We start from the raw sequence: 126371 nt of genomic DNA, 5'->3' as shown, positions 1-126371 counted from the left end.
CAATTTTGATTTCTCTCTGTTTCTCTCTCTTAAGTTCAGTTCTACAGCAGCCTGCCATTTTTAAACAAGTCCTTGTTCAAATTAACCCGCATTTCAGTCTGAATTTCCCTAAAGCACACATGTTTGCAAAGCAGTTTTCGAGGGTCGTGCACCAGATTTGGCAGAATCCCAGATAACACACTGATTCAGGCAGGTTCAAGTTGACCCAGGATTCAGCCGGATCAGGTTGAGGCAACCCAGGATTGCCACAAGTCACATTTGGTCCACCTGGAGTAACTCGAATCTGTCAAAAGGGGTGGTGGTCTGGCAGCGACAGGAGTAGCCTTTGTGGATGTCTTCCCCCTCCCCATCATTAACTGCATCTTTAATTAGGGGTTTAAACCCTGATTCAACATCCAGTCAGGGGAGAAGAAAGTGTATGTCTCCTTCTCCACAAAATCTGGCTGCTTGTTTAATTGGGGTTTTCAATGTGCAAGAGTCCCAAATCAGGCCCAGAACTGGGTCAGGATTAGAACGGAAGTACCAGATCAGGTCCCAAATCTGATTGAAGGGACCCATACACAGCCCTGCAATTTCTCCTGATATAATGCTGTTCTTGTTTGTTATTTTCACCAACATAAGACATTTTAATGCACACTTTCACCAAATATAGGCATTTTGTCTACACATTATCCTCCACAATACAGTGGTACCTCGGTTTATGAACACAATTGGTTCCGGAAGTCTGTTCATAAACTGAAGCGTTCATAAACTGAAGTGAACTTTCCCATTGAAAGTAATATAAAGTGGATTAATCTGTTCCAGACAGTCCGTGGAGTATTTAAACTGAAGCGTTCATAAATTGAAGCGAACTTTCCCATTGAAAGTAATGGAAAGTGGATTAATCTGTTCCAGACGGTCCGCGGAGTACTCAACCTGAAGCGTACTTAACCCGAAGCATGGGTGTAATTGGTTCCGGAAGTCTGTTCATAAACTGAAGCGTTCATAAACTGAAGCGAACTTTCCCATTGAAAGTAATGGAAAGTGGATTAATCTGTTCCAGACGGTCCGCGGAGTACTCAACCTGAAGCGTACTTAACCCGAAGCATGGGTGTAATTGGTTCCGGAAGTCTGTTCATAAACTGAAGCGTTCATAAACTGAAGCGAACTTTTCCATTGAAAGTAATGGAAAGTGAATTAATCCATTCCAGATGGGTCCGCGGCGTTCGTAAACCGAAAATTTGTAAACCGAGGTGTTCATAAACCGAGGTTCCACTGTAGGAGCATTTTTGTACACATGGTTTGGACAGCACCACAAAATTTGCCCAAGTGTGATTATTGAAGGATAGCTGTTTTAATTCACGCACTGTTTTGGAAAATGGTCATCACTCCTGATCTGGGGTATGTTGGGAGATGAATGCATAGGGGCATCTCTGCAGGATGGCAAGACCCCCTACCTTTGTAAGGCAGAAGAAAGTAGAGTTCACAGGAGCTAGCAACTTCTGGGAGAAGTTGCTTCAATCTCTCTCGCCACTTCCTGAGTGGCAGAGCACATTCTTTGCACGCAGAAAGTCCCAGGCTCAATTCCTGTGCAGTTGAGTGGCAAGGGGTGCGAAACCCTTGCCTGAGGCTCTGGAGACTCACAACCAGTCTGAATGGGCGATACCAGGGTAGATGAACTAATGGTTTGATCAGGCATAAGGCAGTTCTCTGTGCTCCCAAGTATCTCTACACCTGATACAATGACCAAATGACCTCAGGAATTCCCTAGTTTTCAGAGAGCTTGGAGGTCAGCCTCTTATATGACACCACACTCTGAAGTGCAGAGAGACAACCACTCTCTACACTTTGATCAGTGCAGAATGAAGATCATGTAAAGCAGCACAGGAATTTTAGGCTCCACTCTTGATCTCCATGCATTGAGGGGATGGGATTTTTCTGAAAATATTGACGTCATGCTTACCCTCATGGATTATTTTTCCCCCTAATTCATGTCTTGCTCCTTGATATTGATGCAAAACAAGTTTTTCCAATTCTTTATTCTTTTACCACTGCCACTAAAAGTACAAACTCTCATATGCATTATAAGACATATTGTATTACAAACACTTCCAGTTTCCTCAAATAACCAGCACTTAAGCAGATACATACAACAATGTATTTAACTTCTATATTTTTTTTTAAAAAAAATTTGCTTTACTTGCCCATGCCTATAAAATGCTGCAGATAAATAGTATTGCAAGGGGGTTAACTGTTTTATTTATTCATTTTTTACCATAATCTTTTATTGTATTTCATTGTAATATTTTGCTGGAGGCCGCCCAGAGTGGCTGGGGAAACCCAGCCAGATCGGCGGTATATAAATATATTATTATTATTATTATTATTATTATTATTATTATTATTATTATTATTTTCTTCTTGTTGTTGTTGTTCTTCTTCTTCATTATATTTCATTCATGAATTGCTTTCCATGAGGCATACCAAACTTGTACACAAACACACACACACACACACACTTTCAGATTCAATACAGAAAGAGACACCAAGTTATAGTACAGTGGAACCTCGGTTTATGAACACCTCGGTTTACGAATTTTCGGTTTATGAACGCCGCGGACCCACCTGGAACGGATTAATTCACTTTCCATTACTTTCAATGGGAAAGTTCGCTTCAGTTTATGAACGCTTCAGTTTATGAATAGACTTCCGGAACCAATTGTGTTCATAAACCGAGGTACCACTGTATATGCATTTTTTCCTCATATGGCATATAATTAGCAAGGTTTGAAATCCAACATTTCACAAATGGACAAAACAAAAGCAAGTGTGCTGATATATGCAGGACTTGCTCAGACCAGAGCTATCTGAATGAGTTAGTGACCATTAGTTAGTGACCTCCCACATCCCTGCATGAAAATGCTTTAGTGTCAGAAGAGACCCTCCATGCGTGCAAGGGTATGTCCGTGAAGGTCCTCTTCACAGTTGGGAACTGGGCTTTTACTAGTCAGCTGCCTCTGTTGACACTTTCGGGGAATGCAATTCCAGCCCAACAGTCCAGTGTGGAGAGATAGAGGGAAGTCAGGCAGGGTTCCGTCCTAAATCAGGGATCCAGTAACAAAGGGGAGTCAGGCACAGGTCTTTCAGGACCCCGGACAGGGGACAGGGAGCAGGCAACTTGGTCCTCTGAAGGCAGAGCTTCCCACAAACCCTTTTAGATGTCATTTCATTTCAGAATCACTTCCTATGAAGCTTGCTGAAGCGATTTCTCAACACACAAAAAAGTTTATCTAAAGAAGCACATGGATGAAAATGAGTTTAAACGACCGCATATTAAAAACAGTTGCACGTATAAAAATAGCTGTGTATTATTTATTACGTATAGAGACCACCTTTTCCTCCAAGCAGATCAAGTTCTCCATGGCTCTCTTTCTGCGAGGCTGAGAGATGGTGACTGTTCAAGGTCACCCAGTAAGCTTCACAGCTGAGTAGGGATTCGAACCCCAGTCTCCCAGGTCATAGTCCAACACTCTAACCATTGCGCCACACCGGTGAAGGCAGTTGCATATACAAAATGGTTGTGATCATGGTATCTCCCATGTGGTGGCATAGCTGCCAAGTTATCCCTTATTTTAAGGGATTTTCCCTTATGCTGAATAGGCTTCCTCGCGAGAAAAGGGAAAACTTGGCAGCTATGACTGTGGTGGCGAAATTTTGTGCCAACGCTATTAAGATTCGGTCCACACAAATTGGTGGCACCCAAATCAATTCTTGATCTGAGCTAGAAAATAACCCGATTTGCCGATGCCTTAATTTATGTAGTGCGATAATTAATCAACCATATTGTATCTAATGGAATAATGACGGCAAATTCTGTCTAGTTTAAATTTTTAGAATATATTTTAAACTGTATTCTTGATTGATTTTATGCTTTTAATATGCTGTGCTGGTCGTTGACCATAATAAATAAATTGATAAATTGATTGATACGAAACGGTTTCGAATTCCATAGAGATACTGACTGTCATAAAAGAAATCTCCACTTGGAAGGCTTGCTGGAGAAAGAAAGTCTTCAGCAGGCAACAAGACAATCAAGACAACGCCAGTCTGATAAGTCACAGGAGTTCGTTCCAAAGAACAGGTACCACCACGCTAAAGGCATCATGTGGAACGGCATCGAGCTTCAAGACTGAGTGGAGATTCGAACCCATGTGCCCTAGGTTCTAGTTCAGCACACTAACCAATAAACAACACTACCGTAGCTCTTGCCTCAGCGGGAAGAATGTGAGGTGCTGACCTAGAAACAGAAGACTCTGTCTCAGCAATAGAGGATAATCCATTAGGGTGAATGGGGTAATGCTCCACCAACCTTAGAGTGCTTTCAACACACCGGTTCTGAAAGTCCTACATTGGCTCCCAGTACATTTCCGAGCACAATTCAAAGTGTTGGTGCTGACCTTTAAAGCCCTAAACGGCCTCGGCCCAATATACATGAAGGAGCGTCTCCACCCCCATCGTTCTGCCTGGACACTGAGGTCCAGCTCCGAGGGCCTTCTGGTGGTTCCCTCACTGCGAGAAGTGAGGTTACAGGGAGCCAGGCAGAGGGCCTTCTCGGTGGTGGCACCCACCCTGTGGAATGCCCTCCCATCAGATGTCAAGGAAATAAACAACTATCTGACTTTTAGAAGGCATCTGAAGGCAGCCCTGTTTAGGGAAATTTTTAATGTTTAATGTTTTATCATGTTTTTAATATTCTGTTGGGAGCTGCCTAGAGTGGCTGGGGAAACCCAGCCAGATGGGCGGGGTATGAATAATAAATTATTATTATAATAATATTATTATTTCATTGTGCACCCACCCACCCACCCACCCTGTCTGTCTGTCTGTCTGTTTTTTTTTTAAAGGTCATTGCACTAGTCCTCAAGGTGACAAGCCCACACAAATGAAGGGAACGTGGCCAACACATGCAAAGGAAATAGAACCGCCTCCTGAAAAAGCTGATCCACTGAAACGAGAGGCAGTGATATATTTTCTAGCCGGCTCGGCATACCACACACACAGCAACCTGCCTTTTGAAGTCCCTCCTCTCTACAATGGAGCCCTATCTCGTGTTGCTCCTTTTATTTTCATTATCTAGCCAGAGCTTACTAGCTCAATGCAGCTCCAATGAACCTTAGCGAAACGATAAAGGGAAAGGGATGACTAACCAGACAAGCAGAGCTGCTTTTGGGGGGGGGCGGAGAGACGGCAGCTGGCAAGAGGTGATGTGAACAGGATGGCAACTGCAGCAGACAGGTTCCTGCTCCCTGAGAAAAACGGAGAGGACAAAGAACATGAACTGGGTTTTCAGATTGGTGGATGAATTGATCTAAGGTCCCCAATATAGCACCCATAGGTCAAGCAGTTTCCCGTGACTGTGATAGCCCTACTCAATGCTAATCCTACAATGAATGTGACCAGTGCTAAAAAAAAATCAAGAAAAAGAGGTGCCGAAACACACCATGAACCTCATTCACTGAGAACGGCAATGGTGCCCACCTGAGCGGTGCCGGAGTTCTGGCACGTTCAGGCTGAAAAAAAGCCCTAACTAGGGTCCATTAATTTCAGTGGATACAGCTCTAGGGGTCCAACAAAACCCTCTGTCCAAGCTCTCATAAAAGTTTTTTTTCCCCTCGCTTTTGGGAGTTAGTGGGAAATTTTCTTCTGTGAAAATGGGCATTTTCTGGCACCCATAAACAAGGGACAGTTAGGTCCTTTTTTTGAGGGGGGAGATAATTCAGATGGAAATTCCCAGGTGTCAAAAAAAGGTTATTTATGCATGCCACACTGCGGCCTGTGTTTCATTAGCCCAAAAATGGAAAATGAGCGAGGTCTCAACCAAAGAAGAATGGCAACTTAAACTGATGGCATATGCACAGATTGCAGATCTAACCTAGAGAATAAGAGAACAAGAAGAACATTTAAAGAAGATTGGAAAATGTTTATTGAATATATGGGGGGGTGTATCACTTGAAAACATTGGTAGCATTAAGATAAATTCAACAGTGTAAATATGTTTTGATGGAAGTAATAATGGATTACTGAATGGTTGAGTAATAATAATAATAATAATAATAATAATAATAATAATAATAATAATAATACATTGTTGTTGTTGTTGTTGTTTCCCCAGCCACTCTAGGCAGCTCCCAACATAATATTAAAAACACAATAAAATGATGTGTAAAATGAGAAGAGAAGAGAAGAGAAGAGAAGAGAAGAGAAGAGAAGAGAAGAGAAGAGAAGAAGGGTATCATTGACATTTTAAGGTTGTATAAATGAATATTCTAAACTGTAAAACTGGGGTGTGTGTGTGTGTGTGTGTGTGTGTGTGTATCAGAAAACAAAAAACAGTTACAGTACTTTGATTTCCAGGTGGTCCCCTGGCCAACCCGCAAACTTGGGGACCCCTGAAATAGATACACACACACACACACACACACACACACACACACAATTTTTCCTCTTATGCCACCAAGAGGCCACATCTAGCAGGATCGCGAAATGAAGTGTAAGTTTGCATAACAGCATTTCTCTGAATTCACCCTCCAATTTCTCCTCTCTCCACCCTGATCTCTTCATGGTTCTCCTTCCTGGCCATTCCAGAGTTGCAGCCTTGTGATTACTTGCCAGCAGCAGGGGCGGCTGGTGTCTCTATGGGGCCTGGTAGGGCAGAAAGTGGGGAGTCCGACACTAAGTGGAGCCAGAGCCAGTGACAGGCAGAACCCACTAATTATAGTTTTCTTCCCAACCTCCTCCTCTGTGATGAGTTCAACAAGGGCAACAGCAAGGCTGAGGAAGAAGCAGTTGAGAGCCAGAACCCACCTCTGGTTGTACAAAAGCAAGTGGGGCTGCTGGAATCTACACTGAGCTTGATGGGGGCAGTGCCCCATTTGTTCTAAGGGGAGCAGTCTCCACAGCACGACTTCGGATTAAGCGAAGTTGCATAGTATTCCGTTGCCAGGTTAGTGAGCCCTCCAGGGGCAGAGAACTCTTGGGTTTGGTTTGCATGTGCTCCCCACGCATCGTGCTGTGCCGGTAACACCGGTGCCACTATATAAATAGTCTCTATTACACAGTAGCTCTAAGCACGAATCGTAGTAAAATTCCCAGCTGAGCCCATTGTGTTTGTGCAGACATGCATGTTGTCCAGAAGCCAGCTGAAAACAAATTTCAGTCACTTAATATGTGTACTCAGGAGAACCCAGACTCATTTAATTTAAACAAATCACACAAATTCCCACCATTGCCAACGTGACTGCAAAGGCAAATAGATAAATCAGGGGGAGAGAGATCTGGCAAACCTGCCTTTTCTGGGCAACCGTATCATAAGCGTGTACAAGCGATAAGCGTTACCATGCAATGGCCAATTGTGAACACAATACAGAGGGAAGAATGCAACAGAGGTGTGAGATGAGGGATTTGTGCCACAGGTCAGCTCTACCTTCTTCACTTCACATTACAGCTGACTCTCATGGAGACCTGTCTAAAACATAAAGCATTGTGCCCACCTTGCTCACACAGGGTACACCCTGAGCCTCTTGGGCTTGCCGACCAAAAGGTCGGTGGCTCAAATCCCCGCAACGGGGTGAGCTCCCGTTGCTCTGTCCCAGCTCCTGCCAATCTAGCAGTTTGAAAGCACACCAGTGGAAGTAGATAAATAGGTACCACTGCGGCGGGAAGGTAAATGGCATTTCCATGCGCTCTGGTTTCCATCACGGTGTCCCGTTGCATCAGAAGCGGTTTAGTCATATTGGCCACATGACCCGGAAAGCTCTCTGTGGACAGATGCCGGCTCCCTCGTCCTGAAAGTGAGATGAGCACCGCAACCCCATAGTTGCCTTTGACTGGAGTTAACCATCCAGGGGTCCTTTACTTTTACCCTTTTTATTAGTATATAAAGCCCTTAATAACTTGAGACCCATTTACCTGCAAGATGGCCTGGCCCCAAGTATGCCCATTTGACCACTTCAATCTACTCTTACAGATGCCACATAATTTTCTCTTCTTTTAGCATGGCAGCACCTACACTCTGGAACTCCCTGCCTATTGACATCATACCGTAGAATGTGGAGCACAGGTGGCTCTGTGGTCTAAACCACTGAGCCTCTTGGCCTTGCCAATCAGAAGGTCGGCGGTTCGAATCCGTGCGATGGGGCAAAGTCAGAAAACCACGAGGAAGGGGGAGTAAAATGGAGTGACTGGAAAAGCACTCCACATTTGTGTTGGTCCTCTTCATAATAAGCTCCTAAAGCCAATAATTTCTAATGAATGCTTTTATGTGGCATCACCCTGTTCCAGTACTGAATGAATGGGCTCCATTGTCTCAGTGAGGCTTCTTTTAATTTACTTTTCCCACCCCAGAGAGGTTTGAAACAAGTCACCTTATGCATTAATATAGTGCTCCAATTATTTTTAATATCTCAATTGCTGGAAAATGTCCTTATTTGGAGAGTGAAGCCATTAAAATCGTACCTGTGGTTAAGAGATTTGCAAGGAGATGCCTAGAGGGTCAATTTAACGTTGGGTTTCCAGCAGCCTAATAGGACAGTTATAGGCATCATATCCAACAGATTTCCAAAAATTCTGCTGGTACAATGTGTGTCACCACCCGCATTTGAATGATTCCTTGTTTCATTGACCCTACCTCTCCAGTGTTTCCTGTTCTCAAAAGTCTCTTTCTGGAGAATGCTGGATCCTCAGGACTGATTTTGGAGGAGCTCGGGGACTGTAATGTGGAGGAAGAGGGGACGGAAAAGCCCCATTATATGAGTGGACTTCCACACCTCCAGATCTAGCACATTGCCATTCTTTCGCCTATCCCCATTTAACATCCTGCCAGCCCCTGCCAGCCTTAGACAGCATGGACAATAGTCAGCGATGATGGGAGCTGTTGTCCAGTGTCTGCATTGCCACAGATTCCCTATTCATTCGTCTAGTCATGGGGTAGAGAACCTCCAGCCTGCAGGGCAATCTTGGCCCACCAGGGGGAGTCCAAGCTGGCCCGCAAGGCCATTTCCGGCCACACTGCTCAGCTGATATCACTTGTGACATCATCTGATGGGCGATAGGGTAGGATTAAATTTGTTCGCTTGTGCATTTTTATCCTACCTTGCTCAAGGTGGCGTCCATAGTTCTCTCACCACCATTTTATCCAAGAGACCATATTGGCTGTGTTTCCTGGAAGCCTCTTTCCTTTGGAACCTACCTACACCCTGAGATTACCTTCTAAGGCCCTCCTTCATGTGCCTCTCCTCGAGAGGTATGGAGGGTGACATCACAAGAATGGGCCTTCTCTGCAGTGGCTCCCCGTTTGTGGAATGCTCTCCCCAGGGAAGTCCGCCTGGTGGCTTCATTACACACCTTTAGGCGCCAGGCAAAAATGTTCCTTTTTTAACCAGGCCTTTAGCTGATCTGTTTGACATCCTATACCTTTTTAAAATGTGTGTGTGTGTGTGTGTGTGTGTGTGTGTTATTGGCTTGTTTTTATTCTGATTATATACGTTGTGATCTTTTCTGGGCAGTATATATAGGGCAGTATATAAACTATAATAATAATAATAATAATAATAATAATAATAATAATAATAATAATAATACCTGCCCATGGAGAAATAAATAAATAAATTGCACCCCAGTATAGTCCCTGGCTGCTTGATCATAGCGATCAAACTGGGCAAAGAGAGAGTCTAAAATGGGGCAGGTATTGTTTCATCTACTCCATGATCATCCAAGTTGTCAACATTAGTCTTTGGGGTAGGGGCAGGGATCAGAATCAATAAGGTTTGGACAGAAGTCAATTTAGAAATCAATGCAGATAAAACAGCATCAGTGGGGTCAAGGGTGAACCCAAGACTGAGTTCTGAATTCTGAAGGGAGGATACTAGGCAGAAGGTTTTGAATCAGAAAGGAGAGCTGGAGTTGAATCTTGATGAAATATAGGTGGAGTTAGCCAGAACCTAGGAGAATCAACTGGCTCCCCCCCCCCTCCAATGCTCATTGCTAGGAGTGTACATCAGATTTTGGGGGGGGGGAGTTAAATGTCAAGCAGAAGTGAGGTACCTCAGTGAGATTTTGGGCTTATTACGTAGATGCGAAGCAGGACACACCAGCCTGTGTGTCAAAGCAGGCACCCGCTGAACTGTTTCATGGTGCCTCGATGATCCAGGTATCCAAAAATGCTGCAGACAAGTGCCCGCTAAAAGCAATTTCTCCAAGCTTAGCATTTGAGTAATCACACCATGGTGAAGAAAGAGAGAACATCAGAATGGGGAGGACGCATAGGGGTAGCTCTGCGGTAACTGACAAGTATAGCTTGTCGTCAGAGGGAAAGATGTTATCCCAAAGTGAATCCTTTCTAGTCTTCCTCTCCCCACCCCTGCCCCAAGAAAAACCACATTAAAGGTACCTAGTACAAAAGTCACTGGGCTGATTTGTCTGAAATGTAGCAGGTTTCTTACCCAGGGGAACCTCTTTCATAGCTGAAAATTTCAGACCAATCGTCCTGAAAATGCCGTGGAAGATTAAGTGATTAATTCTTCCCTCCCCAAGGTGATGGCTGCCCCGGCAGAAAAACCATGACAATTATCTTTTTTGGAATTGGGCAGGATTCTTCGACTCAGAAGGGGCAACGTTGCCTGTGAATTTCATTCAATTCCGCCCTCCCCCAATAAAATAAAAGTTACAGAAGATTCCTGCAACTACCACCCACTTCTGCCAAAATAAGATACCTACTAGGTACCTGCCACAAAAAAAACTTCTGCTCCTTAAAAGAACACTGGTTGTCAATCTTACAAGCAAATGTCAGTTGTAAACAGTTGTCTGTGTTACATTTCTATAATACGTAATATCTGTTGTTCAGTCACAAGATCATGCACCAGACTTGCTGATTATAGCTGCTCATATCAATAATGCGGGGGCAGAGGGGAAAGAGGAAGAGAGAAAGAGAACAGGAACGGTTTCCAGGCAAAAAAATAATGATAAATCACAGTAGGTGCCACCATATACGAAAGAGTTCATTTTATTACATTTATCAGCTAGCAAAAAAACCATATTAATGGCAAGCAATTCCATTAAGAGCTCATTATTTCCTTGTGTTTATAATAGGGGAAGCATTATCAAGGGTAATAATATTCATCTGACACAGCAGAAACTGAGAGCGTGAAACAGTTTGGGAAAGTCACGGGAGAAGACGTTGAGCTTAATCCCTAAAAAGGTTATGTTCTGCCCCCCCCCGAACTGAGTTCTGCTCATCAAAAGCATATCAAACCTTCATCCATCGGAAGGGATGAGGGTGCAGAGGCGTCTATATAAATGTCATGTATATATTATTGTCTTGGTAATCCCCGTAACAAATTAAAGTAGGCAATTTATGTTAGCCGCACATTGCAGAGGGAGACCTACCCAGTGTGTTGAAGACTAAACTGACATTTCAACCAAGGACCTGCAGGCATTAAACCACTATGCTACAATTAATTGATATTGTTATAATTCAGCTATTATCAGGGGAATATTGGAAAACTAATAAAAACTTATTTTTTTTGGGGGGGGGAACCACCACTTGTGCTATATGGGCATATTCTGCAACATTATCTTCATTTATTGCATGTTTGGAGAAGCTAAACCCATGGGGCTTAATTGCGGCCCTCCAAGCCTCTCTATCTGGCCCTTGAGATGCAAGCCACACCGTCTTTTCCCAAGCCACACCCCTCCCTGGCCTTACATCACAGCCTTCTTGAGGGTTTTTCCTGGGTGTTATGTGTCCTCTACTCTGATAGAGGCTCTTGCTTAACAGGACGGATGATAGACAGGAAAGTGTGAGTGTGCAAAGTCTGGAAATGCTTGCTGGGGCAGATGAGATACCCCCCAACATTTCTCTGATGAAATAGGGACATCCTATTCTCTTATACTATTTATACCCCACCCATCTGAATGGTTGCCCCAGGCACTCTGGGCGGCTTCCAACATACGGTATAGAAAAACACAATAAAACATTAAACATCAAAAAGCTTCCCTATACAGGGCTGCCTTCAGGTGGCTGGGGGGGGGGGCAGATAACTCCATACCCTCCAACATTTCTCCGATGAAAATAGGAGCGTCCTAAGGCAGTGATGGCGAACCTATAACACGCGTGTCAGACGTGACATACAGAGCCCTCACTGCTGGCACGCGCCCCATCGGCCCAATCACTGTTGTTGTTGTCCCCCCCCCTTTGTTCTCCCACTCCTCCTCACGCTACAGCTTGTCTCCGCTGTTAAAACCCGTGGTCAAAACCCCGGATCCTTTGTTGTTGTTGTTGCTGCTGGTAGCCAGAGATTGGTTTTTTAACCCTTTCTGTGCTGTTTTTTCTGGCGCTTTGGCAGACGATGATTGGGTGTAACAGTGTTCATTTTTTAACCTGTTCTGTGCTGGGGTTTTTTGGCGCTTTGGCAGACTATGTTGGTGCTGCGTGTTAGTTCCAGCGAAGGTATTATTCGTCATTTATTTCTGTTCTCTTCCCCCCCAAAAGCGCAGCAGCTTTGGGGCACCCCCCCCCAAAAAGCAAAGCAACTTTTGCAGCCCCCCAAAAAACCTCCAAAACCTTGGTCAGCAGCTCCCCCACAAAAGCTCAACAATTCTGGGCACTTTGTGATAAATAAGGGTTTTTTGGTTTGGTCTGGTTAAATAATTAGTTTTTTGTTTATATATTACAATTATACATTTTTGTTATTTAAACTATAAATATCACAAAATTATGGTTTTTTTCTTGAAGTGACACACCACCCGAGTTATGCTCGGTTTTTTTGGCGAATTTTAACACACCAAGCTCAAAAGGTTAGCCATCACTGTCCTAAGGAAAAGTGGGGTGTTCAGGGATCAAATCAGAAACTGGGAACGCTTCTGTAAATCTGAGAATGTCACTGGGAAACAGGGACACTTGGAGGGTATCAGATGGGAATCAGGGTCCAAAATCATCAGGAGTGCACCACGTTGGCTATTCCTGACCTAACACTCAGGTTCATTCCAGTGGCTTTTGGATTTGTTTTGCAGTCACTGCATACAGAAACCGCAATAAAATCTGGCCTGGTGTGCCTACTTAACCCTGGAGAGCTGCTATGGGAGCAATTATGTGTGCATTTATGGATTGATTATTTTTGCATTAAATGCACGCGCGCGCACACACACACCCTAGACTATTTGTGTGCATCTCTCATCCCTCTGTAAAAAAACAAAACAAAACTCAAACCAAAATAATGACCTTGCAAAAGGAGCCAGTTGCAGTTCTCCTTTGCGTTTCATTTGCGAAATGTGCTCTGTGTGATGCAGACGATGACAACAGCAAAAAAAAATATTACAATAATAATTCAAGTCCCTCTGATCCGACGCAGCCAGACTGCCCTCATACTTTGCAATAATAGATTTTCTTCCTTTCCTCTCCCTCTCTCCCTCTCTCCTGCTACCAGCGCCTTCCCCTCCTCAAACCTTTGAGAAAAAGACGCCCTCTTTTTGCCCTAGTTGGATCTGCAGTAAAAACGAGAGAGATACTGGGGAAAAGGAGAGAGAGGGACAGCTTTTGGGCTGAGGTTTTCCTGTTACTATCACTGTAGCATTTATTTAGCCAATCTCTTAACTATGACGTCTGGGTGGATGGCTTGCTCATAATATTTTAACACACCCACCGAAGGCAGGCGCTGCCTCCTCCTCTCGCGGCCAGCCAATCTGCTGCATTCAGTGTGGCTGCAAGGGGGGGAACCGCGCTGCACCTGCCAAACGCTCCCTCCGAGCGCTCTCTCTCTCTCCTCCCCCCTTTCCCTTTTTGCCTTTTCACATTTATTTACCCCCTTCTTCTTCTTCCTACCCACGAAAAGCAGATCCGCACAGCCCAGCGCGGATACAACCCCAGCTGCTGCCTTGCTCCAAGAAGGACCGCTATTGAATGTGATGCTTCTATAGATCTTTTATTTCCCCCCCTTCTAATTCGCCCCCCTCCCCGCACCACCCTATTTAAATTCTCTATTTTGGGTCATCTGGGAGGTTGTTATTTCTTTGTCTCTCCCCCCCCCCTCTTTGGAGCAAATGACAGTATTGCACTTTTGCTATATATATATAGTGCGGGTTTTCTTTTTTCTTTTCCCCTGCTCTGATTTTTTTTTAAAGAGAAAACCTCTGTCCTTTCACCGGCCCCCCCCCTCCCCTCCTCTCGCTACCCAATTCCTGGATGAGCCGATCGCTCTCGCCCAAGCGCTGGAAGGAAGCTCCGGAAAGAAACATGTTTAAGAAAAAACCCAGCGTCCAGCCAATGTTTTGAAACAGTCGCGCAGAGAGAGGGAGAGAGCGAGCTAGCGAGCGCGAAGAGAAAACGGCCAGAGAACAGAGAGAGAGAGAAGGCAGGAAGATTTTTCGCCTCCTGCCTTTTTCCAGCAGCCGCCTCGCTCGTTTTTTGCAGAGAACCTGGAAGGAAAAGAGAAGCTCGAACAGAGGACCAGAAAAAATACTGGGCTGATTCCTTCTCCACCATCACCCCCCCCCTCTTTTATGGTCCTTTTCTGAAATCGCGTCATCCACCCCGTTACCTTTTTAATTTAATTTAATTCTTTTTTAAATGCTCCTGATTTCTTTGCCTTTATTTCCCTTGGCTTCTTACTCCCTCCTTTTCCCCCCTAAAGGCAAAAAGAGGCCGATGTTGTGTGCATTCGGGGAGGTCACGTCCAACATCCGACTCCCTCTTTATTTTTTGCATCTGTTTTGACCCCTTCCTGCATTAAACCCGTCCGATCGTGGGGTGCTCCGAGGACTTTTTAAAAAGATTTAATTTGCAACTCTACAGATCGCGATGCTCCTCCTGCTGCTGCTTCCGTCGCCGGCTGCTCCTCGGTTTTAAAAAAGACTTGCCTGGTGCGAGCGGGGGGTAAAGAAAAACCGATTTATTTATTTCTGGAAATGACTGGCTGGACCGGACCGGGAAGTCCCGACGCTTTTGTGTTTCTTTTTCTGTGAAAAAGCCCACCCAACTCCAGCCAGCCTTTCTTCCCACCTGGCTGGGGTCCCTGAATATATTTATTTCCAAATAACCCCCAATCTCTCTATATATTTATTTCCTCCTCCTCCTTTCCACCGAGCCATGAAGATGATTTTGGTGCGCAAATTCCGGATCCTTATCCTGATGGTGTTCCTCATCGCCTGCACCATGCATATCATGATCGACTTGCTGCCCAAGCTGGAGAAGCGGGCGGCGGGCGCCGACGGAGCCGGAGACGGCAGAGGCGGCGCTGGCGGAGCCGGAGGAGGCAGCGCCAACGCGGGCTGCTCCTGCTCGCACGCCGCCGCCGCTGCAGCCAGCCGAGCCGGGGGGAAGGAAGGCGCGCGGGGCTGGGCGCCGGCTCCGGAGCTACCCGAGCAGCAGCAGCAGCAGGCGGCGGCGGCGGCGGCGGCTGCAGCGCCCGCTGAGAGGGCCGGCGCCTCGGAGGCTGCCGCTGCAGCCGCGGGCTGGCCTAGCAAACACACGCTGCGGATCCTGCAAGACTTCAGCAGCGACCCCAGCTCCAACGTGAGCTCGCACTCGCTGGAGAAAGGCGCCTCGGAGCGGGCCGAAGCCTTCAAGCGCGCGCAGCAGGAGAAGCAGCAGCAGCAGCCCAAGGAGCCGGATCTGACCCAGAAAGCGCTCATCCAAGATGGGGAGCTGCGCCACGGCCAGCCGAGCAAGAGGAGGCAGCAGCAGCCGCCGGGGAACCGCCTGGGAGGCCACCGGCCTCGCCAGCAGCCGGGCTACGAGGAGGAGGACGGGGACGAGGAAGGCGCGTATTTCTCCAAGCTGGCGGCTCTCTTCGAGCACCCGCTGTACAAGCTGCCCGTCCCGCCGCTGGGAGACCAGGACGTCCTGTTCAGCGTCAACAGCGACATCCGATTCAACCCCAAAGCGGCGGAGAATCAGGAATGGTGAGTTGGGGGGTTGCTGCTGGGGTGGGGGGGGGAGGGAAAAGAGGCTTTGGAAAACGCCCCGCCCCGCCGCCGCCGAAAATAGAGGAGTGTGTGGTGTGTGTGTGTGTCTAGGGTAGGAGTGAAACTAGGCTTTCTTTCACCCGGGGCAAAGACCCAGGTTGGCACACTCCCCATGCGCATTTGCGCGCGCTCGCGCACACACACAGGCTGGGAGTTTCAATACCGCCCCTCTGGAGGCTTCACCCGGGGCAAAAAAATAAAATAAAACCCGGTTAGTTGCGCCCCCCCTCCTGTGCAAGGCACTGAATTGGGGTTGGGGGCTGCTGGAGGATGGGGAGGAGAGAAGTGGCTTTGGCTTTAGGTGACGCCCCACCGCGCCGTCCAAAATAGAGGAGTGGGGGGGGGGGGTCTAAGGGAGCGTTGCCTGAAGTGGCCTTTTCGGCTTAGGAGCAATCCTTAAAAGAGCCTTGCTTGCCCTAATTGATTCTCTGCGCCCACCCCTTCCGCACCGGTGTCTTTCTTTGCCCGTTCATATTCATGCATTGAGTGATTCTCTGAACCCCCCCCCCCAATTAAATAGGGAGGGGGAGTCTTTGCCCCTTCTGGTTCTCTCCTGAAGAACAGGCAGCGTTGGTTGATTCTCTTCTTTCCCCTAAAATTAAAATAGGGAGAGAGTCTTTCTGAGAAAGGGTGGGCTGGTGCTGCTGCCGCCCCTTCTCCACCCTCAGAGTTTAAGATCTCCCCCTTCCCCGCCTGAAGACTGGAAGAGAAGCTTGCATGGGCTGATAAGCCCCCCACCACCACCCATACACTTCAGTAGCAGCAGCATAGAGGGAAGAGGGCAGAAAGTATTAGCTGATGTTGGTGGAACCTTGCTGATTCTTGCCTTCCCTTCTTATAGAGAAGAAAAAGAGAATCTTACATTGACAGCCTGCCCACCCACCCTGCAAATAAAACAGGGAATGGGTCTTTCTAAGAGAGCCTCAGCTCCTTCCAAAAATTATCAGCTCCTTCCTTAACAAAAATGGGTAAGAGTCTCCTCTTGACTTTTACTGCCCTCCCCGCCCCATCCCAAGAATAAAATGCAGAAGTCCTAGTAGCAGTGACAACATTTCAGAAATCTTCCTCCCTTATAAAAAAATATGGGCAAGTCTTGCATTGGCTACCCCCATTAATTTATTTTTTAAAAGGCCTCACACACCCTACAAAAAATATGAGTCGAATTCTGTAACTGCATTAGCTGATGACCCCCCTTTTGATTTTCTCCGCCCTTCAAACCTAAAATATGTAGGTAAGAGTCTTGCAGCAGTTAATGCCCCTCATAAGAGTCTTACAGTGATTGACACTCCCTTATTAAACTAGATAACTTACCCTGAGATAGCAATGGCTGGTGTCTCTCTCAACCCCCTCCCGCACTCCCCCCCCCCCACTTCTCCCCTGCTCCTGGTTTTGCAATTTTTGATGCCAAGGCTAACATTAACAAATACAAATATTTTACTGACTGTCACCCTTCCAGAAAACAAACCAACCAACCAGAGTGTATTCTATAATGCTGCTTTCTCAGTAAGTTGCTCCTGTGAAGGATAATTCTCTTCTCCAGCTGTTGTAAAAATGAAGGAATCTTGGTTTACCTCCCCTCCCCCCAAATAAATAACGCAGAGATAATGTTTCTGAGAGAGCACTCTGTGCGTTGTGAAAGGTAGCTTTGGTTTTTGTTAAACCCCTTCTTTGATTCCCCCCACCATAGAAATAGATAAGGATCTCAGGGGCAAAATGGCTATGTTTTCCTTTAAAGATAGCATCTGGAGATGTCTTGCCCACCCAACCAAAAACTGAATAGGCAGAATTGCCAGGTCTTCCCTCTCTCTTACTGAGTCTCCCACTTGTACTGCCCCCACCTCCAAACAACAGATAATGGATAGTGGGTCTTTAAAAAACAACACAGGCCAATGTCTTTTAAAATATCACTTTGAACTTCCTGATATGGTCCCCTCTGTGTCTCTCTGCAATCAGAATTGTTACCCCCCCTCCTCCCAAAAAAGGAAGGTGAGATACAGTGTTTTAAAAAATCCTGTCATTGAGAAGAAGGTTTGTTAGATTGTTTCATCTGAGCTGAAATGGGTTCGCAGAGTTAATCTACCCAAAAGACAAATAACTAGGAATCAGAAGGAGGAGATGAGCAATTCAGGGTCTACCCCAGGCATCCCCAAACTGCGGCCCTCCAGATGTTTTGGCCTACAACTCCCATGATCCCTAGCCAACAGGACCAGTGGTCAGGGATGGTGGGAATTGTAGTCCAAAACATCTGGAGGGCCGAAGTTTGGGGATGCCTGGTCTACCCACCTGTCAGTGATCCCCCAGCCCAGTCCATGTATACCCCCTTGTTAGGTAGAGAAAATAGAATTTGGAGGATTTTATTTCAGTAGAGGTGCCAGATTTAATTAACCACAGGAAGAGGAACTGGATAGATGTTACGACTTCCACCACAGCCAGCCTTCCCTTCCCAGGAACCTTTCTATAAAAAAACCCCACGATTTTTGTGAATGGAGCCTGCTAATCTCATCCACCAAAGATGAAGAGGTGATGGTGAAATAGGAAGTACAGTATTTCCAATCCCATCTCTTTCCTCCTCTGCCTTTGTCAGTGTATAATCTACTCACCTCCAGCCCTTTGTTGGAACTGCTGAATGAATGGCTTTATTTTAATTACCGGTATATAGGATGTCTTTCTAGCTTAAAAACCTGGAAATAAGCCCCATCAAACATAGGGGGATTTACTTCTGAGTAGACCTGTACAGGATTGTGCTAGTGAGCTCCTGAACAGAGCAAGGGATGTTAGAAAAAAAGGTGTATCTTTCTCTCTCACCCCCCACCCCCAATTTTTTCAGGCTTCTGCCTTCCACTTTCTCTTTTAAAAAAAACAAAACCAGGGATGGCGGTTTTAGTATATTGTCCAATAATTTAAAATGCTGAGAGAACTCCTGCAGATTTAAGCCCAGACACACCCTGGCAGGATGCAGAGAATTTGAGATAACCATACTGACATGCTTACCCACTGCCACTACTACCACTTCCAGTGTTCGAAACGCCCATTGTTCTAGGCGCATTTTGCAACAGGGAATTTCATTAGCGCAACCCTTTTCTGAGCTCTGGGTGCAGTATTGCGCCTAAGATCCCAGATTAAAACTGCAGAGTGGAAGGAAAGGTGGACCTTACTCTGGCTCCCCACTTCCTGCTACCCTCTGAAGAAGACTGGAGAAGAGACCATCTTAAAGAATATTAAAGGGGTGGGCAGGGGAAGGACAAGACCATGTGGAAAATGAACATAATATTTTAGCTGCAATTCATTCATTTTCCAGCTCTGTATTCTTATAAAAAAGAGTGCCTAGACATTCTGTTGTTGCGCCCGTAACCTAGGTTTAAGGTGCCGTTCAGCTCCTAGCTTTCACATCTCAGTTTCTAACACTGACCACTACTATACTGTACTAGATCCCGTTTTCCAGATATTTGGTAAAACCACTAGATCTTGTCCTCACAGGAAGCAGTGATGGTCACGGGTTTGGGTGGCTTTCAAAGAGGATTAGACGAGTCCATGGAGAGGAAGGCTATTAATGGCTACTGGCCCAGACGGTTATACTCTGCCACCACAGTCGGAGACATTAATGCTTCTGTATGCCAGTTGTTGCAAACCACAGGAGTGGGAAAAGTGCTTCTGAGCTCTGGTCCCACTTGTGGGCCACTTTGAGAACAGGATGCTGGACTAGATGGGCCATTGGTCTGATCCAGCAGAGCTCTTAATGCTCTGGTCATTTGCCGATTGATCCTGTAGTCCTATACTCACTGAGAGTGAGCCCCTTTGGATAGACATCTGTAGGGCTGTAGTGCTAACTTCCAAAGCTGAAAGAATTGCAGATGGTCTAAGCACTGTTTGCAAAGGCTCTTCCCACCCCTTAGGATTGCATTGTAGGAGTTGTTGTTATAAAGATAAAAGCAAGTGCATGAGCAAATCCCCCCCCCCCCGATGTCCAATTCTAGGGTCCATCTCCAAGTGAGAGTATCAGGAGCTGGATCAGGCCAAAGTCGCATCCTGTTCTCACTGTGGCCAGCCAGAAACCTATGGGAAGCCTAAGAGCAAGACCTGAGTGAAAGAGCACTCCCTCCCCCCCTTTGTGATTTCTAGCGGTTGGTATTCAGACATCCATTCGATGCTTTGCTTACTGCGTTTCTAACCCACTTGTTCCTCCAAGGAGTTCAAGGTGATGGCCTTAGTTCTCCGTCTCCCCGTTTCAACCTCACAACAACCCTGTGAGGTAGGTTAGGCTGAGGGTGAGTGACAGGCTCAAGCTCACCCAGTGAGCTTCGTGGCCGGGTGGAGATTCAAACCTTGGTCTCTTATGCTAGTCAGACACTCTAACCACAGTACCACACTGGCTCTCTTTTAAAAAAATCAAAATCAAAATAAAATAGAAAAATTCCTTCCTGTAGCACAGGGGTCAGCAAACTTTTTCAGCAGGGGGCCGGTCCACTGTCCCTCAGACCTTGTGGGGGGGGGCGGACTATATTTTGAGGAAAAAAAATGAATGACTTCCTACGCCCCACAAATAACCCAGAGATACATTTTAAATAAAAGGACACATTCTACTCATGTAAAAACACGCTGATTCCCAGACCATCCGTGGGCCGGATTTAGAAGGCGATTGTGCCGCATCCGGCCCCTGGGCCTTAGTTTGGGGACCCCTGCAGTAGTAGCACCTTAGAGACCAACTAAGTTTGTCATGAGCATGAGCTTTTGTGTGCATGCACACTTCTTCAGATACCCCGAAAGCATCAGGGATCCTACTGGGTAAGGTGCAAGCTTCCATTCCCTCTCCCCACAAAAGTAATTTGTCCATTTACACACTACCCAACAAAGATGCCCTTTTTGTATATGCAAATGTCACGTGATAAATTGTAGCCCCAAAGACATAGATATGTAACAAAAGGTGTGAGCTGTACCTTCCCTCCTTTTGTGGCCTCGTTCAGGATTTTCCCTTCCCTGTTGTTAAACAATGCATTCATAAAAAATGAATACGGGTGGGTAACTCTTTTTATATTGCTGGGGGCAATTGCTGGGTCCTCCTTCTTGTTTAGCCTTTATTCCGATTGAACTAGTTCCCCTTTCCCTTAATACAGTGGTTCTGATTGAACTAGTTCCCCTTTCCCTTAATACAGCCTCGAGTTACAGGCGCTTCAGGTTACAGACTCCGCTAACCCAGGAATAGTACCTCGGGTTAAGAACTTTGCTTCAGGATGAGAACAGAAATCGCGCGACGGCAGCGGGAGGCCCCATTAGCTACAGTGGAACAGTTTCAGGTTAAGAACGGACCTCCAGAACGAATGAAGTTCTTAACCAGAGGTACCACTGTACAGAGGGATGACTTATTGGATATGCAAGGCCAGGGAGGCAGGCTCTTTTCTTAACTCCTCTCTCGACCCCTGCTCTCCTCATAGGTAAAGGTAAAGGTAAAGGGACCCCTGACCATTAGGTCCAGTCGTGACCGACTCTGGGGTTCCGCGCTCATCTCGCATTATTGGCCGAGGGAGCCGGCGTACAGCTTCCAGGTCATGTTGCCAGCATGACAAAGCCGCTTCTGGCAAACCAGAGCAGCACATGGAAACGCCGTTTACCTTCCCGCTGTAGCGGTTCCTATTTATCTACTTGCATTTTGACGTGCTTTCGAACTGCTAGGTTGGCAGGAGCTGGGACCAAGCAACGGGAGCTCACCCCGTCACAGGGATTCGAACTGCCGACCTTCTGATCAGCAAGCCCTAGGCTCAGTGGTTTAACCACAGCGCCACCTGGGTCCCACCTGGCTCTCCTCATATTGTCCCTTAAAATGGCAGGGCCTTTGATATATGCATCTGTTACATATCTTTCCCATCTGTCCTCCAAGGAGCTCAAGGTGGTGTCACACACATTTCTTATTTCCCCGCATGTCCCTGTTACTGTAGGTGCATTATATATTGAGGCAGCTTGCTTATTTATCTCCGCTCCCCCTCCACGTTGGACGCATAGTCCCAAGGATGCCCCCTCCACCCTTTTACAGCAGCTTTCCTCAGCCTGGCGCCCACTAGATGAGGCTCCAAACCAGTGCCGGATTTACATATAAGCTAAACAAGCTATAGCTTAAGGCAGGGGTCAGCAAACTGTCCCTCAGACCTTGTGGGGGGCCGGACTATATTTTGGAAAAAAAAATGAACAAATTCCCATGCCCCACAAATAACCCAGAGATGCATTTTAAATAAAAGCACACAGTCTACTCATGTAAAAACATCAGGCAGGCCCCACAAATAACCCAGAGATGCATTTTAAATAAAAGCACACAGTCTACTCATGTAAAAACATGCTGATTCCCAGACTGTCCACGGGCTGGATTTAGAAGGCGATTGGGCTGCATCCGGCCCCCGGGCCTTAGTTTGGGGACCCCTGGCTTAAGGCCCCAATCTCTTGGGGAACCCAAAAAAATTTAAAGGAAAAAAACCTGGATGTACATTTCCCAAATATAAGATAAAAACCAAATAAAATAAAACCTACATACAGCCAACAGTGTTTTGTGTTGTGTAGGCTCCTATGATGTAAGTAATGGGCCCCGCCTGCTAGCCTGCTCCCTAAAATATCGAAACTCTCCATTCTGCATGGACTGGTTGCATGGCAACATGTGCAAATGGCTTTAGATACCTATTAGGTCCCTAAATTACCATATAGCATATATTTAAAAAAAAAAAAAACAGCGACAATTTGTTGTTGACAAAGGACAGCTGGGCATATGAAGGGCCCCATTACCTTCAGTAGCTTGGGGCCTCATCAAACCTAAATCCAGCCCTTCTCCCAACCCTCTTTCAGCCCCAGATAAGCGGTACAGCAACTGCTTTGCATGCAGAAACCCCCAGTTCCAGTCTCTGGCATCTCTAGGTAGGGCTAGGAATGTATCCTCTCTGAAATTCTGGAGAGCCGGGCTGGTCATTGGATAAGTGGACCCGATGGTCTGTATAAGGCAGTGCCAATAGGTGAACTACTGTAGCTGAGAAGGCCTTTAAAGATGCAAGCCTAAACATGTCTACTTAGATCCAGCTGATTTCAAGAAGGCACCCCCCAAGTGCATGCAGCCTGAGGTGATGGCCAGACGGGAGGATTTTGCCTGGTGTGGCTTTGCCCATCATAATTCTTTCTGGTATATGTTTTGTGTGTGTGTGTGTGCTGAAACTACTCCTCACTCCCATCCCTTTGCTGCTGCTGTTGTTGTTTAGTCGTTTAGTCATGTCCGACTCTTCGTGACCCCATGGACCAGAGCACGCCAGGCACTCCTGTCTTCCACTGCCTCCTGCAGTTTGGTCAAATTCATGTTGGTAGCTTCAAGAACACTGTCCAACCATCTCGTCCTCTGTCATCCCCTTCTCCTTGTGCCCTCCATCTTTCCCAACATCAGGGTCTTTTCCAGGGAGTCTTCTCTTCTCATGAGGTGGCCAAAGTATTGGAGCCTCAGCTTCAGGATATGTCCTTCCAATGAGCACTCAGGGCTGATTTCCTTAAGAATGGATAGGTTTGATCTTCTTGCAGTCCATGGGACTCTCAAGAGTCTCCTCCAGCACCATAATTCAAAAGCATCAATTCTTCAGCGATCAGCCTTCTTTATGGTCCAGCTGGTCCCCTTCTCCTTGTGCCCTCTATCTTTCCCATCAGGGTCTTTTCCAGGGAGTCTTCTCTTCTCATGAGGTGGCCTAAGTATTGGAGGCTCCCTTTGCTGTGCAACTCATAAAAACCATCGTTGCCCTCTCATCTGGACCCTATTTATTTTTTATTTCCATCATTTATATCATGCACCTTCTTCAACATAGATGTATGTTTGTTTGTTTGTTGTTGTTGCCAGGCTGGCCGACAGGAGGAAAAAGTACCATTGAAAATAAACGATTTAATAGGATAACAAGGTTTATTACCTGTTGGAACCCTTTTAGTACACAGAGTGAGCAGCATTTAAACTAGTGAATCTTGGTTAGAGAGTAGATTTTGCCCGTTGCAGTCACACACATACACATAAATGCCTGCACGTAAAAAATGAAATAAAGTTGTTTATTGTAGGAAATAAATAACTTGGACAGAAAAGGTGTCTAGTTCCAGAGGTTGGGTGGCCATCTGTCTTGGATGTTTTAGTTGAGATTCCTGCATTGCAGAGGGTTGACTTGGTGACCCATAGGGCCCCTTCCAGCTCTACAATTCTATGAACTAGACAGAACAAGGCACCCATACTTACTCCCTTGTTTTCTCAGGGAGGGAGGGAGAGGAGCAGGAGCAGGAAAACAGGGGGCAACCTAAGAATATCATTCTAATATCAAAGAGAGAGAGAGAGAGAGAGAGGTTAAAAGTACAGGGATAGTCTGGGAATATGGAGGTCCCCAACTCTTTTGTCTGTTTTAACCCCATGCAAAACCCCTCTTCTGCCAGCTGAGTTGCACCCAAACACAACTCAGAACGCAGTAAGAGAAAACCTACAAAAAAAAAAACCCTAATGCAGCAAATTAAAAACAAACTTAAAGCAGCAACAGCCAATTTAAGCAGATGGTAAAATCAAACGGCTCTGAGTTTCGGAACGCTTACATTAGCAGTTCTTCAAAGCCTGGGAAAACAGGAATGTTTTTTGCCTGGCGCCTAAATGATAGTAATGAGGTCTCTAGGCAGACTCCCTCAGGAAGGGCAGGATGAAGGTGCTGAACCCTGTTCTTCTCCCTTTTTATCTCATCACACATGAAAAGGGAACTAGGGATCCTCCAATTGGACCAGGAGGGCCACGCTCTACATCTACTGAATTCCAGCTTCTGATAATTGCAAGTAGGAAGAGAACGATACGGCACTCAGATTCTGCTTGCTGGCTTCCCAGGGGTTGGACATTGTGAAAACAGACTGCTGGATAGGATGGGCCTTGGCATGATCCGGCAGAGTACTTCTTCTATTTCATGTTCCCAAAAGGCTAGTGAAGGCTGCAGTCCGAACACCACTTTTCTCTGGGAGCGAGGCCTATTGAATCTGGTATGCCTTACTTGTGAGTACTCGTGGGTAGGATTGCAACCAGTCCAGCCTGAAAGCTCAGAACTGGATGAAAGACACTTTTAAGAAATGAATAAAAATCATTATCCCAAAAGTGCACCACTGAGGAATTAGGTCAGAGTCAATTTTGGCAGGGATGCCAAATCAACCTCTCTCCTGGTGGAGAACTCATTCTCCAAGGCATCCTTCCCAAGGCAAAAGGTGGGGGTGTCCGCATGGTCAAGGGGAAGCCCAAGATTTCCCAAATCATCATCATCAACAACAAAACCCATTAGGGGTATGCGTGTCTACATATAGGCACCAAACCTGGGTATTATGGAACCTGAGTTCTTCCAGGTGGAGAAGCTGTGATTTAAGATGAGACCCCAGGAACCATGAGGAACTTTTGTATACTTTTGTAGTTTTAGTTAAAAGTATCAACCTGGGTGGCACTGGGTGAGTTATTCATTGTCAGACGAGTCAGGAGTTGCATACGTTGTTTTTATATTGCAAAAACCAATAGTTGATTCTGGAGAGTGATTGTATATACAGTACCGGTATATTTCTTTTCAAAGCAATCTCATGTTAAGGGCTTATATTCAGGGATGGCTTATATTTGGACCCAGGGCCGTCTTAAGCATATCTGGCGCCCTGGTGCCGTGGTGCGAAGATCCCTCCGGCGCCCCCCCGCCCCGTTTCCCAGCGTGGGCTGTCTGGCGGGCGCAGCGCGGCTGCTGCGGGCACGGCAGCGTGGTGCCCCCCCTGGTGGCCTGGCGCCCTGCGCCACCCAGCCTTGCCGTTTGGATCAATATGGCAAATGTTTATGTGTGTGTCTGTGTGTGTGTGTGTGAAAGAGAGCAAGACAGACAGACAGACAGACAGACAGACAGACAGACACACACACACACACACACCCTGAGACCAACCGCTCAATGAAGGCTAATCATGCTTAGTGGCTACAGAATGCTGACTGGCTGTTCTAAGGAAGGGATTGGAATAGAACAGAATGGAGTTACCAGGAAATGGACCACAGCTAGCTGGTCCATTTTTTTTACAAGTCCACTTGTATTCCTTATATCCAGTCGAATATCTTTTAACACCGGGGGGCTCCAGCTTCTATAGATCATAGCAAACACATCTTCTTTTAGCAAGTTTTCTATCACAGTTCTGGTGTGTGTGTGTGTGTGTGTTTCCAATATATTGTAGAGAAAATGTAGTGGTTTAGTTATGTGAGAGAATTCCTGTCACACTTTTCCATCTAGAGCATCTGCAATTCAGCTTGCTTTGGATTTATTTTTTAAAGGTTTTGACATTGTTGCTTCTAAGCTTTGAAATGCAGTCATTCGGGAAACTTTGATTTTCTCAGCAGTTGAGAAAGGGCTTACTAGTGTGTCAAGAAGGGCTGAAACAAGATAATGTTATAAGTTATTTACCTGCACTTTTGAATCTGAACACAGAGTTGGTGTTTGTGTATTTGTGTATTAACTGGCAGTATGCAAAGTGCTTTTTAATATTAAAACAATTCCCTGTTTTTCTTTAAAAAATATTTATTCTTTATGCCTGTACTGTACTTGGGTTGCCACCACACACCGGGGAGTAAGTCCCACTAAGTTCAATGGAATTTACTTCTTAGAAGATGTTCATTGCTTTGTGTTGCCTATGGATTTGCAAAATTTGAAACCCTGTTTCAAATAAAGGCAACAATTTACTGGGGATTGCTCCTGCCTGAACCTAATAGGAATAAACAGGAGCTGCTGCAAGGAATGGAGAAATTCCCTGTCGACTCTGCATCTATCTGAAATACCCATCTCCCTCTCGCTCTGCCTTGTAGTAAGAACAAACAATAAAGTAGCACAATTGCCTTCCAAAGCCTTCTGACCAGACAGCCTGTCTCCCTGCATACGTGTATCGGTAATCTGAGACTGCGTCACAGGACAGTTCTTGCACCTCAGGCAGGGGTGGGGAACTGTAGCAGCCCGAGGGCCACATTTCTGCCTGAGCAACCTTTCAGGGGCCACATGCCAGGGGGGGTAGGGTCAGAGGCAAAAGTGGACGGAGCGACTAATGTTATTTCTACCTTTGTGTTGTAGGTTAATTTCCACGCGCGTGCGCACACACACACCTATTCTATATAGGCAAGCACGAAGCAGATTGCAAAGACAAATTCCAGCCAGGCAAAAACACTCGAGGCTGCAAAACAAGGGTGGTGAGAGGTGTGGTTTGCGAGGGTGTGTGACCTGGGGAGAGTCTTGTGCAGGGGTCCCCAGACTTACCCGCCTTTGGGCCGGTGCCCGCCGCGCCAATCGCACGGCAGCCCGGAGGGTGGGGGAGTGCGCGCACAGTGGGCCGGAGGGTGGGGGAGTGCGCACCAGTGCGCATGCGCACACCCATTTACTGGCGCGGTGGCGCGCTTCCAGGCCGGAAAAATTCACTGAGAATTGTTTGTGCGCATTCGTATGGGCCTCCCCGACCCGGAAGTGCACCTCCCCCGACCCGGAAGTGCACCGGAAATGACCTCTTCTGGGTCGGGAGAGGCCCATACGCATGCGCAGAAACGATTTTCAGCAATTTTTTTCAGATCTGGAATGGCGCCGCAGCGCGCTGCAAGAGCGGTCGGCGGGGGTCGTCGCGGGCCGGATTGGGAGGCCAATTGGGCCGCATCTGGCCCGCGGGCCGTAGTCTGGGGACCCCTGGTCTTGTGGGTCAGGGAGGAAGGGCCAAAGGACTGCATTTGGCCCGTGGGTTTCATGAATTGTGGCTTAGCTGAATTAAGTGGGCAAGCTCTTACACAACTTGGCAGGAACCATATAATATTGTTTGAGGAACAAGGACAGTTACCTTGAAGGTTTCTTAATGGGCTGAGAAACACCCTTCCCCCTTAAAACGTTAATGTTCGTTTTCTCTTGAAATGTAGGGTTTTTTTCCCTAGACGGTTTACAGTATTTTACTCTCTCTTCGTAACACTTTTAACCTTTTGTTGTTTGTAATTGAAAATGAAAATAATGGCTTATTAAAGGATCCGAAATTGGGTTGTTTACTCAGATCCAGGGGCACAGCAGAGGCAACCATTCACTGCACAGAACAATTCTGCCCCCACTGAATAAGTGCTTTGTGGCTCTGGTTTTGTCATGCAAACTTGATCTGAAAGCACAAGACACAAAACTTTTTCTGGGGCTCAAAATCTCCCCCAATATACACTGGAAATCTCATGGAAGTACGAAAAACACCTCCAAAACAATGCTGTTTGTTTGTTTTGAGATTGGATGAAAGTTAAGCAGACATATATTGCAATTATAATTGATCTACCCAGCACCCTCAATGCTCATTTTGCTTTGCACCATACAAGAGACTAGGTCCATGCCCCGTTGAGCTTACAATCTAAAATTGGAGATGGGAGGGAAATGGCAGCAGGAGCTAAACAAAGGAAGACCAATGAATTTGCTCTGGTCATTTGCTGCCAAGATGCTACTTGTTACCAAGTGTTTTACACTTTCTGTATTAGTCTTTCGTTATCCTGACAGCATATTTTGTCAGTTTCAAAATTTTGTCCATATGCTGCCTTGGAGAGCCTTTGACAAGGCAGAAGCAGGATGGGAACTTTCCCAGGGAATAAAATGAAATGTTGAAACTGCGCATGCCAGATCCTTCCCCCTCCTGAAAGCTAACAAAAAGTTAAACACACATATAAAGTGGGAAAAGGGATGTGAGAGAGCAGTAGAATATTAACTTCTTTTGCAAACAGGAGAATCGGCATCAAAGGTCACAAAGAAAAACCATTTCCAAGTATGGATTGCTTAAATGGGGATTTCCCCCTGCCCACATCCCTGAGATTTTTGAGTTATCCTCATGTCCTGAATGGCAGCTTGATAACTCTGCAGCCTCCAGCTTCTGCTTCATATTGAAAAGGCATTTTGGATTTCTTCTGTGGATGCCACATTTGCCAACATGAGCAGATGATTCTTAACCCAGCTGCACCCCCTTCCAAATGTACTGACACGGCCCTGTTGCATTGTGGTATGTGATACCTGCTCTGGCAGACAACCAAGATGGGCGATATTTGTAACTTCACATCCCTCTTTTTTAAAAAGAGTCTTCCTTCCTTGGGATCAATTCATATCGGAATGAGATAGGTCAGGCATGTCCAAAGTCCGTTTTGGGGGCCTAATCCCACCTGCCGGTTTAATCTGCCCCCTGTGGCAGTTTAGTTCCTGGGGTAAAATCCTAAAAAAGAAAAGAAAAAGAAAAAAACTCAACAACTTCAATCCTAAAAAATGTCAACAATGTTGGTCGGCCCTCACGCATGTTCCCTTCATCAAATCTGGTCCTCTTTGAAAAAAGTTTGGACAACCCTGAGATAGGTGAATCAACTTGGGGGGCATATCATGAGGGGTGGAGTGAGAAGATCTCCTGAAGACCAGATCAATCTTCTTGGGATGGGGTGAAGGTTTCTAAGTTCTTTCACATTTATTTGGGGGTCTACTTAGGGGTTGCCAACGTGACACCTATGGGCACAGTGGTGCCCTTGAAGTCTTCCCTTGGTGCCGACTAAGACTTGGAGCTCCCTCTCCCTACACTCTGCTCCTCTGGTCATGAAGTGGTGAGGGTGATACCCTTTTCCCCCCTCTCCCTTGAAAAACTAGAGCATGGCATCTGTTGATTGCTGTTTTATTAGGAAAGGTGACACAGGAAAGCAAGGCCTAGAGTTTTCTTAGGTAGATCTGGCAAATATTAATGTTTAGGACCATTTTTGGCAATGTTTTCATTTTGCTTTGTGAGGTGCTATAGGATTATGAACTTTGTGTAGAGGTGTCTTTGAAGACAGTTTAGGAACTTCACTTGGTCCAGATTGATAACATGGATCATGCAAAGAAGGGTTGTTAGCAAAGTCTCTTTAAGTAATGCAGATAGAGCCCAGAGAGAAAAGAAAAAACTCTGGTAACACTTTAATGAGGAAACTATTTAGTGCATAGTTTAGTGTATAATTTTAGGAGAAATAAACAGAGAGCTTTTGCACACTGGCAACTTAACTTCAGGCCTTGTACATAGCAGGGAGACATGAAACCAAACACACAGAGGAAAAGCTCCCTCGGAACTATACGGCCAATCAGAATATCTGCTATCTCAGCAAACATCATGCCATCATGCCACTCTGTCTGGTGCTAAGCAGCACCATCACTCGTTCCCCTCTTGGCTGGTTGACTATAACACTAACAGAAGCAACACCTAAGTTACACATTGAATGATCTCTGTCATTGCACTTCCAACACAAGCAAGCCAGAACACTCATCTGCAGTACAACAGAGTTTAAGAATTGCTGCCCTGACCTATTGCTTTTCTTGGCACCTCCCCAGGCTTGGAATCCGTCCCATTTGCTCCCCTCCCCAATTTCCCCTCTCCCTCACTGACATGTTGCAAAGTGCATTGCTGGCGTTTTAACGAAACCTAATCTTCTCCCGTCTCTTGTTCTATTTTATTTTGCTAGGCAAAACGAAGGCAACGAAGACGAAGAGTTTCTACCCACTGGAGAAACGTCCATTGATTCCTATCCAAACTGGCTCAAATTCCACATTGGCATTAATCGATATGAACTGTATTCCAGACACAACCCGGCAATCGGAGCCTTGCTTCAGGACCTGGCCTCCCAGAAAATAACAAGTGTCGGTAGGTTGATGAACATGCAGTTCCTAACAGCAAACTGTGCAAATCATTTGTTCCTTCTTTTTGTTTCTGCTTGTGGATGAGGGATATTTTATCTGGTTTTATACTGGCTGCTCCTAAAAGATGGTTCCAATAAGGTTTATTTCTGCTTTGGGAGGCTTTAAAGAGAAGCCACTGCTAGCTCTGAATTGGCTTTACAGCAAATGTGCTGCTAGCTCTGAATTGGCTTTAAAGCAAAGTTGCTGCCAGCTCTGTATTGGCTTTAAAAGCAATTCCTAAGAATAACCCTTAGAGGAGTCTAGTCGCAAAATGCAGCCATAGTGTGGAGCTGAGAGGCAGCAACTTTATGGGGCCTCTTTGGTGGTGGAAACACATGAGAAACTTCTCAGGGATAGGGGCTTTCATGGACAAAGAGCTCTGGCTTTTCCCATTCTTCTTTCAAATGTAGCTTGCTGCCAGTCCTCAGCATAGCTGCCAAGTATCCCGTTTTTCGTGGGAAACCCCGTATTTTAAACCGTTTCCCGCTGGCAGCCCGGATTGGAAAAAATCCCGTAAATCCCCCGGATTTTCTACCTGCCAGGGAGGCTCCATTTTGGGTGCCGGCGCAGCCCAATTTCTGGTGCCCAGACATGGGTAGCGCAGCACCAGAAGTCGCGTCTACACATGTCCAGACATGCGTAGAAGCGACTTCCGGTGCCGCTTCGCCCATGCCTGGGCACCGGAAATCAGGCAGAGCGGCACCGGAAGTTGCTTCTACGCATGTCCGGATATCTAGTGGGAGGGCATTCCACAGGGTGGGAGCCACTACTGAGAAGGCCCTCTGCCTGGTTCCCTGCAACTTGGCTTCTCGCAACGAGGGAACCGCCAGAAGGCCCTCGGTACTGGACCTCAGTGTCCGGGCAGAACAATGGGGGTGGAGATGCTCCTTCAGGTATACTGGACCGAGGTCATTTAGGGCTTTAAAGGTTAGCACCAACACTTTGAATTGTGCTCGGAAACGTACTGGGAGCCAATGTAGGTCTTTCATGAGAAGCCGTTTAGAAACGTTTGACTCGTGTGGTTAACATGTTTCATTGATCCATCTCGCCACCTAACTTTGATCTATACCTCCCCACTTTTGCACGTTTTGAAGAATGTACTCCTTAAGTGGTCTGTTTAACCCAGTTCACATCCGCACTGCACATTTAAAGTGCTCTTATAACCACTTTAACTCTTCACGATGCATCCACCGAGGTAACCTGGGAACTGTAGTTTGTTAAGACATTTGTTAGGAGACACCCGTATTTCCCTCACAGAGAAATACATTTGCAAATGCTACTTAGGAAGAGGAGTTGATTGTTAAACCATTGTGGAGTTTGTAGTTGTTTGAGGGAAACAGCCTCTTGACCACTCTCAGCACTCTTAAACTACAATTCCCAGGATGTGGGGGTGGGGCAGGAGCTCTAAATGCATAGTGCACATTTGCCGCCTCAGATGGGAGCTGTGAAGTTCAGCACTAGCAGGCTCTGTGGAGAAGCAAACCTGTCTCTTGTCATCTTTGCCAGTCCTGTACAGTTTTGGAAATGCGGCAGCTCTCAACCTTCCCTGACCAGCTGAACCTACCAACATTCCTACTCAAAGGAGACCCATGCCCTCTCTTGCTTCTGCCTCAGGGTGCCACCCAGGCTATGGAGGGACAAAGAATTCAAACATGTACATGTCCTTTGGAGAAAAATCCAGTAAAAGGGGTTCCCTGGTGGGAATAAATGCGAAGGGGGCACTAGGGCCACATTTCTCCGTAGGCCACATTCCGGAGGGCCGCATACTGTGCAGGGCAGGGCCAGCGGCAAACGTCGGTGGAGCAATAGAGATTATTCTTCCCTTTGTACAGTGGGGTACAAGAATCAGAGGTTCATATATACAAACATACCTCTTTCTCCATCCTCCATTCAGGCAAGCAAGAGCCATTGCCACAGTTCAAGGACATATTCTAGCCAGGCAAAAACCACAAGGAATGTGTGATGTATGGCTGCTGAGAGGGGTGGCCCAGAGGTTTTGACCTTGGTAGAGTCCAGAGGGATGAACAGAGAGGTGGGGGGGGGGTAAAGACAGCTGCCCCCTCCGATTTGGTCCTGCAAGGGTTTGCAATCTGGTTTTCTGGTTTGATCCAGCACTGCAAAGATGGATAAATCCCCCACCAACCTACCTGGGTTGGTTATCACAGTTTAATATCATTGTTGTCATTGGTTTAACACCTAGGAGCACAGTGTACAGATTACAGAATGTACTCTCGAATGTAGCAGCAATTATCAGTTGGCAACCAAGAGATTAGCGCGTATAACAGGCGGAGGTGTTTTCCGCAGGAATTCTGACGTGTGATTCAACTTTGGAACGTCTCCACATTTTCGGCACTGTTAAGGAACTGCCTAGTATATTATTTTTGCTGCACAAGCCTTTGGATATTCTAGTTGGGACTAGTCAGTGACAAAACCTTGAATGCAACTTCTCAGCAGCAAACTACACTGAGTTCATGGGTGCTTACTTCCAGGTTGAGAGAGTAGGGTGGCAACCTAAAAGTGCAATCTTAATAACTTAACTGTGGTTGCTGCTATTGTTTTCATTTATTAATCACTTGCAACGTAAGTAGTCTTGGAAAGGGAGCAGCCAAATTAAAAACAATTAAATGAAGCATAGCATAAACCTGGGAGAAAAGAATGCATCATAATACAATAATAAAAATACTCAATTCATACAGCAGACCTTGTCAAATAGCAGCTAAAAACGTCGGCAGCAAAATCAGAATCAGTGTGGTGTAGTGGTTAGAGCGCTGGACCAGGGCATAGCAGTGTTGAGACATTCACCGAAACTGGGGAGCCGACAGCACCCCTTCTTGTTCTCTCCCTCCAGGAGCCGGTGTCTCAAGCGGAACACGACCCAGGGACCGCAGTAGCCTGGGCACGTAATTAGCAGAGCTTATCCACGCAGGGTCAGCAGTGTTTGCGGAGAGGACGAGGCAGATGAGAGGCATTTTGTATTTTCATAAGCAGTTTTATTTACAGCATCTTAGAACACTTGGAAGAGAGAGAGAGCAGTGCTTCTCCTCCTATACTCTTACAGTAACAGCATACAGCATTACAGCTCAGCATGACTGCAACATGGCTGCTAACTCATACAGCAAACTCAGCATATATAGGAAAAGCCTAGACATGTGACACACTATCTCAGCAACATGTCTAACCCTTAAGGTATAATGCTTAAGGTGGAACTGAATTTACTAACCAACCTCCCCCATTCAGTGTAACCTTAAGTTCAGTAGTTCCTAACTGAAGCTTTTTCAAACAAATCTGAAGTTGTTCTCTGTTTACAATCTTGGATAACACATCAGCAGGGATTTCGTTACCTGCCATGTATGGAACATTAATTAAACCTTTTCTGATGCATTCCCTTGCCCGATGTAACCTAATTTGCAAGTACTTAGTTCTATGCTTGCCACTTTCTGAAGCTAGTAGAGCTAAACAGGATTTGTTATCTTGGTACACCTGTATTGGGCAAGATACTTTAACTCCAAGATCATTAAACAACTGTAATAACCATTTGCAATCCAGCAACGAGAATGAGAGCGCGTTTAGCTCCGCCTCACAGGAACTTTGGCTAACTGTTGATTGTTTCCTGCACATCCAGTCAAAAAGACCATGATTATACATGTTACAAACACTTGACGTGCTTTTGTGACGTCATCTCCAAAACTTGCGTCCGCAAAAATGTCGAGACCTCCAGTCTTTTGATTTGTTAACCGCAATCTGTAGTGTACAGTGCCTTTCAAATAGCGACATATACGCTTCAGAGCGCGCCAATCCTGAACAGTAGGATTGTTTGTACGTCTACTTAACAAATTACAACCAATTGCTATGTCAGGTCTTGAAACTCTCGCAATGAAATTTAATTTACCCAAAATACATCTATACAATGTGGTATCAGCAAACAATTCTGTGTTATCATAAACTCGATAACCATGAACCATAGGCGTGTCAACAGGATTCGCCTCAGTCAAATTTAGCTTATTCAGCACATCCATAATTTTCTGGGTTTGGTGCACCAGGAAATTTCCTTCTTTATCCTTCTCAACCTGCAGAGAGAGATAATTTGATACCTCACCAAGATCTTTCATACTGAAATGTTTCTTCAATTGTGTAAGTGTACGTTCGTAGAACTCTTTGTTCTTCCAGAAAAATAGCATATCATCTACAAAACAAATGCAATAAATTTTCTGCTCCCCTTCTTGTTTTACAAATACACAAGGATCAGCGACACCTTGACTAAAACCTAAAGAAATCAGTGTTTCAGTTAATTTGGTGTTCCAGCATCTAGCACTTTGCTTAAGACCATAAAGGGTTTTTTCAATTTGCAAACCATTCCCTTTGGAATTTGCACACCTGCGGGAGGTAACAAGAACAAATCTTCCTGCAAAATCCCATACAAAAAAGCAGTGTCAATATCGTGATGGGAAACGTGAAGTTTTTCCTCAGCCGCTATTTTTAGCATAAGTCTAACAGTTCCATACTGTACAGTGGGAGCAAAAGTTTCGTGAAAATCCTCACCTGGTACTTGTGAAAAACCTCTGGCAACTAGTCTAGCTTTGTGCCTTACAATTTTTCCACTTTGGTCAGTTTTGGCCTTAAAGACCCATTTGCTATCCACAAGTCTCATTCCTGGAACTATTTGAACTAGTTCCCAGGTTTGATTCCGATTTAAAGAATCAATTTCAGCTTGCATGGCTGCTAACCATGGCTGAGCCTGTTGGGAGTTCATCTCCTGAACCACTTTATAGCTTGTAGGTTCAAAAACCTTTTCAGAATTACCAATAACGGCAACAGCTGTTTTGGCAAATTCATCAGCATATCTCTTTGGTTGCTTTACGGCTCTTTTAGATCTGCGAACTAACCTTTCATCTTCTTTGCTTAGCTCCTCCTTTTTAGGAGAAAAATGACCAATTGTGAACAATGGTTCTTCTAATTCAGTATCAGACGCATCTGAGGGTCTGATTGAGGCTTTAGCACTTAAATAATCTGCGGAATTGCTTTCATTGTCTGTAACCGCATTCTTGCCTCCTTCTGAATCAGAATCAGAATCCGAACCTGAACTTTGTTCATTATCATCCTCAGCTTCTCTTTCTTCTTCATCTTCTTCACCTGGATGAAACTGAAAAATTCCAACATTATCCCCCCATTTGGGATTGAATTGAACACTTTTGGAGATTCTAATAGTTTGAGTATCTGTCATCAAAATTCTGTAAGCTCCATTCTCATAACCTAAGAATATACCATTTTCACCATGTGTTTCTAATTTACCACTCTGGAGTGTGGACCCACACATCAGATCCGAAAATTCTCATATGTTTTACATATGGCTTTTTCTCAAACATTTTCTCATATGGAGTACATCCAATTGCAGAATGCCATCTCCGATTCACAGTGTAAGCAAAGTTTGATAGAGCTTCTGCCCAATAGTCTTGTGACAAATTGGCATCATGCAGCAAAGTTTTAATTCCCTGCTGCAAAGTTTGTCCTGCCCTCTCACATAAGCCATTTCCCCAAGGACTTCTGGGGCAAGCAAGATCATGCTGAATTCCCTTTTCAGCCAAAAATGCTTCAAATTCCTGGGAAACAAATTCACCTCCGCGATCTGTAAAGAGACAATTTATCCTTACATCCCTGGCATTCTCTAGCCAAGCACAGAAACCTTTGAATTTTGAAAAGGCATCAGACTTCTGTTTGAGCATAAACACATGTACATATCTGGAAAATGAATCTATTAAGATCATAAAATATCTAAATCCACTTTTTGATGGTGGAAGTGGGCCTACCAAATCTGCATGAACCACCTGATAAGGTTTGGTTGCCTTTCCTCCAGACACTTTACCTTTTGGTGCAACTTTTATCTTGTGCTGCGCACAAGAAGCACACTTCAAGTGGTATTTACAGGGCTTAAGATTTAAACCTTGAACTGCTTGGGCATCTTGGACACTGACTGCCAATTCAGGTGCCCAAAAATACGATGGTGCTCATGAATGCAACCTGCATGTAGAGGAACATTTTTCGTGTTAGCAACAAGAGCAATACTTTCATCAGGTTCGCCCTCATTCACATTTGCATCAACATAATGCATCAAATACAATTCATTAACCTTTTTTGCACGCACATACCGTACTCCTCATTGTCTTTTGAAATTACACAAACACCATTCTGGAAAGAAACACTAAACTTTTTTCCGTCCAATTGTGGTACTGACAATAGATTGCCCTTTGCCTGTGGAACGTAAAGTACATCAGCAATCTTCAGATTCAAAGAATCCAACACTATTGTTCCTGTCCCTTCAATGTCTAATGAAGATCCACCTGCTTGTTGAATCTGTCCCTCGAGAGCTTGAAAGGAAACAAAGAGATGTTTATCCTTGCAAACGTGGTTTGTTGCTCCCGAATCGACAACAAAAAAACTTTTGGCACTTGGAGAAATTGTAGCCTCTGCCAACATTGCTTTCCTCTGCGTAGGGAGTGCGTCTGCCTCCACTTTCTCCCCCTTTCTCCAGCTGCTTCTTTCCTTTATCTCTTTCAGCTCCTTTTGGCTGTTGTTTAGTTTGCTTCTTCCTGGGACAATTTTTTTTTATGTGCCCCAAAGCTTTACATAAGGGGTCCCCAGACTTACCGGCGTTTGGGCCGGTTCCCACCGCGCCGATCGCGCGGCGGGCCGGAGGGCGGGGGAGTGCGCACCCGTGCGCATGCGCACGGGCGCTTACTGGCGCGGCGGCGCACTTCCAGGGGCGGGGAAGCGCCGAAAATCCGTTGTGCGCATGCGTGTGGGCCTCCCCCGACCCGGAAGTGCACCCGAAATGACTTCTTCCGGGTCGGGAGAGGCCCATATGCATGCACAGAAAGGATTTTCGGCGCTTTTTTCCTAACCCGGAAGAGCGCTGCCGCGCTGCGCGCCATAAGAGCGGGCGGCGGTGGCGGGCGGCGGGGGTCGTTGCGGGCCGGATTGGCAGGCTAATTGGGCCGCATCCGGCCCCCGGGCCGTAGTCTGGGGACCCCTGCTTTACATCCATAACATTGAACTGCAAAGGCTCTTGCATTATCAAGTGAAACGTGAGGTTGCCATGACGACGGAGTTGACCCCTCCTGCTGCTTGCAACTAGAACTTTCGATTTTCCTTTGATCCCACTCATTTTGCAGAACAGCAACCACTTTAGCTGTAGTTAATTCTTGTGAGGGAAGGGCAGCTAACTGGCTTGATATGGCATCATAACTTTTATCCAAAGAGTCAAGCAATAACACAGCAAACACTCCCTCAGGTAGTTTGAAACCACGGTTCACTAATTCCAATCTCAATTGCTGCATTTCCAATATGTGAGCTCTCAAATCACCTCCTGGCTGCAGCTTCATATTGTGCAAAGTTCTAAAGTACAACAAAACTGATCCAGCATGCCATCTCTCGTGCAGTTCCTTTAACTTGTCCCACATGTCTTTTGCACTCTCTACTCCAACAAGATTAACCAATTCTGTCGGTGAAACACTCCCCAATAAAACACCTCGGGCTTGAGAATCGGCCTGAGACCATGCGCGTGTCAGCGGCGCAGGGGGGTTATCTTCAATGGTATGCCATAACTTTGCAACACACAACTTGCCTTCTACATATAATTTCCACGTGTTGTAATTAGTCCCATCAAGGAGAATGATCTGACTAGAGCTGTGTAGCAAACCCTCCATTTTCCCTTCCACCCGATACTCGCAGTGCTTCTCCTCCTATACTCTTACAGTAACAGCATTACAACTCAGCATGATGGCTACATGGCTGAACCAGACTACTAACTCATACAGCAAACTCAGCATATATCAGAAACGCCTAGACATGTGACACACTACCTCAGCAACATGTCTACCCCTTAAGGCATAATGCTTAAGGTGGAACTGAATTTACTAACAAGGTAATGGGTGGGAACAGGATTGGGGGAGTCACAGGGATGTGCCTTTGTAAACATAACACACATAAAACATTTCAACAAAATGAAGGGTGACTTTGAAGGTGAGGGGAGTCTGAAGGGGGACTCTGAGGCTCCATTTAACAGACTGAGCCACAGCAACATAGAATCATAGAATCATAGAGTTGGAAGAGACCGCAAGGGCCACCCAGTCCAACCCCCTGCCAAGCAGGAAACACCATCAAAGCATTCCTGACAGATGGCTGTCAAACCTCCGCTTAAAGGCCTCCAAACAAGGAGACTCCACCACACTCCTTGGCAGCAAGTTCCACTGTCGAACAGCTCTTACTGTCAGGAAGTTCTTCCTAATGTTTAAGTGGAATCTTCTTTCTTGAATCCATTGCTCCGTGTCCGCTTCTCTGGAGCAGCAGAAAACAACCTTTCTCCCTCTTCTATATGACATCCTTTTATATATTTGAACATGGCTATCATATCACCCCTTAACCTTCTCTTCTCCAGGCAAAACATACCCAGCTCCCTAAGCCGTTCCTCATAAGGCACATGTGGCAGGGCCAGCTAGTAAATTAAAAAAAAAATCTTCATGGTCACAAGGACTGAACCTGGGTTTAAGTTTTGAGCTCTGCAGGAGGCTGAATTCTGGGCCTATTGCTATCAAATGCAAGCCCCTCTTTTCGGTGCTCTGACAGAATTGTGATTCTGGTCTTTATTACCACCCTCACACGCTGTAGTAATAGTTTCAAGATCTTTTATCTTGCGTAGCTCCTGGGCAGTGTATGTTTCTGTTACAGGCATCTGAGTGTTTTACTTTTCATATGTGAAATTGTGTGTGCGTCAGCAACCCACAAAGCATCTTTCAAAAAACGTTTGAACAAGGCCAGGGTGGGAAATCTCGCACAGCTGTGTTTCTGTCTCATTGCTTTTGAGATACAGAATATTGGTGGCTGACTTAGGCAGGCAAGATTTTGGTGGGGTCATATTTTGCCAACAACTACCGGTACTTTCAGAAGCAAGGGCTTCTGAAATTAATAATGGGACAGAATCTTTGGTAGCATATCAGATGGACAGTATAATCTAGTGGTGTCAAAATTAGCAGAGCACCTCTAAAGATTATTCAGGTTTGCAAAATGACGGTCGTTTAGTATGGGGGAGATGAGGGGAACCTGTGACTTTCTAGATTATTATTGCAGACCCTCCAAGTGTCCTTATTTTCCAAGGACAGTCCCAGATACAAAAGCCGTCCTGGTTTCTAGGGTTGCCAGACTCAATAGAGGACAGGACTTCTGTACCTTTAATTGCCCTGCTCTCTTTTGAGTCTGGAAACCTTAAAGAGAAACCAGCAGACCCTTTGCTTGGAAACTAAACAAAGGGTCTGCTGGTTTCTCTTTAAGGTTTCCAGACTCAAAAGAGAGCAGGGCAATTAAAGGCACAGAAGTCCTGTCCTCTATTGAGTCTGGCAACCCTACTGGTTTCTGATTTGATCCCAGAATATCCCGCTTTTTCTTAGGGCACTCCTATTCTCATCTGAGAAATGTAGGAGGGTATGGAGTTATGTGACCCCTGAGACAAGGATATAAGTAACTATACAACCTTTACAAGGCATCCGAAGTCAGCCCTGTATAGGGACCTTTTTAATGTTTAATGTTTTATTATGCTTTTTATATATGTTGGAAGCTGCTCAAAGTGGCTGGGGCAACCCAGTCAGATGGGCGGGGTATTAAAAAAAATATATTATTATTATTATTATTTTGGAATAGGGTATCCCTATTTTCATTGGAGAAATGTTGGAGGGTATGAAGGTGGAACCACCCCCCCCCAGCTTTCAACTGGATGTCCACCTCTTCTCTCAGTCTCCCACTCTGAAAGACTGGATTTGCACAAAATGTTGGTCATTTTGGACTGCACTTTTTCAGGAAATAAGTTGGATTGCAAAGCAGTTGGAGGTATGGCCGCAATTGGCTTTATTAACAATTCTCAGGGATGAAAATTATGTATTTATTCAAAGATATGAATTCCTTCTAGGAGAAGAGGAAGAAGCTTTGGCCCTCCAAATGTTGCTGAACTACGACTCCACGGCCACTAGCCATGTTTGCTGGGACTGATGGGAGTTGTAGTTCAGCAACATCTGGAGGGCCAAAGGTTCCCCATGCCCAGTGTTCAGGATTGGATTACAGATCTGCTGAATTCTTGGCTTGCCAGCCAGCAATGTACCACCTATCTATCCAAATTCAGTTTTAAATTTGAGGAAAGGGGTGTGTTTGTATTTGTGAGAGAAAGTTGCCATAACAGTGCAAGGCAATGTTTTGCTAAATGAAATATTTAAACTTAACACTGCTACATATGGTGTAATTTCCAAGCAATTAAAGAGTGCCATGAAAACAAAAGCAAAAAAGAAGACTGGATGCTTCTGCAGAACACAAGTCGTGACCGGCTGGGAGGGATAACCTGTCAATTTCGGTTTCTCTGCATTTCTCAGCTTTCCAGTCTTCTCTTCAGTCCTCCACATATCAGTCAGTTTGCAATTTATTCATTTTTTTAAATAAATAAAAAAAACCCACATGAAAATACCTTTGCTTTTTAGTGAAAGCACATTTTTGCAGGCTATTCCCCCTGATATAATGCACTGTATGTATAGCTTTCACTGACATATTCATTATCTTATCTATCTAGTTTTCAAAGTCATACAGAAATACCTATTTTAATGCACACTTTCCCCTAATGTACTGTATGCATTGAGCTGGAAAATGGCATTGCAAAATTGGGAGAAGCGTGAATTTGCAGGGATAGCTGTGTTTTGGCTTGCATACCGTTCCAAAAAGTGCAAATTAGAGAATTAGAGAAGTTTGCATTCGAAGTCTAATGGAACCATATTTATCCTCCATCCCTACAGGGTGGCTGCTAATCATGAGATATTGGTGCTTTAAAAATGACTATGACAATCTGAAGATGGTCAGACGAAAATTAACCTGGTTGAGCTGCGGTGACGTTCTCTGCCCCCTAGAGAACCCTGGGAATTGTAGTTTTGTGAAGTTATTTGATCATTCCAATCACAGAACTACAATCCCAAGGAGTCCTGCAGTGGGGAAGGGCCCCAATGACAGTAAAAGTGGTTGAACTATATGGAATACCCCAGACATACACTACTTTGATTTCTGTGGGGCAAGGATGGGGCACTTGTGAGCCACACAGATGTTGTTGAACTAGAACTCCCACCACCCCTAACTATTGGCCATGGGCTTGCTGATCAGAAGGTCGGAAGTTCAAATCCCCACGACGGGGTGAGCTCCTGTTGCTGTGTCCCAGCTTTTGCCAACCTAGCAGTTCAAAAGCATACCAGTGCAAGTAGATAAATAGGTACCACTGCGGGGGAAAGGTAAACAGCATTTCTGTGCGCTCTGGTTTTCGTCACATGGCCCAGAAAGCTGCCTGTGGACAAACGCCAGCTCCCTTGTCCTGAAAGCGAGATGAGCAGTGCCACAAGGTCCTAATCCTTGGGCCAGAGAAACTTGGACCAGGCTCAAATGTCTGCTCAGCCTTTCAATCCACTAAGTGACTTGAATAAAGACCTGAACGCTGCTTTTTTTTCAGCCAAAACTCAACAAAACTCAGTTCTGGCACCTCTCTGGGGAGCACCACCACCATTTTAAGAGAACTACGGAGGCATTCATGTTGAGTTCCTGCACCATCAGCCCCCTTCAGCATGGGAGACACCAAATGAGAGCCAGTGTGGTGTAGTGGTTAAGAGAGGTGGACTCATAATCTGGGGAACCGGGTTCGCGTCTCCGCTCCTCCACATACAACTGCTGGGTGACCTTGGGCTAGTCACACTTCTCTGAAGTCTCTCAGCCCCACTCACCTCACAGAGTGTTTGTTGTGGGGGAGGAAGGGAAAGGAGAATGTTAGCTGCTTTGAGACTCCTTTGGGTAGTGATAAAGCGGGATATCGAATCCAAAATCCAAACTCAAATGGGAATTGCAGTACAACAACCTCTGGTTCCCTTTCTTTTTCTGTGGAGCTCCAGACAATGCACATCATTTGTCTAACCCCTCCATTTTCTCTGGTTCTAGACATTAGGTCCTCGTGGCACCTGGCACTGTTGGATTCCATCAGCCTGAGCCAACAATGGTCAATAGGTAGGGATGGTGGGAGTTCTAGTTCAGCAACATCTGCATGACTCACAAGTGCCCCCAGGCCCAAACGTCTGCTCAGCCTTCACAATTACATTAGGAAACGTTGCTTTGCAAAAAGAAGAAGTATATATTAGGCAAAATTGCACACAGATAGGTGTATATTTGGAGAAATTGGTGGTCAAACGCTGCTGATTTTTCATGTGGACTTAAAAAATAATAATAATCACAAACTATTTTGGAGAACCAAATCTGAGGTTGGAGAAATGAGAAACTGCAATTGAGAGTTTGGCCCATTAAAGTTTATTTTCCTATGTTACCCCCCCCCCAAAAAAAATATTTCATTCCATGCTATGCTCTTAAAGGATAATTAGATCCTTAATATTATTTTGAACTAAACATTGGCAGTACATTTTCTGAGAAAGGTGAGCATTTTGAGCTCATAGGCTCAGAAACATAATTATCTGAATCAAGACTCAAAAATGACCATAATTAGCCATTTCTTTGTGCAATTTGAAATTTACATCTACAATAATGCCACCTGCATGAGCCAAAGAGTTGTTTAATTAGAAACGCTGCGTGGTGCAGAATGGTTAGATGCAACTTGCTAATAACATTGGTCTTTTTTTCTTCCCTGAGTTAAAATTAACAGGCGGCTTGAGTTTGATTTCTTAGGGAGGAAGGTAGGCCTCAAGGTGGTTTGTTTTATTTCCCTGCCCGAAGAAACGAGTGCAAAACTCGAGTCAGTTCATTTCTGAAATCTACAATGCGTTTTGCTTGGGTGGGCGAAGTAATTAAAGAGTTGCATGCATTTATGGAAGCAATTAGCAAGTGGGAACGATAAGTAATCTGGGCACTGGTGAAATGAAAATGAGTTCAGAGTTTAGCCCAGAGAAAGTTGCATTCAGTTAAATATTTGGCTGTGTGTGAGATCCTATGTGTATTTACCCAGAGGTCAGCCCCACTTGAGGGTCAAAGTTCAGGGTCTGACTCTGAATAAGTCAGAAATGGCCCATCTTGTCCAGCATCCTGTTCTCACAATGGCCGGTCCAATTGCTGCAGAGCCTAAGAAAAGTCTTCTTGGATCAGGCCAAAGGCCCATCTAACGCCAACACTCTGAACTACCACCCTAACTCTTCATTCCTTGAAATGCTAGATTTCCCTGTGCAAGGAGTATTTTGCCTGGGAATAATAGAATTGCAATTTGTTCCTGTTTATTTTAAATTGGGGGGGGGGACATCCCACGCAGGGCCGGCTCTAGGTAGACCCCCGGTGGCGCAGGGCACCATGGCGCCGGCCCGCCAGGAGGGCGCCGCGAGCTGCGCCCGCCCGCTGGCCGGCCGGTCCGCCGGTTCGACAACCGTGCTGTGCCTGCCCGCCCGCCGCGGCGCCGCACAGCAACGCCTGTGGCCACCACGCTGCGTGCTCCGCCCGCCCGCCCACCGCGCTGAGGAACGGGTCGGGGGGGCGCCGGAGGGATCCGTTGCTCCACGGCGCCAGGGGCGCTTAAGACAGCCCTGATCCCATGCACTGTTTGCCCCATAAAGAACCAAATCTGTTTCTATCTGTGACTGATGAATTGGTCATTGGCTTGGAAATGGAGGAAAAAGCAAAAAGCTGGTATTTCCATCCGTCAGCGGATTTAAAAAAAGTAAATGATATTCTGGTGATGGAAAAAAATAAATCACATGCCAAGTCATGACTGAGCCAGACCTACTGACTTCCCCCATTGTTTGGTATCCTTTCTCGAGATATCCCGAGTTATCTAATATAGTGCCTTACTCTGCCATCTGAACTTTACATTAAAGGCCACAATAGATTTAAAGCAGTAAGGTATGCTACCACCTTAAACAGCCATGGCTTCCCCAACAAAGGATCCTGGGGACGGTAGTTTGTGAAGGGTGCTGAGAGTTGTTAGAAGACCCATATTCCCTTCACAGAGTTCCAGTTCCCAGAATTCCCCAGGAAGAGGGACTGATGTTACCATAGTTAAACCACTCTGGAAATGGTAGCTACGTGATCAACAGAAGTATAGTGTCCTGGTCAAGTGAAGTCATAGTGTCCACTCTATTCTTCCTTGGTTTGATCACATCTGGAGTACTTTGTCCAATTCTGGACACCACAATTTCAGAGGGATGTTGACATGCTGGAACGTGTACAGAGGAAGGCAACCAAGATGATCAAGGGTCTGGAAACCAAGCCTGATGAGGGAGCTGGGTATGTCTAGCCTGGATAAGAGGAGACTGAGAGGAGATATGGTAGCCATCTTCAAATAGCCCAAGGGTTGTCACATGGAAGAGGGAACAAGTTTGTTTTCTCCTCCTCTGGAGGGTAGGACCCAAACCAATGGATTTAAGTTACAAGAAGGGAGATTCTGACTAAACATCAGCAAGAACGGAACTGACAGTAAGAGCTGTTGGACAGTGGAATGGTCTCCCACGGGAGATGGTGGACTCCCCTTCCTTGGATGTTTTTAAGCAGAGGTTGGATGCCCATCTGTCATGGATGTTTTAGCTCAGATTCCTGCATTGCAGGGGGGTTGGACTAGATGACTCGCAGGGTCCCTTCCAGCTCTGCAATTCTGTGATTCCATGATAGGAATAAGAGTTCTCCCAACCATGGTGTATCGTGAAACACTGATGTTTTGTATCTGGAGACGTAGTGATTGCGGCACAACTTGAGACAGCTTTGTAAGGGGATTAGACAAACACATGGAGGATAAGGCAATAGCTTTGTAGCAATAGCTACAAAGTCGTAATGTGTATATGGGGCATCTAGTATCAGAGATAGCTGGTTGCTGCTGAATACAGTACTACAATTCTGTGATTCTATGGAGAGAGGGCCATGTCTTGCTTGCAGGCTTCCTACATCTTGTTTTCTACTGCAGGAGCAGAATGCTTGACTTGATGGACTTTTCTCCTACTCCAGAAGGGTTCTTTGGGCGTTTCTTAATGGTTTTTACTGGGAATTCAATGCCTTGCCTGCAAATTGAGTTGAAACAGAGGAGGAAAGGCAGCCAGGAAAGGATCGTCCCATGCTATTCATTTGGAGATACGTATAGATACTGTAGTAGATGGGCACTCAGCATTAGAGGCACAGTTATAGTCTGGAAGGAAACAGGAAATCATGGTGGATGTGGATCAAGCTTTCATTGTTTCAGATTGGGGCTGTCCTTTAACCACGAGAGAAGGCAGCTTGAGAAGCACGTCTGTGCTTCCTCTTCTGTTTTTGGACAATTGGCAGCTCCCCCACCAATGAGGATCTCATGACCATTTGAGGATGACCGTGGAGCAGGATGACTCTGCAGGTTCCATAAACCACTGGCTTCCTTGATATCTTGCAGCTGCCTCGAGTTTCGAAAGGAATAGAGGGAAAGTCTGACTTTTAGGACGGCTGTGAAGTAACAGCCTGTTACCCAACCCGGGCAATCAGTAAGGTTAAACGACAGGGAAGGATATTTCTTGTCCAGGCAGGTTTACTGCGGTTTGGTAATGGAATGAGATACACCAGCAGGATTGCTTTCTCTGGAGGTGCGATAGTAGAGGAGGCTGGGCAAGCACTGTTTGGGGAAGGGAGCTGGGTTGGTGGGTGGCTGCGGCGCTGTTGGGGAGTTTGTGGCTTCCTTTGCATAGACACGGCGTGCAAGGAAAGGGTCAGGTCCGTGTGCTGCAGGGTGGAGGTGGCTAATAGGGGAAGGGTGTAACCAAACTGTGGGGCTTCCCTTCTGCTTGATCCACAAGCTGCAGTTAGTGCAGAATGCTGCAGCACGATTGCTGGCAGGACGGAGACGTTGTCAGCATATAACACCTGTGCTCCGAGATCTGCACTGGCAGCTGAATTGCTATCGCATCAAGTTCAAGGTGCTACAGTTAGAATAGGAAGCCCTTAACAAATTGGGACCTTTGAGATTACCTTAACCTATGGTACCGCAGGTGGCGCTGTGGGTTAAACCACAGAGCCTAGGGCTTGCTGATCAGAAGGTCGGCAGTTCGAATCCCCGCGACGGGGTGAGCTCCCATTGCTCGGTCCCAGCTCCTGCTAACCTAGCAGTTCGAAAGCATGTCAAAGTGCAAGTAGATAAATAGGTACCACTACAGCGGGAAGGTAAACAGCGTTTCCGTGTGCTGCTCTGGTTTGCCAGAAGTGGCTTTGTCATGCTAGCCACATGACCTGGAAGCTGTACGCTGGCTCCCTCGGCCAATAACGCAAGATGAGCGCCGCAACCCCAGAGTCGGTCACGACCTTTCCTGTGCTCCCAGCATGACAAAGCCACTTCTGGCAAACCAGAGCAGCACATGGAAACGCCGTTTACCTTCCCGCTGTAGCGGTTCCTATTTATCTACTTGCATTTTGACGTGCTTTCGAACTGCTCTGGGACCAAGCAACGGGAGCTCACCCCGTCACAGGGATTCGAACCGCTGACCTTCTGATCAGCAAGCCCTAGGCTCAGTGGTTTAACCACAGTGCCACCTGGGTCCCACAAGCCTGATCTTTATTAAAGCTAAATTTATAAAATCCTTCCAGTAGCACCTTAGAGACCAACTAAGTTTGTCATAGGTGTGAGCTTTCGTGTGCATGCACACTTCTTCAGATACCAAAGCTGTTGCAACAGGGTGCTCCCCCCCACACACAGGAGGGGGAGAAGGGACCCCGAGCTATGCGCCCAAACCCTTATATAGACATTTTAAATTACCCGCCCTGGAGTCAAAACCACCCCCAGAAACATCATACACAGAAGGGGTGTAGCCCAAGACCACCACCCCCAGTACATCATACATGCATCAGAGAAGGGGCGGGCTACAAAAGAAATCTGAGTGCGTTCTTTTTATCCAGTCTGCCAGATTGAGTTACCTGGGCATCCTATCCACTTTTTTGTTACGATAACTACTCAATCCCTGAATCCAGGTCACAGGCTCACCCTATTCATATCTTAAATGTGCCCTTGGGACAGGATTTGTGAGCAAAGAGACAATGGGGAGGCTCCCCATTTCCTTCGACCTTGCAGAGAAATATTTGAGGTCATCTGGAGGAGGCAAAATGGTTTCAGGACTTTTTTTCTGTGGGGTTTCAGACATGTGGTCTATACATTGATGTGTGTGTTTGCTTGGTACATTTATGAACATCTATTATATATACTGTATATAAGACCTTAAAATTCTTATAACATTGAGAATGATGGGAGTTGGAGTCCAACAACATCAGGAGGGCCAAAGGGTCTCCACTCCTGGCTTCGTCTCGCCATAGGTGCTGAATGGACAGAACTGTGCATATCTCTTCTTTTGTAAAATAAAAAAATTCCTTCAGTAGCACCTTAAAGACCAACTAAGTTTTTATTTTGGTATGAGCTTTCGTGTGCATGCACACTTCTTTTGTAACTATTGCATCTGTTGGGGCCAGGCTGAATAAACTCTCCTAAGGACCACCTTCCTCTCAAAGAAAGCCTAAATCCTGAATAGCCAATATGTTACCTTCTGGATACTGTTGGACTACAACTCCTATCATCTCAGGACCATTGGCCATGGTGGCTGGGGCTGATGGGAACTGGAGTCCTGCCCTAGGATCCTGTGCTGGAACATGCATCAGAGAAGATCCCCCAGAATCCTTTGCAATATGAAATGGTTCTCCAGCATACAAGCTGTCATCTAAAAGGTTCCAATAAGGTGGAATGTTTTTCGGAAATTGAAGAGCAGGTGATCCAAAGGGAAGGTGGCATGAGAAGGAGGTCAGGGCAGGAGAATATAATTAAAGGTTTGATGGACAGCCAAACAGTCATGGAACACTTTCTTGAGTGCAGTCCTGAAACTCTTCCATTTCCCCCCCCCTTTTACCTGAAAGTAAAAGTAAGCTGAAATTCTAACTCTTTCAAATTGGCTGTGCCTTCTCCGCTGACTTTGGGGTCAAGGTGAATGCTGGTCTTTTGTTTGTTTGTTAATCTTTATATAAGATTACTTAACTTACTCTTTGCTTTCCATTCTTTGGGTTTGTTTTTTCCAGATGCTGAAAGATTAAATGTAACATTTGCATTTGAATGTGCTTTCAACACTATGTAAACGTTCTGGGTAATCTTTGCCAGAGTTAATGATATATACATTGGGGAGTTGTAAAGGCTATGACGAAAATAAAATCTCATACATACCTAAGGGCTTCTGAGGGAAAGGGAGATTTTGACTGTGATTAGAGGACACTTAAAAAACAACAACCACGCCTCTGGGTTTATATTCGTTTTGAGGCTTTTCAGAGAACCTTGTGGATCTGTTGGGTGGGGGAAATCCAGTGTCGTAATGGAGTCATACCTTTATCAAGACCAACTAAAAGGTGGTGTGGAACATCCAGCCCCTGGGTGCAAACAGGCTTTCTTATTTGGCCCAGGGGGGCTGCTTTGGCCAAGCTACACCCACCCCACCAGACAGATATCTTCTGATGGAAGAGAGACTGCAACAGAAGGGGAAAAGTGGTACAGTGGTACCTCTACTTACAAATAACTCTACTTACGAATTTTTCTACTTACAAATGGAGCTCCGTCCACCATCTTGGATGCAGTTTAGATAGGATTTTTTCTACTTACAAATTTTTAGATAGGGTTGCTTCGACTTACGAATTTTTTCTCCCAATGCATTCCTATGGGATTCGACTTACATTTTTTTTCGACTTACAAATGTGTGTTCGGAACGCATTAAATTCGTAAGTAGAGGTACCACTGTATGTGCCACAAATGCAGGGTTTGAAAGGGAAACAAGGCCTTTTTGCATCCTTGCACATGAAACTATTGCAAGGCAGAAAGCAGAAGTACACTGTTATAAGAATTTGAAGGTCTCAAATATAGAATGTTATTGTTTAGTTGTTTAGTCGTGTCCGACTCTTCGTGACCCCATGGACCAGAGCACGCCAGGCGCTCCTGTCTTCCACTGCCTCCTGCAGTTTGGTCAGACTCATGTTGGCTTCGAGAACACAGCCCAACCATCTTGTCCTCTGCCGTCCCCTTCTCCTTGTGCCCTCCATCTTTCCCAACATCAGGGTCTTTTCCAGGGAGTCTTCTGTTCTCATGAGGTGGCCCAAAGTATTGGAGCCTCAGCTTCAGGATCTGTCCTTCCAGTGAGCACTCGGGGCTGATTTCCTTCAGAATGGATAGGTTTGACCTTCTTGCAGTCCATGGGACTCTCAAGAGTCTCATAGAATCATAGAGTTGGAAGAGACCACAAGGGCCATCCAGTCCAACCCCCTGCCAAGCAGGAAACACCATAATTCTCCTCCAGCACCATAATTCAAAAGCATCAATTCTTCGGTGATCAGCTGGTCCAGCTTTCACTTCCATACATCACTACTAGGAAAACCATAGCTTTAACTATACCTAATATATAGAATAATATATATATAGGATAAATATATCTAAATATATGAACCCTGTGTCTGAAATAATATGGGAGAGCAATTCTGAAGCCATTTTCACTCTCCCAATGACCTCAAATATTCCTCTGCAGTAAGGGAGGCAAATGGGGAAAGCCTTCCCACTGTCTTTTTGTTTGCAAATCCTGTCTTAAGGGTGTCTTTGTGTGTGAATAGGGTGAGCCTGTGACCTAGATTCAGGAACTAATCTGAACTAAAAGAATGGCCAGGCTGCCCAGGTAATGCAATCAGTGACCATTATCGGGTATCCTGGCAGACAGGATTTCTGCTGTAGACCGCCTCCTTTGTTGCACACCGCCTCCTTCTGTGATGTAGGTATGATGTTTTAGGGGATTGGTCTTGGGCTACAGGGTGGGCAGTTTCAAAAGTCTATATAAGGGCTTGTGCACCAATGTTTAGGGTTCTCCTCCCTCCTTTGTGTGGTGAGTGGACACCCTGTTGCAACAGTTCCTTTAATAAAGATCAGTCTTACTAGCCACTTTGCTTCTCAGGATACTCTGGTTGGCCTCTGTTTTCTCCTACCGATAGGGAACCCATTTAGGGACTCTATACGGGCTCCAGAATACTGTACCCCATAATGGAAAGGGAACAGTTTTTCTTATAACAAGACAAACAAACAAAAAACTTGGTAGTCCTTTTGCTGCTAACGAGAGCTGGAGATTCTGGTGGGAGCCAAATCAGCCTCCCATTTTGAGGCCTCATTAGCATGCCGTTCCAAGGCTATTACTAGCAGCAACGACTTAGTGTCATTATTATGTGGCTTCCTTGAAAACTGTTGACACAGTTCTGCCTGCTGTAAATCCTTATGACAATGCTGTTTGGACAGAAACGAGAGTCTCGAGTTGTCATCTCCAAATGTGCAAACAGAGTCTTGGAAACACGAGTGGCTTCTTGTTTTCTAGACAATTGTAAAGGGGGGCAGGGGGAGGAAGGAAAGGAAAACGTTGGTTGGCCTGACACAGGAATGGAAAGCAAAATTGCCATGTGTCGTTCATAAAAATAGGTCCGGAAACAGGAACATGAAACTCAGTGTGGTTGGTGACGCATGGGTGGGTTGGGTATATATTTGAGTCAATCTGGATGATGTACACAGACCCTGGCAAGCTTCAGGCTTTTATGGACTTCTCAGTTCTCTGAGCACCATAACGTCAGGGATTGGCAATGCTCCAGTTGTTGTTCGATTCCTCCAACCCCCATCAGCCGCAGCCAACATGAACAATCGCTTGAGAGCACCACGTTGGCTACCCCTGCCATACATAATGCTCAGTTCAAAATACGTCTGCTCAGATTCTTCCTATTTCCTGGAGGGTTTTGTTGTTGTTGTTTTGTTAGGGGATGCTGTCAGTCTGCCTGATTTTTTTTTTCCCGGGGCTGGAGTGGGGGAAATACTCTGAATACACACACACACACACACACACACACACACACACACACACCAGAATCCTGGGAACTGTAGTTTGCTAAAGGTGCAGAGTGTTGATAGGAAACAATTGCAGTCTGGAACATTAAGAGTTTGAAAATCTATTTTTCAAACTTCAAAGGGTATAATGCCACAACTCATTTACCAAAAGGATAAATTCCAGCTTGACGCTTGCTCTGGCTATATGTCAACTCCCTTTATAGGAAGGAACCCCTCCTCCCCCAATTGCATGGTGTAAAATGAGTGTACAGTACCTGTATTTATTGGGCTAAACAGGTAAAAGACCCCTGATAGTTAAGTCCAGTTGCAGACAACTCTGGGGTTGCAGCGCTCATCTCGCTTTACAAGCCGAGGGAGCCGGCGTTTGTCCGCTTACAGTTTTTCCGGGTCATGTGCCCAGCACAACTAAGCCGCTTCTGGTGCAATAGAACACCGAAACCAGAGCAGTGCATGGAAACGCCGTTTACCTTCCCGCTGTAGTGGTACCTATTTATCTACTTGCATTGGTATGTGTGAGGGGAAAACAGTACAGAGAGCCCCCTCCCATCTTGAGGAGCAGTTCTTCCACCAGCAGCGGAGCTAGCGGGGACGGGGAAGAGTCCAGTGGGGAAGGAGCAAGTAGGAGACAGGGCTCTGGCAGGATAGCAGAGCCTCTGCTGCACGTGAGAGAGGAAGAGAGAGCGGGGGAAAGGGGGGAGAAGGAAAACATGGAAAGGAGACCCTTTTTCCCTCTGGTTCCGGAATTACGCAGGAGGAAACACAGAAGGAGATTTGGGGTGCCCAGACTCTTATGTTGGAAGAAAACGCGGGAAGCGCCATTCCAGGGTTCTGGGTCAGACTAAGAACATGTATCCTGTACAGCTCTAGCACTGTAAATAGCCTGCACACAATAAAAGCATGAAAAGGCTTGTTACTCTAGAGTAGTCGCAACGCACCCTCTGTGACAGTATGCTTTCGAACTGCTAGGTTGGCAGGAGCTGGGACTGAGCAACGGGAGCTCACCCTGTCGCAGTGTTGCAGGGATTCGAACCTCCGACCTTCTGATCTGCAAGCCCAAGAGGCTCAGTGGTTTAGACCACAGCACCACCCACGTCCCATTTATCGGGCTCTGTGTGGCCAGATGCCAAAGGACTTTCTGACATTGACCTGAGCTTATCTCCCGTGGCTTAGGTTCTTACAGCTATATATTTGGCTTTCTCTGGATATATTTGTAGTTGGGTTCATGGTTTTGTATTTTGTTGTGGTCGCTTTAGTTCTTTTGTCAAACTCCCCAGGAGTATGCTAAGCTGCTGGGTAGATGATTACTCAAGGTATCAGTTGTGTTTGCTGGGGAAAGTCCAAAATCTACCCAGTAGGATGGATGATTCTGCAAGTGTTTTCATAGTCAAGGAATAGTCAAGAGCCTGTAAGTGCCAAAACATGAATCCTGTCAAGGTGGGCTTTGAGTGTGAGAGTGCCCCCCCCCGGCAATTTGCCTTTCAGTGCCCCCCACTGGGATAAACCCTACCCCGTGGTCATATTGGCAGTGATAATGCCTTTTGCTTGTCTGTATGGAAGCTAGAGAGGGTTTCGTGTATATGTGTGTAAAAAACTACCCTGGTGTACAACATTTGCATCCATTGCCTGGCTCATTTTGCCACTAACACGTAGCATTTAAAAGATTGCCCAGTAACGAATGTGATCATTAGTCCAAAAAAAGGTTTCTCACTCCTGCTCTGCATGATTATTCTTATTCTTATTCATTAATTTATATACTGCCAAAATGGCTTCTAAGCAGTTTACAACAGTGGAATCAATACGTAGTTAAAATACACCATAAGAAATCCACAATTAAAAAGCATCGCAGTTAAAAAGGTTTGAAGAAAGCTGAACTGCCCTGAAAACTGTGGATGAAGGGGCAGCGTACAGATTTAATAAATAAATAATAAAATAAAATCAGAAGTTTAGTTCAGGGGACTGCTTGCCCAAACAGGTGTGCCTTCGGGATGAGGTGGAATACCAACATTAACAGTGCCTCTTGTATTTACTCCCTGGATAGTTCAGTTGGTTAGAGCATGGTGCTGAAAATGGCAAGGTTGCAGGTTCAATCCCCATGAGGGACCGCTGCATATTCCTGCATTGCGGGGGGGGGGTATTGGACTAGATGACCCTCAGGGTCCCGTCCACCCCTACAGTTCTATGATTCTTTGATTTCAGTGGGGGGCGGGCATTCCGCAACACTGGCTCCATCAGTGAAAAAGCCCACCTCCATGTTACCACAAGCTGATAATCTTCATGCACCGACAGCAGACTCACTCTTTGAGTTTGGATCTTGATGAAGCCAGCACAGAATCATCCAAAGGCAATAGGGACGCATAAGCAGGCTTGGAGAAATCCCAAATTTTGCACTCAAAAAACCTTTTGACAGATCCTGGGGCGACCCCTCCTCCTCCCCAATAACCCCAGTCCAAATGGGGACTGAGAATTGGTAGTCGCTGTGAAATGCTGAAATGCTGATCATCGGGAGGGGCATGAAAAACCAGAGAGGGAGGATGAAAGGGAATGGAGTATTCTGGAAAAGGAAAGGCTGAGTTGCTATCTATCTAGAAACACCTGTCAACAGTAGAAGCCCACCAAGCAACATTTTGTTCCAGGTGCCACTTGTTTTATAAACAAGTGAAGAGGGTTGAAATGAGGACACATGGTGTGTTCTCAAGCAGCCTTGACAATACATGGTGAAATTTTGTTACAATGCACTAGATTTGCAACAGACCTGACTTAAGGCAGCTGCTTCGAGGGCTGGAAATGAGTTTTTGCTTTCTTTAAAATGACAGCATGCTTTTCTCCCCTTAAATGCGTTCCGAGTTTTGGCCTACTCAGCACCACCAACTTAATCTAATATGTGAAACCTGTGCATTCCTGCTCTGCCTATTTGGTGCAAATTGCTTAATGCACTTTAATTTCTAATTATTTATTTGTTCCTGTGGGATGGGTCGGTAATGCAAGAGATGGCTAGGGTCAGCAGAAAACAGCGAGGCTGGAGGGACTGTTTTGCTCGAGCCGAAGAGTAATTAAACTGACCGGATTTGCATAACATTTTGTAGCACAGAAAAGAAAGGGGGAGGGAAAAGGACAGATTATAAACTGGTGACCTATCAGTAACAGAGCACCAAGAGGAGTAATTAAAAGGACGTGTAGCTAATATCATTGGTTCAGGGAGAGAAAACGTACGAGCCAAAGCAGCTGAAGGACAACAGATCTGAAGTAGAATAATGTGACATTTATTTACGCATGCACACACCCCAAAATAAATCTGGATTATTTTTTGTCAGCTCTCCAAAAGATGTGGGTTATCTGACCTTTTGAAGGAAGGATTTTTATTTTATTTATTTATTTATTTAAAGAAAGGACGAAATTGCACGCCCTTAGCTGCCTAACAGAATCAGCTTTGAAGATAGTGCTTTTAAAAGCTAAGGTGCAGCTTGTTACATATTGTCCGCTGCTGGTGTGATGATTTGTGTGTTTTTGTATATGCGTTACAACCCCTGAACCCAGCCCTGCCTGCAATGCCTCCAAAGAGACTCGAAAAAAGAAAAAAGAAAAATCGGGAGATGAGGCTAGTGGCTACTAGCCATCATAGCTGTGTTCAACCTCACTGCTGGAGGCAGTTTGCCGAGAATCACAAGTGGGGAGAGTTGGTCCTCTTTATGTGCTTCCCATATGCATCTGGTCAGCCACAATGAGTAGAGGATGCTGCATTAGATGGGGTTTTTGGCCTGATCCAACAGGCTCTTATTGTATTCTTAAGAGTCCTGTTGGTTTGTGCGTGGGGTTTTTTTGGGGGGGGGGATTTTCAGCATCTCCCGTACTCTTGCAGAGGACCCAGGTGGCGCTGTGGGTTAAACCGCAGAGCCTAGGGCTTGCCAATCAGAAGGTTGGCGGTTCGAATCCCTGCAGCGGGGTGAGCTCCCGTTGCTCGGTCCCAGCTCCTGCCAGTTCGAAAGCACGTCAAAATGCAAGTAGATAAATAGGATAAATACAGCAGGAAGGTAAACGGCGTTTCCGTGTGCTGCTCTGGTTCACCAGAAGTGGCTTTGTCATGCTGGCCACATGACCTGGAAAGCTATACGCCGGCTCCCTCGGCCAATAATGCGAGATGAGGGCGCAACCCCAGAGTCGGTCACGACTGGACCTAATGGTCAGGGGTCCCTTTACCTTTACTGTACTCTCGCAGCTTAGGAACAATGCCGCCTTTGCCTTCTTCAGACTCTGAGGACCCCCCCCCCCCATCCCTTTAACCTCTGTCTTGTAGAAGTCAGTGATTCCAGAAGCAGGCAATGGTTCTTTAAGGAGCAAAGATTCTCCAGGGAGGTGGGTCCAATTCCAGAAGACATGCTCACTGTTCTTCATGGGGCTTCCAATGGATATAGCTCTTTGCTACAGCAACATTCCCCGCCATGACCTACAATGGAGGGAAAACTATAGCCAGCAGACCCCACTGGGAGCTATCCGTGGTCCTGATGAGACTTGCCTGGCTCTGAACATCCTTTGCCAAGCCAAGCCACATTCTCCTGGATCTGGACTTGACCTGGCATGGCCCTCCTTCCTGAAGACACAGCTTGACACGTCCTTAACGGGTGGCACTTGAAGATGCGGCCTTACTTTTGTAAATTCATGGAGGAAAGGGCTGTCAGTGGCTGCCAGCCATGATGGTTATGCCCCACCTCCTTGGCTAGAGGAGCAATGCTCTGAATACAGTACCAGTTGCAGGAAACCATAGGCAGGGAGGCTGTTCTTGTGCTCATGTTCTGTGTCCTGGTTTCCCACATGCATCTGGTTTACCACTGTGGCATGATTCATCCCCCCATTTTTAAAATTCATTTTATAACAACAATTACAACAACCAAAATGAAACTTTACTGGAAGAATTAGAGGACAAACAAAACAAAAAATAAAAAAGGAATGGAGGATATTTGATGAGTACATAAAGAATAATGGTATAGCTAAACCCTAATGGCAGACTAAGATTGAACCTAAATTGAATTTAAGGGAAGATTATAATAAACGGAAGATAAAAGTTGTGCGATACGATAAGGTGAATTCATAGATTACAGAGAGAATAATTGGAAGTCAGTTAAAAGAAGATATAAATGAATGATTTTACTTTTTCTAATTTTTGTCTTTTTTGTTTTTTATTCTTGTTTTTGTTTTTTTGTGAATGCATTTTTGGTTATATGATTAGATCTTCAGAATGCATTGTTCTTTTTGTCCATAAAAGTGTGTGCGTATGTTGAGTGTTTATGTTTTTAAAGAGAGAAATTAATAAAGTTTATATTAAAAAAAACAACAGCCAAAATGGCACACTACAACAAAAAACAACAATACAACAAACAAAACAAAAACAATACAAATAAACTCTAATCTTACCATCTATTTCACTAACCATTGTTATGTGGACTTCCCCAAGGCCCCCCTGTCTGATTTTCATTTTAACGCATCTTTAGCAGTTTCATATATCATAATCTTAAACCTTTTTTTACAACTTAACTATTACAAAAATTTCCTCACATTATAACACTTACATAAATTCATCTTACATTCTTTACTAACATCTATTTCTATCCCTACAGCCTAAAATTAACTTCCAGAGATTTCCTAAAATTTAAATATTGCAATGTTTTTCTAAATAATCTTTGAACTTCTTCCAATCTTCTTCCACCGTCTCTTCCTTCTGGTCCCGGAGTCTCCCAGTCAGTTCGGCAAGTTCCATATAGTCCATCATCTTCATTTGCCATTCTTCAATAGTTGGTAACTCTTTTTTCTTCCAATATTTTGCTATTAATATTCTCGCTGCTGTTGTGGCATACAGAAAAAAGCTAGTATCCTTTTTGGGGATTTCTTCCCCCTGGGACAATGGCATGATTCAATGGGCTATTCTTCTGTTCTTAACCTTGCCTTGAGGGGAAGCTAGGAATGGGGGATAAATATTGGTTTCACTTCTTGCTTCAATGTGAACCTGTCCACTATGGAGACCAAAGTACACCTTGCCTAAAAAAATTCCCCTTTTCCAGATTTTGCAATCCAGTTCTCCCAACAAGAGAATTGTGTTGTTGTTGTTGTTTAGTCGTTTAGTCGTGTCCGACTCTTCGTGACCCCATGGACCATAGCACGCCAGGCACTCCTGTCTTCCACTGCCTCCCGCAGTTTGGTCAAACTCATGTTCGTAGCTTCGAGAACACTGTCCTACCATCTCATCCTCTGTCGTCCTCTTCCCCTAGTGCCCTCCATCTTTTCCAACATCAATAATAAGAATGCATATATTAGGAGAACATGCATATATATGCATATACTATATGCACAGAAATGCATGTATTTGTGGAAATCATGTACTAAAATGCTTGCAAGGGAAGTTTGCTTGTATAAGCTAGGAAAATGTGTGCTAAAAGGCTGATGAATTTTCACGAGGTCTTTTAAAAACAACAGTACTGATAATTCACAAACTGATGTGGAAATCTGGTGAAGTTGAGACTGAAAACTGAGCAACTGGGAGAAATTGAAACTGACAAGCTCACCCAGCTCTCAAGGAGACCACACAGGGGGGAAAAAAACCTCCCAGTGTTAAAAATGGCACTGCTGTGTTTTTGATGCTGACTGCCCTATAAATAACCCTTCTTTCTCGCTGCAGGTGGTTAACTGTGTCATTTCAGTATTAAAAATTTGCTGGGTGTCGATTGAACTGTACGGGCATGGTTTAACCATTTTTCTCTTTCTTTCTCCCCTTCTGCTTTCCCCCCCTACAGCAATGAAATCAGGAGGCACCCAGCTCAAACTGATAATGACATTCCAGAATTACGGGCAAGCCTTGTTTAAGCCAATGAAGTAAGTGAGAGATCCCTGTCTTAAAAAAGCACGTTTACAAAATTTCTGATGCCTGTGAAGAGATCACTAATGGGCATTCTTGTCTGCAGCCAAGCTTGTGGCGGAAAGAGATATGACAGTAATGGCAGAATGAGCAATGATTGTTTCGGTGACCCTACCCGCTTTTAAATTAAAGGGAGGCCTCGTGTGTGTGTGTGTGTGTGTGTGTGTGTGTGTGTGTGTGTGTGTGTAATCTGGTGCAGACTACAGCATAAGGAAAAGGGACTTTTAACGCTTTCCCCTACATTGGTCCCAATCAACCCCCACCCCCAGCAAAAGGGGGGGGGGATGAGGACATAGCACAAAATAATATTTTGTCCTGAGGATACATTCACAACCAGAGGCATAAAGTTAACTCAGGCAAGCATGCACTAGCCAGAAAAGCTCATTTTGCTTTGCAGATGTCTTAATGCTTTCAACTTGCCTTCTGTATGAACCTCTGCCAGACATTAACGAAGTCAGGGAAGGTCAAATGTGGGTTAAGGCTCCTAAGTTAGATTTGGGTTTAAGATTCCAGATTAACTTTGGACGCATTGTGGGAAAGAGCTTGGAAAATAACTCATCTTCAGATGGTAGCGAAACTGATTCACGTTTATGGTAGTAGCCAAATGCATTCCCCCACCCCGCCATTCCCTAGATTTCCCTTTGGTTGTATATTCATTTGTGATTTGTGCTCATGATTGCATCAGTAAGTAAAAAAATAAATAAAAATCAAATTAATTTATTTTTAAATAATTAATTAAATTTGTTAGTTGCTTTTTTGCTATGGCAACTCAAAGTGACATGCAGTATTTTAAGGGGGGGGGAGCCTACATACATTAAAACCAGCATATATGTGTATATATGTACACACACACCTGCATACAACCAGCTGTCTACAAGCTGTTGGGATCCTGCACGTGCCAGATATTTAAGTGTCTTCTTGGCCCAAGATCAAGTTAAAACCTGGGGGAACAGGCTGACTGCTCTGATTTAGATCTCTGAATTTGCAATAAGCTGCGAGGTGGTCAGGAAAATGCACCAAAGCGCCTGTGTTTCTCAAGCTCCCAGCACCGCTTGGCTGCTTGAGGATATTTTATGGGTGGCTTGAAGTTATTTTGTGCATAACTGCTCCAATCCCCCTTCACAAAAACCAAATCCCCTGCTGGTTCTGATTAACAGAGCAGATGAAAAGATAATGGAAAAAATGTTCTCCTGCAGACAAACTTGCCCGGTTGCTCACATCTCCACACCTTTTGGATTGGAGCTCATCCTTCAATCTGCATTAGTTAAAATCTTTGGGGGCCTTGTGATAATCTCTGATAGCCTCCACCATTTACCTGATGCCACCAACAGCTTTTCCCTCTCTTCCTGCCCCAACCAGACCCTGCAAGGAACAGTATGTCACAAACAGTCTAGTCCTGTGCATTGTCTACTTAAGAGCAGGAATAGGGAACATGTCCCCCCCCCCCCGAGGCTGTTGGGACTCCAAAAGACTCAGCCAGCATGCCCAGTGGTCAGGAATGATGAGAACAAGATCTGGAGGCCCCTCGGGGCACAGACCTCTTATGATTTGTCCTGTATCAAATGTATCAAATGGAGCAGGACAATACCAATCAGGCCTCTGTATTCTCCTAGGCTACGTATGCACTGTGGATTTGTAGCAGGTGACTTTCTTCAAAGAATCCTGGGAACTGTAGTTTGTCGCCAGTTTTGAGAATTGTAGTTGATGGTAGGATTACCATATTTCCAACAATAAGTAAAAACGAGGACACCCCGAAAGTTGTTGAGGTGTTGTTGTTTTTAACGGAAGACCCCCCAAATGCCACCTTTCAATTTTTCAATCCCGCCTTTGAAATCCTGGTAATGTCCAGAAATATCTAGGTGTATAGAAGCCCTAGTTTATGGGAAAACTACAGTTCCGCCCAGGGCTCTCAGGGCGGTTCACAGATCTGCCAAAAGGCAGTCAGGTTGAAGAACAGCAGCAGACTTGGATGCTAGGGTTAAAATGAAGATGTGCTGCAGCTCTGGAAAAGGCAGGGTTGTGCCTCTGAATTCCACTTGCTGGGAACAACGATAGGAGAGAGATCCTGCGCTGTGTTCTGCTCATGGGTTTTTCATCAACATCTGGTTGGCCACTCACTGTGACAGGAAAGTGGACTAGATAGGCATCTGGCCTGATCCAGCAGGGCTTTTCTTAATGTTCTGATTGTAGAATCATAGAATTGTAGAGTTGGATCATCCAATCCAGACTTCCTCAAACTCGGCCCTCCAGATGTTTTGAGACTACAATTCCCATCATCCCTGACCACTGATCCTGCTCGCTAGAGATCATAGGAGTTGTCGGCCAAAAACATCTGGTGGGCCAAGTTTGAGGAAGCCTGATCCAGTCCAACCCATGCAATGCAGGATTGTGCCCGGTACAGGTTGTGTTTTGCTGTAAACAAAACTTGTCTGACCGGCCACAGCTCTTCAGGGCCTCGGATCTAGGCCTTTCTCATCTCAGATACTTTTAACTGGAGGTTAACTGGGGCTTAAATTTGGCACCCTTTACCTGCAGACCAGGTATTCTGCCCTTTCCTTTGTTGGGAGAATATGCAACAGAATGTCTGGGGCGGACGTTCCATATTAGTGACTTGTGTTGGAGGTGAGCACTGTGGTTGTCGTTCTGAAGGATGATAATGCACCCATCGAGATTTCTGTTTGGGGAGGGGATTCCGGGAATCTAAAGCAAGCCAAGGAAAGCAGAAAGGCGTCTGGGGCGATAAATACCATAGGCTTGGTTTTCTTAACCCAGGAGGGATTGGACTTTAAAATTGGGGATTAGGGTGGAAATCAAGAGCAGGTAAAAGAAATTTGAATAAAGGCAGGGGCACACTCGAAGGAGGTCAGCACTAAAGTGGAAGCATGGTGTGTTTATTACACTGGGTTTCGCAAAGTCGCTTGGGGCCGCCGAAGGTTTTAACGAAGCCATTCAGCATCCGTGTTGGGGCATTGCCACAATCATAAACTCATTTCCTTGCTTTGTTTCCCCGCTATGGAAGTTCAATTATTAGTTCCCTCCAAGTGGGTCCGTAAAGTAGGAGAGTCGGGGAGGATAAGTGGCTTTTTGAGTGTCTATTTAGTATTCCTCACATCCATGCTAAACATCAGGTTGCCTGTATGAAGCCTTCAGAAGACTGCAGTACTTAATTTTTCAAATGAGAATCAGCGGGGCTCACAAATCATGTTTTCTGGCCTGGTGGCTTTTTCCTCTCAGTCTCAGATTTTTTTTGTGGGGAGGGGAACATGTGCTCTGCTTGATGGAGGACAGCCCACTATTTCACGGATGGGGAAACCTGCATCCCTAAAGATGTTCTTGGAACTCCTGCTCTCAGGGATGATGGACCAGGCTGCCAAAAGGATCTCCTGGTTCTCGGTAGTAGAGCACATTGCTGCTTTGCATGCAGAAGGTCCCAGGTTCAACCCCCAACATTTGCTGGTGAGGCTGGGAATATGGAGAGCCTTGGAGAGCCACTGTTGGTCCATATAAGACAATGCTGAGCTAGATGGACCATTGAGTCTGATTCTGTATAAGGCAGATACCCATGCTCCACATCACCAAGGCTCTATTTTTTTCACTCCTGGCAGCTGGGTTATAGTGGTTGGCACCTGGGGAGAGGGCCTTCTCAGTGGTGGCCCCTTCTGGAATTTTTCTCATTGCAAGAAATGAGGTTACAAGGAAACCAGGCACAGGGCCTTCTCAGTAGTGGCACATGCCCTTTGGAAATAAACAACTATCTTACTTATAGGAAACATCTGGATGCAGCCCTGTATAGGGAAGTTTTTAATGTTTGACGTTTTACTTTGCTTGATGTTTTCATTTGTTGGAAGGCGCCCAAGAGTGGCTGGGGCAACTGAGTTAGATGAGCGGCAAATAAATAATAAATTATTGCTATTATTATATCCGTAGCAACAATATACTACTGGAATATTGAGAAAAAGTTTGCAGTAAAGGAGACAAAGTATCATTGCATTTGCAAAGTATACATTTCCACTAGGCTTTATGAGGAACCATATAGCACAAAATAAATAATAATTAAATCAAAAAATACTTTAAGCAGCAGACAGCAAGGCTTCTGGGCAAACTCCAGTTTCAGATAATGATAAAACTCAAAAACCTTTTGAAGCCTTGACTGTACTTTGCACAAATGGGAGGACTCCAGGAATGTTTATCTCTCCAGAGACGTTACTTGATTCCAGAAGGATAATACTAGTGCGAGTGTCCAAATTTATAATGATATACAGTATTATAATGATATTTTGTCTACTTGAGGGAGTTGGGTATGTTCAGCATGGAAAAAATGGAGACTGAGAGGAGATGTGATAGCCATTTTCAAATATTGGAAGGGCTGTCACATGGGAGATGGAATAAGCTTATTTTCTCCAGCTCTGGAAGGTAGGACCCGATCCAATGGATTCAAGTTACAAGAAGGGATATTCCGATGGAAGAACTTCCAATGGAAGGGAGAACTTTTTGACGGTAAGAGCTGTTCCACACTGGAACGGACTCCCTCAGGAGGTGGTGAACATTCCTTCCTTGAAGGTTTTGAAGCAGAGGTTGGATTGGCCATCAGACAGGGATGCTTTAGCTGAGATTCTGGCATTGCAGGCAGCTGGACTAGGTGACCCTACAAGCTTATCTTTCTGGCATTTGCCAGGGACTACGATGATGATGGCCTTTGAAAAGTCTTTTATCTCTTGAACTGAGCGGCCTTGCTGTTGCTTTTATTCCAATGGTTTTGTTTTGTTTTGTTTTGTTTTGTGCCTTTCCTGTATTTTATGACATGGACAGTTTCTTGATGATGATAATAATAATAATAATAATAATAATAATAATAATAATAATAATAATAATAATTTATTATTTATACCCCGCCCATCTGGCTGGGTTTCCCCAGCCACTCTGGGCGGCTTCCAACAGAAAAATAAAACACAATAATCTATTAAACATTAAAAGCCTCCCTGAAGAGGGCTGCCTTCAGATGTCTTCTAAAAGTCTGGTAGTTGTTTTCCTCTTTGACATCTGTTGGGAGGGCGTTCCACATGGCAGGCACCACCACCGAGAAGTCCCTCCGCCTAGTTCCCTGCAACTTGGCTTCTCGCAACGAGGGAACCGCCAGAAGGCCCTCGGTGCTGGACCTCAGTGTCCGGGCAGAATGATGGAGGTGGAGACGCTCCTTCAGGTATACTGGACCGAGGCCATTTAGGGCTTTAAATGATGGCATTGTGTGCCCTGGGGGATAGAATTTGAAGCAAGTTGTTTGTTTCTTCTTGTCCGTTATTAATTTACCTAATAAGGTAAATGGACAAAGAAGCATTTTGGAGACCACTGTGGTAGCAGCGACTAAGGTTCACTTATGAAGAGAGACATTTGCCACCACGATCCCTCTGCTATGGAGTTCCCATCAGGTTGAGGGGCCGCTTGCGTGCTTCAGATTAATGTCTGACTAAGGCTGCATGCATGCTATATATTTAAGACAGTATCATACTGCTTTAAAGCCATGACCTCCCCCTCCACACACCAAAGAACCCTGGGAAGTGTAGTTTGCTAATAGTGCTGAGAGAAGTTAAGAGACCCCCTCAGAACTACAGTTCACAGAGTTCTCTGGGAAGAAGCATTGACTGCTAAACCACTCTCGAGGACTGTAGCTCTGTGAGAGGGGATAAGAACAACTCTCAGCATCCATAACAAGGTACACTAGTCAGGATTTTGGCGGGGATGCCATGACTCTTTAAAATCAGGGGTCAGCAGTTTTTTTCAGCAGGGGCCGGTCCACTGTCCATCAGACCTTGTGGGGAGCCAGACTATATTTTGGGAGGGAAATGATGCAAGAGCACAACGAGTCCCGGTGGCTGCTTACCTGTGTCTTGCGAGCGACGGGCTGCCGGTGGCGGTGGAGGGACGATGAGCGGCATGCGAAAGGGCTTAAAATGTTGGCTGCTTGAGCGCTGCTGCTGCTGCTGCTGGCACCAACAAAGCCCATCCCCCTTCCTCCTCTAGGCAGGGTGGGGAGAAGCCAGAAGGAGGGAGTGTGAGGGAGAGGGAAAGAATTTGCACGCTGGCAACCCACACAGCGATACCTGGCCCGTCCATGGGCCGGATCCAGAAGGCAATTGGACCTGATCCAGTACGCAGACCTTAGTTTGCCGACCCATGATTTAAAATGGTATGATACTATACTATCTTGAGGTTTCTGTGTGAAAGGGAGATACAAAAGTTTTAAACAAACAAGAAATAAAGAACATGTGTGTGATAGAAAAGCAACAACACTCAGTTGGCTGATCTGCTAGGAATGTTTCTGAATGTTCTAAATGTTCAGGGAATAAAGCTGTCAGAATATTTGCAGTTACGTTTCTGTTAGCAGAAGGGCAGTGGTAATTTTGGTTGGGGTAGAAACCTCAGGCACAGCCTGGGAATATTACCTTTTGAAAGGCAGGTTGAGTAGTGCAGTGTTTCTCAACCTTTTTTGTGCCACGGCACACTTTTCTATGAAAAAAAATCCCGCGGCACACCAACTCTGTGCCGCCCTATATTTAGTTTAGTTTGGAGGGGAGACGTACCGGTAAAGCATGCCACTGAAGAACTGCTGCGCGGTAGCCAGGCGGACCCACCAGGCGCAGAGCCTGCGGAGCGAGCGGGGACAGACCCCAGGCGGGCAGACCCGGGCGCGCAGCTGCCACCGCCTCCCTCCCAGCCGCCCCAGGCAGTCGCCGCCACTCTGGCCCGGCGAAGGGAAGCCCTGTGCAGCCTTCCCCGCCTGCCTCCTCCTCCCCAGGAGGGCGATTTGCATTGTCACGTGCCTGGCGGCCGCCAATAGACAACACTAACCCGCCGGAAAGGAAGCCGGCCGGGTCACGACGTGGGCGCTCGCCTCGCGTCGTGACCCGGCCGGCTTCCTTTCCGGCGGGTCAGCGACGTGGCAGTGCAAATCGCCCTTCTCGTCGCGGCACACCAGCCAGTGTTTCGCGGCACAGTAGTGTGCCGCGGAACTCCGGTTGAGAAACGCTGGAGTAGTGGAAATACGGTAATTCCCAGGTGATAGGGAAACTGAAAGGCAGAGAGCTCAGTTGTTGAGGAGAATATACAGGAAACAGGACTGGTAAATGACTGGAAACAAGAAGGGTAAATGAAGGAGAAGGAGCCTTGAAGAAACTGGGGCACACGATGGGGTTAATAAGATAAAGGGCAGATTTACTTATTGATTTGAGCCAACCAGCCTGCTCTTGGACTGCAGGCTCCTAATTGTTTTATTCTCCGACCTCTTAAATCAAATGTAAGGCAGGGAAGGAAGGCCGAAAGAATGCCCTTGCGTGAGTAGAGCCCACCGTGCAACAATTATTTCATTTATTTGAAGATCTACATCCTCCATCCTGAACTAATTGCCCATAAAAGGTTGCAGGGTTAGCCAGCTCTATTTACAAATCCTTATTGCCCAATGCAAATTCCGTTGCTAATTCTGCATGAATCAACCCCAAATGAGAATGCTTCCAGTAAACACCAAGGGAGTTCCGAACATAGCTGAAATGTATCTAACAAACAATTAGCGTGGAGCTTTGCTTAATATACTGCAATATTCCCCACATATTGAGATTTCTCGTGCCAGGCTTTCTTAAACGGCTCGATACACTGGGTAGGAAGTCACCCAAAGCCAGCCCAGCCAAATGCTGGAATGTTAATAACACCAAGTGGCTTTTTATTACAGTGGTACCTTGGTTCTCAAACCTAATCCGTTCCGGAAGTCCATTCCAAAACCAAAGCGTTCCAAAACCAAGGCGCGCTTTCCCATAGAAAGTAATGCAAAGTGGATTAATCCGTTCCAGACTTTTAAAAACAACTCCTAAAACAGCAATTTAGTATGAATTTTACTATCTAATGAGACCATTGATCCATAAAATGAAAGCAATCATCAATGTACTGTACTATAAAATAAATAAGATACTATTGTAGGTGAAAAAATTAAAATTACATATTTTTCTTACCTGCAGTGATGACAGCCATTGTTTGGATGGGGGCTTTTATCCATTTCTGAAGTCACACAATCAATCAATCAATCAGTAGCTGAACTGGGTTCTGCACAGTCACAAAAACAAACTAACTGATAAAGCCTCAGAAACAAAAACCCAAAATAAATAGCAAAAACAAAAGTGCCAAACATAATCCATTCCGGAAGTCCATTTGACTTCCGAAATGTTCAGAAACCAAGGCACAGCTTCTGATTGGCACAGGCGCCCCTGAAACAATAGCTGACAACCGCATTGGATCTTCAGCTTCCGAAAAACGTTTGAAAACCGGAACACTTACTTCTGGGTTTTTGGCGTTTGGGAACCAAGGTGTTTGAGTACCAAGGTACCACTGTATTATTCTAGTGTCTACTCTCACCTATTGGAGTGAACGAAAGGCTGGATTTTATAGGTCTTGATTCAGATCCAAATGTCACCATGCAAATTCTTTTTTGGATGGTTTGGGTACCAATCAACCAGGGCCCAATCAAACAGGGCCCAATCTGTAAAACCATATTATTATAGAATAATAGAGCTGTAGAGTTGGAAGGGACCTGTTCAACCCCCAGCAATGCAGGACTCACAGCTAAAGAATATGTTATGCAACAAACTAATCTTGGAAAAGGGACGCGGGTGGTACTGTGGTCTAAACCACTGAGCCTCTTGGGATTGCCGATCAGGAGGTCGGCAGTTCGAATCCCCGCAGTCCCAGCTGCTTCCAACCTAGCAGTTCGAAAGCACGTCAAAGTGCAAGTAGATAAATAGGTACTGCTCCGGCAGGAAGGTTAACAGCGTTTCCGTGCGCTGCTCTGGTTTCAGTGTTCCGTTGCGCCAGAAGCGGCTTAGTCATGCTGGCCATATGACCCGGGGAAACTGCGGACAAATGCCGGCTCCCTCAGCCTGTAAAGCGAGATGAGCGCCGCAACCCCAGAGTCGTCTGCGACTGGACTTAACTGTCAGGGGTCCTTTACCTTTTTAATTTTGGAAAAACAATGAATCTTTGCCTCATCCTCCAACTCTATGGTTGGTTGGGATGCCAGAGAATTCCAACAGAAACAAGAGCAAATGTTTGCTTATTCATCCCATATCCCATATATTAATCCATCCAATGAATATGATTGGTATTTGCTGTTGTTGCTTCCAGCTTGCAAGCAATATGTTCTCAATTACTCTCAGCCCCTCTTCACATAGTGTTTCCTTTGCATTCAAAGTTGGGGGGTGGAATTGTGTAATAACAATGATAGTTGAGTAATTCATTACATAACACCAGTTATACATGTTTACCACAGCATACAGTATGAGGAATAAGGTAGCTTTTGTCAGAAGATGAACTGCAGCTGAACAGAAGCACTGCTGCATGTGGTGAATTCAGGGCAGAATGGCAAATGATGCTTTCTCATATCCTGTCTAGTGGTTGCCCAGGGACAGTTTGCGGAAAACAGAGACTTGGTGGGGACATCAAAGTTCATCTAGTCTAACCCCCTCTGGATGGTCTGAGAATGTGCAAGGCAGCTTTCTGGTGTTATAGATTTAGGGGGACCCCCCCTAAACCCTAGAAATTAATAAATGTTAGGATTTTGATTAATTGGGATATGGATGAAAGTACAAGCTGCAGAGCTGTGCAAGACAGGGAATCCTTGGGCTGGCTTATGCAAACCAACCTGGCTGGCCTAGCAAAGAGCAAATCCGTTAACATGACAAAATGTGTTGATGAGCCTTCTAAAAGGAATCATTTGGCCTGGGGAGACAGATGTTGCCAAGGTAATGGGGTGTGTGAAGTGACAGGAAAAGAGAGTTTTAGCAGGGTGTTCTGGGAGGAAGGAGGAGGAAGAAAGATGGCGACCCATATTGGGCAGGCTGGCTGAAGGCTGGCTGGGAGAGATGCCTTGGAATCCAGGGCTGCACTGCTTTGGGGGGCAAGCGCTTCTTGAAATGACCATGCTGTAAGACCTGGACTCCCTCCATGAAGGCTGAAGGTGTATATAGATGACTAGGCCATATTTCTCAAACCTACAACAGTCTCCATTGTGTCTCAGTTCTCCAAGGCACCGCAGACCCGGGGTGAGTGGCTGAAATCCCGTGGGCTCTTGCCACCGCTCAGCAGAGAGAGGGGGAGGCAACCAACTTTTGTAACACTATGTTCCCCAGATTCCCCAAACAGTGTGTTACCCTCCCCACTTTCTCAGCTTTCAGTTAGTATCTCCTCAACCTGTGCCAGGAAAAGGCAAATAAAATTACTTTGAGAAGCTGTGGGGCATTCCTTCCTTTTAGCATGGCAAGGGTGTGGCCATCTTCAGAGTTATTTTTGAATTGCCTTTCTACCAAACGTGCTCAAGGCAATGCAGAATTAAAACAACAACAACATAGAAATGACAATCCAATAATTTATTGGTGTCTCCTGCTTTCCAAGGGCCAGAAATTGGTGTGCAGTTGCCAGGGCCTGAGCAAAGCACAAGCAAGTTGTGGCTGGATGAGACTTGAGCTGGATTCAAACAAGACCTGCTTGATGGCTTTGCTGCCTGCAGATTTGCCTAAATGTGGGTTCCTACCCTTAACGGGCTTCACAATCCTTCTGCCCTCCCTCCTTCCTTGTTTGTAACATTTGTACCTCATTCATCACCCAAAAGATCACCCAGAGTGGCTTGCGGATCAATCAAGCCAGCATATCCCTTGCAGACATGACACAAAAGGAAAAGGGAATGGAGAGGGAAGAGGAAATCAAGAATACTTAATGTTATATGGTTCTTGTTAATCGTCATAGTCAGCTGAGATGGGGGGGGGACAGTCACCTGTGACAGGACCTTCTCAGTGGTAGTTCCCAACATGCAGATGCCTTCCTAGTGAGATGTGTCAGTCTCCTTCATTGTTAACTTTTAGAAGAAATTTGTGTCAGTCTCCTTCATTGTTAACTTTTAGAAGAAATTTGAAAATAATCTCTTTTTACCCAGGAATTTGGGGGCTGAAAAACATGTCCCTGGCCACCCTGAAATTAGTCATTTTGACAGTAGATGATGGTTTAAGGAATTTTTAGGTGTTTTCAGAATGTTGTTTTAAACTGTTCAGCACCACCATATATCTATAACTGAAATGGTTTGTGCAGACCTTGTTTGCCACGAAATGCCTGCTTTGTTCCCCTGCTAGCTTGCATGGGTGATGGCAGACATCTTAGATGGAGCCTAACATCATCAGCCTGTAAGAATCCAAAACCCTTTGAAAATGATTCATTTGAAAAGGAAAATAAAATAACATTGCATGCATTTCTGGCTCCGGGGATGGGGGTGGGGGAAGGCGGAATTAATTCGGCACACTTGGCTTACAGCATCAACACACCGCTCCAGAGTCAACGTAGCAATTAATTCAAATTGCAGCGGCTCCCCACCTTCACTCCAGCATCTTCCTAAATGCAAGATGCATTCAGTAACCGTGATTCTAAAAACACTGGGATTGCTCTGTGACACGCTCTGCTGAAGGAGCCACGGTGGATGCGCAAAGAACGCCACTCTGGCTGGAGAAACAGCTTAAAGCAATTTCCCATGAGGATGTCGCTGTTGCAATCCTTCTGCGCACAAGAGGCTGATATTCCAGATTTGTGATGCGACAAGCTGATCTGAAGGGCAGAAGCTGATAATCAAAACATTCAAGACTGCTGTGCATGTTTAGAACTGAGAAGTGCCTTGTGTCTGAAGATAGGAAACAGGAAATGCTCCTCTCTCTCTCTCTCTCTCTCTCTCTCTCTCTCTCTCTCTCTCTCTCTCTCTCTCTCTCTCTCTCTCTCTCTCTCATCTATTTTGAGGGAGAAGCATCATTGTTTTCTACTCTGCCCTGTATTTGTCACCTGCAGCACTGTCTCCTTTCAATTCGCCTTCTGCCCTGAATCATGCTATTTGTTTCGTCATGGCGAAAATACATAACTTACGTAATTTACGCAATTAATTGCCTAAGTTGCCTTGTCATGGTGTTATTCCACGCCACTCATTTTCATGAAAAAGCGACAAAGTGGAAATTAGAGGGAGTGGTGGTAATCAATTGCATATTGTTTGCAGGCTAAAAACAACAATAACGGCAAATACCGATTGTATTCACTGGATTGATTTCTGCTCTGGACACGGGATGAATAAGCAGATTTTCCATTTCCATTTCCACCAGAATTCCCCGACGTTCCTTGCTAAGCATGCTTGCATTTTAGCAGAACAATCCAGCCTGTGGTTCAAACGCAGGGTGTGTGCATGCTTGCAAGGGGAGCTGCTTATCCAGCAGTAGTGACCTGGACACAGATTCAGAGACTGCAGGGGCACCAGATGAGGAGCTGGGTCTGGGTGTCGCCTACCACACATCACCAGCCTGGGAGGGCACCAGGAGGAACAAAGTCATGTTCCACAGGGCTGCAATTTCCAGAGTTCCCTTGAAGAGGGATTGATTTTAAACCACTCTAGGAACTGTAGCTCTGTGACGGAAATTGTTGTTGTTGTTGTTGTTTAGTCGTTTAGTCGTGTCCGACTCTTCGTGACCCCATGGACCATAGCACACCAGGCACTCCTGTCTTCCACTTCCTCCCGCAGTTTGGTCAAACTCATGTTGGTAGCTTCGAGAACACTGTCCAACCATCTCGTCCTCTGTCGTCCCCTTCTCCTAGTGCCATCAATCTTTCCCAACATCAGGGTCTTTTCCAGGGAGTCTTCTCTTCTCATGAGGTGGCCAAAGTATTGGAGCCTCAGCTTCACGATCTGTCCTTCCAGTGAGCACTCAGGGCTGATTTCCTTCAGAATGGATAGGTTTGATCTTCTTGCAGTCCATGGGACTCTCAAGAGTCTCCTCCAGCACCATAATTCAAAAGCATCAATTCTTCGGCAATCAGCCTTCTTTATGGTCCAGCTCTCACTTCCATACGTCACTACTGGGAAAATCATAGCTTTAACTATACAGACCTTTGTCAGCAAGGTGATGTCTCTGCTTTTTAAGATGCTGTCTAGGTTTGTCATTGCTTTTCTCCCGAGAAGCAGGCGTCTTTTAATTTCGTGACTGCTGTCACCATCTGCAGTAATCAAGGAGCCCAAGAAAGTAAAATCTCTCACTGCCTCCATTTCTTCCCCTTTCTATTTGCCAGGAGGTGATGGGACCAGTGGCCATGATCTTGGTGACGGAAATAGGCACCTCCTAACAACGCGGGTGGCACTGTGGGTTAAACCACAGAGCCTAGGGCTTGCCGATCAGAAGGTCGGCAGTTCGAATCCCTGCGATGGGGTGAGCTCCCGTTGCTCGGTCCCAGCTCCGGCCCACCTAGCAGTTTGAAAGCACGTCAAAGTGCAAATAGATAAATAGGTACCGCTCCAGCGGGAAGGCAAACGGCGTTTCCATGCGCTGCTCTGGTTCGCCAGAAGCGGCTTTGTCATGCTGGCCACATGACCTGGAAGCTGTACGCCTGCTCCCTCGGCCAATAACGTGAGATGAGCACCGCAACCCCAGAATCGGTCACGACTGGACCTAATTCAGGGGTCCCTTTACCTTTACCTTTAACAATGCCCAACGCCCTCAACAAACTACAGTTCCCAGGATTCTTTGGGGATACTGCTTTAAATGTATAGTGTGAGTGTGGCTTGTGAGAACAAAAATGCTGAAGTAGGTAGGCCTTTGGTGTGGATCCAGCAAGGCTTTTCTTAAGTTCCTCACATAAATTTGGGGAAAATAATAACAGCCCACCTTCCCCATCGAAATCAAGCTTGTTGCTTCCTGTTATGCGGATGTGTTTACTATAAAACCGCTTCTCTCTCCTTCTATCTCTTTTTTTAAAAAAAGAACTAAAGCACATTTTTTATTTTACTGTGTTGTTCTGTTTCTTTTCCAAGTCCTGCCCACATCAGGTCAGGCCTAGGTAAAGGTCCAGCTCTGAATTCACGGAAGTGGGCAGTTTTGGCTCTGGCAGTCAGTATTTACTGTCCATCCCACATCTCCACCCCCACCCTTAAGGCCTCTGACCAGCTCATCCTTTCCGCAGGGCCTATTTAGTAACCCTCAGCTTCCTGCCTGTGGACATGTCTAAAAATCAAAGGTAAATATATAAACAACAGGAACTCTTGCGGAGATGGCAAAGCCAGTGCAGAGGTTTCCGGATCCCTGGGTTCAAGCCTTGCTAAAGGTTGAATGAGTAGGCTGCAGTCCTCAAAGCACTGGACGGGTGCAAACAATTAACACACCCGTATGTAGTGAAGAAAGCGTTTTGGCTAGCAGGGCACTGTCGAGGAGCAAGAAGCCAAAGGAGAAGGAGAAGACGATGTTTGCTCAAGCTTCCTTGTGCCAGAATGTTCACCCTGCAATTGTGGGTGAGCTCTGCTGAGGAAAAAGCTAGGGCAGAAATTACAGGGTGTTGTAGACCGAGGCTATAGGACTGTTTGGCAATTCTTTGGTCCTAAGGGAAGATTCAACAGGACTAAAGAAAGCTGTGGCGCTCTTGTTGTCCTAGCACAGGCACCCCCAAACTGCGGCCCTCCAGATGTTTTGGCCTACAACTCCCATGATCCCTAGCCAACAGGACCAGTGGTTGGGGAAGATGGGAATTGTAGTCCAAAACATCTGGAGGGCCGAATTTTGGGGATGCCTGGTCCTAGCATAAAGGGAAGCTAACTTAGCTAAACTTTACGGAATAATGTTTTCAAGGGAAAAGAAATCTTCCTCATCTAAATTAAAAGGACATGGGATGAACCTGTTGGATCAAACCAAAGGCCTAGCTCAGTGTTTCCCCAAACTTGAGTTTCCAGCTGTTTTTGGACTACAGTTCCCATCATCCCTGACTACTGGCCCTGCTAGCTAAGGATGATGGGAGTTGTAGTCCAAAAACAGCTGGAGACCCGAGTTTGGGAAACGCTGGCCTAGCTAGTGCAGTATCCTGGTGTTCCAGATGTTTTGGACTACAGCCCCCATCATTCCCTCACCACTGGCCGTAGTCACTGGGTCTGATGGGAGGTGTGGTCTGAACCATGTGGCAGGCAGCAGGCTCAAGAGGGCTGGACTGGACTGGACTGGACTTTATGGCTGAGTGGGGATTCGAACCCTGCTCTGTCAGGTCCTGGTCCCTGTCAGGTTCAGGTTCAGGTTCAGGTTCCTCTGTCAGGTTCAGGTTCCTCTGAAGAAGTGTGCATGCACACGAAAGCTCATACCAAAATAAAAACTTAGTTGGTCTTTAAGGTGCTACTGAAGGAATTTTTTTTATTTTACTTCGACCCAGACCAACACGGCTACCTACCTGTAACCAGGTCCTGGTCCAACACTCTAACCCACATGTGGGGAACTGGTGGCCTTTCTGATGTTGCTCCCATCATTCCTGAGCATGGGCCACCCTGGCTGGGGCTCCCCTTCTCTGCTCTAACCACTCCACCACATTCTTCCCTGCACCATGCTGCAGCCTGCAAATGCAGCCTCCACTCTCTTTAGTTCCAAGGAGATAAAGAGTTGCTTACTAAGATAGCTTACCCGGAATCGCTACCGTGTGAGAGTGAGCCAGGAAAGGATCTAGGTTGGTGCTGCCCAAGAGAAGAGGGAAGCCATGCTGAAAGGAAAGCTCTTGCGGTGTGGCCAAGCTGCCTGCTCAAACCCCTGCCATCCTGGCACACAGGATGTTGTCTGACAACTCGTGTGCAGGCTCAGTGCCATCCGGGCAGATGGATGCCATTCGTCTGGCAGGCATAGATGCCTGGCTGGCTGTCCCTTGCGGGTGTAAAGGGCAGAAGTGCCCGGCTGGTCTGTAAATTGCCAAAATAGATCTCTCTCTCTCTCTCTCTCTCTCTCTCTCTCTCTCTCTCTCTCTCTCTCTCTCTCTCTCTCTCTCTCTCTCGTGTTTCTGGAGGCTATTATAAGCTGATGAGGAATGCAAGGGGGAGCAGGAAGATTTTAGGTCTGTTGTTCAAGAATTTTGATCATTGGGCCATGACTGAACCCACCATCTGTCTTGGGGCGATCTTTCACCGCTGCATCATTAATAGGTGGGATCCTTTGCGGAAAGATTCACTGATATGCCTTGGAAGTGAAAGGCAGAGGGATAACAGCTGGCGGGGTCAGAACTGTTGAGGACCTATTTGCCCACCCCTTCTCCATCTTCTCTCATTTTTAGTTGCGTTTTGAACATTTCTCTCTTCTGGAAACTGGGTGGGAGAAGAGCAAATCCACAAATTACAGGAAATATGCAGTGACCCCCCCCTTTTTTTTGCCCGAGAGCCTTGAACATTTGGCTTCCAGATGTTGCTGGCCTCCAGCTCTCATCAGCCACAGCCAGAATGACCAGTGATCAGGGATGATGGGAATTGCAAGCAACAAGATCTGAAGGGCCACAAGTTTCCTAGGCCTGATATACCAGATTCAAATTTCTAGGACCCCTCCCCTCCCCTTGAGATATACCTCATCCCCAAATCTACACTAGTAGCCAATCTGCACTCAGCTGTGAAGGTGGTTGTCCCTTTGAAGAAGAGCCATATAGCTCAGCAGTAGAACATTTTGCTTTGCATGCAGAAGGTCCCAGGTTCAATCCCCAGCATCTCCAGTTCGGGCTGGGAGAAAGTCCAGTGTTCAAAACTGGGATACAGGGCTGTCTTAAGCGGGTCGGGCGCCTGGGCGCCGAGGTGCGCTGATCGCTCCGGCGCCCCCGCCCCGTTTCTTCCCACGGCTGGTGGGCGGGCGCAGCGTGGTTTCCACGCGGCTTCGCCGTGCAGCGCCCCCCTGCCGACCCGGCGCCCTGGTGCCCCGCACCACCAAGCCTAGCCCTGGAGCCGGCCCTGCTGGGATAGAAAAGCTATTCGCCACATGGCTCCTGGAACCTAGGTTGCGGGTGCCACAACAGAATGTGTAGTCACATCCCCACCCCCACCCCCAGCTCAGTCACACTTTCTATTGATTTTTTTTTTCAAAACACGCAAACACAGTTCACATCAGTGACACAATGTTAATAAGAACTGTTATTTTAAAATGTGGTATTGTTATTGTTTTCTGAGTGTATGTCTGTGTGTGTTATATAAAGTATTGTGCCAGATTTGAACTTGCATTTTTGGGGTGGGGGAGAAGAGGCACAGCAGCACACAGAAGGGAGCAGCCAGCGATCTAACTTGCGTGCATTTCCATGCCCTCAGTGGTCAGCGGCGGGCCATTTTCTTCTTGAGTCTCAGTCGCCACCTGTGGCGCCAAGACATCGTGCAATCGTAGAACTGTAGAGTCCAACTCCCTGCAGTGCAGGAATATTTTGCCCAGCGTGGGTCTCGAACCCACAACCCTGAGTTTTAAGAGCCTCGTTCTCTACTGACTGAGCCAGCTGCTCGCGATCTGCCAATGCCCGGTCACAAAATGTACCTGGTGGCCGACTAATTCTGAACCCTGGGAGAGGCCGCTGTCTGAAAGCCTGGAACGCCGCTGCCAGGCGGTGTGGATGATACTGACCTCAACGGACAAAGGACTTGACTTCGTATAAGGCAGCTTCCTATTTTCCCCAAGCCAAACGACCTCACGGGGTTGTTGTGGAAATTATATTATGGGGAAAGGCGAGGTTCATACCATAGTAGTGGTGATGGTCATGATCAGGGGTCAGCAAACTTTTTCAGCCGGGGGCCGGTCCACTGTCCCTCAGACAGACTATATTTTGGAGGGGGAAATGAACAAATTCCTACCCCCCACAAATAACCCATTTTAAATAAAAGGACACATTCTATTCATGTAAAAACACACTGATTCCCGGACCATCCGCGGGCCGGACTTAGAAGGCGATTGGGCCGGATCCGGCCCCCGGGCCTTAGCTCGATGATACATAATCAGTGTCATAGACAAGAGGTTTGCTCCTGCAGCTGCCTTAAATTAGCTCTTCTGTGGCGTTCACACACAACGTGAGTCATACTAGGCCAAAGGTTGAAAGGCACTGATGTTTCATTAAACAGCAGGATCGTTACGTCTCAATTTAGGGATGTTGCGACTGGCAAAACCTTTAAGCACGTACTAGGGGCTGGGTTTTTTGCCATTTTATTTTGTTTTGCAGAGCTAAGCAATGTTGGGTGGGGTTGTTGTCCCCCGCCCCCCCCCTTCGGCCATCATTTTCAAATACTGGCATCATTGTGCGAGCAGATGAAACCATCAATAGGAGCCTGGAATTTAATAAGCTCTCTGCTGAAAAGCTCTGTTGAAGCAATATAAAATGTCTTTCTTGGGAGAGGGGCTACTCTGTTCCCCACCCCTTCCCAGGCATCTCTCCAGCGATTCAAGCACATTGCTGTGATTGTGAAGAGATTCCCCCCATGAGGTTTTTCTGTATAGGTTGGATGTGCAAGGAAATAAAACATTTTGCTTATATCCCACCTTCCTTCCGTCACAGGGAGGTGTGCATGTGATTCATAGACAGTCTCCCATCCAGAAATTGACCAGACCCAGACCTGCTTAGCCTTAGCAAAGTGGCGGACCCATGTCTTTTTGGAACCAAGCACTCCATCACTGCTGGATTTATGCACAAGCCCTGGGGTCAGCAAACCTTTTCAGCAAGGGGCCAGTCCACTGTCCCTCAGACCTGGTGGGGGGCCGGACTATATTTTGAAGAAGAAGAAAAATAACAAATTCCTATGCCCCACAAATAACCCAGAGGTGCATTTTAAATAAAAGCACACATTCTACTCATGTAAAAACACGCTGATTCCCGGACTGTCCAAGGGCCGGATTTAGAAAGCAATTGGGCCGGAGCCAGCCCCCGGACCTTAGTTTGCCTACCCATGCACAAGCCCAATAAGGTACAGTTTAGGACTGTCCAAGGCCTCTGAATACAAAAAAACCCAAAAACCAATTACAAAGCCTGCTTCCTCACCATACATTTAAAGCACATAACTTCCACCAAGGAATCATGGGAACTGTAGTTTGTTAAGGGCACTGGGAACTGTAGCTCTGCAAGTGGGGAAACTACCATTCCCAGAATTCTTTGGGGGAAGTTACGTGCTGGGAATGTGTGGTTCATATACAGCCTCAATTTTCAGCTTTATATCCTTGGATGGAACAGGGAAACCTGACTTTAAAACAAAACATTATCATTGTGATATGACAAAAAGCTTCCTAATGGCATAACTTTATCAAAATTTCATTAGAGCTGGTGTCCATAAGCGGTCAAATAGGTGGCATGTGAGATGTGGTTCAAGCTACAGAGCCTTTTAAACTTTATATAGGGCTTCTACCTCTCTAAGGCCCCATCTGCACTATATATTAGAGCAGTATCATACCACCGTAAACAGTCATGGCTTCCCCCAGAGAATTCTGGGAGCTGTAGTTTGTCAAGGATGCTGAGGGTTGTTAGGAGACCCCCCTTTTCCCCTTTCAGGACTACAGTTTCCAGAGTCCCCTGGGGAGATGGATTGACAATTAAACCTTTCTGAGCAACTTCTCGTGCTTCTATGCAACTTCCATATGCTTTTGAATGTAACCTAGCAGGAAAATCTTATAATTGATTGCGCTCTTCTTGCGGAGCTACACTTAGAAGTACCCGTTTGATTAACACATACAAATTTATTTGCTTTTCATACTTGGCCTCTGCAGGCAGGCAACAATAAATCTCCTTGGAACTCATTTTTCACCTAGATGAAGAAGGCTCACCATTCCCTTCTCCCTCCAACCCTTGAAGCCGCATTGGGGATGGTTACCTAGATACCTTGCTCATAACGGATGTGCTTGCCAGAGCCATTTAAATAGCTTGGTTTGTCATCGAATTGCTGGCATCATTAGGAAAGAGCTCTTTGGGTGCAGTACTGTGACCTCAATAGTAATGATTCCTTTTGGCACAGCAGAGTGAGAGTCACTTCGATTGCCAAATCCCACTGCTCTTACATGATTGTAGCTCACAAACGGAGAAGCACAGTCCCCAAAATAAGTTTCTTGATCCCCGCCCTCCCTGAATCCTGCACAACGATAGGGGGGGGGGAATACCGCATTTTTCTGTGTATAAGACGCCCCCATGTATAAGATGACCCCTATTTTTTAAAATCCAAAATAAAGAAATTAAGTTGTTTACCTTTTGCGGGGTGGGAGTGGGGGAGGTCACTTCCGCCAATCGCTCACCCGCCTGCCCGCCACTGCCGATCGCACACCTCGCCGCAGCCGCCAATTGTCTGCCCGTTCGCCCCCACCAACGGCCCACTTGCTGCAGCCACCTATCACCTGCCTGCCTCACCAAAGCCATAGCCAATCAACAGCAGGCCTTGCCGCAGCCACCAATCACCCGCCCAATCGCCGCTGCCAATCTCCTGCTTACTGCTGCCATTAATCACATGTCCCCCCCCTCTGCATTCATGACACCCAATTTTTGCCTAATTTTTTTTTAAAGCAAGAAGCGTTGTCTTATACACCATGCAGAAATTGTCCTCCACCCCATTAACCATCCAATCCAGCTATTTGGGGGGCACACACATTTTTCTAAAGAGTATATGGCACTAGGGCGCACCTTGGCAGTAGGGTTTTTTGGGGAAGCAGGGGACTCTTAGCAGCTTCCAGATGCGGGCCATCACTGCCGAAGGAACCAAGTGCAGCAGTGTCCTGGGGCGTTCTGCAAGACAAATGGCATCACTAAGAATGGTTTCAAACTGGATGGGATTCCTGCACTGCAGGGGGTGGACTAGATGACCCTCGGGGTCCCTTCCAACTCTACAGTTCTATTATTCTAGATACTACCACCACAGCAAGAAAACAGGTGGCCCCTTTTGACCAGCTGGTAAATGGCATTCTGGAGGGGAGAGAGATGGGCAAGGCAGCACTGCTCCATATATATATATATAGGACTGAATCCAGCTCACTTTTGCTGAAGATTAGAACCGTTCCTTGGGTTCCATGATCACTGCGGATGGTCACAGCAGTCATGAAATTAGAAGACACCTGCTTCTTGGGAGAAAAGCAATGACAAACCTAGACAGCAGAGACATCATTTTGCCGACAAAGCTACTGTATGGTTTTCCCAGTAGTGATGTATGGAAATGAGAGCTGGACCATAAAGAAGGCTGATCGCCGAAGAATTGATGGTTTTGAATTATGGTGCTGGAGGAGACTCTTGAGAGTCCCATGGACTGCAAGAAGATCAAACCTATCCATTCTGAAGGAAATCAGCCCTGAGTGCTCACTGGAAGGACAGATCGTGAAGCTGAGGCTCCAATACTTTGGCTACCTCATGAGTAGAGAAGACTCCCTGGAAAAGTCCCTGATGTTGGGAAAGATGGAGGGCACAAGGAGAAGGGGATGACAGAGGACGAGATGGTTGGACAGTGTTCTCGAAGCTACCAACATGAGTCTGACCAAACTGCGGGAGGCAGTGGAAGACAGGAGTGCCTGGCGTGCTCTGGTCCATGGGGTCACGAAGAGTCGGACACGACTAAACGACTAAACAACAACAGAACCATTGAAATGGATAACCTGTGTTAGGCATGCCCATTATTTTCTAAGGGTCTAGTCTGAATGCCACTAACACCGGATGCCATAGTTCTCCTTCTTCCCCCTAATTGGAAAAGGGCTGCACGCAGAAGGACATTTCCAGCTAGGGCTGAGAAATACCCCTCTCCCCAAACACGGAAAGCTGTTGGCCATCAGTGGATAGATGAGCCAAAGGCCAAACTTGCATAGAATCATAGAATTGCTGAGTTGGAAGGGACGCCAAGGGTCATTGGTCCAACCCCCTGCAATGCAGGAAACTCGGCTAAAGCATCCATGACAACCCTCTGTTTTAAGAGTATCCAACCTCTGCTTAAAAAGCTTCAAGGAAGGGAGTCCACAATCTCCCGAGGGAGACTGTTCCATTTTCGAACAGCTCTTACTGTCAGAAAGTTTTTCCATATGTTTAGTCCTTGTAACTTGAATCATCAGAAGATGCTCTGTACAGAGTCGGGCCATTGGTTCATCTCAATTAGTACCATCCGCACGGACTTGCAGCAGGTCTCCAAAGTTTCATAGAATAGCAGAGATGGAAGGGACCCCAGGGGGTCATCTAATTCAAGGAGGAAACTTTCCCCAGCCCTACCTGGAGTTGCCAGGGATTGAACCTTCGACTGAGATGCTCTACTGCTGAGCTACAGCCTGTTCCCAATACAAGGCAGCTTCCAACGAACAGCTAACAAAACACGAACAGCAAGGGATTCATTATGCCATCACCAGGGGAAGCCTAACTCATCTGTGAAACTTTGATGAATTTCACGTCTGCCCTCAGTTGCTTCGGGGTGCAGGTGGATGAATTGGGGTGCTCGCAATTATGCTATCCCTGAAATTTAAAGCTGAAAGTTCTTGTTAAGAGTTTCAGGCTCGGCTCAGCTCTTTAAAGAAATTGATTTTGCTTGCATTATAAAAGCCTGAACCTGACAATGAGTCAATTTATTTAGTGCTTTTAACAGCAGCGTGTTGGTGATAGGAAACCTCGGTCCATGGTAGCCTATTCACGTTCGATTTTTTAAGTCTTTTTGCATGAAATTATTGCGGTGATCATCCTTATTACTAATTTATAGGCCTCTTGATGCCGAAATAAGCTTTTAAGTTGTTATATATAAACACTGAGAAGCTTTTCTGTGGTGGTTGAGGAATTTGTAGCGGTCCTGACGACCATGGGGCTGTCCCAACATGTCATTGGCCCAACGGATGTGGCAGTCCCCACTTCGGACTTGATTTTCTCAACTGGGCAGGAAGAGGGTGATCTGAAAGTGGGGGATATTCAAATCAGCCCCTTGTCATGGTCAGGTCACTTCCTGTTGCGATTTAGGCTTTCAGCACCTTTCCCCCTTTGCAGATGGGTCCAATGGGTTTTCAGACAGCTCTGGGGGATTTTTCAGCTGATATGACTGGCACTCCCTTGGAAGCCCTGGCCAACATCCAAAAGGCTCAAGATGTTTGTCGGGGGGACTCCCTACAGGGAGCCTCCCCCAGTCATCCTGACCAGCACTTTGCCCAGCAATAGCGTCAGCAGTGGGCCAGGAGGGAGAGGTAAGGACTGGAGCGGTATGGAGGGAGGGCTCCAAGATGTTGCTGAGCCCTTGCACCGACGCAGACGGCCAGTAGAGGAAGGAAGGCTAAGTCACGCGGCGGGGTCACAGCGACGTCCCAGCCAACAAAGGGGAGATGGGACGCAGCCCCTTCCGGCACCCGATTTGAGGCGCGCGCACAGACCATAGCTGCCAAGTTCTCCCTTTTTTTTAAAGGGAAATTCCCTTATGCTGAATAGGCTTCCTCGCGAGAAAAGGGAAAACCTGGCAGCTATGGCACAGACGTAGGGCTAAGGGGAGGCGTTTCGGGGTCCCCAGGCTCTTATGTTGGACCAGAAACCGGAAGGCGGTATTGCTGGATTCAGGGAGCGACTAGGCAGTCATGTTTCCTGATGTCTCTGCACTGTAAATAGTATGCACAATAAAACTCAAGACAGAGCGGACTGGAGCGTCTTTACTCGGGAGTAGCCGCAACAGTCCCCTGACAATGTTGAAACAATCTCCCCTGAGCACCCTCTCCTACTTCGTGGAGCCTATTTGGCTCGCCATTTGCCCCATTCGTAAGTCGGAAAATTCAGTTGCCGAGTCGTTCGTAAGTCGAGGTACCACTGCATACTCTGTATCTTAGGTCGAGGAAACAAGCTGGGAGATGACTCAAAACACAAGTGGAAGAAAGAACTCGTTGTTGTTTAGTCGTTTAGTCGTGTCCGACTCTTCGTGACCCCATGGACCAGAGCACGCCAGGCACTCCTGTCTTGCACTGCCTCCCGCAGTTTGGTCAAACTCATGTTCATAGCTTCAAGAACACTGTCCAACCATCTCGTCCTCTGTCGTCCCCTTCTCCTAGTGCCCTCCATCTTTCCCAACATCAGGGTCTTTTCCAAGGATTCTTCTCTTCTCATGAGGTGGCCAAAGTATTGGAGCCTCAGCTTCACGATCTGTCCTTCCAGGGAGCACTCAGGGCTGATTTCCTTCAGAATGGATATAGTTAGAAAGGACTAGCTAAATGCAATTGGATGAGTGAGGGCTCATCATCGGGCCTAGCTAGCAGCAGACATTTAAACCTCCCTGTCCAGCGCTGCCTTCAGATGTCTTCTAAAAGTCATATAGTTATTTATCTGTTTGACATCCGACAGGAGGACATGCCACAAGATGAGTGCCACAACCGAGAAGGAACAGCCAGGAGGCCCTCGGAGCTGGACCTCAGTGTCTGGGCTGGATGATGGGAGTGGAGACACTCCTTTGGGTATACAAGGCCAAAGCCATTGAGGGCTTCAAAGGTCAGCACCGACACTTTGAATTGTGCTCGGAAACATACCGGGAGCCAATGTAGATCTTTTAGCGCCAGTGTTATATGGTCCCCACAGCCACTCCGAGTCACCAGTCTGGCAGCCACTTTCGGGATTAGTCCCAGTTTACAAGCCACACATTATCCTTTTTGTAGTTTCTGTATGGTTAAGGCACCTGCAGTTGGGAGCATAGGAAGCTTACCTTATCCATAGTCAGACCATTGGTCCATCGAGGCCAGTATTGTCTACACTGACTGGCAGCAGCAGGGCAGGAATCTTCTCCTAGCCCTGCCTGGAAATACCATTGAGGATTGAATTCAGGACCATCTGCATGTAAGGTACTTCACTACTGGCTCTTCCTTGCTGTATGTACTTCTGCTGGAGCCTGTTGTCTTTGTCCATGGAGTTTTCTTGGCAGGGATACTGGAGTGGCTTGCCAGTTCCTTCTCCAGGTGGATCACGTTTAGTCAGAACTCTCCACTATGACCTGTCCATCTTGGGTGGCCCTGCATGGCATAGCTCATAGCTTCTCTGAGTTATTCAAGCCCCTTCGCCACGACAAGGCATTGATCCATGAAGGAGCTGAGGCTCCAATACTTTGGCCACCTCATGAGAAGAGAAGAATCATTGGAAAAGACCCTGATGTTGGGAAAGATTGAGGGCACTAGGAGAAGGGGAAGACAGAGGACGAGATGGTTGGACAGTGTTCTCGAAGCTACGAACATGAGTTTGACCAAACTGCGGGAGGCAGTGCAAGACAGAAGTGCCTGGCGTGCTATGGTCCATGGGGTCCATGGGGTCACGAAGAGTCGGACACGACTAAACGACTAAACAACAAAACTTCTGCTGACCTATAACATACTGCGCCTTACCCTTTTTCATTTTTAATTGCTGTTACCAAATGCTTTATATATATAGCTAGTCTTTTAGATTCAACGTTGGCCAGGCCTGTGATTTATTTGATGCCGTTAAAACCAAAGCAAAAAAAGGCAGGCATTTTCTCCCGATTAGCAAGCTCCAATTCCGCCTCCACCGACAGATCAGTCAACACAGGTATTTTCGTAATTGGGGATGCATCGGGATTGTTTTATAAGTTGAATTTATCGGAGGAAACATCTCATCATAACCGATTTTTTCTCCCCGTAAATCTGGGAGTATGCATACATCTTCCAGTTGGTGATTAAATTCCTTCGGTGACACGCGGTGTATTTTCTGAACGTCTTCCTCATAATGAATATATTTATCATCTTAGAAGCCCACAATATTTTCTGGCTATTGTGCCAGTAGATCTCCGCGTATAAATAATGCAAAGCGTGATTGGGGGGGGGGTAATCTCTCCCCCCACCCCCACCACATCTATTATGCCATTTTTAAAAAATCTCCCACTGTTCTTTCAGCTAGGGACATGCAGCACGGAAAGAGATTTGAGAGGTGGTTTTTCAGTGATCAGCAGCCCTGGAAGCAGGGAAAAGTTGGTGCCTGTATCTGCAAGTGCCAAGTCAGGTAGTTTTACTGGCAATTGCTGGCATTAATTACCGCACTGAATAATAGCGGGTGAAAGCTCATAGAATTGTAGAGTCAGGAGGGAACCCGAGGGTCATCTAGTCCAACCCACTGCAAGTGGAAAGCTGAAAACCGAAGCTGAAAGACTAGCTGCAGTAAAGTCCTTGGAAGTCAATGGAATTTAAGCTCTATTCAGGAGAACCCCTTTTGTTGGAGGGGATGGGGCTCATTGCCTAGCATTTGCCCCAGCATCACACACTCTGACTTGCCCCCCCCCCAGCATCCACCCATAAGATCCACAGAGAAAGCCACCTTCACACCTGAGGGCTTTATTCTCCAGCAAATTGTGTTAAGGATCAGGGCAGTGCTCAGAATATGGGAGGGGAAAGGATGTAGGGGGCTTTGCACAAGCCCCACCTCCTGACCCCCACCAATTTTTAACAAAATAATGCTCTATGTATCCCCCCCCAAAAAAAGCATTCACATCAGCAAGTCTTATAGTCACACGTGTACATGTAGATCAAAATTAGATAACCAAAGTGTGTTTGTAATATATAGGTTATCTAATTTTGATCTACATGTACACGTGTGACTATAAGACTTGCTGATGAAGAATCTCCGAAACAGGGCCCTGTCCTGGTATATACACTTCATCTGACGTATAAACTTCTATAAATAAATCCAACCACAGAAGGGACTACAGTGGTACCTCGACTTACAAAGGCGACCCATTCTGTGGCGCTCTTCGGAAGTCGAATCCTTCGTAAATTGAAGCGTCCATTTTGCACATGGCAGCATTCCAGATGTGTTCCTTGCTTGATGGCAAGTGTTTATATAGATATAGCGTCTGATTGTTGAGCGCACAACAGCAAGAGGAAAGGAGGGTCCATTTAACAGGCCACATGCATCAGTTTTCCTTGCCTCACAACTATGGATTGGGGGGGGGGAGAATTCACTGGATTGGTGCTTCCTGAATTCTGACAGCTGTCAGTTGCCTGGTGTTACTGTGACATCAGGTAATTGGCAGGTGGGTAGTCCTGGACACCTGTCGAAATAAGCCACCTCTGCTTTGTAGGACTTGAACCTTGCTATTCTAGCAATGTGGGATTCCTTCTCCAACATAGCTCAATTGGTAGAACATGAGACTCTTAATCTCATGGTTGTGGGTTCGAGCCCCACAGTGGGCAAAAGATTCCTGCGTTGCAGGGGGTTGGACTAGATGACCCTCAGGGTCCCTTCCAACTCTTGTCATTCTATGATTACAATTCGGACCGTTCTGCGACCTTGTTTGCAATTAGGCAAAAGGCCTGGAAAACAAGAAAGGAAACTTTGCAGTACAAGAAACATAATGAAATACCATATTGTATCAGAGCAAATCCCCATTACTTTTATCCTTTTTTCCTCCTCTTGCAAAACAGAACCTGAAACAATTAAAACTCTCCCCCCACCGGGCTCTTCGAGGCACCTCGCCCTTTGCTGTGCATTAAAAGAATGTTAATTGCAGCAGTAAAACAAGTTCAAGGGTGTGTGTTCTTTATTAGGAAATGGCACTTCTGAAGATTCAGACACTTTTAGCCCTAGGGTGTGATTATAGTGCTGTAACCACATGCCTACTATCATGGCCAGGATAATTATTAAATATCTTCGGGATTTTGAGCAGAGACAGTCTGGGAGAGGAGGTGCACTCTTTTTCAGAGATGCAGCTCAGGAGCTGAACATCTGCCTTGATTGCAAAAGTTTCCAGGTTCGGTCGCTGGTCTCTCCAATTACGGCTGGGAAGAATTCCTGCCTGAGACCTGGAGAGCTGCTGCCAGTCAGTGTCAGCTATATTGAGCTAGATGGAAGAGTGGTCTGTGAAGAAAAAAAAAGAGTTGCTGCACCTTGCCTGACTGGGCCAAATGTCTGCTGATTTTCAAGCTGAAAATACTGCAGTAAAGAAAGGCGATATATCTCCCCCCCCCCCAAAAAAGAATCCTTGCTGGTTTGAGTTGTCCCCATATAGGGACGCGGGCGGTGCTTGCCGATCAGAAGGTTGGCGGTTCGAATCCACGCAATGGGGTGAGCTCCCATTGCTCTGTCCCAGCTTCCGCCAACCTAGCAGTTCAAAAGCATACCAGTGCAAGTAGATAAATAGGTACCGCTGCGGCGGGAAAATAAACGTCGTTTCCAGGAGCTATGGTTTCCGTCACAGTGTCCCATTGCGCCAGAGGCGGTTTAGTCCTGCTGGCCACATGACCCAGAAAGCTGTCTGTGGACAAACGCTGGCTCCCTTGGCCTGAAAGCAAGATGAGCGCCACACCCCATAGTCACCTTTGACTGGACTTAACCGTCCAGGGGTCCTTTACCTTTTTACCTGTTTGTTTGCAAAGCCTTATAGTGGTACCTTGGTTTAAGAACAGCTTAGTTCATGAACAACTTGGATTAAGAACGCTTTAAACCCGGAAGTAGGTGTCTTGGTTTGTGAACTTTGCCTTAGAAGCAGAACATCTTCCGCTTCCTGTTGAGTGTGTTCCATTTGTAAATTGAGTCCCCCCGCTGCTATGGGAAAGCACGCCTTGGTTTAAGAACACTTTGGTTTAAGAACGGACTTCTGGAACGGATTAAGTTTGTAAACCAAGGTACCACTGTATTTCCTTTTTGCTAGAATCATGCTAGTCAGTTAGGGCATGTAACAATGTCATAACACTTTGTAGCTTTTCTGTCCTAGAGACAGTATATCTCCATCCTGATGAGGAGCTGCGGGTAGCATTATTCTCCAGCGATTTGTCTACTCCCCTTCTGAAGCTATCTGAATTGGCAGCCACATCTTATAGTAGCCGATTTCATAAATTAATTTTGCATTGTGTGAAGAAGCACTTCTCTGTCTGATTTACATCTCCTGCCAATCTGTTTCATTGGCGGACACACACTCCTTGCGTTCCAGCGTTATGAAAGGGATAGAAACCACTCTTATCAATTTCCTCTCTGCTGCACATCATTTTATCAAGCCTCTTTGTCTCTCCCTGTGCTAAAAGGGGGTGGGGAGAAAGAAATGAAACATTTTTATTCGGGTTTTTCAACTCGCCTTGTTCCCAACGGCTTAGGACAAGTAGCAGCAGATAAAACAAAGTAATCAAAAGACGTGGAAATGTAAAATTGCATTAAAAGTATCTGCAAAATTAAAAGAACGTACGGCTCTTCCACAAGTTCTGAAGAACAATTTATACATCCATGCACTCCCTTTTAATAGCTAATGACTCAGCAACTAATCAGTCAGTGGCTTCCACCCGATGGGCCTGTTTGAGTGGGAAACTGGGTTCCTGCATTTTTCTACTGCTCTCGAAAGGACCTTTTACTTGCCTTGGTAGTTTGCTGCATGGTGACAAACCCCCTCAGTGGAGTGCAGTGAAATTTTTCATAGGGGAACAGGGCCAGGGGTGGCAGCTCGTGAGGGCGATTGGGGTAAGGGGTGACGTCTGCTTGTGAGTATCGCACCTCCCTCTCTAAGCCAGGCAGAAGTTCCTCAGGCTTTGAGAAAGAGGTGCCAGGTGAACATTTACGAGGCTAGCCTAGTCCCCCTAGTCCACTGATCGCTCACACCACTGAACCTCTTTGCAGTTTGTGGAACATTCAGACATTCAATCCCTCCCCTCCCAACTAGAGCTTGATGAGGTATAGTCCAGAAAATGCTTGAACACGGATGGGAAACCTGTGGCGTTCCAGATATTCTTGGACTACAACTCCCATTGGCTATGCTGTCAGGGGCTGGTGGGAGTTGGAGTCCAGCAACATCCGGAGGGACACAGGATCTCTACCTGTGAGCAGGGGTGGCCAACTCCCAAGAGACTGCAATCTACTCACAGAGTTAAAAACTGGCAGTGATCTACCCCCTTTTGGGGGGTTCAGGTCAAAGTTGTTGAGCTTTTTTAGGAAGGAGGAAGGCCCATTTTGAGGGGGTCCGGGTCAAAGTTGTTGAGTTTTTTTCAGGGAGGAGGTAAAATGTTGAGCTTTTTTTAGGGGAGCCACAGTTGTTCAGCTTCTGTGGAGGAGGCCAATGATCTACCAGTGATCTACCGCAGACGTCCAGTGATCTACTGGTAGATCACGATCTACCTGTTGGACATGCCTGCAGTAGATGATAATGAAGATGATATAATATTGGTTTTGCCTTCTTCCTTTTCTAAAAGTGTTCTGTATCACATACACAGTTACCTGGGAGTAAGCCCAGTTGAACTCAGTGAGGAAGTTTAAGCCTAGGATCGCACTGTCAATCTGCCTGTGCTTAAAAACAAAAACAAAAAAACACCACCAAATTTCAAATATGAATAATAGAATTGTAGAGTTGGAAGTGACCCTGAGGAACCTCTAGTCCAACCTCCACAATGCAGGAATATGCCGCTGTCCCTTGTGGGGATCAAACTTGCAACCTTGGCATTATCAGCACCATGCTCTAACCAGCTGAGCTATTCAGGTGTTGTGAAAAATAAACTACAAGACAGTTTTCATCCTGTATATATATATATATATATATATATATATATATATATATATATATATATATATGTGTGTGTGTGTGTGTGTGTGTGTGTGTGTGTGTGTGTGTGTGTGTGTGTTAGATAAACTGCTGATAGAAAGAAAGAAAGAAAGAAAGAAAGAAAGAAAGAAAGAAAGAATAGATTTGGTGAATACATATTGGATGCTGATATAGAAGCATTGCAAGTATACCAGTTGGGAGCATGCATACCTGAACCAGCCTATCGTAAGCTGCCATAGAAGGAGCATTGTGTTTGATGTGGTGCCTGAGCACATGAATTCTTGGGTCTGTGGTCGGGAGGCTTGCGTGAAATTCCTCCCTGGATTTTTTAGTTCCCAGTTTTGTTGCTCTGTTGCTTTGTGTTTTATAGATGCTAATTCCTTCTCTGGTGATTTGTTAATTGTTCAATTAATTATTCGATATTATTTATGCTGTATTTGTGATGTTTTGTTGCGTTCAATCACACTACTGTTAGCTATTGTTTGTAAGCCACTTTGTGATTCATTCAACTGAAAAGCAGCATAGGAATGAATCAGATAAGCTGCCTGCCATTCTTGCCACCCTCCTCCCCTGCCTGGGGTGCCATCATGCAGGCAAAGGGGGCAGAGTGGGGCAGGGACCCATGTGGGGCAGTAGTCCAAGTACGCACACCCTGCTCTGCTTTCCTGGACATAACCAGTATTCTTTCCACTTTAAAATGTAAGCACTTCCTCAGACTTCAGAAACACTTTTCTGTCCCACAGTTCCTATTTATTTCACTGGGCATTACAGCCAGAACTTTAGAGTCTGTTGGATTACATCTATTGTTGTGCGGTCGGGCAGAGACCCCCCCCAAACCCCAGGCAGCCCCCGAGCAGAATAACGACACCAGACAACGTTCTATGGGATTCAAATTGGCCACAACTTTATTATGATTCAGATGTAGGGAGACCTTGGCTCAGGCATTGGGCGTTTATCCTCCCAGCCGGAGGTCTGGGTAATTTCCGGGTTATCCAGCATATGCGGGGGTTGGGCAAGCTCTGGAGAACATATGTTCAAGCAGATAGCCCGCCCCCCTTTTTGCCGCCACTGGAGGGGGAGGGCAATGACGGCCCCTGGGCAAATGGTCAATGCCTCCCCCCTAGACCCCTTTAACGGGAATCCTGGTATCGCCGCCACAATGGGGGTGGGCGGTCACCTCCCCCATGCCCCCCCTTTGGTAAATGTCTAAAGGATTCCACCCAAGGCCTGCCACCGCCAACGTTGTGACGAATTGCTACGGGAAAGGGTGAACCTGCCAATGCAGGGAAAGTCCTTTCCGGCCCTTCAATAGCGGCCTTGACGTAGCAGCGCCTGCGTGCGTGTTCGCCTGCGGAAGAAAAAAAGGTTAACCTGCAATGTAAGCATTAATATTTGGGAGTGGAGGGTGGGAAAGCTCTGGAGCCGTCGACTGCTTCCCAGGTATGTCTCGCCTTCTGCTGTGGGCACTGGATGGTTATCTCCTCCCACCTGGCCAATCCCACCCTGGCAACACCTCCCCTGGCCGGATTGGACAGCTGGCTGTGTGGGCGGAGACCACAGGTACCCAGCCCGGGAAGGTGGTACCAGCCTCCGAACTGCTGGCGGCTGCCTGAGGCCCCCAGGGTACTACATGCGGCTGCACAAAATGTGCACCTGTTTTATATGGGGAACGGTCATTATACAGACAGCAGGCTGTCCCTTGTGTGTTCATACTAAAGTAATGATACCAGGACGGTTATAACACAATCAACCTTTCAATGCCGTTGGCTCTGGCAGACGTTTTGGGATGGACATCCTGCTCTGTTTCCCATTGGTACCCATACTTCTTCATGGGATTCTCGTAACTTGTTATATCCATGAAAAAAGGCAAACTCTGTGCTGGGGATCATTAGGAAAGGAATCGAAAACAAAATTGCCAATATTACCATATGCCATTATACAAATATGTGGTACAACTGCATTTGGAGTGCTGTGTACAGTATTATAGGATTATCCTGTTGGGGACACGGGTGGCACTGTGGTCTAAACCACTGAGCCTCTTGAGCTTGCCGATCGGAAGGCCGGCGGTTTGAATCCCCGCGACAGAGTGAGCTCCCGTTGCTCTGTCCCAGCTCCAGCCAACCTTGCAGTTCCAAGCACACCAGTGCAAGTAGATAAATAGGTACCGCTGCAACTGGAAGGTAAACAGCATTTCCGTGTGCTCTGGCACTCGTCACGGTCCTCCGTGCGCCATTAGCAGTTTAGCCATGCTGGCCACATGACCCAGAAAGCTGTCTGTGGACAAACGCTGGCTTCCTTGGCCCGGAAGTGAGATGAGCGCCACAACCCCATAGTCACCTTTGACTGGACTAAACCATTCAGGGGTCCTTTACCTTTACCTTTTACCTAGTATTATCCTGTGAACCGCCCTAAGACCTGTGGATATATGGCAGTATATAAATTCAATTAAAAAATAATAATACAGTGGAACTCATGGACATCCAAAGAAGCTAAAAGAAAGGAGTTCTTCACACAGCTCATAGTTCATCTATGGAACTCCCTCCCACAGGAAGCAGTGATGGCCTAGATGGCTTTGAAAGAGGATTAGGCAAATCCATAGAGGAGAGAGCTGTCAAAGGCTACAGGCAACAATGGCTACAGAGGGACGATGAGCAGCAAGTGAAAGGGGTCTGGAGAAGGGCTGCTTAAAATGGCGGCCACTTGAGTGCCGCTACTGCTGGCACCAACAAAGCCCAGCCGCCTTCCTCCTCTAGGCAGGGCGGGGAGAAGCCAGGAGGAGGGAGAGAGGAGGCACCGCCGCTGTCGTGTGAAGGAGATGGAAAGAACACGCGCGCTGGCGATCCACACAGCGATTGCCGGACCATCCACAGGCCAGATCCAGAAGGCAATTGGGCCTGATCCAGCCCACGGGCCTTAGTTTGCCGACCCATGCTCTTAAGTCATCTGCTTGGCCCCTGTGAGATCAGGATGCTGGACTAGATGGGCAATTGGCCTGATCCAGGTGGCTCTTTCTTCTATTCCTCTTATCACCAAATTTGCCAATTTGTTTTTTTTTTAACCCACTTTTGTTGCACTTTGAGTGCAAGAGTTCCCCTCCAGATAGCAATACATTCAGTGAGGTTGGTGGAACATCACAATGCTAATAAAGCAGGATGGCATGTGGACCACCCAGTATAGATCCGCCACTTGCACTGTTGTGCTGCTCATGACAGGTTACAGAATACACCTATGGGGCGGTGTGGGGGAACCAATCCGTTAGGAGGGCCCCCCAAATTACTGCAGTGTTGTTTTTCTTGATGCTACTTTGATTTAATTGCTTCTGCGGCTTATGTCCTTTTCCTGTTGAACATCACATTATTTCGATGTAGATAAAAGCTTTTCTTATCCTCTTCTATTTTTTATATAAAAGGGAAAAGAAGTCTTCATCTGTCAATAAATTTTCCGCCAAGCTGATTCCCATATTGGAATACAGAAGCCCATTTGGGTGACGCCGGTGTCAGCAGAATTTCAATTTTATATTGGGGTAGAGAAAGCAATGTGCATCGGAAATGGTTCACTTGGGAATTATATATAGTCAGGCTGTCAGCCGATTAAAGATTAGTTGATTCATCAACCGGCTTTCAATTAAATCAGTGCAGTTTAAATAAATTGCTGCATGACCAAAGCCTCAGTGTATGTAGGTGCCTTTTTTGAGAATATTGAAGGCAAATGAACTCTTTTTAAAAGGGGGGGGGCTTCTGTTCCCCTCACAGAGCCACAGTTCCCAGAATTCCCTGGGCAGAAACAGTTATTAAACCAGGCACCCCCAAACTCCGCCCTCCAGGTGTTTTTTTGACTACAATTTCCATCATCCCTGACCACTGGTCCTGTTAGCTAGGGATGATGGGAGTTGTAGTCCCAAAACATCTGGAGGGTTGAGCTTGGGGATGCCTGTATTAAACTACAGTATCCTGCAAGTTGTAGCTGTATGAGGGGAATGGGGGTCTCCTAGCCACTCTCAGCACACTGAACAAACTGCAGTTCTCAGGATTCTTTGGGGGAAAGCCAAGACTACTTGAAAGTGTGACTGCTTTAAATGTATAGTACAGAATTCTGGCTTTGTTCTGCGGGCCCTCATCATGAATAGAACATCCCATTTAGTGCATGGTTAATGCATTGGGCTGTATTGAACAATGCACATGCGCTCAATCTTTTGTTCCCCTGCAGTCCTCCAATACCCTCTCCCCAAAAAACAAGCCCTATATCACACTCCATATGGGGGTGAGTAGCTAGGATCCTTTGACAAGGCTGAGGAGGTGCCATCTGCACCCAGGGCAAGTGTTCGGCCTCTGACATCGAGGAGGAACAGGTCCCAAGTTCCAGGTGGAAACCCAGCCAATCCAGAGACTCACCCAACTACAGGCAAAGACTCCTCATTAGGGCTGGGTGATATATTAAACTGGTTTGAAATCCATATTGCGATATCGGTTTCATAATTTTCGCCTTGGCAATATATTGTGAATCATGATGCGTGTTTGCACTGGGTTAAGGGTTGCCAGACTCAATAGTGGGCAGGACCTCTGTGCCTTTAATTGCCCTGCTCTCTTTTGAGTCTGGAAACCTTAAAGAGAATCCAGCAGACCCTTTGTTTAATTTCCAAGCAAAGGGTCTGCTGGTTTCTCTTTAAGGTTTCCAGACTCAAAAGAGGGCAGGGCAATTAAAGGCACAGAAGTCCTGTCCACTATTGAGTCTGGCAACCCCTAACTGGGTTATATATCGTCCAAAACTGGTTTAAAGTCCATATCATGATATCAGTTTCATAATTTTTGTCCTGGCGATATATATTGCAAATCATGGTGTGTGTGTGAGCTATGCAATAGCCATCATGCAGGAAAAACCATACCTCTAAATAGCTCCATTCTTATTTCAGACATTGTGATATATCGTGATGTTTAGCTGGTGATATATCACAATGTTGAAAACAATATACCGCCCTATTCCTCGTCAGTAAAGGGCTCTTCAGGAGTAAACTCCTCCTCTCAAAAGACAAGGGATAGGAGTCAGCTGAGGTTGGGTGGGGTTGGAACAGCTCCAGCTGAGAAACCCCAGTGCTGGGCTGGACTTGCTCCTGGAACAACTTCTGGGCTTTGCCTGCTACTGGATCATCTGGCTGCACCAAACCGGACTGCAGGCTGCTCAGATATGCATCTCTCTTGACCCTTTGTTGTGGAATCTGCTGGCTTGGACCATGACCTTAGACCTGCTCTTGAATGCTCCTTCGGTTGCTGCTCTGTTGCTTCTGGCAAGTCTGCTACTGACTCAGGAGCTCAGGGAGAACAGGGCAAAGGTCACTGGCCTCTTTTTTAAAAAGTTAAATATTTTATTAATTTTCCAAAAGAAAGGATTTAAGCATGAACATAAACATTATCAAAACAATTGGTTTCCTGCCACTCCCATCCCTTCCCCCAGAACAGAAGACTAATGCGTCGATTTCCCCCATAAACCTATATGCATAGTTGGTGGGTGCTAGTCACGAAGGTGTTCATTTGAGTATTTTATAAAAGAGCACCAAAGTTCAACAAACTCATCTGTTTCATAGGCATCATTCAGGGCAGGTACTTAGTTTCTCAGATAAAGCAATTGTCTATACATTCTGTTTCCATTGTGTGATGTGTAGACAATAAGGTCCTTTCCCAAAATGGTTGCACTAAGTCACATGTCCACCACATGTGGAAAGTCGTGCCAGTTACATTGTCCCCTCTCCACCATGTGAAAGAGGATGCTCTGTCCATACAGCTGAGTTTTACAGGTGTTAGATGGCACCTAGGTAAAAGGTAAAATCCAGTCAAAGGCGACTATAGCGTTGTGGCGCTCATCTCAGCTTTCAGGCCAAAGGAACTGGCATTTGTCCACAAACAGCTTTCCGGGTCATGTGGCCAGCGTGACTAAACCGCTTCTGGCACCACGGGACACTGTGACAGAAACCAGAGTGCCCTGAAATGCCGTTTACCTTCCCGCTGCAGCAGTACCTATTCATTTACTTGCACTAGTGTGCTTCCGAACTGCTAGGTTGGCAGGAGCTGGGACAGAGCAACGGGAGCTCACTCAATCCTGCAGATTCGAACTAGCAACCTTCCAATTGGCAAGCCCAAGAGGCTCAGTGGTTTAGACCACACACACACACCCCGCGTCCCATCTATGTATTAACTTAAAAGAATTTTCTCTAATGCAGGTTGATGTTAATTTTTGGAGGTGCTTGCCCATAGGTTGTTCCAATCTAAAGGTCTCCAATCTTAGGTCAGTGGAGCAAAAGTCTCCTTTGCCTAATATCAGCGGATTCTCAATTCTCCCTGCAGCCCCATCAACACAGTCTGCTGTGGCTGGTCTGCTTCGATGCCTGCACCAACCCTCTTGATGGCAGGAGGAGCGAAGTGGAAAGCTCCATGGTGTGAGCTTGACTTCTATACCTTGTCCATGTCAAATCTAACCCATTGATTTGGCCTCCCTTCCTTATTACATTTGTCGGTGACATCCTATTCTTAGAAATGGCCGATGTGTAACCAGATATGCCACCCCCGGCGGCAAAGAATTCAAGCACCCAGATTCCAGCAGCGCTAGAGAAAGGCGTTGGGTCATTTTGGCACCGTGTGCCCATTGAGGCATTAGCACAGCAAGTGCCATTCATTTTCCTAAGGACACACTAAGCCCCCGAAATGCTTGCCAAGTGGTGTTAGTAAAGAATCTTACAAGTGATTCTAATCTATGTGCAAAATTTATTAAGCTTGGTGCAAGGGACAAAGGTGCGAGAGCCTCAGAGGCATTCCTTTTGTCTACGGGCCGCCTTCTTTCATTTAGGATGAATCAGGTGTACACTACCTTGGGGCAATCTCGATTCAGTCTCTGCACAGTCAGAGTCAACATCAGAGAATGCAGGGGGAAAACCTGGAAGACGTTGGCAGCCTTCCTTTCAGGTGCTAAGAAGTTGTTGTTGTTTGGTGTTACAGCTCGTTTGTTGCTTGTTACACAAACAAAATGTGCCCAAGCAATGTAAAACATGTTTAAGAGCACAAGCGTAGGTAAAAATACATCTAAAGAAAGAAAACACATGAAATTGCTTTGGCGACACAACTAAGAGCAAAAAATAAAATTGCAATCCAACAATGGGCAGGGCAGAAAGTGAGTTTTTCATCTGGCATGGAAAAGGTGTCAGCGGAAGCTCCAGGCAGGCCTCACTGGAGAGCGCATTCCACAAATGGGGAGCCACAACTGAAAAGGCCCTGTCTCCTGTTATCCTCCTCTGAGCCTCCCTCACAGGAGGGATTCTGGTTGCATATGCAAAAGCAGGACCAACTCCAGAAAATGTAAGAGAGCGATATGTAAGGGGGGAATTGTAGAATGTATATATAATTCTGTTTTCTATTATATACATGGTCAGGGATGGTGGAAGGTCACAAGTTAGCTGGGGCTATCTTAGCGCATTAACTTCCATGTGGCTCCTCTGAATTTATGTATATTGTGTTCTTAAATACAATATACATAAAATTGAAAAACTAAGGCGCAGGTGGCAGTGGGCTGCTGGGTTGTCAAGATTAGTTATAACCATCTACATTGTTGCTTGGAGCTGTGGGGTGTTAATAGAAAAGTAACATTTCCAAGAGTATATTATTCCAGCAGTGCTGTAATGACCACTCCCTACGTCTGAGAGGCAACAGCAATGAACAATTAATGTTTTCGGTAGATAACTCTGCTCTCATGGTACGAGCTGCCCTTTTCTTCCTTCAAGGCTCCCTTTTGGGATCAAGAGTATCTTCAGGAAATTCTTAAATGCTCTGCAGGGGATGAGAAGCAAAGTGTTATGAATTAGCTAATTAACCAGGGTTTTTTTTAAAAAAGTTTATCAGTAACTTCAAGTAAGCCCCCGTCTCCTATCAGTATCCTTTGTCCATGAATCTTTTTTTAAAAAACAAAACACCCAGTGTTAGAAAATAAATTTCCTTTGGAAAACTAAGTTTGCATTCTCCTCCAGTTATAGAATTGGAGAGTTGGAAGGGGCCGCAAAGGTCACCTGATCCAAGCCCCTGCAATGCAGGAGCAAGTCATTCAGACACATGACAATATATCATACGTAGAGAGCTCTTCAAACGTTTTGGGTTGGAGACATGACACCCGCAGGGTCTCCTTCGCTTCCAGAGGCCTGGAAGGTCTGGAAACCTTCCAATTCTGCAGTCCTAGAGTTCTGTGTGCCTGTTCCTCTTTTCCTGAACACAAATAGCCACAACCGTTTTGCCATTACTTATTAGGGGCGTCACACCACAGGCCATTTTACCCCACACACATATGGAACGCATATCGGCAGTTCCTTGTTGGGTATAGTTGGAGGTAAAAAAGGGACATGGGTGGCGCTGTGGTCAAAACCACTGAGCGTCATGGGCTTGCCAATCAGAAGGTCGGCAGTTCGAATCCCCTTGACGGGGTGAGCTGCCCTTGCTCTGTCCCAACTCCTGCCAACCTACCAGTTCGAAAGCACGCCAGTGCAAGTAGATAAGTAGGTACCTCTGTGGCAGGAAGGTGAACAGTGTTTCTGTGTGCTCTGGTTTCCATCACTGTGTCCCGTTGCACCAGAAGCAGTTTAGTCATGCTGGCCACATGACCCGGAAAGCTATCTGTGGACAAACGGCGGCTCCCTCGGCCTGAAAGCAAGATGAGCACCACAACCCCATAGTCGCCTTTGACTGGACTTAACTGTCCTTTACCTTTACCTATTGTCACACCTATAGTTGGAGATATCACCACAGGCCCTGTGGAACCCCTTGAGAACCTTCCCAGCACCTTCTCCCTGCTGGGTTTTTGCTATCCTAGAACTCTGCATCTCTCCCCAATTCTTCCTTATCTGGCCCCACTCCAGGAAGGAAAAATGGTCTAGCTTGTCTAACTGTGGACTTGTCTCTCAGAAATTCTCCATCAGCAAGCCCCACAGTTGCCCTAGGTGGCTCCTGGTGGCCCATTTCAGTATGTATGCAAGTGGAGCCCACAACAGCCCCTCCTGTTGGTTTGGGCCCACAGACCCCAAAAAAAGTTAGCGGCCGCTGGTTTGGCCATTTCTCCAGCCACATTGGCAATACTTCTGCTTAGTAGTGACTCCATCTGAAAGGGGCCTGAACATGACATAATACAGCATCTTCCCCATGGCACCCACAGGCAGTGGGGCAGAGCTTCAGGGTACACTAATGCTAGGGGTGGGATGAGCCTACAACTACTTACACCCCTCTTCGAATACACATAAGGTTTTGATTTTAAGCAAATAATAATAATAATAATAATAATTCTGGATCGATCCTGCCCCCAAATGCCGCCGAGATGAAGGAACTACAGGTTCTTACAATGCACCCTTCTCCTGAGCTTGTTAATATGCCATGGAGCATGGCGCATGCCAAGTGACTATAAATGCGGAGATGGAGAGAGCATTGGTGGAGCTCAGATGTAAAACGGAACTGTCATGTTTTACAGCGGAAGCAGTGCAGCAGCCAAAGTTGAAAGAGAAGCGCGATGACTTTCTGAAATGTTATAATTGGGATTCGCAAGGGTTTAATAAAGCAACCATTTTTTCTGCTGCTCTCCTTAGGTGTTGTTCGACAGAGTGTTTGCGTGTTGAGAAGGGACGGTTTGTGGGGGGAAAACTTTCCCATACACATGCACTGCTTGGAACCTGGAATTTTCTCATAATTAAGGCTTGTTTGCACAGCTGTAGATGTGAGAATGTTGTACAATGCAGTCCTATGGCGCATGTGACGTGACTTAAGTTGCAGCTCCACCAGCAGTATGAGGGTGGTAATATTGGACTACCTCGCAGGGCTGTTGTAAGATTACTGAAATAATGTGTTCAAAGCCACTCTGAATTAGAAATGAATGAGACCATTTCCTGTACTTCCAACCACATTGAGCAGGGACCCTGTTTCATGTGTTTGAGTCTTCTTGGTTGTCTTTCTGTTTTGCTGTTTTGCTGGGTTTTTGAAATATTTTTTTTAGACTGAGCACCACTTAGAGATTTTTTAAATATTAACTGGTTTTTATTTAATGCTTTTAAATAAAAAAAATTAATTTGCAGCTTTTAAAATATAAATTGCACAGAAATTCATATTTAAGTAGTATCTCATCTCAAAACACATAGCAATTCCATTTTAGCTTAATATATGCATTTCTATGTGTATTTTAGCCCAAGATCCATATTTTGTAGCAGCTCTTGAGCTGAGAACTTTACAGGAAGCCTGCAAATTAAGTGCATTAACTGGTGTCCATTCAAATTTTTCCTAGTGGCAAAAATTATACATAGAAATTAAAAAGGGAGTGGGAAGGGAGCAGGGTTCCGGGGAAAATGACTTTGGCAATCCCGCTTACCACTGAACCCAATTGGGCTTGCCGATCAGAAGGTCGGCAGTTCGAATCCCCGCAACGGGGTGAGCTCCTGTTGCTCGGTCCCAGCTCCTGCCAACCTAGCAGTTCGAAAGCACGTCAAAGTGCAAGTAGATAAATAGGTACTGCTCTGGCGGGAAGGTGCGCTGCTCTGGTTCGCCAGAAGCGGCTTAGTCATGCTGGCCACATGACCCGGAAGCTGTATGCCGGCTCCCTCGGCCAGTAAAGCGAAATGAGCGCACAACCCCAGAGTCATTCGCGACTGGACCTAACGGTCAGGGGTCCCTTTATCTTTACCTTTACAGTCGTACCTCAGCTCCCGAAAACCTTGGGAGTCAAACGTTCCGGCTCCTGAACGATAAAAAACCGGAAGTGAGTGTTCCAGTTTTTGAACGTTCTTTTGGAAGCTGAACATCCGATGGGGCTTCCACGGCTTCTGATTGGCGGCAGGAGCTTCCTGCCGCCAATCAGAAGTCACACTTTGGTTTCTGAACGTTTTGGAAGTCAAACAGACTTCTGGAATGGATTCCATTTGACCTCTGAGGTACGGCTGTATGTGCAATTATGGCTTTAGGCCATAAACATAACCCCTGTGTAAGTTGTGAGCTTACTATATTGCAGATTTTGAGGAAATGCAAATGTTGAAGGAGAAATGTTTGCCATCCCTCAAATTAGGCCCCACCTGCACTCTACATTTAAAGCAGTATCTTGCCACTTTAAACAGTCATGGCTTCTCCCAAAGAATCCTGGGAGCTGTAGTTTCTAAAAGCCGCCATGGCCACCGAGAATCCTATTAGGAGACTCTTATTCCCCTCACAGAGCTACAATTCCCATAGAAAGAGAGATTGGTTGTTAAATCGTTCCAAGGACTGTAGCTGTCTGAGAGGGATAGGGGTCTCCTAATGGGGTTCTCAGCACCTTTTAGAAACTACAGCTCCCAGGATTCTTTGGGAGAAGCCATGGCTATAGTGCTTTCAATGTAAAGACCAGGTGGGTCTTTAACTGGGAGCCTGGATCAGGTAACTTTGCACCAGCAGTCACAGGAATCAGGTACTGTGGCACTCCGCAAGACCAATGCCTCGCGCAATGAAAAAATTGCAAAACGAAAGCGTCTTGCGATTTTTTTTGGGCAACTCGTAAAACGAAGCCGTCTATGGCTGTGCTTCGCAAGATGAAGCAGCCTTGCGAGGGGAAGGGAAGCCGCCGCCGCCGCTTACCTTTAGGACTCCGCCGGTGATGTCCATGGCCACTGCTTCTGCCTCCTGCGGCGGCGCGGTGCTCATGGCAGCCTCCGTGGCTCCTGCCTTGCCCTCCTCAGCAGCCTCCGCAGCTCCGGCCTTGCCCTCGTTGGTGGCCTCTGTGGCTCTGGCCTTGCCCTCCTCGGTGGCCATGGCGGCCTCCATGGCTCCTCCCCGGCGAGCTGGCAGGATCCAGCAGGAGCAGCAGTGGGGCTCGCCAGGCGGCCCTTGGTGGGAACAGCGGCAGCGCCTGAAGGAGCGGAGGCTGCAGCGGGAGGAGACCCCTGGCCCTCCTCCTGCTTCCCCCTCCCCAGAACCTTGAAGTCTTCCGGCTGTGGCGGGTGAGTCGGCGCCTTCTCTTTTTTTGCACTTCTTTTTTCCCCATAGGAACGCATTTATTAAATTTCAATGCATTCCTATGGGAAACCGCGCTTCACAAGACGAAATTATCGCAACACGAAACGACTCATGGAACGAATTAATTTCGTCTTGCGAGGTACCACTGTATCTCAAGCATCCCTACTTAAATGGTTCCAAGGGCTTCTCATCAGGGAACCCACCACAGAGACTTACAACCCTTTTGTTGCTTAGCCTCAAGTATGTGATCTTCTCCTGTCTTTTGTTTTTACAGGCAAACGAGAGAGCAAGAAACCCCCCCAGACTTTTTCTATTTCTCGGACTACGAGCGGCACAATGCGGAAATTGCAGCATTTCACCTGGACAGGTAAGGAGCACGGAGCAATAATTAGAACAAAAAAATGAATGGGAATCACCCACTGAGGTTTAGGTTGGTATGTTGCGTGGATATTTTTTTTAAAAAAAACCTTGTGTAGTCTGACTCATTGTGTGCCTGCTCAGTCCAATGTCTGAGGTGCTAACAGCTATTAGGTAACTTCAAGCCCCCGTCTGTTCACTTTCCTGTTCTTTGAGAGCCAGTAGTGGTTAGAGCGCTGGATTAGGACTTGGGTGACGAGGGTTCGAATCCCCACTGGGCCATGAAGCTTGTTGGGGGTGGGGCAGTGCCGGATTTACATATAAGCTAAACAAGCTATAGCTTAGGGCCCCACTCCCTTGGGGGGCCCCGAAAAAAAACTGGATGTACATTTCCAAAATATAAGATAAAAACAAATAAAATAACACCTGCACACAGCAACAGTGTTTTGTGTCGTGTAGGCTCCTATTTCTTATGTGCAAATGGCTTTAGATACCTATTAGGTCCATAAATTACCATATAGCATATATTCAACACACAAAAAACAGCGACAGTTTGTTGTTGACAAAGGACAGCTGGACATATAAAGGGCTCCATTACCTTCAGTAGCTTAGGGCCTCATCAAACCAAAATCTGGGCCGGGGGGGGTGGGGAGGTGCAGTCAGTGCCTCTCAGCCTAACTTCCCTCACAGGTTTGCTGTGGGGATTAGCTGAGGAAGGAAGGAACCATTTACACCACCTTGAGCTCAATGGAAAAAAGGGGTGGGCTATAAATTAAATAAATAAACAAGACTTGGACCAGGCAGCCTTTCAAACAGACGATACATTCAGATACAGTGGTACCTCGACTTACGTAGGCGATCCGTTCCGCGGCGCTCTTTGTAAGTCGAAGTCTTCGGTTGCCGAAGTGCCTGTTTTGTGCATGCGTGAAGCGCGATTTTGTGCTTCTGCGCATGCGCCGACCGCCCACGCCGCTTCTGCGCAGGCGCAGAACACACGCACGGCAAAAATACTTCTGGGTTTGCCGACTTCAGAAGTTGAGTCATTCGGATGTCGAGGTACCACTGTAGAGTACTGTCTGTTGTAAAATAGGGCACCCGATTGCCCTCTTGCTGAGGTCTATAAACAACACAAGCAAAAAGACTGAATTCAGTAGTATGTAAAACACTTGAGGGGCGGGAAATTTGTTATTCATGCAAACTAGGACACCTAACAGACCCCATTAAAACCTTCAAGGGAGTCAGGCAAGCTGTATTCTTAAATTCTTCAGAGCCCAAGCGGGCTTCTTTGTCCCCATGGCCCTAAAATTATACAAAGCCAAAACACTGGCACAGCTCCTCTATGGATCCTTTCTGGGCCCGCCTTCCTCTGCTTTCTCTCCCCTTGAGAGAGTTCAATCCAAACTTCTTAGAGCTTTCCTACAAGTCCCCAGATGCGTTTCAAACGCATGGGTCAGACAAGAAACAGGGATAGTGAGAGTGGAGGCTTATATCTGCCTAACATCAATCTACAAATGGCTGTCATTGAATCTGCTCCCCCGGGGAATAGCCCCACTGATCCTCTGCGACCAGTTTCAGTCAGGCTGGCAGACAGCAGTCCTGAACACCCTTCAGAAACTGGGTTTTGCCTCTCAAATCCTTCTAAGGTTGAGCCAAGCAAAAGCTATGGTTGGGCAAAGAATCATAACACTGAGAGACAACAGGATTGCTCAAGGTGCCCCGATTATAAAACTGGAGAAATCGAGATATATATATAGCTGCACCGGCAGCATATCTCTTCTTTCTAGTATCCAAAAATGCAAGAAGGGCTTTTACTCTCACCAGAAGCTCGGCTTTGCCCTCGCCGGTCATGGAAGGATCCTTTTAAAAAGTCCCATATGCTCAGAGAATTTGCGCCTGTTCATTGGAAGCCCAGAGCACTTATTTTTTAGATGTCGCTTTTATGAAGAGGCACGTAGTGAGACCATTGAACCCCTGCTGGTGAGGCTTGCCGACCTCCCGGAAAAGCAAAAATTCGATCTTCTCCTGTTAGGCAAAGATCAAAAGACGACCTGGATGGTCGCCAGATTCTGTGTACAGATCTGTAGGCGCAGACCATCCCCCGGTCCAAACTAGTTCTTCAAGAAAATACCCAAACTCGGTCTCTCGGGTGATTCTGGGTCATGTCTCTGTGGTAGCTTATCTCAAAGTTTTTAGTGTCTATATGCTTGTCGCATTTATAAATTTTAAATTTACTGTTGTTCAATGTTTTAAATGTTTGTGTTCCTTTTGGGATTGTACCCCCAAGTGTGTTTTATATGCTGGTCTCTGACCGTAATAAATTATCTATCTATTCATGTAAACTGATCTATTTTACATTTCCCAAGCAATCCGTGAACCAGAGCATAACAATCCTTCAAAACACTTCTCCGAATGTTGGCGTTCTATGCTCCAAACGAGCAAACAAAATGTGTTTAAAAAGCACATATATTGGGGGGGGGTGCCCCAAATTGAGTGTATTTGGGATAGTGATATAGTGGTACCTTGGTTCTCAAACTTAATCCGTTCCAGAAGTCCGTTCCAAAACCAAAGCATTCTGAAACCAAGGCGCTCTTTCCCCTAGAAAGTAATGCAAAATGGATTCATCTGTTCCAGACTTTTAAAAACAATCCCTAAAACAGCAATTTAACATGAATTTTACTATCTAACGAGACCATTGATCCATAAAATGAAAGCAATAAACAATGTACTGCAGCCACACAATCAATCAGTCAGTCAGTCAATCAATCAATCAATCAGTAGCTGAACTGGGTTCCACACAGTCACAAAAACAAAACAAAAAGAGCCACAAAAACAAAAATGCAAAAATAAATAGCAAAAACAGACTGACCTCAGCATAACACTCAAAACGGAAGTGTGGCACTCAAAATGGAGTACGTTTGGCTTCCGGAATAAACTTCCCAAACCAGAACACTTACTTGCAGTGTTTGGGTTCCAAGTTGTTTGAGTACCAAGGCATTTGAGAACCAAGGTACCAAAGTGTAAACAAAAATGCACTACATTAGGGGAAATGGCTTGCAAAAGTGCATCTATTGAAAGGACTGCCTGCCCAAACACCTAGAACTTTTCATGCAGACTTCTTAAAAGTTGACAGACTGGTACAGAAGTGGGCCAAACAGATTTCAAGACAGGGAAAATGAGAAACTGAAATGGCCGGGATCGTCATTTCAATGCCATAGCTACTCTCTTTTTTTCCTCCCCCCCCCCCGCTCAGAATCCTGGATTTCCGGCGTGTCCCTCCAGTCGCAGGCAGATTAGTTAACATGACCAGAGAGATAAGGGACGTTACGCGTGACAAGAAACTATGGAGGACGTTTTTCATCTCGCCAGGTATGTGCTTCCGTTCTGAAATGTAATTCGTTTTCTTATTAAAAATCTTTATGACAATATGTTCCAAAGGGCTTTGCAACAATACAGCAAGTAAAATAACAAGCTGGATAAGGCAATCAACCATATAGCAGCACAGATAAAAACTACAATATTTAAAATAAGCTTTTTTTCCCCTTGACATTGAACATAAAGCAAGGTTGGCACCAATCGAGCCTCTCAGGGAGGGCATATTTTTCTTACTGCCATAAAAACCGGTCTTATTTTAGCATGGCACAGGTCAGGTTGATGGTTCCCACCGAGACCTGCATCTTTTAGAAGAGGGAAACAGAATCTTCGGCCTTCCAGATGTAGTGGACTACAACGTAAATACATCGCAAATACCTCTTTCTGCCCAGAGTTGGTTAATCTCCCCTAAGGTCTCCTTATATTTAAAGCATATGGCTCACCCCAAAGAATCCTGGGAACCACCATTTGTTAAGGGTGCCAAGCTTTGCGGGAGGTAAACTACCGCTCCCAAGATTCTTTGAGGAAAGCCATGGTAATACGGCGCTCACTCCTGCAGGAAGCAGTGATGGCCACCAACTCGGATGGCTTTAAAAGAGGATTGGATAAATTCATGGGGGAGAGGACCATCCCTGGCTACAGGCCATGATGGCTATGATCTGCCTCTACAGTTGTAGGCATCAATGATTCCAAATACCAGTTGCTGGAAACCACAGGAGGGGAGAGGGCTCTCGTGCTCAAATTCTGCTTCCTGGTTTCCCACGGGCATCTGGTTGGCCACTGTGGGAACAGGATGCTAGACTAAGGTGGGCCATTGACCTGATCCTGCAGACTCTTCTTATGTTTCATGCAGGATGGAGTTTACGGCTCTCCATTTCCTGCAGGGTCCAAACCTTTGTGCCCATCCTGTTCCCTGACTTTGTCTTAACCGCCTGCCTTTTGATGCCAGCGTTCCATACTCTGCCTATACTGGTGAGGCTTCGTGAACTTCAGCATTCGTAGAGAAAGACCTCTGGTGACATTTTGTTAATAACAGCTGACTGACAAAGAAATGGGCGGGGGGAGCTACGGTAGGTCACCTCCACGTAAATATTTCAAGCGATTTGCAGATATTTAAAATTCTTAACTGGACTCCTCTCGCTAGCAAAAATAGACAGAGGCTGCACCGTTCTTTGAATGTCTAGAATTATGTAAGGATCATAAGGAGACGGTTATCTTAGCTGGCAGCCTGAACAGTGAGTTCCTGGGCTTCTGCTGTTTTAAGTTCCCAAGTTGCCTCTGCAGTTTTACTTCTGGAAATTACTCAGGTTGTTCCTTAGGCTTCAGCATATAACCAGCGTTGTTATAATATAAGGGAAGAAAATGACGACAGAGCTTTTGCAACCTTTGCTGAAGCCTGGCGGTAAGGATGAGGAAGAAACTTGATCGAGTTGCATTTAAAGGCAAACCTATTGAATCCACGCATTCCAAAACTGTGCATGAACTGGAGCACCCAGCAGGATGAAATCCCACCTCCTCCAGCTGATTGACAGGTGGACTCAGTTTGTGGAAGGTGGTCTCATGCATCAAACAGGATCCCCTGGCAAGCTAGAAGTTCCCTTATAGGCCTGAGGCTGACCCACAGGCAAGAGGTTCCTCATCCTCCCCTCTCAAACACACACATAGCTATTTTGGAGCTTCTACAAGGTGTTTGGGGCTGAAAAATGGCCATCACAGTTTGGTTCAAGAATTACTCTCTATCGAAGGCACCCAGCCTTTTGTTCGAAGAAACCTGCCTGAAAGTGGCGGGGGGGGGGGGGAGGCGGGAAGTCGATAACACAATGCCACGTTTGGAAAGAAAAAGAGGACTGGAGCACTTTAGACTGAATGTGAGGAATGGAAATAGGTCAGTAATTATTTAAATGCACTGTTACGTCCTTTTGCAGTTGGGCCGACTGCTATAACTCCAGGCCTTGGATGAATGAGTGGTAATTTAGCAGCAAAAAGAGACATATTAACAATGTCTGCCATAGTTTCCAGAGTAATTGAAGCGGCAGTTTACCGAAATCAATGTTACATAGTTAGTAAGTGCTGGGGCTTTTGTTCATGTTAACCAATCACAGGGGATTATGGATTTCCACCCCAGTATCCCCCCCTCCCTCCGAGTAAGCAAACAATAGCATACAGAATCTGCTCCTGTTACCCAGGAGAGATAGATTAAGATCTCTCTGCGTTTCCTTTATGTGTTAGATGAGTATCGCTCTCCAGGATTTTGAACGTGCAGAAGGATAAATGACTAACTGTGCAAACCATATTTCTAACCCTACCAAGATACGGAGGACTCTTTCCACAGATTACACAGCAAGAGGCACAGGGTTTTCTCCCAACTACCCAACAGGGCACCACAGCTTGTGGCAAGGCTAAAATATGGCTGCCTGAGGCAAAATATAAGATGACACTTCCCTCTCCATTCCATAGCTGCCAAATTCTCCCTTTTTTTTAAAAGGGAAATTCCCTTATGCTGAATAGGCTTCCTCGCGAGAAAAGGGAAAACTTGGCAGCTATGCTCCATTCCGCAAGAGAAAGCAGATGGAGAAAAGCTTTTTTCTTCCCCTCCCATTAACAGCAAAACTCACGGACATGCAATGAAACTGAATGCTGGAAGATTCGGGACAGATAAATGAAAGGGGGGCTCCCTGCCACTGGAGGCAACGATGGTCACCAACTTGGATGGCTTTAAAAGAGGAGGAGACAAATTCCAGGAGGAGACAGCTATTGATGGCTACTTTCATGGACTGGCTGGATGCAGACAGGGGCATCACAATAGGGGGGTGGGGCGCATCAGGCTCCACTCTGCAGGGGACAGCACAGCGCCCCCTCTCCACCGGCGGCCGCCGCATGCACCTGCCCCTTGCCTTGCCGGAGCAGACAGGGCGGCTTGCTCGGCTCACGCTTTGATTCTTTCTGCTCGGGTGGGGCAAGGGGCAGGCTGCTGATGCCCTCTCTGTCCCGCCCCTCGCCTCACCTGAGCAGAAAGAATCAAAGCTCAAGCCGAGCAAGCCGTGGGGCGGAGCGAGACGTAGGGACGTGCTGCATCCCTACATCACTACGCAACACATCACTACAGAGGGGCGCTGCGTGCCAAGGGGCGGGGTGCCACCCCCAGTACCAGGGGGGCTTGCGACGCCGCTGGATGCAGAGGAGTGGTGGGAGGCTACAGTTGGGGAACTCCCAAGGGAACCCCCAGGGGAAGAAGGCTCAGAGCCGGGGATTGGTGGTGGAATGACAATGAGTGGTCAGATGGAGAAGAGGGAGCAGACTAGGAAGAGGAGGTGTTGGAAGCTGAAGAGGCAACAGGGCTTAGTGAGCAGGGAGAGGCTGTGGCAGAGAGCAGTCCAGACTCAGAGGTCGGAGAGGGGGTAGAAGTCACAGACATGAGGCAGGCTGCTGAAGAAGCCAGGGAGTCTCCCCCTCTTGCTGCACCCCCTTCCCAGTCTCCCAGAACCTGCAGAGAAATGAAGTGAGCAGAGCAGAGAATGCTTGTGTGCAGATGCCGTCTCCCAATTGCTCGAGGAAAACCCTGCAGAAGAGAGGACTTAGGCAACTGCGGGAAAGCGGGGACCTTCAGTCCTCACAACTGCCTCATTGTGCAAGACCTACTGGAAAGAGTTGCTGGGATCACTAGGCCTGCGTTGTTTGGGTTTCTTTGAATAAAGAGTTAAATTCATGGGCATTGTGGGGGTTTTTTTAATCACTGACCTAGACCTGACTCCATCTCCTGACTCCCCTTGAAGGCTCCTCTCATCTTGGAACTTCCATCATTAGCAACCCTTCCTCCTGTTTGCATTAGGACACTATTCTTCAGCCTTTGTTCTCCAGACGTTGCAAGACAAAACTCCAATTATCCCTGACCTTTGGCTAAGCTGGCTGAGGATGATGGGAGTTGTAGTCCAAAAGGTTGAAGAACACTCCTCCATTTGTGTGGGGGGGGGCGACCAACTGCTTTTTGGCTTTTAACCTCCCAGAATTGCTTCCTGCAGTTAGTATTTGACCTGGGCGTTATGTAGCGTCATTATGTAACTGTTTGAAAAAGTCAGTACTGTATGAGAACTTGGTCGTGTTCAGCTGTGGTTCCCCACCTCACCCCTCTTTTGTATCTGTCTCAAATCCATTATGATAAACAGGAAACTGCCAAAATGCTTTGGCAAAAAAGGCGATGCACAAGTGTGTGTGTGTGTGTGTGTGTGTGTGTGTGTGTGTGTGTGTGTATATATATATATATATATATATATATATATATATATATCCCTCAAATAGCAAACTCAGTTGGTGAGTGCTAATTAGGATATGTAGCCCAAATGGGGCCGCTGAAAAACAAGAGGAGGTTATTGGCACGCTCAGGGGGATGCTGAGGCTGGTAGAAGTATTGTTTTAAAAATAGAAAAGAAAGGAAAAATATAAATTGGGAGACAAAAGAAGGAAAACTTAGCTCACTGAGGACTGAGCAAACCGAGTATGAGAACTGGGGTGTTGCTTGTCAGTTTGGGGAGGGGGAAAGGAAATGGGAGGTGGGTGGAATGGCATAGCCTGGAAAAGGGGCTTGGCTGGCCAACTAGCAGGAACCCTGAAGCTGAACGTTCCTCCTAGGAGGTGAAGATAGGTGCTCAGTAGCCATAAAAACAGGGAAAGCAAGTGGTGAACGGAATGGAGTTTTCTGCAAAAGGGCATGTCTGCCTGGCTAGGAACTGGGGATACGCCACAGCATTTTGTTGCAGGTCCCACTTGTATTGGCTAATCATTCCGATGCGCTCTTTTAACATCAAAGACATGGAAGACGCTCCCTCACCACCTCTCTCTCTCTCTCTCTCTCTCTCTCTCTCTCTCTCTCTCTCTCTCCTCAGCCAACAACATCTGCTTCTACGGCGAGTGCTCTTACTACTGCTCCACGGAGCATGCTCTTTGCGGGAAACCTGACCAGATCGAAGGCTCCCTTGCTGCCTTTCTGCCAGACCTGTCTTTGGCCAAAAGGAAAACCTGGAGGAATCCATGGAGACGTTCCTACCACAAGCGCAAGAAAGCCGAGTGAGTCCTCCTCCCATTTAGGCAAAAGGCTTCCCGGCCCCCCAGCGGCTGTTTTTGCCGGGCCGCTTATGAGCAGCAGGCAATTAGTTTTCTGTGGTTTTGTAGCCAGACTTTGATTCAAAACCTGCTGAGAATGACGGGCACATTTCCATCGGCTTCTGTTAGCTCTCTTGGGGAGAGCAAAACCATAAACCGTTCCAACCCATGTTCACCCATCTGGACACCACTTTTATTTAATTCAATTAAGTGATCTTCTTTTCCCCCCCTCCCGATGTCATAGTCTCCATATGAGAGTCCACTTGAAAAGCTTCAAAATCAAAGCTTCTGGACTCCATTGCAGCTGTACTGAATCACAAACTTAGGAAGATACCTTATACTGATTCAGATCATTGGTCCATCTACCTCTGTATTGTCTACACTGACTGGCAGCAGCTTTCCAGGGTTTCAGGCAGGGATATTTCCCAGCTTTTCCTGGAGATGCCAGGGATTGAACCCGGGAACTTCTGCACGCAAAGCACATGTTCTACCACTGAGCTGCAGCCTTCTCCCTTGCATTCTCTACAACTGACCAAGAATATGCCTCCTTCTACACCAACACGCAGCTGTACCAAAACGGAGATGTGAAAGGTAGAAATCTGTGTGTCCCCTCCCTGCGCTACTTTTTTCTAGGTATTCTGTTTCTTCCTCCCAGATTTCTCCCCACGCTCCCCAGACATTCACTTCTCTGTACACCTGCATTGTGGTGCAGAAGGAGTTGACCAGATGCAGCTCTAATGAGCGCAAAGCTTCAGTAAATCTATATCAAACAGCTGTGTCTTTCTGAGTGAAGTGGGGCCACAAAGCTAGTGTTGGGGAAATTAGTAAACGGTTCACCTTTACTACGGTTTCCAAGAGGAGCACCAATAGACACAGGTTTTAAGTGAAAACTTAAAGGTAAAGGGACCCCTGACCATTAGGTCCAGTCGTGACCGACTCTGGGGTTGCGGCGCTCATCTCACGTTATTGGCCGAGGGAGCCAGCGTACAGCTTCCAGGTCATGTGACCAGCATGACAAAGCCACTTCTGGCGAACCAGAGCAGCACACGGAAACGCCGTTTACCTTCCCACTGTAGCGGTCCCTATTTATCTACTTGCACTTTGACGTGCTTTCGAACTGCTAGGTTGGCAGGAGCTGGGACCGAGCAACGGGAGCTCACCCTGTCGCAGGGATTCGAACTGCTGACCTTCTGATCAGCTGTGGTTTAACCCACAGCGCCACCTGCGTCCCTAAGTGAAAACTTAGGCCTTTATTAATCCTAAAAAAATCAGAAAAGGGCTGCCCTTTCCTACTGTCAGGCATCATCTTTATATATATCCAGCTACACAAGTGATTACCACTTAAACCAGGGGTGTCAAACTCAAATTCATCGGGGGCCGCATCAGCAGTTTGGTCACCCTCAAAGGGCCGGTTGTATCTGTAGGACTATGTGTCCACTCTTTATTATCATAAATTATTGTCACTGCATTCAATTATTACTGTTTTTTTGTAATAATGTAAGTAATAACTAGCTCTGAACGCAGAAACATAGTCAGAATAATGGCAAGTAGATATTCAAATGTACAATTATTGTACAATTTATTGAAAAATGATTTTTGGTAACTGCACTGGGTGGTGGAGGCTCGCTAGGGTTTCATGCAGGACCTTTGCAGAGCTACTAGTACCTGGAGATGCTGGGGTCCTTCTGCATGCAGGACAGATGTTCTGCCAGTGAGCCACCACCCTTCACCAAAGGGACTGGCTGAGGTTGACTCACTGGAGCTGCTCTCCTGGTTCCAGGGTTTAAGGGCCAGAAGTATAAAGCAGCATCCTATGTTTCTGAGGAGAGGGAGAGGAAGGGGAGGGGAGGGGAGGGAGGGAGGGAGGAAGAAAAGAGGGGAGAGAAAGAAGAGTAGGAAATAAGGAAGGGAATAAAGAAGGAAAGAAAAAGAAAGAGGGAGAAAAGACAGAAAGGGAGAAAGAAGGAAGGAAGTAGAGAGGGAAAGAAAGAATAAGAATGAGGGAGAGGAAGAAAGATGGGAAGGACAGAAGGAAGGAAGGAAGGAAGGAAGGAAGGAAGGAAGGAAGGAAGGAAGGAAGGAAGGAAGGAAGGAAGAAAAGAGGGAGCAGGAGGAGAGAGGAAGGAAAGAGGTGAGAGAAAGAAGAGTAGGAAAGAAGGAATAAAGAAGGAAAGAAAAAGAAAGAGGGGGAGAAGACAGAGATAAATAAGGAAGGAAGGAGAGGGAAAGAAAGAATAAGAATGAGAGAGAGGAAGAAAGAAAGGGAAGGGGGGGTCGCCGCCTTGATTCAGCGCCAGAAAAGAGCACGAAGGGACCCAGGGGCAAAAAGCATTTCCCGTGGAGCGTGAGGCAGCGGGTGTCCGTTTTAGGAGAACTGCGTAAAGCCTCAGAGTTGCACGTTCGTGAGGCTGAGCCGCGGCAGGAGGAGGTGAGGCAAGAGGAGGAGGAGGAGGCGGCTTGCCGGGTCGGTGCCCGGCAGCGCCGTGCGGAGAGTCCCGAGCCTCTGGGACGCAGCAGTGCTCTGTAGCACTTTGAATCCTCCTCCTCCACGCGGCGCTGCTGGGTGCTTTGTCTGTGCTTCAGCAGCAGTAGCAGCTGTTTCCAGGCGCCGAGCCGTGGCAGGAGGAGGATTCAAAGTGCTACAGAGCACTGCTGCGTCACAGAGGCTCGGGACTCTCCGTGCGGCGCTGCTCCGGCCGCCTTTCTACCCCCCCCGGCCCCAGCTGTTTGTCGGCGCTTTGTCGGCGCGGCGCTTCAGCAGCAAGGTCCCGCTGCTAGGTCCCGCTGGCTGGGGCGCTCGGCGGGCCACATGACGAGGTCTGGCGGGCCTGATTTGGCCCCCGGGCCTTGTGTTTGACACCCGTGACTTAAACAATCAGACAATTATCACAGCAGTTGTCCTCAGCAGAGTTAAACAGTTGCAACACACTGTTGTCATTCTTAAACCACTCAGAGATCCTTTGACCCTTCTGACTAGCCTACCCCAACCTTCTCATTTTAATATGTGAATGTCACATAACCATATTTCAACGTCTTTCTTTGTTGTCCTCTAATAGCTCTGTGTATTATCTGTCAGCCAATGCCTGCTGTCAGTTATCTATGTTGACATTTTTGGACTCTTCCTGACCTAGGATTTGGTGTATTTACTTTGCTCAGCCAACCTCCTAGCGTTTAGTTCTTCATGTCACATCTTCCCAGATCGTATTCTGTTCCTTCCAGTTGGACCACCTCTTGCCCGTACTTCTCCTTAAAAGCCGCCTGTTTGTTCTGTTAGTAAAGCTCATGCAGAGATTTCAGACTGCAAAGTTCTGAATGCACAAAATGAATTCGGAGATGAAATAAAATGGGGACATTCTCCTCTGCTTGCTTACCCGGAGCAAGAGGAGAGTGGGGAGGTCAGTGTGGTGGAAATGCAGGAGCAGGAGTGCTGAATGGGATCCTCCCTCCACTGTGTTTGCACCATGCTGACCTCCTCATCACCTTATCTGTCTCCCAGAAAGCAACAGCCTTCTGCTTGCTGGGAACCCAGGATAGTGACTCTGCCCCAGCCAGGGAGCTGCTTCTGGTACCCAAGTCCCGAACCATCTTCTATGTAATTGGAAGTGATCTTTTAGATTCCTGGCTACTTATAGAATAAATAGGCAAATGCCATCCTGTCAAAAGTACGTCCGTCTTCCTTTGACCTTTCATTACTTGAAGTCTGTGAGATGATCTTTCCAAAATAACTATTTGCCAAACTCTAAAGTACCAATACTGTAGATTCTTGGACTTAATTCTCCTGCCTCGTTATTTAGCTCTTGTCGCTCTCGCTGCGAAAAGGAGATGACTAATCAGTTCCTTTTCCTTCAGATCTTGCTAAATAAATAACTCTAAAACTGTTCCCTACACCACACTGGCTGTCAGCTTCTTGTAAGGGTGACTGTAATACACACAAAAAGAGAGAGAGAGAGATAAAATTGGGACGCATGCCAGAAAGCCCTGAAAATTTTCTCCTGTGTATTTTGAACTCAAGGAGAAAGCTCCTGCTGACTTTAATATTGAAAAGATAAGAGTGGCGTGTTTTTCCGTCTACGTTCTCCTAACGCTGTTGCTTTTTCCAGGTGGGAAGTTGACCCCGACTATTGCGAAGAGGTCAAGCAAACACCACCCTACGACAGGGGGACCCGAGTTCTGGATATAATGGACATGACCATTTTTGACTTTCTCATGGGTAGGTTTCCTATATCTCGAAATAAAAACGGCACCGTGTGAATCCGAACTCAGTCCTGCACATGTTAGCAGGCATTTGGGATGGAGGAAAAATTCATTTCATTTTTCAGCAAACACACACACACACCCTGCACTGATACATAGATTGGCATGTAATTATCCTTCTGATGCGCGGCCCCCTGAATCGTGGGGCAAGGCGATGGGCTTGCGTTGGAGGGAATCATGCGCCATTTGGAGGAAGCGGCTCAAATGCAAACTTCTTTCTCAACAGAGGGGGGAAATGCTCCTTTTGGACTCCAGAAGGAGCCTTTCCCCCTCTGCAGAGATGATCTTCCATAAATCATAGAATATAATTCTGGTTTTGGAAGGGAGCCCACCAGACTGGTGTTTGCACACAACTTCCTCTCAACTGTGAAAGGTGCCAATCACCTGATATACAGTGGTACCTCAGTTTAAGTACACAATTGGTTATGGAAGTCTGTACATAACCTGAAGCGAACTTTCCCATTGAAAGTAATGGAAAGTAGATTAATCCATTCCAGACAGTCCACAGAGTACTTCAACTGAAGCGTACTTAACCTGAAGCGAACTTTCCCATTGAAAGTAATGGAAAGTGGATTAATCCGTTTCAGACAGGTCCACGGAGTACCCAACCTGAAGCGTACTTAACCCGAAGTATGAGTGTAATTGGTTCTGGAAGTCCGTACTTAACCTGAAGCGTACTTAACCTGAAGCGAACTTTTCCATTGAAAGTATTGGAAAGTGGATTAATCCGTTCCAGACGGGTCTGCGGAGTACTTAAACTGAAAGTACTCAAACTGAAGTGTACTTAAACCGAGGTATGGCTGTAATTATGGCATCTTGTGATTGACAAGATGGCTCCAGTGGGGGGCAGTGGAGTTAGGGATCCATTACCTATCCATGGTTTACTGTCATGTGTGAACGCAACCAAAGTTTGATGGAAATATGTGCAGCATTGCTTTTCCAGGCTCCGAGCCATTTAATAAGTATTTGGTGTGCATGTGTGTTTATCCCTCCTGGGTTTTTTTCCTTCTCCTTCATAGGCAATATGGATCGCCATCATTACGAAACCTTTGAGAAGTTTGGAAATGAGACATTTATTATCCACTTAGACAACGGAAGAGGGTAATTGCTGGCATTTCTTTCCCTCTTTAACCAATATATTTGTTTAATTTCCCTCAACATTTTAACCCACCTCCCCTCACAGAATCATCTGACACCATCTGCCCCGTGGGAAGGGTTCTGATGATTTTTATTCATATTAAGTTACTTATTCGCCACTTTTTCCTTAAAAGGAGTCACAGTAAATAAATAAGCCCCCATCCAGTCACCTTATCATTCCTGCAGGCCAGTGTATAAACTGGCCATGTCATAGATCTTGAGAAAGTTCTTGTCACTTTAAGAAATGCACAGAAGGGGAAACTCTGTTTACTGCAGATTTCCCACAGCAAAAACTGCCCTTAAAGCTACAGGGCCTTCTTAGATTTTTGCACTGGCAAAAGGCCATAGCTCAGTGGTAGGGCATATATTTTGTATCCAGAGGATCCCAGGTTCAATTCCTGACATCTCCAGTTAGTGCTGAGAAGGACTCATTTGCAGAGGAGGGCAACCAAGATGATAAAGGATCTAGAAACCAAGACTTACAAGGAATGCTTGGGGGTGTCGGACATGTTTAGCCTGGAGAAGAGAGGACTTAAAACACATGGGATAGATAGCTGTCTTCAAATATCTGAAGGGCTTTCACATGGAACATGGAGGAAGCTTGTTTTCTGTTGCTCCAGAGGGCAGGACTCGAACCAGTGAATTCATATGACAAGAAAGCAGGTTCCAACTAAACCTTCTGAGGGCAAGGACTGTTTGACTCCCTCAAAAGGTGGCGGACTCTTCTTCCTCACAGGCTTTTAAAACACACCTTGATGTTGTGCCCACAGAAGTGGTAGCATAATCCAGCCAGCCACCTCCAGGGGGCATCATTGGAAAGAGGGGCAGTTTTCCAGACCCAGCACTGCACGCCTACGTTTAACCTGGTTAAACAAGCTCCATTGCAAAACTGTACCGATGCCTCAAGATGCCCTCCTAACACTCTCTTCTCTTGTTTCTGTCTTTGTGACAGGTTTGGAAAATATTCCCACGACGAGCTATCCATCTTGGTGCCTTTAAATCAGTGCTGCAGGTATGTCGTCCCTTGTCAGTCATGAGCCCGGTGGCAGCCTCATGGGGAATGATTTACAGGGATGGGCGATGTCTTGAGAAATGCTGTACAGTGGTACCTTGACTTCCGAATGCATCGACTTCCGAAGGTTTCGACTTACGAAGTCGGCAAACCCGGAAGTATTTTCGCCCTGTGCATGTTCTGCACCTGCGCAGAAGCGGCACGCACGGTATGCGCAAAGCGCAAAATCGCATGCACAAAATGGATGCTTCGACATCCGAAGGTTTCGACTTACGAAGAGCGTCGCGGAACGGATCGCCTTCGTAAGTCGAGGTACCACTGCAAGTGTTTTGAGGATTGGTCTGTAGTGGTGGGAGTTCACTAAGGCACTAAAGAAACAGCTTTGTTGTTGTTTAGTCATTTAGTCGTGTCCGACTCTTCATGACCCCATGGACCAGAGCACGCCAGGCACTCCTGTCTTCCACTGCCTCCCGCAGTTTGGTCAGACTCATGTTGCTAGCTTCGAGAACACTGTCCAACCATCTCGTCCTCCGTCGTCCCCTTCTCCTAGTGCCCTCCATCTTTCCCAACATCAAGGTCTTTTCCAGGGAAAGAAACAACTAGACCTCCCCAAACAGCTGAGAGTGATAGAGGCATGAGCCACGTGCCCAAAAGCCATTTTAATTTCACCAGGGGGAAGCAGTCGTTATTTATTAAATTTGTATACTGCTCTTTATCCACAGGTCTCTCTCTTTTAAATAAATAAATAAATAAATCTTTATTAAATATTCAACCTTAACTTACACAACAATACACAATAGTACAATATATACAAACTACATACACATACTTTAAAGAAAAAGAAACGAAAAGAAGAGAAGAAAAAGAAGAAAGTAAAAGGTAAAAGATGGAATAAATGAAATATACTTCCGATTATCCGCAGATCTCATGTCGGGCCATAACATAAAAATACAAGATAAAAAAAACAACCCACAAAATACATAATAGAAGCAGAAACACGTAAGTAACCATCCTGTCAGTGCAGCGTGGTTACTTAGCACCACATCATATGCAAACCATTGTTTCTATGTTTCAAGTCACCCCTATAAATCTCTGCTCAGGCATCAAGTTACTGGGTAGGCAGAGCCAGTGTAGTGTAGTGGTTAAGAGTGGTAGACTTGTAATCTGGGGGACCGGGTTCGCGTCTCCGCTCCTCCACATGCAGCTGCTGGGTGACCTTGGACTAGTCACGCTTCTCTGAAGTCTCTCAGCCCCACTCACCTCACAGAGTGTTTGTTGTGGGAGAGGAAGGGAAAGGAGAATGTTAGCCGCTTTGAGACTCCTTCGGGTAGTGATAAAGCGGGATATCAAATCCAAACTCTTCTCATATTTGGCCCCCTTCTAAGGTACAAGCCTATCCCTACAGGGATACTAAAATGCCCTTCAGCTGGAATAAAGATCTTGCCTCAGATAGCATGGCCAAAAGTCCATGTTGTCCAGGAACATCTAGAAGGGCCATAGGTTCCCCACCCTGGAATTATACTGACCAGAGAAAAATAGCAAAATAATAAATAAATAAATAAATAAATTAAATAATAGTTGATTATTTATTATCTCTCCCTGTAAGTCAAGGAGGTGAACCTCAGAATATAAGAGCGCCAATGGATCCATTTAGCCCACCGTCCTTCTCCTTGCAGCGGCCATTCAGACACTTCTGGGAAGCTCACAGCAGGCCATAACAACAGCCCCTCTTTCTCTCTGCCCTGTAGAAACTCATATCCATTTGGTGCAAAGCGCACACACACACACCGTTTTTTTGGAGCTGTTCCAGCACCATGCCTAGTTTATCCTCCCCTCCCTCCCTCCCTCCTTACCCTTGCAGTGTCCCCCAATTTCCATTGTGTTGTCCTTCCTGGACCAGCTGTTAGAAAACCAAGGTGATGCCTACTGAGAAATGAAACAGCCCTTTGAGATCTCAGGTTACCTGATTCTTTCCGAGGGCACAAAATGTGCCTTGAATTCCAGTCCTCGGAATTAGATGACTAGCATTTGACATTTAATTAAATCTGGCTTTTACAGAACAGAGCACAAGGGAGAGGGAGAAAGAGGGGTGTAAGTGAAGAATGTAAGCAAAACCCTGTTGGATCAAACCAAAGGTCCGGCATTTTGTTCCCACAGTGGTTAACCAGAGGCTTTCAGGAGAGCCACAAAGCGGAGGCTGGAACACAAACAGCTCTTTCCTGCTGTTGCTCCTAAGCTGTTTAGCATTCAGTAAACAACAAACGAACAACACCGGAACTGGCTATTAACATGAAGGGCAATTTTACTAGAACGAGTACCGGTATATAAACTCATAAACCTACTGGACAATGAGCAAACTAAAGTGTGATGTGCATAACCAAGCCTGGAGATACTCATAAACATGTAATGAACCAGTGTCTCTCTCCTTGCTTGGAACAAAAAAAACGTTCTTCAAATAGTTGTTCACTGGAAGCGCAAAGCCATGAATGTAGGAGCAGTTGCGAGAAAGCCTTCTTCAAGTAGTCGTTAGCTGGAAGCGCAAAGCCAAATGGTCAATTGAAGCCAAATTGATGAGGCCTGTTCTCCAGATATTATCCCGGTTTCGCAGCAAGCTTCATCAGTCAATCATGCTAATCCCTCAACACAGTTCGCTCAAGACAAAAGGTCACGAAAAATACTCACAAGGCACAGCAAATGTATTCAGTGACATCATACAGCATAGAGCAGGGGCTTCCCAAATGGACCACCAGTGCTCTGCAAGCTTCACTCCGGTGGTCCGTGGCATGTTCACAGTCGAATTATTTCGAAATTGCATTTTTATTGCTTCTTTCATTTCTTCTCTTGCATTTCACAGCCTTGCTGTTTTCAATTCTACCGCACGCAAATTGCAACGCAGCATAAGAAATAAGAGAAACCATAAAAATGCAATTAAAAACCATGCGGCATCTGACACAGGCAGAAAAATCATTAAGGCTATCAGCAGTTCTCAAAAATGTTTGGGTGCCGTTGGCACAGAGGCTCTGGATCCCAGACTATGCTGATGGCTTGGTTGCTCTCCAGAGACCACAACTCCCTCCAGCTGCCACTTCAAGGCTTCTGCTGCTTTCTGGGTTCAGATCGGAATGGGGAAGCTTTTTCAGCCTTCAGCCTGTTATTCATTTTGTTGAATTAATTTAACTAAATAGTTTTAATTGAATTTCAAATGAACGTGCAGCAGTTACAAGTTACTGGTCTCTGCAGCCACAGCAGGTGCTGTGATTCTCCAGCAGTTTGACTTTACCCCTGGAGGTCCACTCCAATGTCCCTCGAGACAGACAGATGCCAACAAAACTTGCATTTTATTGTGTTGCGATCATCCTTAGTGAGTCATACAGACCACTGTTCTGAATACAGTGGTACCTTGGTTCTCAAACTTAATCTGTTCTGGAAGTCCATTCCAAAACCAAAGCGTTCCAAAACCAAGGCATGCTTTCCCATAGAAAGTAACGCAAAACGTATATTAATCCATTCCAGACTTTTAAAAACAACCCCCTAAAACAGCAATTTGACATGAATTTTACTATCAAACAAGACCATTGATCCATAAAATGAAAGCAATAACCAATGTACTGTACTATAAAATACAGTAAATAAGACAACATTGCATATAATGAAAATTAAAATTATTATTTTTTCCTTACCTGCACTGATGATAGTCATTGTTTGGATGGGTGGCTTTCATCCATTTCCGCAGTCTGGGTGCTGAACTGGGTTCCACAAAGTCACAAAAACAAATTAACCAAAAAAGCCTCAAAAACAAAAACGCAAAATAAATTGCAAAAACAGAAGCACCAAACTTAATCCATTCCAGAAGTCCGTTTGACTTCCGAAATGTTCAAAAACCAAGGCGCGGCTTCTGATTGGTGCAGGTGCCCCGGAAGCAGTAGCTGAAAGCCGCGTCGGACATTCGGCTTCTGAAAAACGTTCAAAAACCGGAATACTTATTCTGGGTTTTCGACATTTGGGAACCAAGGCGTTTGAGAACCAAGGTACCACTGTAATGTTTTTATCGGGTAGGGCAGCCTGGGGATGAGTTTATGGAACCAACAGGGCGGTGGCTTGAAAAACTCCGGGAACTGCTGTTCTAAGCACTCCACCGCAATGCCTCTCTTCCCCTGTTACCCCCAGAGCCAACAGCGCTGGCAGAACTCCATGTGCCACTCACCACGGCAAACCTTAAATGGTGCCCTTTTCCCTCACCTTCAGCTTGCCTTTTCCTTTCCTTAGAATACGGAAGTCCACCTACCTGCGGTTGCAGCTGCTAGCCAAGGAGGAATACAAGCTCAGTCACCTGATGGAAGAATCCTTGCTGAAGGACAAGATCGCGCCCATCTTGTACAAGCTGCACCTGGAAGCAATGGACAGGAGGCTCCGGATAGTCCTCAAGGCCGTCAGTGACTGTATAGAGAAAGATGGCTACACCAACGTCGTCGAAAATGACTTTGTCTCCGACGTAAACACGATGGCTACCAAGAGGTAGTGGAGATCGCAGGACCATGTTTTTATTGGTTCCGTGAAAGAAAGAACCGGAGCCGGGGAGGGAGGAACAGTCTTGCGAGGGACTGTGTATGCCGCTGTGTGAATTCAGTGAATTCAGAAATTGCGATAATAATAACTATTCTCAAAGTAGCTAAGGCGTAGACTCTGCAGAGGATTTAGCTCTGGGGCTCGGGGGCAACCAGCTGGACCAATTTGGATGCCCCTTGGGGAATCTACGAGTTTTTGGCAGATGTGGCCTCCCCGTTGCCACGGCCTCCATACAGTCCTGCTTCCCTTCAGCCCTAAATTATTTCTTCCCGTTGCCCGTGGCGGTGCAAGGGTTACACCTTGTGGGCGGAGCTTCTGGCAAGCCCCGCCTTGTGTGGCGTTGCTGTAGATCCTGTGATGTGGTTGTGACCAAGCCCTCTCCATCCTATGTGCAGATACAAGACACACAGGCATGCGGGGCACATGGGCGAAGCATGCTAGCAATGTGGGGAAGGGCTTGCAGGATATTTTGAGATGGGTAAAGGAATAATTGTCTATCTCCGGATTAAGTGATTAGAAAAAGAAATGCACTCATTGTCACACTGTTAAAAAGAGCCAGTCCCCAAAACATGATTTGGAAAAATATTTTGAGAACATGAATTGCCTGGTGGCAAAATGCACTTCTTTCCTTTCCTTTTGAGCTTATTTTGTTTGTACAGAAAGCAGATCTTTATTTAATATTTTGTATTTATATATGAAAAAGTTGTCCTTTTTGTTTTGTTTTTTTAAAAAATGCAAGCCTTGGGGATGGGAGGGGAAAGCAACCGTCTCATGTTCACAGCTCACAATTTAATATCTAGGAAGGGCCATACAACTGTTAGCAACTGTTCTGGGGCTGTTTCCACTTACCGGTAGGAATCCCAAGCAGAGAGAGAATCGAACCATTATGTACTCCCCAAGTTCAAAACTGCATGCGCATAGGAAATGTAACATGTCAAGGGGAATGTTTGGCCTATAAATATTGTTCCTGGCACGCTAGCTTTCAAAGTGCAAAAGAATTGGAGACATGGAAGAAGCTTCCCCCTCCCCACCCCCACCCACAGACTCATATTTAAATGGTACATGCTTAGGGATCAAAGAATCATAGAATCGTAGAGTTGGAAGGGGCCCTGTGGATCATCTAGTCCAACCCCCTGCGATGCAGGAATCTCAACTAAAAGCATCCATGATGGGTGACCATCCAACCTCTGCTTAAAAACCTCCAGTGAAGGAAAGTCCACCACCTTCTGAAGCAGTATGTTCCATTGTCAAACAGCTCTTGCTGTTAGATAGCTATTTCTGATGTTGGGTTGGAAACTCCTTTCTTGTAACGTGAATTAGTTGTTTTGGGTCCTACCCTCCAGAGCAGGAGAAAACAAGCTTGCTCCACCTTCCATATAAGGATGGCTATAATATCTCCTCTCTGTCTGCTCTTTACCAGGCTAAACATACCCAGTTCCCACATAAGGATTGGTTTGCAGACCCTCGTTCATCTTGGCCATCCCCCTTTGCACATGTTCCAGCTTTTCGGTGTCCTTTTTAAATTGTGGCACCCAGAACTGCACTCGGTACTCCGGGTATTGTCTGACCAAGGCAGACTAGAATGGTACTATTACTATTACTTCTCTTGGTGGGGAAGAAATTTGGTTCAGTTGATATTTAAAGGTGAACCTACTTACCGCAATGCTACATGAACCAAGAGGCAACCACCCTTCAAAATTCTGCATTTTGCAGGGCAGTTCTCTAAACAAGGGCAAAATGTGCAAAAAAGTATGTATGCTCCCATGAAGCTTGGGTCAGAATGCACATACAGTACAGTGGTGCCACGCTTAACGAATGCCCTGCTTAACGAAATTTCCGCTTAACGAAAGAATTTTTCGAGCGGAGGTTACCTCGCTAGACGAATTCGTTTTACGAAAAATTCGTCTAGCGAATCGCGGTTTCCCATAGGAATGCATTGAAATTCAATTAATGCGTTCCTATGGGCAAAAAAATTCAATGCATTCCTGTGGGATTCGCTAGACGAATTTTTCGTTATAAGAAAAGACCCATGGAACGAATTAAATTCGTCTAGCGAGGCACCACTGCATTGGTATAAAAAGTAATGATCATTTTATTGGTCCAGATCGCTTGGGAAAACATGTGCATTAAGTAAAATTGCAAATCAGAATGTGTCTACTAGGAAGAATTTGCACTAAGATGCTGGTGGATTTTTATGAGGACTTGTTTTTTAAAAAAATTGGAAACTGATGTGGAAATGTGAAGAACTGAACTCAGCTCTGGCAGAAATGAGAAACAACGAGAAAACAAAATCGACAGATCTGCCCAGCCCTAGCTATGCCTTCTGCGTTTATTTCTCAATGTGCCATTAAGATTCTTGTGTTCGGGTTGTTTCCGTCACTTTATTTAAATTGCTTCCGCCCCAACCCCACCCGTGTCTACTCAGCGCTTCAAGGATGGAGACAACTCAGAAACTGTTTTCAAAGGCAAAAAGCCCCACATGATGAATGGCAACCCGCCTAGACATAGTCAAAGCTACAGCAACATAGTCAAGAAGCGGATTTTGATAATTTGTGCATTGACAGGAATACTTGAATGTGGTTTTACAAAGTGATGTAAAAAAAAATATGACAAATTGTACTATTTATCCATAAGGAAAAGTAGCGGCTCTTATCTTTCTAGACTGTCATAGCAGAGCAGCTGCTTTCCAGACTTTGCTTTTGATAGTTTTTGTGTAAATATATACATATACGAGTTTAAAAAAAAACAACCTGAAGATTTTAAAAAAACAGACAAAAAAAGCTGCTTTTGGCAGTGATAGACTTACTTTTGCAGCATTTTTTTTTTTTTTGTGGATTTGTTTGCAATGTGGTCCCAGTGCAATAAAGATATGGCAAATGTGTAGCCAGAAAGTCTATGCAATGCTTATTTTGTCCATTTCAGCAGAACAAAATAAGGGAGAATGAAAACTCTGGAGAACGAACTCGCTGTGTAGTAGGGGTTCCCCCTCCAGATGTGGCTAGACCACAGCTCCTGTCATCCCAGCCAACAACATCTGGAGAGCTCCAGGGTCTCCACCCTGCTGTATAATCAGAGAGCTATCCCTATGGAAACAGGCTCTGAGCTGGCCCTGCCCAGCCAGGGTCCCCATTGGACAGGAAAGGCTTCCTCTTGGACTGGAAACTTGTCCCAGCACTGAGATTCTCTTCTTGGCTCTGCTATGTTTCTCTGCCTCTCTTGGCTTCGACTTCTTGGCTCCGCTCCGGGTTCCTACTTCTCGGCTGTCCTCCGACAGCTACCTACAGCTCAGCCCTGACAGCTTGGGTGCAAACGGAGCCCTCAGTCGTAGGTGCAAAGTCCTGGGACTGCATTCGGGGTTGAATTTCACCTTAAATGTTCTCCAGCAGCGACACTTCATGCTGAGGGCATTGCGTGCGTGCATGGCTACTGGGAGGTTGAAACACCTTTTTCTGCTTGTGTGACAACCAGATTAGCAGAAGACGATTCAGCGGCTCTGGGAGGGTGTCACTGTTTATTAGATCAGGAATCGGAGAGCTCAGGGGAATTAACATGACAAAGTGCAATGTCCCCTTGGAAGCTCAGCACACATCCTTGCAAAGGAGGGGGGACAGTTGCTTGAGTAGTAAATCAGGGGTAGGAAATTTCCATAGAAATAAGAAAAGTTGCAGGGCTTAAATTATTATTATTATTATTATTATTATTATTATTATTATTATTACCGGTATTTATTTCTACACCGCCCATCTGGCCGGGTTCCCCCAGCCACTCTGGGCGGCTTCCAACAAAACATTAAAATACAGAAATCCATCAAACATTAAAAGCTTCCCTAAACAGGGCTGCCTTGAGATGCCTTCTAAAGGTCTGGTAATTGTTGTTCTCTTTGACCTCTGGTGGGAGGGCATTCCACAGGGTGGGTGCCACTACCGAGAAGGCCCTCTGCCTGGTTCCCTGTAACTTGGCTTCTCGTAGCGAGGGAACCGCCAGAAGACCCTCGGTGCTGGACCTCAGTGTCCGGGCAGAATGATGGGGGTGGAGACGCTCCTTCAGGTATACTGGACCGAGGCCGTTTAGGGCTTTAAAGGTCAACACCAACACTTTGAATTGTGCTCGGAAACGTACTGGCTTCAATGGTTATTGTTATTTACAGGGCTTTTTTCAGCCAGAACTCACTGGAACTTTCAGGTAGGTGCCATTTCCATTCTAAGAGAACAAGTAAGGCGTTACATGGTGAGTTCTGGAAGCTGGTTATTTCTAATTACACCCAAGGAGCTCCAGGGGCCATGCATATCCTCACAACAACCCTGTGAGGTAGGTTAGGCTGAGAGACTCTGACTGTTGCAAGGCCACCCAGAGAGCTTCGTGGCCAAGTGGGAGGATTCGAACCCTGGTCTCCCAGGTCCTACTCTATAACCACTACTCCCACACTGGGTCTCAATAAGATGTGCTATCACAAAACGGAGTTCAGTTGCTTGTTAGTTGTTCAGATCAAGAACGGAGGTGGAATATTTTCTACACATACCCAGTGCCGAAGTTAGGATTTGCAGTTCTTTCAAATTCGGCAAATGTTCTGGTGTCACTGCTTGGGTTTCAGGTGTGCCGCTTCAGATTCAAAATCTGAATTTGCGCTTCGAATGTGAAATGTCGACTCACACCTGAGTACGGAGGAAGCTGTTATAGATGGGTTGAGGAGTGGGGATGCAAGTATCTTTGGCAACACGCCATTGAGGCTTTGTTAGTTGTCCTGTGATGTTCCCCCATCTGAAGGGGCACTCATTCACTACTGCAACCAGAAGAGTGGGGGCCAAAACAACCCTGGAAAGTTTTGCACTGTGAACAATTTTGCAGAATTTCAGCAGGCAGCTGCGAGATATGCACTGAATGGAAGAGAAGTGGTTTGTGTGCTCCGAAACATTTGCAGGCAAAATAGTGCGGAAAGTGGGATTGTGTATAACTGCCCCAATACCATCATAAACACAAATAATCATGAACACACAATTTTAAAAAAGGTGCCTTTGCCCATATTCCGAGTCAAAACCATTTGTCCTAACTCAGTATTGTCTACACTGACATGCGGTGGTTTTTGCAGGGTCTCAAAAAAGAGTCTTTTTCCAGACCTACCTAGAAATGGCAGGGGTTGAACCTGGGCCTTCTGCATGCAAAGCAAATGCGCTGTCTGGTTTTGGCTTTATGGCTTTATGTTTTGGCAGGCATCAAATAAGAAACCTCCACAAGCTGTTCAACACTGTCAGTTATTAAATATTTTACAGAGCTGTCAAATAACATTCGGATATTAAACACTATTGCACACCGACCTTCAGATGCTGTCGGTTACGAAGATCCATTGTGCATCAGCTAAGAAATACTGTCTCCAGTGCTCAATATCATTGCAATGCCATCAAGTCAAATACTGCCAGACTGCTGCCATTGCATGTCTGGATTAAATGCTAGAGAGCATTGCATGCCTACTGTCCCAATATCAAATCGGGAAATCAAATATCATATACAATGTCAATTGCAGAGATGATATTCTAAGAATATCTTCCAATACATGTGAAAATGTAAGGTGTCGTCATGTTCTGGCAGCATGCCAACCGTAGCATGAGAAATGGCAGGCAGGGCCAGGTGTGCTGTTTAATGTGCCTGCAGTGATAGTGCCAGCCTAGCAGTTCGAAAGCACGTAGATAAATAGGTACCACTACAGCGGGAAGGTAAATGGCATTTCCATGTGCTGCTCTGGTTCGCCAGAAGTGGCTTAGTCATGCTGGCCACATGACCTGGAAGCTGTACGCCGGCTCCCTCGGCCAATAACGCGAGATGATCGCCGCAACCCCAGAGTCGGTCACGACTGGACCTAAT

The 126371-nt window shown here is 46.2% G+C and overlaps 1 protein-coding gene across 1 annotated transcript; it reads left to right on the top strand.

Annotated features, from left to right (window-relative positions):
• Positions 1 to 14603: 14603 nt before the first annotated feature.
• Positions 14604 to 123409, top strand: FAM20C (FAM20C golgi associated secretory pathway kinase). The gene is made up of 10 exons (XM_035131633.3): positions 14604 to 15933; positions 30476 to 30654; positions 58350 to 58428; positions 100998 to 101090; positions 104331 to 104446; positions 109330 to 109510; positions 113647 to 113756; positions 114820 to 114901; positions 115890 to 115949; positions 120216 to 123409. Exons 1-10 carry the CDS (start codon positions 15119 to 15121, stop codon positions 120466 to 120468), a joined length of 1968 nt encoding a protein of 655 aa, XP_034987524.2. The 5' UTR covers positions 14604 to 15118; the 3' UTR covers positions 120469 to 123409.
• Positions 123410 to 126371: the final 2962 nt, after the last annotated feature.

This window comes from Zootoca vivipara, chromosome 13, assembly GCF_965207765.1.
Source record: "Zootoca vivipara chromosome 13, rZooViv2.hap1.1, whole genome shotgun sequence".
Taxonomy (NCBI): domain Eukaryota; kingdom Metazoa; phylum Chordata; class Lepidosauria; order Squamata; family Lacertidae; genus Zootoca; species Zootoca vivipara.
The sequence above is the reverse complement of the archived record's forward strand: the minus strand, read 5'-3'. Positions and strand labels throughout refer to the sequence as shown.

What these genes read in the sequence shown, in the direction of transcription:
- FAM20C (XM_035131633.3), top strand. Translation starts at nt 15,119, where the DNA reads ATGAAGATGATTTTGGTGCGCAAATTCCGGATCCTTATCCTGATGGTG. An exon ending in CATTTTTGACTTTCTCATGG is followed by an intron (nt 113,757 to 114,819) that starts GTAGGTTTCCTA and finishes TCTCCTTCATAG; the next exon opens with GCAATATGGATCGCCATCAT. An exon ending in CCTTTAAATCAGTGCTGCAG is followed by an intron (nt 115,950 to 120,215) that starts GTATGTCGTCCC and finishes TCCTTTCCTTAG; the next exon opens with AATACGGAAGTCCACCTACC.